At 32.5% G+C, this 107,670-nt stretch overlaps 5 protein-coding genes and 1 long non-coding RNA gene across 7 annotated transcripts; 4 read left to right on the top strand and 2 right to left on the bottom strand.

Annotated features, from left to right (window-relative positions):
- Window positions 1-1,760: 1,760 nt before the first annotated feature.
- Window positions 1,761-46,991, bottom strand: LOC124357720 (ATP-dependent DNA helicase DDX11). Of its 2 annotated transcripts, XM_046809728.1 has the most exons (17): window positions 46,864-46,991; window positions 42,237-42,383; window positions 38,849-39,106; window positions 37,104-37,289; window positions 36,800-36,963; window positions 35,706-35,946; window positions 34,413-34,565; window positions 29,093-29,216; window positions 25,826-25,980; window positions 24,244-24,364; window positions 15,485-15,680; window positions 13,526-13,736; window positions 13,221-13,370; window positions 11,903-12,029; window positions 11,482-11,612; window positions 7,077-7,295; window positions 1,761-2,212 (listed from the first exon to the last, which is right to left on the bottom strand). In XM_046809728.1, exons 2-17 carry the CDS (start codon window positions 42,378-42,380, stop codon window positions 2,174-2,176), a joined length of 2,619 nt encoding a protein of 872 aa, XP_046665684.1. In that variant the 5' UTR covers window positions 42,381-42,383; window positions 46,864-46,991; the 3' UTR covers window positions 1,761-2,173. The 2 variants fall into 2 exon arrangements, 1 of the variants encoding a protein (XP_046665684.1); XR_006921970.1 differs by lacking the exons at window positions 1,761-2,212; window positions 7,077-7,295 and having other exon boundaries at window positions 11,600-11,612; window positions 13,175-13,370.
- LOC124357722 lies at window positions 22,654-42,378 on the top strand. Its single transcript, XR_006921971.1, has 3 exons — window positions 22,654-22,714; window positions 34,369-34,592; window positions 42,245-42,378. It is a non-coding gene; the product is annotated as an uncharacterized LOC124357722 (long non-coding RNA).
- A 3,678-nt stretch (window positions 46,992-50,669) lies between the features above and the next one.
- LOC124357723 (ADP-dependent glucokinase-like) lies at window positions 50,670-59,942 on the top strand. The gene is made up of 4 exons (XM_046809729.1): window positions 50,670-51,493; window positions 53,248-53,438; window positions 58,329-58,425; window positions 59,777-59,942. Exons 1-4 carry the CDS (start codon window positions 51,168-51,170, stop codon window positions 59,919-59,921), a joined length of 759 nt encoding a protein of 252 aa, XP_046665685.1. The 5' UTR covers window positions 50,670-51,167; the 3' UTR covers window positions 59,922-59,942.
- Window positions 59,943-60,323: 381 nt separating this feature from the next.
- LOC124358433 (reticulon-4-interacting protein 1 homolog, mitochondrial-like) lies at window positions 60,324-67,989 on the top strand. The gene is given in 6 exon segments (XM_046810729.1): window positions 60,324-60,378; window positions 63,406-63,572; window positions 64,504-64,566; window positions 64,568-64,617; window positions 66,700-66,988; window positions 67,366-67,989. Coding segments are annotated over 6 exon segments (729 nt in total). The 3' UTR covers window positions 67,471-67,989.
- Window positions 67,920-87,498, bottom strand: LOC124357724 (protein KTI12 homolog). Its single transcript, XM_046809730.1, is given in 11 exon segments — window positions 67,920-69,027; window positions 69,029-69,190; window positions 69,193-69,228; window positions 71,501-71,538; window positions 71,541-71,562; window positions 73,949-74,087; window positions 78,028-78,184; window positions 78,691-78,743; window positions 79,730-79,749; window positions 79,751-79,782; window positions 87,203-87,498. Coding segments are annotated over 11 exon segments (861 nt in total). The 5' UTR covers window positions 87,363-87,498; the 3' UTR covers window positions 67,920-68,985.
- Window positions 87,499-90,867: 3,369 nt separating this feature from the next.
- Window positions 90,868-97,220, top strand: LOC124357725 (probable tRNA(His) guanylyltransferase). Its single transcript, XM_046809732.1, has 2 exons — window positions 90,868-91,718; window positions 96,842-97,220. The coding sequence occupies exons 1-2, from the start codon at window positions 91,131-91,133 to the stop codon at window positions 97,142-97,144; spliced, it is 891 nt and encodes a 296-aa protein (XP_046665688.1). The 5' UTR covers window positions 90,868-91,130; the 3' UTR covers window positions 97,145-97,220.
- The last annotated feature ends 10,450 nt before the right edge of the window (window positions 97,221-107,670 follow it).

The following is a 107,670-nucleotide window of genomic DNA, read 5'->3' on the forward strand; positions in this document are numbered from 1 at the left end:
AATATTAGATTTAAAATCTCATTTATTGGATTTTAGGTTGTAATATAAATCAGGTAATCCATTGTATTGGTGGGATGGATGAGATATCAGTCTTCACTTTCACCACAGACTTGATTAAAACGTTATAACAATATTTGTTGAAAGATTGTTTCTTTCTTCACATCACTGTATCACTGAAGGAATAAGTTGTTGCCCTGCATTGTAATCTGCTTGCGAGTGGCTGATGGACTGTTGAAAGACTTCAGCAGCATATTATGCCAATTACTATCCTTCTTGAACAGTTTGGCAAACGTAAGTTTGCTCTTGTGCTGACCCCCTGGCATGGCTGAGTCACTTCACTTGCAGTTATGCAGAAGTCCAAAGCTACATTTAGGCTCACTTGGCCTTCACTTGTCCCATAACATCCGTCTACTTCATATTGGCTAGTAGCATTTAGCATTACAGTCACTGAGAATTTCAGAAAATGTTAAAAGAAAGTAAATGAGGAAAAAACTTCAATTGTATGTATGTGCAGGAAGATTTCAAAACCTGTACATTAAAAGGCTTTGTTGCTTTTTTGTATATTCAAGCACTGGCTGTCTCGACAAGTTAGTTTATATCTAATCTAAGGTTTATATATTAGTGGGTATTCAAGATTTTAATTTGGAAGTGACAAAAACCCAACAATTCCTATTTCTTGAAAAAAGTAAATATCACCCTCGTTTGTGGAATATCATGAGACTACATATGCAACACGTTTAGAAAAGGCTAGATCACATATTACGAAGTGGGGAAGATAGATTTTATTAAACAAAACTACTCCATGAAACTCTGTCCCTATCCTCTGCCATGGATAATGTGAACTAGTTTATTTACTTTAATCCTAATGTTAAATAAGTAATATTTCTCCTAAACATTGATCAAAATCGCGTTTCTACCTTCACTGCTGACCCATACTGAGTGAGATCGACAACCCACACTCCTCTTCTGTGCTGTAAGGCTTCTGTCGTAATCAATGTGTTAAATTCATAAATTTAAAGCATGCACAATACGATGGTCAAGCAGGCAGTGGCAAGTAAAAGATGAATGTATAATTTAATTTATACACATTTTTATTTTATTTGTAGATATATTAACGATAAAAAGACGGGAAATTTTAATCAAATAATTAAATGACTGTATTATGACTACCCTTGTATAGCTTTCAAGTATCATATTCATCAGTGACTACCACACAGCACCCATCTCACTGCTGAAGATATACTTACTTGATCCTTTTTCGTGTTGGTACACTGGAGCTCTAAGAACATTACATATTCTTCTCTCAAGCAAAGGCGGATAAGTTTCACTAGGACAAGGGTTATTGGTAGGATTAGGCAACATGTGATTTATTGCTGAAATTCTTCCAAACTGTGGACTCAGTTTTGGATAATAAAGAATTTGAATTCAGTCAGTCTTAAATTAATAAAAAATGCAAGAAATGCATAAATATTAGTTATAATGCACACATATTTTATTTAAAAAACTGTAAACTCCAATAAAAAAAATATAACCTAAATTGTCGACATCTGACTTCATTGTTGCGTGGTGAGGCTCCTCCAAATATTTGAGTAGTAAATTAAAATGTTTTTGCTTTCATTCTGAGGTTAAATGTAAAAATGTAGAAAAGTCGAACATATGCTTTAATACAGACATATTTTTTTAATAGATTTAGTCTATTGAGTTTTACACAATTATATTAAATAATTAGATGGGGTAAGATAAAATAAAACATTAAGAAATGTAAGTAAAAAAGTGTATTGTAAAATTAAAACTATAAATAAATAACACATGCATTGTACAAAGTAGCACCAATAATTATTTACCTGTTGATTCGAGAGAGCTAATTACAATTTTTATAATTCATAATATTACATTATATTGCATGTTACACTTATGCTTCATGATTAATAATAGCTACAGAACAGAGAAAATTTAAAAAAGTGGAAGATATTGAAAAATTTATTTGTAACAATTTAGAAAACAAGTGAAAACTAAACAATAATGCAAATGTAAAATAATTCCACCATTATGTGAGTTTGTGGAGTGGTGACTAGTTGTAAATAATAGTGTTACAAATACGTCTTTAATTATCTATAGAATACTTTATGAGTAAATAGACAATATATTACTAAGGTATGAAATATGTGGCGATTTATAGTCCTGTGTCCTTGGCTCTTTTAGAAGAAAAAAACTGAAACAATAAATTACAAAGATGCTTTATTAATTTTGTTAATTTTTAACATTAACAGTAAATAATTATATAACAAAGAGTTACAACAATATACAGCCTGTATAATACTGCCTACTTGGTTATTACGAGAGATACATCTACAAAGTCTGTTAGAAAAGTAGCCAACCTCCCTTTGATGGCTGATTATTACTATGAGAATAATTGTCTCAGATAAGTTACAGAGATGGAGTGGAGACCCTTATAAGACCTCTGCCACAAATTTGCTGCGCTTCACTCAGTGAGTGAGTCACAGTGCTCTACTGAATGTTATTACATGTGCTTGTGTTGCATTTGATTATAACCGAATGTCTTAAGTAAAGAGTCAGTATGAGGTGATAACAGGTGAATTGGTGTGGGGGAGGCATCACTGCTGATATGTTGGAGCTGCTGGGTGTGAACAATTGCCAGTTAAATATGAATTAAAATAATTTTGAATAATGGTCACAGATATAGGACATATTTGCTTTTTGATCAATTTCCTGTTGATCTTTATATTAAATACTAGCAGTTACCCGTGGCTTTGCAAACAATTTCAAAGGTTTTGCACCTATATGAGTTCTTCTGGTTTGAGTGAATTATAGTTCCAACACCAATGTTGAGTTTGTCTCCTTCCCACGATCAATAAAATACGAGGTCTGTCCAAAAAGTATGTGACCGCCAACCAGTAGGCGGCCGCGGCGTAACCGACCGGCTCGAACCGGTTATTGGAGGGGAGGGGCGAGCCTACTCCTTCCCATATTAGGCATTGAATACGATCCGGTCACTCAGTGAGTCACAGCGCTCTGTTCCGTACAGTACTGCCGTGTGTGTGAGTCGCATTTCAATATGATTGAACGTGTTGAGCAGCGTATTTGCATTAAATTTTGCCAAAAACTTGACCATTCAGCATCAGAGACGATTACTATGATACGGAAAGCTTATGGTGACATGTCTATGGGCGATACACAAATAAAAGAGTGGTTTAAAAATGGCCGCATATCAGTGGAGAGTTATGACCGATCTGACAGGCCTTCAACGACCAGAAACGCTGAAAATGTTGAACGTTTTTGTGCAGCAATTAATGAAACAGTCGATTGACTGTCCGAGAGCTGGAAGAAGATTTAGGAATACCAAAATCGTCAGTTTGTAACATTTTACAAGAAGATTTAAAAATGAACCATGTTCCAGCAAAATTTGTTCCTCGGCTGCTGACAGAAGACCAAAAGAACTGTCGAGTTGAAATCGCACAGGACAATCTGGATTTGATAAAAAGTGACCCAGGGCTATTTAAAAAAGTTATTACTGGTGATGAGTCATGTGTTTATGGCTACGACCCTGAAACAAAGGCTCAATCTTCACAGTGGAAAACTCGTGAAGAGCAACGGCTGAAAAAAGCAAGACAAAGTCGAAGCAATGTCAAGACAATGCTGACAGTTTCATTTGACAAGTTTGGCGTTGTTCTTCACGAATATGCTCCAAGAGGCCAGACATTGAATAAGGAGTATTATCTTGAGGTCCTATGGCAGCTACGAGATGCAGTGTGAAGGAAACGACCAGAACAGTGGACAAGCTGTGACTAGATCCTGCACCACGACAATGCGCCAGCTCATTCCTCAAATCTTATTCAGTGTTTTTTGGTCAAACATGACATCAACCAACTACGACAGCCTCCCTACAGTCCAGACATAGCTCCTTGTGACTTCTGGCTATTTTCGAAATTAAAAATTCCTTTGAAAGGAAAAAGATTTGATCGTTGATGATGACCGTTGTAATTTACTTCGATGTCAGTATTTTTCGTTTCATACCTGACCTCTTTCCTGATCAAGCCTACTTTTGTCAAAAGACAACTAATTTAGGTTTCATAAAAGTTTTTAAATGTAAAGTAAAAGTTAGACTACATTGTCTCTTATATCTGCACTGCTGGTAGTTACCTGATGCTTTGCACGAAATTTCGTAGGTGTTCTACGTATAAGACTGGTTCGAGTGAATTATATATGCAACGCTAATGTTGAGTTTGCCATGTTTCCATGATTAAGAAAATATGTCAAAAAGTTTATACTTATGGACATTGTAATTTACTTTGTTTTTACTATGTTTTGTTCCATTCTTGATTTTCCCTTGTTTTCCGATCAAGAAAATACGTATGACAGATCAGAGAAGTCTACTGCTGTCAAAAGTGAACTATGATAGGTTTTATATGAATCTTAAATTAATAGTAAAATTTAGATAGTAACATTGTCTTTTAGATCTAATACTTAATATTCGATCAAAATGTACAGTTAAAAAGTACATTACAATGACAGTACGTGTTTATTTTCTTTATGAACTGAAAAATATTGTTAATATTTTAGAAAATTTAGAGCTGGAATTGGTACATTGGTTCAAAAGCACAGTCCAGCAAACTTTTATCTAGCATAGTTCTTGCCAACTACTTCAAAGAGAGTCGTCGGTGTCAAATTATGGCCATCTTATGTTTTAGGACTTTTAGTAAGGTAGATAAGTACTTACCTAGTTGCTAACATCTAAAACGTGTTGAAAATAATTGTTATTCCTTAGAGAATGTACTCACTATAAATGAAAATAAATTGAAAATAATAAACAATGTTTACATAGAACAGTTGATCACATTAGACATACTCTTTTAATTGATTTTTCACTACTTTTAAAACCAGTGGGTGTAACCCAGAGGGAATTTTGAAATTTGAATAGACCTACTTTCATTCCAGGGACTGTAAGAATGTGCATGTCAAATTTAACTGCAATTGGTTGAATAGTTTACGCATGAAAACAAAACAAACAAACAAAGGCACTTACACTTTATAATATTAGGATAATAAAATAAGCATATTTAAAAATTTATATCACAACTACAGAACAAGGGTGGGAGACTTATTAAAATATACGCCAAATGCAGCATACAACCGAAGGGTGAGTGAATTGTTGTCGGTTGGGATGTGGTGGAGACATAGGGGCACTCCGTGCAATAATCATTGAGTAATTCGAAAATGAGCTCTCTCAGGGTATTCTGGTGGCTACCACTTTCATAATATTGAATATTATAATTTTGGAACAGCTAAATCAATTTGGATTTTTTGTGTTTCTGTTATATCCTTTATTAGAATTCATTACCATCTATTTTATAATCAGTATAGTTCTTGGATTGTGTTCAGTGTTTAGCTATGCTGTTTTAATCAGATTAAATGAATGGAGTTTGCACATTGTACACTGAACTCTTCTCCACACACAGACTTTATGCAATAAATAAAATCTGTATTTAGTTAAATTCATTATTTACTCTAAATCATGCTGTTATTAGAATGGATAAACAAATTTTTTATTTAAATTTTGAATTTGATTTACTGTCTATCATTGTGTGAGGTCCATAGAGGTCAATGACGATTTGAAAACCAGTTTGGTTAAAGCAGCTTAAAGTGATCTTAAAGGGACTGATTTTATAGTTTTGATCTGATTTCAATTTTTTTGGATGGTTAAAACACATTTTGTACTTTCATTTCTGACCGGTTGAAGAGTAATGTCCTGTGCTTTGTTTTTGTTTAACGGTTTTATCTAAGTGCAAGTATTTTGATGCCATGAAGAACTGTTTTCTTATCGAGACCAACATAAACTTTTAAATTTATTTTTATTGCAATGGGAGGGGGTGAGTTCAGAGCGCTCAAAACACCCATTGTTAATTAATCATACCTTACATGATTAATTTTTTGAAGAGTTTTAACAACAGTGGAGATCAATATAATTATACTAAACTAAAACTGTCAATATTACACATTCGTTTCTACAAGTAACTTGAAAGAGGGAGAACTTTATCATAATTGGGTGAAACTCTTAACCAACCAATGACCAATTTGACCTACAGTGATCAATATACAAAAACAAACCTTATATATATATATATATATACTATAAAACATAACTGATAACTTACAACTAATTAACTGAAAACATAATCCTGTCATTCATACTTGCAAAAGTCATTAGATTTCAACAGTTTGGGGAGAAGAATAAATCATCCTTATCTACCCACCCCTGTTCTAGTCAGTGTTATATGCCTCTTGCTAAAATTCACAGGGTTTTGTCGCATTAATTTATTTTGTTATTGGTAATAGAGTATCAACTTACTGATTGTTAATATTGACTTCTAGAATCAGAATTTTAGTAGAATTAGAATATTATCAAGTACCTTTATTAGTAAAAATACTTGAATTTATTACTATTTATATAGGCAATGTCCTGCCATGAGAGCCAGAATTTAACTAGGAAGAAATGTGATAGTTGGGTAAATTCAAAGTATTCAATAACATGAGTACTCGAATCAACATTTACTCTTTTTTACCTTTTCCAACCGATTTCCCCCTTCCCAGTAGACATTAAGTAAACACTAACGATCTATAAATAATTCTTAGAAACACAGTCTATATTTTGTAACAGATAAAGAATTATTTGTTTTTAATGTTGATCTGTAAATTTTAGGAATACAATAACACAACAGCTACACATATATCTTTCAAGGTAAGTGAGTTTTTAAATTAAGTTTTTTTTATTTTGAGCACTGTATTACTGTTTGTTAATGTTGATTTTTATGTTTTAAAGTAGGTCTACAAGTTGACATAATTGCTTTGTTATGGTAAGTCAATTAATACCCTGTTTTATTGTATGTGTTTTATTGCTGTTTTGCTTGTTTTATTGTACCGGTATTGTAAGTTTGGTTGTTTGGATTTACTCATACAAGAGTAGTGTAGGTTATATTTGACAATATTATCTGCTTTATAGCTGTGCTATATTATTATAAAACGTTTGTGACAGTAAAGATTTACTTATTTATCCATACCCTGGCAATGGTACCGATAGCAGGTCCTGTCTTCTGATGCAGTTGCAGTGAGGTTTGTATCCAGGCAGGCAGCAGTTTCTGCGTGCTAGGTCGCTCGTACCGTTGGTCCAGCAACAACACCGTCGCGTAGTCCGCACTGTGTCGCACTGCACGGCCAATACACTGGTTGACAGCTTTCATACACAGGTTCTCATAGTGCTGCTGTCCTGCATTACCACCCTGTAATATTTAACTATAAGAAAATGCTTGAATCAAATGGAAGTACAATTATAGGATATGTAAAATAAAAGGATAGATTTGGGACTTTTACCATCATTTTATGTTTCAAAAAAATATAAAATTTTGAAGATCGAAATCAATCCTCTTTCTCAGGTGTATAAAATCTCCTAAAACGTTAAAAGATTTTAAAATGCAGCCAAAAAACTTCAGTCTGTCATAAATAAGCGCAAAATAAATAATATATATAAACCCCTGAGTCAGAAAATGAAAAATCCATGTACATGTTAATCATTTTATTTGCCGGGATTTTCAGAGAAAATGAGTTGGCAGGAAATACAATATTAGAATTACTTTTAAAACATAAAATACTCTTAGGCACTCTCGTAAAAACCAAATAAAAAAATGGCACATAGGACTTAAAAACTGTGTTTACACCCTTTGAATATTTTTTTGTAGGTTACTGAAAGTATATGTGATAATAATCAAATAATCTTGTTAATAAATAACTCTATAGTTACAACAAAGTAAACCAAAGAAATTATTTTAAAAAGAGCCTCCTATCACTATTTTTTTAATTCACAATAGACAAATATTTATTGTACAATACGTTTTCTGGTATCACAATGTAATAAAAACTGGTACATAGTCAATGATTATAAGATGATTTTTTTAGGGACACAGGTTCCACCCCCAGAGTTGCAAACACAGAACTTAAACCTCTTCCAAAAAGTAAAACACAGACATAAAACTTTGTTAACAAATTCTACGTTCAGCATAGTCCACCAAAATGCTCAAACTGCAACAAATAAGTTAGATGAACTTTCTCTTCTATGTGAGGAACTAAAACAAGACATCTTCATAGTTTTCGGAACATGGATTTACAAACGAAACAATAAATTTTTTTCAAAATTATTAACTTTGATCTGGCCCAATCCTTTCAGCGTCAATTTTATAAGGGAGGTGGAGTAGCAATTTTAGTTCGAGATCGAATCAAGTCTGAGCCACTGAGGTTTAATGTAGGTATTGAATTAGATTTTGAGATGGCTGGAGTTGAGGTTCCGCTTGAGTTCTCTCGGGAGAATTGCTGTAGTTGGTTTGTACAGATCACCAAATGGCCAATTTGGTGGGTTTTTTTTCGAGAGACTTGAGCGGCTTCTAAACTATCTCCTCAATAATTTTAAATATTTTGTTATAATGGGGGGGATATCAATATTAATGTTTTAAATATGAATGATAAGCAAACTCAACAGCTTAGAGACTTGCTCAAATCTTTTAGTCTTAGCTGGTCTGTGAACTCGCCAACTCGTGTGACAGCGACATCGAGCACTGCCATTGATAATGTCATAACAAACGTACCCAATAGTTCTGTGTCAGTGCTGAACACTGCTATATCCGACCATTACGCACAGGAGGTGGTGATCCGTGGATGTTCAGTGAGCCAAGAATCCCACAACATTATTTCAAGGATAAATGTCCATCCACATAATATAAATCTTTTAAATAAATGTCTGGCAGATGAAAATAGGATTTTTTTAGATTCTTTTACTTTTGCAGACACAATATTCGGACTCCTTCAACAGTTGTTTCATGTTCCACTTAAATGTTTGCTGTCCCCTTAGGAAAATAAAAACAAAAGGTAAAGTTCAGAAGAATTCTTGGATAACACCTGGAATTCTGATTTCTAGAAATAAACTAAAATTCTATAATGAAATATTCAGGAACACTAATGATTATACAGATTCAAATCCTTCTATAGAAATTACAAAAGAATTTATAAAAAAGTAATAACTGCTGCTAAATCATACGAAATAAACAATAAACTAAAAACAGTCATCTAACTTTTCTAAGACAGCTTGGAACATTATAAAAAACTCAACAAATAAAGCATCTTCAAAATCCATTCAGCTTTGATGCTGATGGGATAAAATTAACCGATCCAAATGCAATAGCTTTGGAATTTTAATAAATTTTTCTCCTCAGTGGCTGGTTCTCTTGATGCTGACCGTGAATTGGAACTGGATACAGTCACCACACATACCCCTGCTTCATCTATGGTTCTGGCCCCTGTGTGTGAGGACGAAGTGGGACGTATTGTAAGAAGTTTTTCAGCTAAAACTTCCAATGACATAAATGGCATATCAATGTGGCTTATAAAACAATGTTATCAAGCACATATTAAGCCCATTGACAAAAATCATAAATGTTTCTTTTCGATACTGGCACATTCCCATCCGCACTCCAATTGGCAAAAGTCTTACCTGTTTTCAAAAAAGGCGATCCAAAGTTAGCGGATAACTATCGACCAATTTCAATTTTACCTGTTTTTAGCAAAATTTTTGAAAAACTGTTCCTGGACCGACTTCTTAATTTTCTTGACAAACACAAAATTTTGTCTGATCTACAATTTGGTTTCAGACCAGGAAGTTCAACTTTTGGAGCAATCACACAACTTGTAGACTTTATTGTGGAAGGCTTTGAGACACACCAAAGAACGCTCAGTGTCTTTCTTGATCTCTCAAAAGCGTTTTGATACTGTTAATCATGGTATATTGCTACACAGGCTGGAAGGCTGTGGTGTAGTACGAGGGACAGCACACCAGTGGCTCCACTCATACTTGAGCAGTAGAAGTCAATGTGTTCAGGTCCAGAATGCAGTATCAAGTACTATTAGAAATATACCAAGGAGTCCCACAGGGATCAATCTTGGGTTCTGTCCTTTTCTTGATTTATGTGAATAATATCCATTGCGTCAGCTTATATGGGGAAAAATCATTCAATACGCAGATGACACGACTCTCTGTTTCCGGGCTGATTCTCTAACTTCCATTGGAGATTCAAACCTTCATTGATCTTAATTCCTGCATTCAAAATTTTCTGGTAAATAATCTCAAAACTAATCATGAAAAGACAAATTACATCAACTTCTGTTTACGTGGGTTGAATACTTATGAAACCCCAACAGTAATGATGGATAACATTGTTCTGGAAGAAACTGATTCTGCTAAATTTCTAGGAATACACCTAGATAAAGGTTAACCTGGAAAGTTCACATTGAAAGTGTATGTGCTAAATTGGCAACTGGAATTTTTGTCCTTCGAAATTTATCAAAGTTTTGTACGTCTGATGTCTTAATGATGGCTTACTATGGATTAATATTTCCATACCTGTCGTACGGAATTTTCTCTGTGGGGCAGTTGTGCCATATCAAACTTGGAAAGAGTATTCAGACTGCAGAAAAAAGCTGTTCGAATCATCGCAAAATTGAACAACAGAGAGTCATGTCGAAGTGCCTTCAGGGAGCTCAACTTGCTAACTCTACTACCCAGCTTGTATATTTTAGAGACTTCATTTTACTGTCGATTTCAGTGTATATTGATGCAGGGCAGTGATATACACAAATACGAGACAAGAGCTCGGGGTCGCTTTCGAGCCCGACAGCATAGAACAGCAGCATTTGAACGCCTCCCTTCTCAAGCTGGGATCAAAATTCATTAACAATCTCCCTGAAACATTAAATTTAGAAACAAAATCCAAAAAAATTTAAAACCCAATTAAAACACTACCTGGTGTCTTGTGCTTTTTTACTCAGTTGGCGAGTTTATGGAGCACACTTGGGATTGATATTCGCGGCGGTGTTTGCAATCCTGGGGGTTGATCCCACGAATTATGAATTTTGTTTTTTTTTGTATGTGTATGAATACGTGCCTGCGTGCAACTGTATGGAAAGTCGAGTGAATGGATTTAGTTTTTAAGATAAATACCGTAAAAAATTGGTATTATTGACTATTGCAATACAATGTAATATATATTGTCAACGCAATAAAATATATTCTATTCTATTAAAAACTACATAACTAAACTTATACTAAAACATTACATTCATACTTATAAAAAATCACTTTTGATACATTGATCTATAAAACATAAAGAAAAACATTTATTAAATCCAAGGCTAAACCCATTGTACATATTTTTAAAGATATATTTTTACTATTCGTTTTCATCATAAACTATCTTCAAAGAATTCATTTACACTATAATATGTTTTTTGACAAAGTGCTTCTTTTAATTTTTTTGTAAATGTAGATAAGGGAAGTTTTTTATATGCCTGTGGAATATTATTATATATTCTAGAATTTTTAATTCTAAAAAATATAAACTAGCATAAATTGATAAAATATTTTACCAAAGTTTTGTCAAGGTAACTCATTTTCTCTTGAAGTTCTGGACTCTTGACATTAGGATATGGCATTCCCACTACAATTACACATCTTCCTAGGTCATCACTAAAGTTCAGCCCTTCACTCAACTTGCCTCCTGTAAATCAGTATAGAAAGCATTGAAATGCCAGAAACTAAATTACTGAGCATATTGAGAAACTGAAAATGAAACAAACTGATGGAATAAATACAATATATTTAATATTCAGTTTCAAAACACTGCATTTAAATTTCATATCAGTTAGATTATTATGTGTGTTTATTAACTTTTATAAGAATATTTTTTAAATTAGTGTTAAGTTGCTTATTAGTGAAAAATACAAATTAAAACAATGGCTCTGTTCTCTTAACAGCAGTTCAGATGAATTCTATATGATTTATTCATACCAACAACACTGAAGAGAAGTGCTCCATTAGGCTTGACCTGGGGATTTTTCTTGGCATTATTTATAGATGCAGCAAAATCAGAAAGAACCTGGTCTACTTGATTAGCCTTACGTGGCTCTCTAAATACCTGCAACAGTTAGATTTGGACTGATTAATTGTTTTATACTAAAGTATTTTCGATGCCACAAATAGACCACCTTATGAAAATTGAGTACAAAAATGTCAGCAATTCAATGTAGGCTTGTTCATAATTTTGCATACAGCCAGAGATAAATAATATAAGTAGACTGTCGATTCATAGGGGAGAAATGTGGTGACTCAGTGTCAGTCAAGTTGTAATAATGTTGATTACCCACTCTGGATTGCGCTGAGCTGCGCCGTTCAATCTACCCCGCACTTCCTCATCTCTTGCCCCATCCAACCCTTCCCCACACCACCATGCTTTTCCCACCCCATCTTCACGCCACAGCTTGTTTACAGAATAGATCTGCTATAGTGAACTATAGCCACACTATTCTGATCAGCCTTAAATTTTAACCAACGATTATCAGTCTACTTCTATTATTGGTCTCTGACACAGCTCAAATTATCAAGAATTCCTTTAAGGTTAAAATGGCTTTTAAATTTTATTAATTATATATTTCAGAAACTTTTTATTACTATAAATGATAAGTATATATTCTGGCAAGATGGAGGAGACATGTTAAAACAGCTAATTATCAAACTCAAAAATAGATGGCCCTTGGAGTAAATGTAAGTATATACTATGGCAAGATAGACATGTTAGTGCGGCTAAATATCAACTCAAAAATAGATGGCTCTGGGAGTAAACGTAAATATATACTATGTAATATATCTATATTATTAACCTATCCAAATACATTTACAATGGTGTGGACAGGTTGTCTCTCATTGTGGACGAGGAATTTTATAGTATGGAGTTAAGACAACATCGTGTACAAAACTGTAGAATAAACTATAATAGAGGATAAAGGTGTATTAATTATACACATTATTCAACTTATTTAAGTACATTCAGTAGCCATAGCTACACAAGAGTGTAGCCTACTCCAATAAAATAAGTAATGACAATATAAAATCATAGTAATTTTCCATATTTTTAAAACTGTTTTGTGACCAAATGTTTAGTTCACTTTCTGATTGATGACATAATAATTCTCTTCCCTTCTCACCTTTCCCTAATACCGACCAATGACATTTAAAGTGTTAAAAGCTAATTACTGACTTTACAATGTAAAAATTTAAACTTACTTAATATCCACAAAAGAGCATGCAAGATAAATAAACAAAAAGGGACCTTCTTCTTAGCGGACAGTTTATCTACTGTCCCAGACTTGACGAAGTGCTGGTATACTGTTTGTTCATAGTCGTATGAAGAGAAGAAACATATTATACCGCCAGGTACAATGTTACATATGTTGTCCAATATACGACCAAATTCAGTCATCTGAAAAACAAACAGAAAAAATTATTACAAATGATTTGTATAGAAAGTAAATTAAATAGCTAGAAGTGAAAGTTTATATAGAACTACCAAAGAACTTACTAAATAAAATATTAACAACCATAATATCAAACGATCTGCTATCGTTGATATCTTACCACTGTAACACAGTTGCGGTTTTGGTAGGAGAAATCGAAAGGCTTGCCAGTGGGACCAGAGCACAGAACGATGGGCAGGATGTGGTCAGGAGGTATAACATGACCACAGGAGAACTGAGTGATCTTCTCAACATCGGCTCCAGCAGCCATAAATAGCTGTTCCCGGAACTCTGAGACTGGTTGCATGGTTCCTCCAGCAACCACCACACTCCTAGTACAACACTAGTTTTTTACAGCTGAACATAATAGCATATTGACAAGTGGTCAGTTTAAGCAGATGAAGCTGAACTGTGGTTAATAACCAACATAACTGTGGTTGGGTATAGCAAAATTTAGTTTATTTTATTCACTGATATCAAAAATGATAAAGTTTAGAACAAAAATACATGTACTTTTTTTATAAAATTAGGTTAAATTTCAAGAAGTTTGTAGTGTAAGTTTTTCTTTTAAGAAAAAACTCTTTTAAACAGTTAATGAGCGATAATTTTACTTTCTTGTTCAATTTAAAATTTCTCATCTGACAATCACTGAAGCTGTCACTATCAGCATGGATAAATGGTGGCAAGTGTTAAAAATCAAGAAAAGAATGCTAAGGAATAAGACTGAGAGACTTTTTCTATATTATTCTAATAATATACTTTCAATTGATTCCAATTGCAATTGACCTCTTGGTTTGATACTATCTGTGTGAAACTTGCAGCTGTATTATTCACAAATGTTCTGCTGAAGACACGATTAAAAACAGAAAGCTCATCGTAATAGGGCTGCCTTGGCCCACTGCATTGTCAGTGTGATATTGTATTTAATATATATTCTATTTAAAAAGTAGTTATATTTTGAATGTCACAAATTAAAATAATTTAGTGAAAGGGTACAAATAAAAATACTTTCTCCATCACTTTCAATTTATAGGTTAATAATAGTTAATCATACTTACTCTTACTTACTCCCATGGCCATGGATACCCTAGGTGGTATTTGGCCTCGCCAACCAGCTGCCTCCATCTCTCCCTGTCTTCACAATCCCCCTGACCCGCTCTCAATTTCCGCAAGTCCTTCTCCACCTGGTCCTTCCAGCGATTTTTGGGTCTACCTCGAGGTCTTCTTCCAACTGGATTGTGTTTCCAAACCTCTTTAATCAATTTATCATCCTCCCTCCTCATCACATGGCCTGCCCACCGAAGTCTCTTGCTCTTTGCTTCTCCTACAACGTCTGGAGATTGAAACATCTCTCTGATTTCTTGGTTGTGCCTGATTCTCCATCCATCTCCATCTCTAATAGGTCCGAAAATTTTCCTCAACATTTTATTCTCGAATGTAACCAATCTCTTTTCTGCCTGTTTATCTATAATCCATGTCTCTGCTCCATAGAGAAGAACTGGTCTTATAACAGTCTTATATATTCTTAATTTTGTTTTGTAAGACAGTAATTTTGATTTTAAAATATTATTAATATAGTTAATCATATCAAAATAAAATTATACTGATGCTTTGGAACAATAGAAGGAGGAAACCAACCTTTTGATAAAGTTGTTAGTGGTAACAGTAGTTACAACAAACATCTATACAGTATACATACAACAGTGAATTATGGCAGTGAATATTGTAGAATCTGGATCTACATCATGGTACCCAAAACTGGGTATTAAACCATTTGCCTTATCAGAATACTCAATTATTATAAAAAAAGGTTAAATACAATAACAGAGAAATAAATGTCTATTTTTTATTCTCAAAATGGATTTTTAGGTAAATTGTACCTATTACATTAATTTAAATCTCTAAACACCACTCATGCGATTATTATGATCAGGCTTTACTGTATACTGTAGTAAAGACTATTACAAAACCTTTTTGGTGATCAATCTATTAGATTGAATATTGGGTGGTTGTAATACTGCTAATGCTAAATAATTTACAAATCAATATAATCAAATCTATATTATTTGTACAAGATCACCTGGCTTGTTGCACAATATCAGCAAAATGAGCAGCTGGGTTGAGAAGCAGGTATTTGAGTGTGCCTCGCCCCACGCTTGGCTGAGTGCAGCATACCACTCGGCCATCCGCACACGAACTGGTCAGGGCCTGTAGGAATGCAATGACTGGAAGGATCGGATTGTTACTGAGGCGCTGTTCCGGTTCCGAGGATGTAACTGTAATAACAAATAATCGTCTTTAAATTAATTGATCCCTATTATATATGAATAATATAATGATCATCAGCAGAAAATTTATTTTACTACAGTTGGTACAACCTCTAGGGATAGGAGGAAGAACTTCTTATTTGTTGACAAGAGTAGATAGTGAGAGTGTAATATGTTTTATTTATTTATTTTGTTACATCAATAAAATTCAGTACGACCGCATTACATTAAATATAAAGGTAGAATATAATACATAAGTTAAAACTATTCTATTACAAAAAAGCAACTAAATTAACTTTGGTAGTATGTTTATATTTCACAATTAAAAATTAAAATCATATGGAAGATTTAAAAACTCAAATGATGTTTTTTATTATCATTATTACAAGCCTATTATCACTATCTTGTTTGTTTATTTATTTTTTTTTTCTTTCTAAACAAAGACAATTCAATTTTCAAGAGAAATATTGGAGCCAACATTAATCAATTACACTGTACTAAGATCTAACCTCTGTTACAAGTAATTGACTTTAGAAGTTCAGATTACAGCCACAAATATTTAGTGTTTCTTCACTCAATATTTCCTAATGACAATTTTATACTAATATTTTTATAAACAATAAATAACAAAAATTTTATAATAAAACAGCAAAATATTTAAGACAGGAAAACAGATAGTTGAAGTTTGACTCAAGTAGCATGTTTATAACCAATCACATCATCCCACCAACTTAAGTGCAGAAACAGCTGTATAATCAAATGGTTAGTGATAGTCTACCAGCTGTCAATCAACCTTCAATAAACAAGCACTCACCTTTGGACCTGTGATAACCGGCTACTGATAACCGGATTACACTCCCATGATTCAAAAACAAATTATGAATGCAGTGAACAAGAGTTAAAGGAAAAAATTTTAAACCTAACTATAAACGAAAACCAGGACTTGGAAACCTCCCTAAGTCTTGCTGCAGAAGCAGGAACTTTTGCTACTTGGCGCGAGAATAATAGCTTAAAAACAACAGATTTCTGACCTTAACGAGAAATATTTCATTCGAAATCTTATTCGAGTTTTTTAGTTTTTCTATTTTATTTATTTATAATGGCAGGCCAGGCTGAGTGACCTTTTAGTTTGACAAACACTGTTTCTTTTAATGCATACATTAGTTTCCTATTAGGAATACTAGGATCAAAAGATTACAAAGCACGGGGAGAATCGTCACAATTTATTTTAAATGTTTGTAGTATTGCCTTTAAAATTTGTCACTGTTAAGTACATGCACAGCAGCTTCAATATTGCATGTGCAGAAATACAGTAACTACATGATCAATAATTTATCATGTATGAAGTTTTTAGAATGGAAAGCAATCACACAGCCACAAATATTTAGTGTTTCTTCACTCAATATTTCCTAATGACAATTTATACTAATATTTTTATAAACAAATAATTTTATAAACAAAATAATTTTATAATAAAACAGCAAAATATTTAAGACAGGAAACAGATAGTTGAAGTTTGACTCAAGTAGCATGTTATAACCAATCACATCATCCCACCAACTTTGCAGTGCAAAACAGCTGTATAATCAAATGGTTAGTGATAGTCTACCAGCTGTCAATCAACCTTCAATAAACAAGCACTCACCTTTGGACCTGTGATAACCGGGCTACTGATAACCGATTACACTCCCATGATTCAAAAACAAATTATGAATGCAGTGAACAAGAGTTAAAGGAAAAAAATTTTAAACCTAACTATAAACGAAAACCAGGACTTGGAAACCTCCCTAAGTCTTGCTGCAGAAGCAGGAAACTTTGCTACTTGGCGAGGAATAATAGCTTAAAAACAACAGATTTCTGACCTTAACGAGAAAATATTTCATTCTTCAATCAGAATTAGAAGATAAACTAAAAGCCTCAGAGGAGCAAATAGAAAACTTCAATCAACTACTTAATAACCTGAAAAAGGATTTCAGCATAGAAAAATCCCATCTTCTCAAAAAAATTAAAGACAAAGAACAAATGCTAGAAGGATTTTGAGGAACAAACAGAAAAGGATCAAAGTGCGTATGAAAGTTAAGATAAAAAGCTTAGAGAAGATGTCGCTAACAAGAAATAAGCTATACTATGAAGAACACTTGAACCTTGCCTGCTCCTCCCTTAAAACCACCAAAGAGGAATACCAACAGGCATCAGAAATCAATGACAAAATGTCAAAAATGCAGACAGATACCATAGAAAAAACTAAAGAGAGAAATTAAATCCTTGAGGGAAACAATAAATCTGTACAGAGAAGAAGAAGATACTAATGTTAAAAAACTGCAGTTAGATAAAGAAAATCTGGAAAGGTGCAATATTGAACTGATGGAAAGGATTGAATTTTTAGAGCTCACCTTGGGCTCTTAACTCTGAGCCACACTTAAAATAAAGGTGAAGGTGATGAAAATCTTTTCTGAAGAAGTTTCATTTCTAAACGAAGAACTTACAGAAAAAGAAAGTGGGGAGAAACTTAACCAAATCCCACAAATATCAGATAACCAAACTAAAACTCTATCCACACAATCAACTGCTAATTCAGAACTCATCAGTGTGACACTCAATGAGATTGATGAACCAAACATCTCTCAGACCCCTGTAGCAAAGGAAGCCACTGCAAAATATGTCCCTGAAATCAAACACGGTCAGCCACTCAGCTCGTTGCTATCTGCTGCCCAATCTAACAAGGAGTCGACCTCATTGACTTGCACACACTCTGAGATTATTGTAGTCAAACCCATAATACACACCAGTACTCTGATGGATCCTACCCAGTGCTCAAAAAGAGAAAACAGAACTTCTCAGGGAATAAACCTAAATCAAAAAACAGAACGGATTATCTCTGGATTTGAAATTGCAGAAATCCAAACTGAAGAAGTAATCAAATCCTCAGAAGTAAAAATTCACCGTACACAAACCGTTGATGTTGAAAAAATCCCCAAGCGACAAAGACATGGATCACAACTGCAGAAATCAAGAATCTTTATCAACTCTGCATACAACACACACGAAACAAACAAACACCACTGGGGTCGGACCATATACAGCCTTGCACACCCCCAGCAGACGAAAATGCTAATAAATCATTGTCCAAAGACTCCAGGAGAAAACTGCAAACCCCAAAACTGAGCACCCTATCAAGTGACGACACAAGGCTTAGCCCAAGTAACAACTGACCAGCTAATAGGGAAGAGTGGGGGAGAGATAGTCAAACCCCGTCACAAAAACAGAGCACCTATCAAGTATGGACATTGCCCAAAATACAAATTAATATAAAACCTCCAATTACAGCCAGGATCTTGAAAACTGGACAAACACATGAACAATTTTTTACAGAAAAATATTGACTTTTATAAAAACACTTCTTGGACAACAAAAACCTAAAAAAAATACTGATACTCATAAGAAAACTATCTTAGAAGACATCCAAATCCCTTTTATCAATTCACACCAACATTCTTTTTTAGAAGAAACCATAACACCCCCATGTCCGTTACAAAAGCAGAATATTTCAAAATCAAAACCGGCAAACTTAAGAAGGGTCATAACAGTTCTTCACCAAAACATTAGAGGCTTGGCTAATAAAACAGAACATTTAACCCAACTCCTACAAGAAACTAAACCATCTCTCTTAATTCTGACTGAACATGGATTAAATTCATCAAAACTGAGGAAATACTAATATTAACTGGATACTCACTGTTAGCAAACTTCAGTAGAGAAGAACAGAAATTGGGAGGAGTAGCCATCTTCAAGAATGTTTTTAACAGAAATGAAAACAACGAATATAGATGTTTCGAGTCTCTGCAGACAATTTGTATGTGAAGCAGCCATGATCTCTGTAAATTGTGGTAACCACCTGTTTTACCTACTAGGAATTTATAGATCACCAGGAGGTCCAGCAGAGTCATCCAATAGAATCAATATCTAATATTCTTGACTATGCGCAAACACAATCAAAATCAGTAATTGTTATGGGGGACATAAATATTGATAGACTGGATGAAAGACCATGCGGACACCAGAAGACTTGAAGAGGAATTACTGACCCATAATATAAGAAGACTCCCCTTACCTGCAACTAGAATTACGGCCATGACTTCTACTTCAATAGATTGTATTTGTACTAATATAGATGACCAGCTAATCCAATTTCTCGGTTTCTGAAACAGGACTCTCTGACCATACTGCGCAAACACTTACCTTAAACTTACATATCAGAAAACAAGATATAACTCTGCCCTCAATATATAAGAGAAATTACTCTCAGGACAACTTAAACTCCCTAAAGCGAATTCCTTCAACAAGAAGATTGGATTACTGTATACAGCAGTGCTGATATTGACATTTCTTATAACAACTTCCAAAGAATAATCAGAGGTACTCTTGAAGAAATATGCCCAAAGAAAAAAATCAAGATCAAAAGCAAATCACAAGCCCAAAACTATATTCGATCAGTTAGCAAAAAACCGACTAAAACAGAGCTACCTAGAAGCATTAAACAAGTTTAGGATTTCAGGGAAACCAGAAGACAAACTTGACATGATTCAAAGAAAGCAAAATTATGACTTACATTTAAGGAAACTTAGACAAAATTCTACTACAGAATACATTGACTCTGCACATAACAAGTCCCCGAGCTCTGTGGGAAGTTATCAATTTCAGAAAGGAAAAATAAGAAGACAAACAGATATGGAATTGATGGACTATAGATATTAACGGAAAACCAGAAAACCAACCTGATAAAACTAGCATCCTACTTCAACACCTTCTTTTCTGAAATAGCAGACAAAACCTTACAAAAACCTCAAAGCTCTAAAAACCTCATATCACCTAAAACTCCTCCTAGTCAACATACTTGTATGTTTCATTTTACCGAAATCACACCTACAACAGTTATAGATGTAATACATTCCTTGAAAACCATCACTATCCTGTGGAATAGATGAAATTCCAGCTAAATTTGTAAAACACTGTGCCCTGGAACTTGTTGTGCCGCTGACCTACCTAATAAATAAATCTTTAGTACAGGGAAAATTCCCTTCATCCCTAAAACAATCAAGAATCTTTCCTAAGCATAAAATCAGGATCCAAGACAGATATTGCCAACTTCAGACCAATATCAAACATCTCAACTTTTGCAAAAATATTCGAAAAAATAGTACTTTCTCAGCTGATGTCTCATCTTAAAAACCACAGTCTCCATTACCAACAATCAGCACGGTTTCCTTGAGGGTAGGTCTACAATCACTGCCTTAACAGATATAACTGAATATATTATTGACCAGCTAGAAGACTCAAATTATGTATCAGCAATTCTCCTCGACTATTCGAAAGCATTTGACTGCCTTGGACATGAGTTAATACTACAGAAGCTCGAATCTCTTGGAGTGGCACACAGAGAATTGGATTGGTTTTAAGACCTATTTAATAGGCCGGACTCAAAGAGTGGAAGTACAGCAAATTCAAAACAACATAAAAAGCTCAGTTACATCAAAGCCACTGCCAGTCAAAAGGGGTGTACCTCAAGGATCAATTCTTGGTCCAGTCTTGTTCATCCTTTTAACTAATGACTTTCCTAAATTCATAAATGACAGCACTGAGAACAAATGTGTCATGTATGCTGACGATACTACTGTAATAGTGAAAAATAAACTATCTCAAGACCTTTCTGATGACATAAACACAACCCTTAACAAAGCAATTGAATATGCTGACAAAAAAATGACCTAAAAATAAATCCTAAAAAAGTCCATACAATTAAATTTTAGCCGTAGGACAGAACCTGTACCACATGTACCCAACATAAAATTGGAACAGGAAGCACGACTAATTAGGAATGACAATTAGACTCTGATCTAGCTTGGACAAGTCACATCAACAAACTTTGTAGCCATATTGGGACAGGGATATACGTAGTCAGACGTATGCAAATGTTGGGAGGCCTGAACATCGCTAGAACAGCCTACTATGCACTAGTTGAAGCCCACATTCGATATGGTCTAGTCCTATGGGGAGGCACATCTGAAGGAAACCTCAAAAGGGTTTTAGTATTACAAAAAAAGAGCCATACGAATCCTGGCTAATCTACAACCAAGGGAGAGCTGCCGTGAATGCATTTTAAAGCTCTCAAAATACGGACAGTGGTGGCATTATACATTGAAGCTGTTACTCTTCATGTTGACAACCTTGATCTACCTAGATGTGATGCCATCCATAGCTACAGTACTCGACAAGCAAGAAACTACTATCTGCCAACCCACCGCACCACATTCTATACAAAAAAACCATCTTACATTGGGACGTCAACTATTCAACTCCCTACCAAGACAATTCGAAGGTCTTAGAGGAAGGACCCTGAAACACCAGCTTCAACAGTGGCTTGAACAAAATCCTTTCTACAACCTCAAGGAGTACTTTGAAGCTGCAAGAAGACAAAATACCGATGCTTGACTTGTATTTTATATGTTTATTCTCTGTACATTTGATTTGACACATATTCTGTTCTTAATGATCATGAATTAAGTATATCTGTATCTGTATCTGTATCTGTATTATATATTTTTAAATAGGTGTAATTTTTCAAGTAATATGATAAAAACTACCTACTTAAAATATTGATAACAGGTTTTTTTTAAAGCAAGACTGTGTCTGATAAAAAGAACTTATTGATTTTATTGGTACATGCTGTTAAGTCTTCAAAATAGTCTTAAAAAAGAAGAAAATATATCTAGGGAAAAAGTATGCAAATCAGGTTTTGAAGTGGTTGTACCTGCTATTTGGGTCAAGTAAGCAGTCACAATAAAAACAAGTACATTTTCTGAATGATTTCCATTTCTTATCATTCGACTCACATTACGTTGTACAGAATATTAATGGAGCAATCGATTTCTTGTACTTAAATGTACTGAAGTAAAATTTATGTTCCTTCAGCCATTGTCATGAACAAGCTGGTAGCTGCTGAAATTATTGCTCACAAGTCACCTAACATTTGTGCTGTATGTACCGTATGTATTTAACTCTGCCAGTTGTTTTAAGATTATCTTTAAGATTATATTATTTTAAACAATTTTCAAGGTATTATTACAATTATAATAATTATGTAGTGATTAGGTAAGATGTGAAATACAGAGTTCTAAATGTGTGACGTGAAACATGTCTGCAGTCAGTGTTCAGTCTAGTCTGCAGTCAGTGTTCAGTCTAGACAAGTATTCATGTTAGGTTTGGTTATTTACCTGTGTTAGGAACTTAGCAACATTTGAGAATGCTAGGGGTTTGAATAAGAGTAACGTGATGTGAGAGTACCCTTTGTTGTTATTGGACGACCAGCCACTAATTTTGCCACAAGCAGTAGATGGAAGCAGGAACAAAGGATCAGTTAAAGATATTTTGAGGCACAGTTTCATAGTATTACACAATTCAAGAGTGTATTCATAGAGCCAATGAAAACCGTGAGAGTGAGGTGGGCTACACAAAATATAGTTGCAATGACCGGGAGTTGAACTGCTTTGAAAGTTGAATAACAACTGATTGTCAGACGAAGTTGGTCATGCCAATTTATTTTAAAATTTTTTCTATAGACATCTACCTTTTAATGAATTTTAAATATCAAAAGTAGTATACAACAAAAATAACATTATATTAAGTTATACACATAAATACTGAATCCAGCCAGGGTGGGTTTAAACGAGGTAAAACAAATAGTATGTCAAAGAATTAGTTAGTCTGTTTAATAAAAAAAATTCAGATAGGTACTGGTTTCTCAGTTCATATGATTTTTCTACAAAAATGTTAAAATAAGCAAGTATAAAAAAAATGTATTACAAACTGCACACAATTTATGTTATGTTCGTTATTTTTATCTGATTTCTTTGGAAAACATTGGCTAAAAAATGCCATAAAGTTCACAATGAAGTTTCATTTAATGTTTTGATATAAAAATCTTAAAACATCAGTTTACTAATCATATTTGCCAAAAGCTGTTACAAACCAAATGAAAATTCAAAACAAATGATCAAAGTCAATAGTATAACTCAGTCTGAACATTACTTGCGCAATATTCAATGTAACTGCAGTTTCTTATTTAGCTTAAATGTACTGTGAAGTATGATGGTGATAGTACATTTTTATCAAAACAAATTAATTAACCTTTACTGTGGACTTTATGACTAGGTATGATTTAACTTTTATTTTTATAATTTGCAGTCCAGGGAATCATATATGAATTTTAATTACAGATTTCTTACAACAAGCTACCATCGGATTTGTATTTAAATTTACTTAAAAAAATAATTTTTATAAAATATATACAACATACTTGTTGAGATTTATTGAGATCCTAAGTACTGTATTGTATTTTTTTTTAATTTAACCTCGACAGCTGACTAAAAAATTATACATAAATACATTTCTCCCAGTGATTCATATCATATATAACAACTTAATTTTTTTGTTTAATCTTTTTATTTATACAACTTAATTTGAACACACAATTTAAATACCATATATTTCAGAAATAGTTTAAAATAAAGTCTACCTGGTTCAGGAATATTGTTCTTTGTCGATATCTCTTTAAGGAAAGCTCTAATACCACTTTGAGGAGCAGGTTTCGGTGTAATGTTCACTGAAGGCTGATACCTTTCTGTGAAACCATGAAGCTATAACAAGCATTCAAAGTGTTAAATCTTATTTAGACACATCCATAAAAACTACATAAATTTTAAATTATCAAGATTACAGCGAAGTAAACTAAACAGAATACTGTATTTGATTAGCCAATACGTATATGAGAAATGAGTAATTGTGGTTGTCCCAGTAATACAAGGGTTATCCAGAAAGTAATCTGTTTTGGAATAAAAAGTAATCCAAAGAAGGTACAGAAATGTTATGAAATAAATCTGAAAAATAGAACTTTTCTCTATTTTTCTACACAGTTCCAGACATATTCAAGCACTTGCCATACCTTTGAACAATTTTTAAAATATCATCTAAGTAAACATGTTGAGTGTAGACAATCACAGCATTTTTATGCTCTTCGTCATTGGTCACCAAATCATGTTCAGGAAAAGGTTAAAGTCACTATGTGCCAAGATTGGACTGCATTGGGGATGATCAAAAACATCATACCAAGATAAAAAGTATATGGCAGAACTCATTTTTTGTTTTGTGGCCATCAGTAAGCAGTTTTGTTATCAACGACCACAAAACTTGTAGCTTAGATTTCGGTCAATAATTCATGGAAAAGTATCAGAAATTTCAGAATAAAGACTGGAAAGTCCTAAAATGTATCACAAACTTTTATATTCACTTTTTTCAGTAGGTTGTCCACTGACAAGAGAAGGCCTACCGCTCCTTTCTTCATTGTGAATGTTTGTTCTGCCATTAAAAAAATTGCACCCATTGATGGACTATGCCTTCACTCATAATGTTTAGGCCATAAACTGCACACAATGCACAATAAATCTTGGCCGCTGAGTGATTTTTCACCCAAAGAAATCTTGTAACACCGTGCACTTCACACTTTTCTATTATGGCACTAATGTTTTGAGGTTAAAACTAGACAATACACGAATGTACGATGTTCCACATTGCACACAGTTAGAAGCATAATGAACCAATGGACACATTGATGTCAATATGGCAGCACTACTTCTCGTGGTATGTATAAACGGCAGTTACTTTCTGGATAACTCTCTTGCAAAACCAAAACTTGGAGAGTGAAAAATATAATATTTTTGTGAATTTCTGCCAATAATGTCAGTGCCTCTGTGTTGCAAGAAAAATTTTTTTCATTCTAAGAAAAATATTTAAAATTTAAAAAAATTACCAATAATTAATACAACCAGACATTCAATCTAATCTACTTTTAATTATTTATCTCAAAATAAGTATTTGAACATTTCAATTTTAATGTCCAAATTATCAAAACATATATTTATAAGAAAAAATCAATATCTAATAGTATTTTAATGTAATCTTTCATTCCTTAAAATCATCATTCACAGTTACACTAAAATTTAAATTTTAGAAGAATACAATCACTTACAAATTAGAGCATTAAATTTATAAAATCCATTTTCAAAATACCACGAGGAACAAACAATGTCAATGGAACACACCTTGTGAGAGAGTTTGCTGCGTTGTGCAAATTGAATGAGTCTAAACTGGTTGATGTTGTCTATCTGGGCTTCCAACAAGAACAAGCCAAGGGAGTAGAGCTTAGTGTCCACAACTCTGGCAGAGCCCTCATTGGGTGGACACCCAGGTTTCCCTCCTGCATAGGCAACAAAGAATATGACACCTTTCCATTTTATATATCTTTTTCATAGCTGGTATGACTGGATAATTCTGAATAAATTAAATAACAAACAAATTTCTGCTAGTTTAGGTCGGACATATTTCCACTGAAGATTGCTCTCCACAGCGATGTCAAATTATCTGAAGATGATGTGTTTACAATATTTTGATGTGAAGAAATTCAATTCATTATATTTAAAGATTAAAGATATTGTGTGTACTTGCTATTTTTTTATCTTAAATTGTGTTACTCTTACAATCTTACAATCTTAAAATGCTGCCATTCTAAAAATTGCTTCTGTTTTTATTTGTGAAGTCCTCACTTACTTATTCAATTTAAGTATCACTCAAGGTGTTTTTCCTGACTTATTGAAGGTTAGTAAGGTAATACCCATACACAAAAGAGGAGCAAAAGAGTTATGTGACAATTATAGACCTATATCTATTGTGCCCACAGTGTCAAAAGTCTTGGAGCGACTTTTACATGGTCAGCTTGTGCACTTTTTTGGAAATCAATGACTTATTGTCAAAAAGTCAGTTTGGCTTTAGACCAAAGAAGAGCACTGTTGAAGCTGTTCAACAAGTAATTATCAACTCCTATGAAGGTATTGAGAACCATAATAGTGTAGTTCTGAGATCCTATGATATGTCCAAGGCCTTTGACACTGTGGACCACAACATCTTGGTAAATAAGTTACCTTATTACTTTTTCAGTAATTCTGTTGTAAGCCTGTTAAAATCATATTTAGAAAATAGACGTCAAACCGTGTTCCTAAACGGCAACTTTTCTAGCACACTGTATGTACGCCATGGAGTTCCACAAGGTTCCATTTTGGGGCCAATGCTTTTTGTCCTGTATATCAACGACCTTCCATACAATTTGCAAAGTAACAGTATAAAGACCTTTTTGTTTGCAGATGACTTGGGAATGTGTATACAAGATAAGTGTGTAGATAATACCAATGCCATTTTAACAGACAGTTCTGAGACCATCCTCGATTGGTGTAGTGCCAACAAACTTAAGCTAAACTCTCAAAAAACACAAGATCTCACTTTAAGTCTTTCAAATAAAGGGGGCTGTGATCCTCCTCTCAAGTTTCTTGGCATATATTTGCAGAGTGATTTAAAATGGCAACATCATATCGATTATGTGGCAACAAAGATTTCAAAAGGCATATTCTTGATAAGATCTTTAAGAAATAAAGTAACTCGGGACATCCTGCTTAGTGTGTATTATGCCTTTGTACATAGTCAGCTAAACTATGGAATCATCCTTTGGGGAAACTCTGGCTATTGTGATAAGTTGTTTGTTTTGCAAAAAAGAATCATTAGGCTTATTTGCAGTTTGCCAGATTTGACTCACTGTAGACCATATTTTATAAAATTAGGCATTCTTTCCCTCCCATCAATGTATGTTTTTTCTACACTAATGTACATTAAAGAAAACCTCTATGGCTTTCAACATATAACTGATATTCATGGCTATGAAACAAGGAATAGGCATAATATTGTTACAAAAAGATATAATTACTCTAGCACTCAAAACAGCTTTATATATCAAGGCATTAAGTTATTCAATGCATTACCTAGTGACGTCAAAGGCATGTCCCTAAACAGGTTTAAAATTGCTATTAAGTTATGGTTGACTGAAAGATGCTTGTATAGTGTAAGTGAGTACTTTGATGTATAGGGTAACTTTCAACCTGGTTTCGGTCCTCTGGCATCTCTGTATTTTATAAATTTTTAGTTAATTTTAAACCTAGACTGTTAAATTGTAATTTTAAATTAGGCCTAGTTTTATTGAACAAAATATTCACCATTTTGACAATGTCTTACAAAATGACCAAAGACTTTAATCTTTAATATAGTAAATAAAAACATGTATTTAAGGGTTTGATGTATTTTTAAAATGTATTTGTATTTAATAATTATACGTTAGTGTGGATTGTTGTTATCCTTTAACTGTTGACGTTGTTATACACTTTGTGTTCTGACAATAAATGATTGATTGATTGATTGAATCACAAATAGATAAACATTTGGGAAGTTAGCCTAAACCTTCTGATCCCCTCACTGATGATTACATGTTTTTCTTGCTAAATAAATTTCATAATTGAATTGTTGAAAAAATTTACTTGATTTTATTAGTCCTCAGTTATTGTGTAAATCACATATTGTAAAACTCAACCAATTCTTATACATATCTGTAAATAAAATAAAATTTTAATCATTGTACAAATATACTATGTAAAACAATAAAAACAACAGTTTTCATCTATTGTAATTAGATTAATTGTAGACTCTTGGAGCAATTGGAAAATTCTTTAAATATTACTAAATGTTAATAAAAACACTACTATTTTCCTAATTGTTTATTTTTTGGACGAGGCCTTTCGAAACCAAAGGTTTCATCTTCAGGCAACTCCACAAATAAATATTTACACATTGTTTGTTACAATTAATATTAAAATAACATATGGTGTAAAAATGTAAATACAAAAATTTTGGAAATATTTCAGCCAGTATGAAAAATTAGATTTGACTAGAGTTTAATTTTTGGATAAATTGAGAAGAAAGAAGATTAGAATTTTCAATAGGGCCCTCTTCATTGTTCATGAGTTTTTCTTTATTTCTGTTTATGTATAGTGTTTCCCAAGCATTCAAGTTCATTGGTTTTGTTATTTCTTTTATTACAGAACATCCATTAAAAATCTAAAATTAATAAAATCTAAAACAGAGTGTAGAGTCTGGTAAATACTAACATTTTCTACTTTACGGGATGTAATTATGATAGAGGAAGAAGACTATTTTTTGTAAGTAACATTTTTAATTGTTTAACAAAAAATCTGAGAGAATGTGGACAGAACATATATTTGCTATATGTAAATACATTAAAATTGAAAGCTAGATTCTCACATCTAAATCCATAACAAGTAAGAAAAATAAATTTAATTAATGTTTCTAGTTGCGATAGTTTACAGTTAAATTAAATATTCAATTGTTAATCTGTTAGCCTGCTTCAGATTTGAGATATCTTATAAAACAGACTAACCAGAATCTTTATAAAACAAAAATTACTTTAATCTCACCCAGTATATGTATAAGTCTTCCTACAACAAAGATGAGCTGTTCCAAGTATAGAAGGTTGGTAGCACTGAAGCGCTTCATATATTTGTCTCGGTACTGCACCAGCTGACTGTATGCATGTGTTAGCTGTAAGAAAATGCTCTGATATAAAATTTAAACTACCAGTCTTTTCACAGCAGAGCTGAACTGATATTCACATTATACTTTCGATAAAAAGAACATAAAACTAATTTAGTATACTTCGACTACCAAGTGACTCAATGTTTAATAATAAGTGTTATCACTACTAACTACTACTGTGCTCTTTGGTAGTGAACATGGTATACAGAGTGTCCATTTTATCTCTGCAACCATTGGTATCTCATAAAGGACTAAATGTACAAGAAATTTTAAACGAGTGACTTCACTTACTTTTTAATGACAATTAAAAATATGATTTTAGAATTTCAAAGTTTGAAACTGAAATTCTTCAACTTGAAAATATCTAACGGAACACAATATATTTTTCTGCAATGTTGGATATAAAATAACATTCTAAAACATTTTTATTCTTGGCAATTTTTAATTTAACTTACTTGTTTAGGAGCAACAAACTATTGAAGTTTATGAAAATGTCATGATTGTGTGTAGTATTAAACGTAATAAAAAATGTAAATACTGGTATTTAATGCATTATATTGATGTATTATGGCTTTTGACACCTGTAAAACAAGGTAGGTTTCAATCCTCAAAAATGTAGTGTTATATTTTTTGTAACATATATCCAAAATGCTACTATCCTGTAAAATCATTCACTGTAACTAAAACCTGTAAAATTAAACTTTCCAATGGTGGCACAGATATAATGGACATCTTGTATATTACTACTACTCTAGCTGTAGTGTACAATGTGAAGACATTGGCTACCTGCCCAGCGACTCAATGACTGATAATACAAGTGTCATCACAGAGCAGCTCCTTAAAGATTTAAAAATAATTTTAATCTGCTTAAAAGTATACATTAAATGATTGTAAATAACTATGATTAAGCAAGTATACTTTGATAAACCGATCAAGAAAACTAGTAGTACAGTACAGTTCACTCTCAGAAATCCGGACTAATTTGGCGAACAGCCAATCCAGATTTAAAAAAATGCGGATTTACAGAAGGCTGGTATGACTCATTATTTCTGTTGTTATTGTGGAGAAATATAACACTGTGCATTGGAAAATAATGGCATAAAGCGTTCGCGGTAATGTGTAAAGATAACAACGAGCTTGTTTGAATATTAAACGTTTAATAAAACGTGAGATTAATTACAGACACAATATATATACACAATGTAGTACACTGTAAACTAAACACAGTTAAATCAAATTACATGTAGGAATTTTACTAAATTATGTAAAAATACAAGGGACGATAAACATGTAGGTATTATGTAATTGAGATTAAATGTATTGAATATTCACTGGTCTAACATTAAATATAGGAATGGAATTTATTTCCTGAAGAAGTCAATAATATATGTCTGCTTCACTGTTTTGATTCGTCTTCTTGCAGCAAAGTCTCTTAACTTTCTCAAACACATAATGTCTGCTGCATATATTCTTTCTTGTTCAGTGATATATTCTAGTGCCCTGTCTAGCATCTTAACTCTTTGGAATCTGAGATAAAATTTGCATGGCCCTCAACCATTTCATCTTCCAAAGTTTTATTTGTCACCATTTCAACAATATCATCATTAGTCATCTGTCAAATGTCTTCATCGTCATTTTCATCCACTCATCAAAGTTGTTTTTATTTACTTTGTCACATCTGGAAAGTTTTTGTAACATTGAAACATTTTCTTTAACCAGTTCATTTTCTTTAAACTTCCCTCCATCAATTTCTTTAAACTTGTTGCTGTCATGTTCTAACAGAACCCTCCACGATGAAATCAATGACATAGGAGCGATTTTTCCCCTCCTTCTGCAACATACCTAATTAGAAATCAGAAATATTTTATTGTCATTAAGCTTAAGTATAGCGATACACAAAGTCAGCTTATTCATTTATGTACATACAGATAAATTAATAAATAAAACACAAACTATATCACGAATAAATAAAACAAATACAAACAAACAATTACGGTTTATAATGTAACAAATCAATAGGACTCACAACAAAAATTAATTTTAAAAGCATAAACATGTAATATCGCTACTTGAGAAATCTGAGACTGAGTAATTAACATTATTCTTGAACCAGTTCTCTAATACTCTCTTAAAATTGCTTAAAGGTACAATCCATGCATTTTGAGGTAATTTGTTAAACAGTTTAATTTTCATACAAATATGGCTACCTCTAGTTTTTTTTAATCTTACTTGAGGAAGATCTAAAATATACTTCCTCCTCGTATCATACCCATGTACTAATTCCCTATTGTAAAGCTGCGGAGGACTTCTTTTACACTTACTAAACAACAGTAAATATAAAGATTTGGCAGTGTCAATTTTATACTCTCTAAATAGAGGAACACAAGTTTCTCTGTCTGATACATTTTTTATTGACCTAACTGCTTTTTTTTGCCATATGAATGCTCTTTGTGCACTAGTACTGTTTCCCCATAAAGTTACACCATATCTTAATTGCGATTGAAAAAGGGTATTATAAACTAATAACAATGTTTCAATAGATAAATAATTTCTTAACTTTCTTAGAAGATAAACTATTCTAGATAGTTTTTTACAGAGGTAATCAACATGATAGGCCCAATCCTTACTGTCCAAACAAATACCTAATAACTTAGCAGTCGAAGTACTCTCTTCTAATAATAAATTGTTTAAAGAAAAAACTATTTTCTCCATTTTATTACTATTTAAAACAAGTGAGTTGGCTTCAAACCATTCTAATGCTATTTTTAATGTTTGATTTTCTTTGTCCATTAATTCATCTAAATCTTTTGTGTGTTAATCAGAGTGGTATCGTCAGCATATAACACTGACTTACATGTCAAATTGAATGAAAAATCATTGACTGCCATTACAAATAAAAAAAGGACCTAAGATCGAGCCTTGAGGCACACGTCTGGCAATATTCTTAAAGCTAGATTTATCATTACATTGTTCAACTATCTGTTTTCTGTCATTCAGATGTGACCTTAGTAAATTAAGCTCATTATTTCTAATTCCATAACTGTGAAACTTATCCAATAAAATTTTGTGATTTATGCAATCAAAGGCTTTAGTTAAGTCAATTATTAACATAGCAGATGTTGTCATACGCTCTTCAAAACTCATTAGAATATTATCAATATTATCTCTACTGCTTTGATTGTACTTCCCCCTGGAATAAACCCAAATTGTTCTTGACAGTATACATTATTTTGGACAAAGTAAAAATGAAGTTGCTGTTTAATGTTTAATTCAAATATTTTACCAAGTATAGGTATTAAGGAGATTGGGCGGTTACATCCAACATGTCAATTTTGTTTTATGTACTGATGCAATCCTCATCATTATCTATTCTGAAATTAAATAACTAAGAAGACGACTGCAGTATTTCAAATTTAATTCCTGAAATATGTCTTGATCCATAGACTGGTAGATGGCTGTTACATTTGGAGGCAAAAATATAGCTTCGATATCCTTGTCTTTTAATTCGTTAGCCATTCAGAGTGTTGGGGTATTATTCATCAAAAGAATAGCTTTCCTTGGCAAACTGTTCTCAGCTGTATGATTTTCTACTGATGGCACAAATTAACTAAAATACCAAGTCTTACAAATTGTAGAATTAATCTGCGCTTTTTGTTTGTTTATGTACCAAACTGGCAACAAATCATCTATCTTTAAGTTTTTAAAGGTTCTAGACTTTTTTGATTTTCAAATGAATGTTAATTTAAGTTTATGACTGCCAGTTACACTGCTATGGGCTAACACCGTAATCTGTTCCTTGCTCTTTTTGTAGCCTGAGGCTAAAGCTTCTTTTTTTCAATGCAAGTGTTTTCATGGGCAGCATTTTATAGCTCAGGCCAGTCTCATCACAGTTATATAACTGGTCACCAGAAATTCCTTCTTTGTCAAGGAGTTTAAAAAGAAACATTTAAAATTCTGGAACAGCATCTTTGTTGGTCGACAAGGCCTCCCGACTTATTAAAAGTTGGTGAATATCATATCACTTTTCCATCGGTCGAGCCAACCATCACTAGCTGTAAATTCACCACCTTCTCCTTCAATTTCCAGTTAAAATTTTAAACCTTTCCTTGAAGCATGGAACCATTAACGGAAACACCCTTACCCCTTTAATGTTGAAGCCATAAATATAATGCCTCTTCAACTTTGGCTTGTTTTCCTTTGTGCACCGTTTTCCTCACTTTCACCGCACTTTACTAAATTGAGAGGAACATCACTTTTCAATTTGTTCACGGTTTTTTCTCTAATCTGAACCAATACTTGTTTAAACGCCAAACTCTAACACAATTTTTTTCCCAGATCCCCAAACATCAATGTCCTTTGTGGCACGGAACTTTTCTTCCAGTAACACAAACACCTTTTTATGTTTTTCCTCACTTTATTTCAACACTTCACTTTCACTTTATGTGACACACAAGTAAAGCAATGAACAGGTTCAACTGAACTGACACTACTGCAGGCCACTACACACAACAGGCGAAGGTCGTCGCACTACCCCCTCTACAATTGCATGAAAAGTTTCACCACCACATATACAAATGTACTGAGCAATGAGTGCCAGAAAATACAAAATGCATTACATTTCTGTTATGCAAATTATTTGCATTACAAACTTTCAAAAGGCATTTTTTATTTGATAATCAGCAATTTACGGAGTTCAGATTAGTGCGATCTGGATTTCTGAGAGTGCACTGTATTACTAAATAGTTATTTTCAACATCTGAAGGATCTCACATGGTGGTTCCTAAAGTAAAACAACGTCACAAGTCATACATCAATGCAACGCACCATAAAAATCGTCAAAATTTTTTTCAAACATATACAAATTATTTGCCGTGGGAGTATAACTGTTGGCTTACATATTCCTAAGTAAGGGACTAACAAATGGATCTTTCACACATTCTACCCCAGAGTTCTTATGTCTATATTTTCCCAAACAGTCCATCTGCTTGCAGTATTATTGTCTTGGTAGCCTTCTTCCTGATCAGCTGTATGACAAAATAGTTACAAATAGACTTTTGTCACATGATTAAGCTAGCTGTGTAATAGCCTAGTTGATAGTTTTAAGCTAGTATATAATATAATCAGTTTTCACTGACTTCAAGATTGTCAAACAATTCAGGCAACAAAGTTGAATATGACACACACTAAATAGTCAACACCGACCTGATAACCTGAGACCTGCGCATTGTACACCTGGGCTATGGAATCCAGAAGGTTGTGAGCCTCATCGATGATAACAACACTTCCCTTCAGCCGCAGCCCACAGGCCTCTCTGGTCTCTTTGTGCAGCAGAGTATTGTACGGCACTACCAGCACCTGGTCACACAGTCCTAGTATTATCAGGTATTGCACACATAAATTATTATTGATTAATGGATAAGACGTTTAAAATATTCTACTCAAGGTATTAGTACGTTTGTTTTTTCAACATCTTTGTACTGCGAATGTTGCTTTTAGCTCCAGTTCACCTTCCTCTTACGTGGAGCATCTGAAATCTGATGCTGTTATGGACTTGATTCCTGAAATCTGGAGTCATGTTCATCTGAAAGGATCCAAAAATAGTTGGCAACAAAGAACGAAGATGCTCAAAATGAACCCTTCACATCGTTTCAACGTCAGAAACACCCAGACAAAAAAAGTAGTGTAATCTAGAAGAAGAGGTATTTTCATAGTCTCATCAGGTGCACAATTGAGTGCAATACGATGTTGATTGACTCGATCTCAAAGCACGGTGGAGCAACCGAGTCTTCTACACATAATGCAGTTAGTTCTACATCGCCAACTATTTTTGGATTCCTTCAGATCAACATGACCCCAGATTTCAGGGGTCAAGTCTGCAACAGCATCAGATTTCGGATGTTTTACATAAGAGGAAAGTGAACTGGAGTGAACTCAACATTCGCATTGAATCAGCCGTTCCCACCATAGACGCATTTTTATACTGTCACACATTCTTATTGGTAATAATTAGTGTAGAACTTATCCTCTAATCTGAGGATTCTGAAATAATAAAAAACATTTTAATTTATTTTTCTGTACTAATAAGCTAATATAATTAATGATATTATTAGTGAACAAACATGTTATTGGGTTTTAACTGTATTAGCTTAAATACTATTTAATATCTTGTTATACATTTTTACTGACTTGAGGAACCTAAAGTACTGGTCAAGGTAAAAGATATTAAAAAAAACACATAACATTAGACATAACATTCAATGTATCATCAGATAAAATAAATATGTTTAAAAAATATTCAAGAAAATGGGTTATAGACAATAATAATAAACTTCTAACATTAAAACACGTGGAAGTTTGTTACGATCAATCACAGTAACAAACAAGATGAAATTTTTCATCCCTTGTATACCAACCAATCACACTTACAAACCATGAAAATAGTGAAGGTAATCCTATAATCCTATAGGATGCTAACAACGTACAGTATAATCTTACTTGTGCATTAGTGACAGCCGCTCTGGTAGCATAGTACGGACAAGCTGAGATCTTGCTCCCCTTGTCTACCAAAGCTTCAACATCTTGGACAGTAGTCAAGGCTTCCTCACTCAGTTGTGTAATATTCTGTGATACTTTCATATGAGGACAACTACAAGATCCTTTAGTCTTCTTAACTGTGGCTCCAGCATCATCAACCTTGGTTTTCCTCCCCTTTGAGCCTCTTTGCAGATCTAAACACCTATTCCAAATATTGTGTTGTCAGTAAGGGATAGGTTTTTAATTTTCTATAATAAAAGATGAGCAACATTATGAATTATTTTCAGTACCATGTAGGCATATGATTCTTTGAATGAGCTATGTATACAAGTTTTAAATTTAAAATCTATTTATTTACACACGCACTTGCGTGCGCGTGCGCGCGCGCACACACACACACACACACACACACACGCATGCACACATGTGAAATATGAAATTTTACTTCAAAATTAAATAACCCTAAAAGGAAAAACAAGTCAAAGATAAATTGTAGTGAAACTCGTTAAAAGATTGATATGATAGAAACGTTCTAGAAAAAACTAAGAAAGATGTTTGTTGTCTGATATATGGCTTACGATGGTATTTATTTTAAAACAGCTCAATATCATGCAAAACTAAACATATTCACAGCATGGCAAATTAAAAACTTGAGTTATCCACTAACATAAAACCCTTAGTTTTTAATATATTTTTGGGAAATTCTTGTAACTTACAAACTTGGAGTGGCGATGGTCGAGCAATTTAAGATATTGGACTTTAGATCTGAGCTCGAGATAGTGCAGGATCAAATCCTGTCTGTAAATGTAGCATTTTTTATCAGTGCGAACGACCTGAAAACACAAACTGTCGTCCCCCCCTCACGACTTACCCCCTTATTCTGTTTGATAAAATTCTCACACAGTGGTATAAGGCTTAACAGGGAATCAGTTTTTTTTTTTTAAGGCTCAAACTAAATGAAAAAGTATTCTCATACTTATCCCTACAGCCCTAGTAATATTCATACTAAAAGAGATTTTTATCTATCATAATGAATAACAGATGGACAGCCTTACTTTTCATTAATAAGACTGAGATTATTGAGTTTGCGCACAGTAGAGTTGATACAGTAGCTCTGACGAGAGGCAAGAGGTATCAGTCTCACATCACCGTAAGGGCTGCGTGCCACCTCCCTTACCAACTGGGACAGTTGTGAATGTGTTCGGCTGCAGATTATGATCTGAATCATAGAAGGAGATGATAAAAAACATATCAATTAGTAATAGTTGAAAACATCAAGAGCAAATGTTAAATTTCTTACTGTCGACCACGAAAAATATATATTCTTAAAATAAACGTTGCATAGTATATTTTACTTACTTGGATTCCCTGATAATTTTCTTCATCTTTGTTATTATCGATTTCATTATCACTGTCACATTCATTTTTACTACCATCTTCAATATCTTCCAACAAGAGGTCTTCATCATCAAGCAAGACATCATCATCATTTTTCTGAAGTTGTGACTTTTTATTGAATTCTCTCAACTCTTTAGTGTTTCCCTCCTTAAAATTAAAAGAAATTTTATTAAAAGATTTCTTGGTAATTTCAAACAAAATAATTTCAGCCATGGCACTGATTTGTACAAGATGTAATCTTGGGCTCTACGGTATTAGTTATAATTAAATGTATCTCAAACATATACCATGGATAAATTAGAATATTCTTCCTGAAACTTAAGAGTTTATCTTTAAAGCCGGTTCAGTTGTAGCTGGTGAAAGGGTGAGGGGGGAGGTAGAGGAAAATTGAGGGAAGAAAAATGAGAGTAATAGGGAGAGAGAATAAATGAGAGTATGTCCTATAATTAAAACAAAATGGAGGAACAGGAAACACAAGATTTCTAGTATGCAATAAAAATATATACTTTTAAATTAGGTATTAATTTAATTTATTATTTTGATAGTTTGAATACATTAACTTCAATAAATTAAAAAGGCCCTCAAAAAATAAATAATAAAAATTAATAAACAACAGCTACATCTAAATATCAATAAAGAAAATACAAAATTAGTCTATGTTTCTTACATCCTTGGAACAACAGAAAAAATTAAAATGACGTAATATCAATACTGTGTTAAGCTAAAAGATTGAGGAACTGAACACTAACGAATGTCATACCAAGTACTTTGTATACCTACAGTATACAAAATGTCATGTCCCGTAAAGCTCAGTCTACTTGGTTTATGTAAAAAAACTCATTTAATACTTGTATCTGTATAAGTTCATGAACACATTATGTACACCAAATATCTGGAGAGCAAATACTGGCCATCGGAAAGCACAGTTACATAACCTAACATACAATGAAATTTTACAAAATGAAATATTTGCCAAATTACTATTTTATAACCAAGGATAATATGGAAAACTTAAGAACAATCAGGAAAGAAATTAATTTTAACTTCAGAGAAGACAGCATTATAGATTATCAAAATAAATCATGTTGATAGCTGACTGTTTCAACCAATAATGAGAGAGTTCCAATTTCTTTCTTTTTTTTTTGGTCAGTCATTTTCAGTTTCAACAACAATTTACTGAAAATAGCCAAATATGAACAATTTCTATATTTACAAATACATAATTACAATTTGAGAGCTGTAAGGCTCATTCAAGTTTCAATGTGAACTATTAAGAGGAATTTGTTGTAGAACAAGTTTTAACCAATCTTCATGTCCTTAATACCGAGTGAGTGTCATTTCGTGAAGTGTCATTAGTAAAGTTTGTTGACATGCACTAAGGACGTTTAAAAATAAACAAATTACTCTACAGGCTTGTAAGTGCCATCTCTTAAAATAATCTCTCCAGAACAATTTTAATGTAACCACAATAAAGGATTCCATTTACTGTTAAAGAAAGAATTTATAATAACTCTCATGTATCAACATTTTGACATAATGATACAAAAAACTGTAACAAATAATCCTAAAAATTCTTCATTATTCGTAAATTTAGTTAAAATTTTTAACTCTTCAAAAAAATTTAGTAATAGACTTCACATATTTTCTGATAAAAATTAAAGAGACAATTTAACATTGGGTCCAGTAAAAAATAAAATTAGTCTAACCTTGTTTTTCACTCTTTCTTTCATCTTTTTCATTTCATTCTCTTTATCAGTCATTAGTTTGAGAAGCTCCTCCAGTTTTCTTCGTTCTCTTTCGGCCTCCAGCTTCTGTGATTGGCCACTTATCCAGTCTCCTTCATCTTCAATTTGTGTTTCCTTCTTCTTCAAAGCCTGTATTTGTGACTCCAGTACATTTCTTTCTCTGGCAAGATGATCATACAGCCAGCGCAAAGACCCGCAGATTATACTTAATGATTTTCCCTGAAACAAACATATATCCTAATAATGTTATAAATGTGATTTACATAGACATTCTTATGGTTCCTGGGATGAATTTAGGCCTATACTTATTTTAAAAAATCCCCCCCAAGTTACGCCCCACTGGTTTTTAAAGAAGCGAAAGATCTCATCTTAGTCTTTAAAGTTGTGTAATATTAATTGAATGAGAATGTCAAATGCAATCAAATATTCTGTGTAAACATTGTTTTATTACAACACAATAATATGTTTGTTTAATTTAACCAGAATTTTAATTGTAATATTTATATTTCATAATAAAAATTTAACTGACACTAAACTCCTTATCAGTCCTAAGATGCATGTATATTTTTTTCATCGTGACAAGGCAAACTCAACTACGGCACTGGAAATATCTTAGAACAAAAGAAGATTGCAAGAGACAAAAGTTGAGCCTTTTTTGAAAGAAGTAGTTTTCTGAAATCGAGATATAGACAATAGACAATAGACAATATCCTTTATTACAATTTCTTCAAGAAATGTTACAGCGTCAAATTTAAGTCAAATTAGTATAATAGATAAGCTTCTTCAGTGTTATGTGGGGTCTCCCCAAGTAAAGAATTCATTTAGGGTGTAGAAAGCCTTGTCTAGCAGCCATCTCTGTAGCTTCCTCTTCATCAGCTATGTATTTATTTTCTTGGTTGAGTCAAAAAAGTAATCTCAAATTTCACACCATAAATATATTAGACCGTCAATTAAACAGCTTTTTGGTTTTTGGCCAAAGTAGGCTTCTCAGTTTAACATGTTTACATATAGTGTGGGGAATTCTAATATGGCACTGGAAATATCTGAGACCGGAAGTCAACGTTTTCTGACAGGAGTAGGTTTCTTAGATCTACACACACTCACACACCCATATATATATATATATAGCATATATAGCATTTTGTTGACCGAGGAAATAAAACAAACTGAATTGTAGCACTGTAAATACGTTAGGTTAGGAGTAAATTTAAACTCTCGGAACTAGACACTTTTTGACCAAAGTATTACATATTTTTTATAGATGTATGTATATATTTCCTTGATGAGGGCAACGAGGCAAACTCAGTTGTGGTATTGGAAATATAATTCATTTGAACCAGAAATGCTCATATACAAGCCAAACTTGATATAAGAGTTAGTTCCTCAACCTCTGATCGTCTAAGCATGAATACTGAAATAATGTGAACCTGATCGCATGCTTACTTACGTTTGAAAAATATCATAGAGGACCATCATATTGCTTTGACAAAGTAGGTTACGGACTCTGATTTAGGAAACCACGAATGTGCGAAGCCACGGGTAACAGCTAGTACATATAGTAAATATATATATATATATTCATGTATAATGTGTTTGAGCCTGGAAACTCCTTAATATTTTTTAACCATAGCAGATAAAATATATACATTTTACACAGAGTTACACAACTAGCTTATCTACTTTTATGGAATAACTGCCACAGGCCTACATTTTACAGACGACCGTAACAGTGTCATAGAAATCTTAAATGTAAGCATGGGTCAAGTCATACCTTAGTTTAAAGATCTCATATAGTAGAGTTAAATGTTGCAAACCACATCTCAAAAGACTGCTCCAATTGGAAATGGTGGAACGTAGAAAAACAACTAAACAAAATTAACTGCGGAAATTGTTATTATCCTCTTGTTTTAATAATAAAACCCAGTGCACAGTTGAAAGGATTGAATGAAATTGTTCATCTGATTCCTACCGCTTGAAAAAATTTAGTTTTAAATTAATTACTGCTGTTCAACAAAACAATTAAAGTATGCATATTTAAATTTAGTAACTCTCCACAAATTAGTGGATGTTTTTCATGACATTCCTACTCTATTTACATCTTTAACTACTGCTGGTAAATAATTTTCATTTATCTGTTTTTTCCTTCAAACAGATAAACATGCCATATCACTTAAACAGACCTTGGTGGCATGCCTTATCGCTCAGAGTGGTCAATGTTTAGACATGCGCTTCATTTATCTATTGAGCTTCATAAAGGAAATTATGATTATCTAAATTATACCCAAATTTTTCATGAGTTTTTGAATTGATTTTGTTGAATATCAAAGCTGTGCATTTTCTGACTGAAACGTCTCTCAGTTAAATGAAAAGAATAACTCTACTTACAATGAGGGGATATGGTGATCGGGCACGATCCTTTGAAGAAGTTGCTCATTTGTGCCCTTTGATTGATCAAACTTTTTAAAATCTCCAAACTTGATACATGGCTGATCCCTAAATTGATAAGATCATAGTAGGGTTTTTACAGACTTCTATTACAAAATTTGTAGCTTTAACAAATAATAACATGAGACTTGAAATTATTTAAATTTTAAAATTTTCTATTTGAAAAACTTACAAAAAGGAATAAAAATTTATTTACATATATTTTAATATTTACTGAGAAAATTCTCTATTTTGTTGTTAATAAACTAGTAGAGTGTAATAAACTTTTTGCTGGCAGTAACGTATTCTAAAAGTGCATAATATTGTCAAAAAATCCAGAAATTTTGAGGCACATATAAAATAAAAATGCTCAACTTATTTAAAAAATAATATAATTTACATACAGAATGAGAGGCAATTTGTTGGAAACCCGAAAAGTCATCGTTCTATAAGAATATTATTATTCTACTATTTTTATTTTGATGCACATATATTTCTCTATTAATGGACATGTAGTAAGGTTTATTTGGCAAACAAATTATACTATAATAATACATTTTTATATAACAATGATATATCACTGCATATCAATTTTCGGCCGAAACATACATTGGTTTGTATCACTGTTCAGCAAATACATTCAAAATGATATGTTGTTGTATATCAGTCAAAGAATTAATGATGGATTTTCTGACAAACCCCCATATCGAAATCTACTGTATTCATACAGTATAACATTTTGAGGAGACTAGCAGTATGAAAGGCCTACAAAGAAATGATAGACCCTTATCTGCTGTGAATGAAGGCAAATTCTTAGAAATACTGCTAACATTTGTCAAAGAGCCTACATCATAAAAAATTTACGCTATAGCATTGTTTTATTTTGAATTGACCTATTTAACAACAGGTTTTAATTAAAACTTACGGTTCCAGTGGGGCTTTCAAAAATGCCCAGTTTTCCTTCCTCAAGAGTTGAATATAGTGCTGACATGAACTCATGTTGAATTGAGTACGGTGAAAATGGAAAGGCGAACTCTTGTGGAGGTTTCAAGAGATGTTCTTCTACCATTCTCTAAAATCAAATAAATTTTATTAATATAACATGTTACTCATTATAAACTTTAATTAACATATTTCTGTTCCTTAGATGGTTTTGGTACATTCAAATAAATGTATTTTATATATTGCATAAGAGTAGAAATAATCTGAATATAAGTTAAGTAAGGCTTGTCATGGTGGAAATACACATGGCCTATGCACATCTACCCCCTACTTACCATGTGAGGACAACGGAGCCATGCCATCCGCTGTTTGTATTAAACCATATGTGTTAAACTACAGTATAGTCATTTTTGTTGTGGCTTTTTAGTTATGTAATTGTTATTACTTGTGAGTTTTTATCATGGGTAATTGTGCGATGTACGGTTGTACCAACAATACTACAATAAACAAATTTACAGACTTAAAATATTACAGATTTCCCAAAGGAAATCTAGAAAAACAATGGGTTAATGCATGTTGTTTCAAAGTTAAAAACTAGAAGCATCCTCCTATTTACAGCTAAGATTTTAAGATTTTACACAGTGCTATTCCTAGTTACACCCACCATAATAAAAATCCCTAAAATTACAAACACGCACAAAACAAATTAAAGAAAAATCTCTTATTCTTGAAGAAATTAAAGCACACTAATGAGGCAGGATTAGTTGAGAAACTAGATCCACATAAAATTTTTAAAATTAGAATAAGAAACTCTTAGATTGAGATTTTATTTTGCTAAATTATGAGAAATTAACAGAGACCATCAACTAGAAAAAATAAAAGTTAATGAACAGCTTAAAACTATACCATGATACAATAGACAATACCTAAATGGCGTTTATAAATTTTAGAATCAAGCATATAATGTAAAATACATTGTAACAAGTAAAATTCAATCAGGACGTTTTTGGAGAATTTCTTTTTAGTTATAAGAAGCACAGACCATAACAATTATTATCCACATGTACAGTTACGTAAATGTGCAAAAGTAATTGAAGAATATTTTGTAAAATGTCATGGAGTTAATGATTTATACCAGTATATTGATGTTATTCAAAAGGCTAAATCTCTTGGCTTAGAGACAAATTGTTTCATTTGAAATTCCTGACGGACTTTATCTTGCAATAACTTTATTGCACACATATATTTTAATGTGCCTTATAAAAATATTACAGTGCTTCAAACACAAATAAAGAAGTGGGTGGAAAAAAACAATCTGAGTCCTAAACAATCAGCTTTTTGTTATAATGAATTTTGCACATTATATTTAACATTGTATTATTTTAGAACCATTGTATTTTAATAAGATGAAATTTATGTAATACTAGCTGTTTCCCGCGGCTTCGCACGCGTCTCTTAAGCTTTGCCCGTATATTTCTTTGCCTTCAAATAGTGTTTGGATATTTTAATATACGTAAACTACTGTGTTGTAATTGCAGTTTATAATGTGCAGGCGCTTTGATAACTTTTATATCTTGCAGTACAGCCTGGTGGTTAGTTACATCAATGGGCATTGCGTATAAACCTTCTACATAGAAAAATACAAATTTTCATAGTGATCGGTCCAATAGTTTCTGAGTCTATAAAGGACAAACACACAAACATTCATTTTTATATATTATGATTGCAGAAACAGTTTAAACAAAATTTGTCGTTTCTCTTAAGCTTACTCTATGCTTTAAAACTATAAGTGTAAAGAAATTTATATATAAATATATTTTTTGTCGCATTATATATGTTTACAAAGAACAGCTGATTAAAAATTTGAAAAGACTCTTTCACTTAATAACATATGTTTGCTGCCAATGCATTTCTTACGGGTATTTCTGTAACCAGTGGGGCGGAATCCTGAATCGGGAAAGGGATAAAAAGTATCCTATAACCTTCTACAGATCAAGACGAACAAATTTAAAAAAAAATTAGGCGAATCCGTCCAGCCGTTTGTGAGTGATGCTGTTACACACGAACAGTTTCATTTTTATATATATAGATTGAAATAAGATCAAATAATATTTGCCGAGTCTATTGACAACAGTATAAAACAAATTCATTGTTTATTTATATTTTAAAACATTTTTCTTATTATTTCCATAAAGAGAAACAGCAAAAATTCTAAGAATCCATTTAGCAATTATTATTAAATGTATAAAATCAGAGAGAATGTAACAAAAGAGTATTGCCCGTATGGGTAGACAAAATGTATTTTACCTTTTGACTCCAAAATCAACAGAATTGTTCCTTGGACCAAGAGGAACTTATGTACCAAGTTTCAAGTCTACAATTTTTCATCAAGAGTTACCACACAAACAGACAGACAAAGAGGTCTTTGACTTTTTTGCCCCAAAATCATCCTTGGAGCAAGAGGAACCTAAGTTTCAAATCAAAGTCCCAAAGGACGTTTTATTTTTTATTTGACATATTGAACATAACATTAGATATTATTAAGTAAACTATAGGGAATTTATTAGTTAATAATAAATTAATAAAACAAACAAGAACCTATGAAAACAGTAACAAAAATTATTGGTTGGACAAAATTATTACCAAATTAATAAATAATAAACAACAGACTATCGAAATTGTGACAACACGGATAAATTTAGACATACGTAACAAGTCAATAACAATAACAAACATACAATGTGTTTTGTATAAAGTGCATTAACAATCAGCAGCCTACTTACAGTAGAAATAATTGGCACAGTACAATAAGAGGGACTGGTTTTTATATTGCTTAGTACAAGCTAATCATCATTACTTCATATATTCATAATAGAACTATTACTCCATATCAACAAAACAAACAACTCGAAAATAGTACAGTTAATAATCTTCAGCGATTTAATTTACTTTGCATAAAAGTTAATTATTTTTTTATTTAGATGGTCCCTCCTAAAACAAATTGTGTCTATAATCTGAAAACAGTTCGTACAGATGATTTAAGTAATTGTTCAAACGATTTATTATGTAAGGGTGTAATTATACAATCATTTGTTGATATCAATATAAAAACCGGGTCTGCTTATACTACTATATCTGAAATAATTAGCATCAAGCAATAAAACTCAATACAAAAATTAAGGTGCGCAACAACAATAAAATAAAAGAGAACTTATAGTTTCAGGGAAATATGTGGGTAGAATGCAGAAAATGAAATCCAATACTTTTTCATAATGAGTTATCACACAGATGGACATCTGTCTTGACATGATTTTAAGAAAGCCATTCTCAGGCCCTTGATGACCATGATAACTAAGTAAATGCCCCTAAAGATGCAGATATTTGTGACAGCCAATAGGCCTAGCTGTTTGTGGCCGTCACTGTACTCTGGACAGTACTCTATCAAACAAGGATAATGGAAGAATAATAAGGTTAAAATACCAAAAATACTGGTGGCCACAAAAGCTAGGCCTACTAGCCACCACAACCGGCTGTGTCTGCAGGACATTAAATACATTCATTGACTGTGGAGGACACATGTGTATTTGTTATTACGACTGTCCTAAATTCGGTACATATCTTGTGTTACAGTGAAGGTGTTAACAATGTATACTGCACCTACAGATGAACTTCACATATTAACTTCGGTGGATGTACATTACTACTACCCATGTCCAAAGTCTGTACATGGTTTGTATTACATTGAAGGTGTTGAGCCATGAAGAAATCTGACAAGCAGGATTGAGGTTATTATATTATGTATTAATTCAATAAGCATATTATTAAAGTGTGAATTAATTGGACAAATACTGAAAAGTTGTCTCTTGAAAGGGGTAGGGTACGATAAGCGGACCCGGTTTTTTTATATCGAAATTGGCAAACGATATTGCTTAATCACAACCATCGATATAATCAATCGATACTGATTAATTATTTTGAACAATTAATTTAAAAATCTATATCAACAGCTGTAAACACTTTCGTGCTGTAATTTCAGTTTTACATAAGTAACATTTATGATTAAAAATGGCAGTCAATTTTAGAAAACTACATGACATTGCTTTGAAAGATGATAAGACATGTTTTTAGTGGCTTCAACATGTTGGACTCGTACCGAATAACCCATTATATGAAATTTGTGGGAAAGAAACAGCTGTAACTGTGAGAGGAGCAAATATAGTCGTCTTCAGTTTTCATAATTTTGATTATAATAATTTGTTTGATCACTGTAAATATTAAATTCATATTTAAATTTAAAACTTATGATTGTTATTGAGGACTATGGATACTTTTATATCGATTGATAGTCTATAATTTGAGATGCGAATATTAGGTATCGATGATTACATTCTTCGATATAAAAAACCGGGTCCGCTTATCGTACCCTACCCCTTGAAAGACTTAGTTAGCGACAAGAATAACAAATGTCTAGATTTTTCTAATTAGAAAGATAGTAGAGCTGTCCTGTTTGCTGGAATCAGTGTTTAAAAAATTATTTCATTTGATACAATTCTTATAAGTTATTCTCTTTAAAATATTATGTGATCTAAGTTACAGTGAAAAATACTTACTCCACACGATCAATCACTCAGCCATAAAACACCCTGTAACATTTACAACTTGTAACACAAGCTTATAAACAAGAAAGTAATAGGTTATTAAAATAAACGCAAAACATTGTATTCTATGATGGCTTACATATTCCCGCCAAAGCGGTAAATTAAAACACAGCTGTTTTTAAATTTGGAATCATGTGTTTTGAGCTCAGAACTAACACGGCCAACAATCCCGATTAACTTAACGAATGTCAACGAATGTATAAGTTCTTTATTTTGACAGGCGAAGGTAGGATCATTAAATCCTTTCTCAAACTTAATCTGTGTCAGTAGTTAATAAAAATACACAATTATTTGTAAATAAAAAATGCCAAACGATATTTAATAAATGTGTCGACTTTCATGATCGGCCTTCCTTGTTATTCGGTTGTTTTTATAGAATGTTTCAAATCAAATAATTTATTTGGGCATTAGGTATAAAATATACAATGGGCTATATCCTAATCTAAGTTTTATAGGTTCATGCAGGAAATAAAACATGCTCATCCAGATTAAAAAAAAAAAAAAAAACAAGTCCATTCAAAAGCCACACCTGAAATTAACGAATTATAATACTAATGGAACGCGCTCTGGGCCGGTCTCAAAGTAATATGATCTTAATAAGCTTTATTATCTTCTTAACAACTCAAGTGATCCAAATGGAATGATTACATAATTGTACAAGACGTCATCTGAAAAACAGTACAGGTTAGGGGTTCAAAGAGCCAAGCTGGCATTCAACAATGAAGTTGTAAACAATTCCAATAACAAAACCAAAGCTGCTTGGTCAGTTATAAATGAAAATAAAGGGTCAAGTAGTAGGCCTCTTTCTCTGCCAAGCATATTATCTCCTGACACTTTTAATAATTATTTTGTTAAATCTGTGCAGGAGATCAGCAATAATGTTGTTGTGAGTACTAATAACCATAAGTTTTACTTACATAGATTTGACTTAAAAAGTGATATAAATTATGTTTTGTCCAAGCCTAGTTTTACCATTAGAAACTTCTCAGTAGAAGAAGTGTATAAAGCTATTAACAATATAAGCAGTAGTTCATATCTTGACTCTTATGGTTTAAATTCTAAGATTTTAAAACTTTGTTCTGTGTACATTTGTAAGGTTTTAACATGTCCTTTAAATATGTGTGTTGCTCAAGGGGTATTTCCTGATATTTTAAAAATCAGTAAGGTTGTACCTATTCATAAGAGAGGTCCAAAACATCTTTGTGCTAATTATAGGCCTATTTCAATTATTCCTATACTGTCAAAGGTCTTTGAACGCTTGATTAATATACAATTAACTGATTAACTTGAATTAAATGGACTCTTGTCTAAAAGTCAATTTGGTTTTCGGCCAAAACGCAGCACAGTTAATGCAGTCTCGTCTTTGATTAGTTGTTGTTACAAAGGCTTGGAACGTCATGAAAAAGTAGTTTTTAGATCTTTTGATATGTCCAAGGCCTTTGACACTGTAGACCACTGTGTTTTGGTAAATAGGCTGGCTTTTTATTTATCTGACAACTTAGCTGTTAATGTTTTTAAATCCTACCTAGAGGGTAGACAGCAGGTTGTATGTACTGGTGTAGTTTTTTCTAAGACTCTCACAGTCGTTCTGTGTACCGCAGGGATCTATCTTGGGGCCTACGCTGTTAATTTTATATATTAATGATTTACCTAGCAACTTAGCTAATTCTAATGTAAATAGTTTTTTATTCGCAGATGAATTAGGTTTAAATATCAGGAAGAGTAGTACTACGGAGGCCCATAACACCCTAAAAGATAAGGCAAAAATAGTTGTATACTGGTGCTGTGCTAATAAGTTAAGTCTGAATGATGGGAAGGTGCATGACTTAGCACTTAGCTTGCCACCAAAAAAGAAAGAAATCTGTGCTTTGAAGTTCCTGGGCATATTTTTACAAACTGACTTAAAATGGGGAAATCATATTGACAATGTAGCCACCACACTAGCAAAGAGGCTCTTTTTGTTGAGATATCTAAAGAGCAGTGTTACTCCTGGCATCCTTCTGAGCATATACTACGCTTACATTCAAAGCCATCTTAGCTAAGGTATCTCCTTATGGGGTAATGCCGGATGATGTAAAAAGGTGTTCACATTACAGAAGAGGGCAGTCAGGTAAATATGTGGCGCACCGGATCAAACCCATTGTAAACCTTTATTCACATACCTAAGAGTAATTTTATTGCCATTACTGTACGTTTTCTCAACCTTGTTGCATATTAAAGAAAATATTAATACATTTAATGACTCAACCAGTATTCACAGCTTTAACACAAGATAGTATAAAAATAATTTAATCACGAAAAGATGTATGTATACTAGTACACAACATAGTTTTGAATACATGGATATAAAAAATGTACATAATGTAAATGTACATGTAAATAATGTCAAGAAATTGCCGTACAATAAATTTAATTCAGCAGTTAGGAGCTTCCTAGTCGAAAACTGTTTATACGAGGTGTGTGAGTATTTTGACGTAATTAAATCTAACTTTAATTGGAAAATATTCTAGCCTTAGTGATCTTTGACCATTGTTATGCTGTAAAGCAATAAAACAATAATAAAAACCTTGAATCTTGAATGTGTTATACTTACTACTGCCTTTAGAGTATATTAAAGAGTTTTTGTTTGTTCCATACTATAATTATTAATTAAGGGATGCAAACTTAAGTAAAGTACCTAACTAAAATTCACGTACTCAATAATATATAAACCAACTGGCGTGAAGTGAGGGCATCGTTTATACAACTCAGCCATAATGAGGACATGCTTTAAAAAAAAAAAATGAAACCTATATTATACGTTCGATAAAAAGCCATCGTTTCACACATTTCTCTCAAATAGTATTATTTAAAGAATTAAAGACCAAAAAGTGCGTTAATTTAGTTAAAGTATTAATAATTTTAGGATTGGTGAATAAGTTGTCTTTAATTGTTACAATTTGAGAAGAATTTGTAATAACATGAAAATATAGCATTTAATTCAGAGTATAATAAAAACAACTGGCCCATTACGACAAAAATAACCGATTCATGAGTAATTTAGTAAAGATCTACTGTTTCAACCTTTATTTGGGTGTTGGAGGGGGGAGAGGGAGATTGTTGGTACAATGGGGAGAAGTGTGATATTTTGAGGAAATATACATTTCATAATGGTCTATAACCTGAGAAAAGTTTAAATTTCCCTGAAATGTATTCAATAGAAAACCTTTATTTACCGGTCTACTGCCCTCGTCATGAGGGCAAGTTGACGTACCCAGTCTTCAGTTCCTTTTAGCCGCAGCAAGGAACTACAATAAAATATATTAATTCGCTAAGTTGTGTCTAGCTATCTGCTTGCTTTAACAATGGCAATAAAGAATTACCGTACCCATTACGTACCTTACTTATATCTTATGCACATTTTCTTGTCCAATAATTACTGACCACACACTGGTAAGCTCTATAGGGAAGGAAAGTAACATTATGAGATTAACATATAGTTTCCAAATTAAAATATTAATAAACACAATTGCAAGATCAATCGTGACCAAGTGATGATTGTATCTTCAAATCTGTCTCAATATATGCATATAATAATTCAAATAATTAGTTGTAATGTAAATTTATATGTAATTATTATTATAAAAATGTTATAACAATAACCAAGTCTATGACAAAGGCAACCACATTAAAAAGGAGAAGTTTGCTGCTGCATACTTTTGTGATTAGCTAGCCAATACGGCAAACACAGAAAAAGTGCTTCTGTTTCAGCTGTAACACTGTCTGCAAGTTAATTGTCAAATGTGAAACTACTTCCGACTTCGTAAATAAACTAAATACGTTAGAAATTGACAGTTTACGTTCATAACCTTACTCTCGTTTGTCTCCTGGTGTTGATAAATATTTTAGTTTTATAATTGAATGAGCCGGTTATTCTATTGTATCTTTCAAAACTAATCGATTAATAATAGCAGAAATTATTTGTATAGAAATTTGTTCACATATCCTATTCCTTATTAACGATGATTTGAATAATATCGATTTTGGGTATAGGCTCTTTTGCTATTTTTAAAACACGATCCAATTAATCCAAGCTACCTGAAGAATTACCTTGAACGAAGATTATGTGACTATTTACTTGAGAATATGTGGAGTGTTCTGACTGTGATTGTACTTCAGTTAAGTTAAAAAGAATTGGTTATATATTATTTGTGCAACAAAACATTTTACATTTCAGTTAATTAGTAGGCTTTAGTGTGTTTTAAAAATTTATTGACATGATTCCGAAGGTTGTAACTTTGGGAACATTGTGTTCCGCATTGTTTGTTTGTATATCAATTTATTTGAACATATCACCAGATGATGAATTGAGTATAAGGCTTAAATATGTTCTCCAAGGACTAATTGATGTTGAAAATAAGTTTAAAAGTGAGAGTCCCAAAGTTGCTGTTGGGTATGGAGCCTGTAATGATTTGTTTGTAGAAGGCAAACAGTTTTTGGAATTTGATACTAATGTTAAACCAAAACATTGTGATGAAATTAGCTCTGAAACTGACTTAAAAGATACCTTTGCTTATTTTTTTCGCCATGGAGCAGCAGCTGAGTAAGTGGTCTATTTTATTAAAAATCTTATCAAAATATAAGAATATTGGTTGGGAAAGTTAACATACACCTATAATTAGTGTATCTAGGAGCCAAGAAGCAATTGGGGGTTCTCCCCTAGAAAATATTCTTAACATTACTAAGCAATAAGACATAAGAAGGTTCAGAGTCTATTTGTTGTCAATCAATCAATTCAATGTGGATTGGCGAGTTCTGTACATTGTTATAGATGTATAAAAATGTAAATTTATCCTTACCTTTTAATTTATTTAATCGATACAATTAGTTACCCATCAAGATTTGAGCGCTAACATGATCTCAGGTTAATTTAGGTGTTTTCTGGAAGATATATTTTTGTGTGTGCTAACAGTGTGGGGTGGTGCCAAAGGTGCCACCGAAGCCGGCACTTATGACCTAGGACATTGTGATCAGTACTTTCTTATGATAACCATTCAATGTGATCTGATCACAAGGAAGTAATTATCACAAATTCCTCTGGCCATCAGTTCAGATTTTCTCCACAATTCTGGCACAAAAAGATCATCCCTTGAAATAGTATCTAAAAATTAAGCTCAGATCTCGTAAGCACCCCAACAACTCTTCATTGAAATGTTGAATGAAATGAGAAGCGGCATGTGGAAAAATGAACCTTTGGTAATCTGGTATTATCTGGAGGCAAATATTTTTGGAAGAATATATTACCAGAGACCTAAAAGAACTACATTATTAGAAAGAACACATTTTATTTGAGTTGCTGTAAAAATTACATGTTATTATGACGATCTGTTCTTGTTTTCTGTTACTAATAAAGAAGCAATGTTGGCGAGAAGGAGGCCACTCTGTCCTAATCTACTACTTGTTATTATGCAATATAAGTATGTTTAGATTAGGTTATCATAAATATGTCAACTAGTAGTACCAAAGTTAAAGATAACCTTTACGATTGATCACGTAATCTGAGCTTGAATTTGGGTACTATCTCAAGGGATGTGTTTCTTTTTTTGCAAGAAGTGCGATGTCGTGCGTAAACGCTACCAAAGCCCACACTGATAGCCAGGGGCTTTTCTGACGTCAAATCAATTTTTCTCATAATAGTTTTTTTAGGTCTCCAGTAAGAAAAAACCCTTAAATAAATAGTATCCTCTGGATGATTAAAATATACCAAACACTAGAAGATGTAAATACAACTTTATTTTGTATTTGTTACATTCAGTATCTTATATTTGGAACATGTTATACATATAGTGCTGAGCTAACGCTACCTTGACTTTTAGATATGTTCTCAAGAAAGTCTATGAAGTGGCTTAAATTAGGTTTTATTTTTAAACAAATAACAGATCACTATTTGTGTTGGTCTGTCACTTTCATATTTTTGAAAACATAACTACATAGATTTAAATAATAATCAACAAAAATTGTACCATAGTATAATTTAATTGATTCTTAGTAATTTTCATGTAAGTTAATACTTGTTAAGTAAGATCTTCCATTTGGTTAGAAAACTAAATGATAAAAATGATTATGGCTAAAGAAATTGCTCATTCATGATTTAGTGTTCTTGTGATCTACAATATGTGACACTACTATATTTAGGTAAATAGAGCATTAGTTGTATATTTTAAGTTTTCTTTCCTCAAGTACTTTTTAATGCTACGCAACAAGTTATTTTCTATATATATATATTTTTTTTATTTCACCAATACAAACAGGTAATATAAAGTTTTATTCTTAATTAAGAAAATGTACTTGTTTCAGACGATACATGCCAAATTCAACTCTTTTTGATGAGCTTGTGAGTCGAGCCAGTGTGATGGATGGTGCTCACTTCTCTCTAGGTGGCAATGCCCCTTTGATGGCTCAACGGTTGAGCCAAGAAGGTTGTCAAGTACTTTTAGCTGCCACAATGACTCCTAGACTAAGGCATAGCATTGCACCAAGCTTAAAAGGTACAATAATTAATACTTTGTTGTGTGTGTGTCCAAAGTTACTGTCTGATCGCTAATGGAAACATAGTGTTTTGTACATGTTCTTTTTTCATAAATTTAAAGAAGGTTTTAAAGTATATCAGCCAACACTATTAGAGTAATAAATCCCTAAATATTGTCATTGTACTACTTCCTGATCATTAGTTAATACTTAATTGTAATGTAGCGGTGTCTGTGGCTCTTTAACCCAGATAGAACTGGTTCAATTTCCCATTTAGTATAGTAAAAAAATGCATTGCTGTTATAAGAATCACTTCAAAAAATAAATTACTTGAAATCGTTAAATTTTACAAAATTTAATTACTATACATGGAAACTCAGCATTTCTCACTCTTGAATTACTTTTATAGTTGTTAAATTACGTATTTAAAGTATTAAAACCTATTTCACCTTGTAACTAGGTTACATGGTAGGTACTGCATGTTAATCAAACTCCATTTACAACATTATTAACATATTCACTGTGGTAAAAAGTGTTAATTAACATTACTGGATGTAGGAAATGTTATGCTAAAGAAACTTACTGTGGTTAAAAGACAGGATTGAAGGTCTAAAATCTTATTATTTGCAATTTGATAGAAAAATGTTTTGGCGTCAAAAATACGTTAAAGTTGAAAATTTAAGAAATAAAGTTAAATTAAGCTGTCTTCTTGTCTAAGATGGTCATGTGTCCTATGTGGATATTCTTCCAGCGTATAGAACAACTTGGTCACCAGGTATTTGTCGAGTGCCATCTTCAGGTTCTTCCCCTTCTGAGTCTTTATCTCAGTTGGCAGCAGGTTGCTTCCCATGTATGACGACTTCCCCCCTACAGTGATAGATAGTGTGCTAGCAGGATGTAGGTCTCAGTATGTTGAGTGTTGTACTGGTGTACATCTGTTCCCTGAGGGAATTCATTCCTATCATCAAAAATAATCACTTGTCAGTTATAGAGGACCACAACTGTCAAGATGCGAAGATTTTTGAAGCCTTCATGACAGCTGTCCTTGGGTCATAGGCCTTTAAGATTTCTTATTACTTTCTTCTGAATCAAGAGAAGTCTCTATGTTAGTTACTGTAGTGCCCCCCCCCCCCCCTATAATAGCAATGCTGTACCTCAGATGAGACCCAAAAAGGGCATAATAAGTTGTCTTTGCAGTTTTATCACTGATATGGTAATTTGTTTTGATGACAAAGAGGATGTTATTTAATTTCATGCAAAGGTTGTCAGTATGCTGAGTCCATGAAAAAGTTTCATTAATTGTCACACCAAGAAATTTCGCTTTGGGTTGCATGTCAACTTCAGGAAGAGCTGCAATTTCATCTTGTCTTCTAGTGAATGCCAGTTGTTTGGTTTTGGTCATATTGACTACTAGGTTGTTTCAGTGGTAGTACTGGTATGCCATATTTAGTGCTGTATATGAGTCAATTGCTAGTTCTTCTGTAGAGTCCCATGAGCACAGAGTAGTATCATCGGCATATGTTGAAGTAGAACAGTAGGTATATAGAAGATAAAGCATGTCATTAGTAAATAAAATCAACAGAACAGGGCCGAAGACTGACCCTTATGGCACTCCTCTGCTTACAGGTAATGGTTTGGATGTGACGTTTTGTATTGTTCCTTTGTTATGATGCCTTATCTTCACCACTTGGGTACTTTCTTCCAAATAGCTTTTAAACCATGTGTAAGCAGAACCATTGATATCCAGGCTACAACATTTTTGTAGGATAAGGTTTTGTCCCAGACAATCAAAGCCCTTGCTGAAGTTACACATTATGCCATTTACAAACTTATGTGCTTCCTATTGATCGCAAAATGAGTACACTACACTCAGTTGTGCACCTGATGAGACAATGAGACTGCCACTTCATCTATTTATAGGTATATCTCTGATGTCGAAATGATCAGGTAAAGGTTTCTTTTTGAGCTTCTTCGTAGCTGACTTTTTTTATCTCTTCAGACAAACATGACTCCAAGAGTCTTGTTTGAGACAGCGTCTGGCACCTGACGCTGCAATAAAAAGGAAGGTGAACTGGAGCTAAACTCAACATTCAATCAAATGTTCTCTTTAAAGCTTACTTACTAAGTCTATACTTCAAAGTAACTGGACAAGAAGGACAGTTCACAATCTCAGAAACTTTTGATAATGTGCTAAAAATGCTAACATGCTTAATTTATTTTAAACACCGCTGTTATTGATTTTACTATATAACTTATATTATGTAAATTTTTTATATAATCTTATTTTTATTAATGATTTTATTTCTTGCCACCTCTATTCTGCTACTTAATATAATGTACACACTAACATATGTACCTTACACTTCTTTGGCCTAGTTTGGTTCTTCCGTCAGCCATCACAACCTGTTTTACTGAAGAGGCCAACTAGGGCTATCACTTAACTGTATAACCTTCTTATTTGATTAGTAAGTCCAGATTTTCTTATTCATATCAGAACAATTTGAAAAAAATGTGAAAAATTAAACCAACCGCTTTGTTGTTAGGCTTAAAATTACATGAACCAGTCTTTATTCCTAAGTTCGAAAATTAGTTGATATTGCAGTTGGTATTGAATAAATAAATACATACATATTAGTATGATTAAGAACGTCACACCACAGTTGGTAAAACTGTTTGCAGTTTTAGTTGCATACATTTTGTAATATCAGTTTTACTTGTCAGCAAAAAGAAGATAGTGTATATAATTTTATATATACATTATTGAACTAGACCATTATTACATTTGTCTTGAAATTATGGTATAAGAGAAAATGGTACTTTGGGATTATACCGACCACACCAGTATGAAGAACACAAAAATATAAATTTATAGAAATAGACATGATAGAACGAAAAAAAAAACGACTCTTTAATTGCAAAATTACAAACTTACAAGCATTTCCAGGTATTATCGGTATTTTTGTCGCTGTTATCTTATCTTTCTCGAGAATCCCGATTACGGCAGGCCGCGCGGCATCACATGATTTGCACTGTACATAATTGCTTTTCCATTACAATTCAATTTATATTTCTGATCAGCCCCTCTAGAATTTGATATTTTACTGATAGGTACTATCTCGAGGGATGTTTTTCTTTCCTTGACATCAGCGCGGGCTTCGGCAGCACCTTCGGCCGAAGCACGCGCTGATGGCCGGAGGCACTCGCATTTTGGGTGGCGGAATGTGATCAAGAATAAAAACAAGTTTTTGAGTGTTTTTTCAATAAAGAGTTTAGTTTTAGTTTGGTAATGTTCGTTTTTGTTGAATTTTTGTGTTTGGAGAAATGTAGAGGTAAAAACACGGAAGTACAACAAAGCGACGAACCAGCTGAACGGGCGGTGAGACTCTGCAATCACGTTATCTACTAGACCGCTCGACTTTGACCTCTATCTGAGGATGGGGAGGGGTTTGCGATAAGACAATTCCTGTTTTATATTGACGAAATATTGTTCTACGCTAATCTAGTAATCAGTAGAAGCAAAATGTCAAATAACGATTCATGTCTGGGTGTGGTCGGTATAATCCCAAAGTACCGAGAAAACTTTTAGTGCCGAAAATGTGTGTAATTTATTCCAGTGTATTAAAAATATTAATTTTTTAATTTTGTTGATATTATTAAAAGAATAATGTTTTTAATATATGGGCCAAGAGACACAAACCTATGGTGCCTTTTTGAAATAAAAAAATAACACGTCTTTATCTCATGAATGATTTCTTAAAATCATATGATTAATAAGTTGATATACATACGTTGGTACATACGTTAAGTCATTACGAAGTATGTTAATGAAACTGAATAAAACTATTGTTGTGGTCTGTGGTGAATGACACACCAATTATTCATAGTTTGTATGCAATGTGTTGTATTTATCCAATAGTCTGTGGGAGTGAACCTGGCACCACACGCTAGTGATGCTCAGCAGTGAACATGTTAAATGAGTACAGTATTACAAAATTAATTATTTTCATTACCATTTATTTGACTATTTTGGTGTTATAAAACTGACAACATTGTGTTTGGTACTATGAATAATAGCCTAATGATTAGTCCTGAGATTTTAAAATATAATAAAGTAAATTTGGAATAATGAATCATAAATAAAAAGTTATATAGTTTAGTTATGTCAGTGGATGCCTACATTATAACCAACAGCTGTGGGTACTCATGGAGGCCGAGTTATTGCCTGATTCAGCCCTATATATCATGTTCAGACACGAATATAGTGTATACAGACTATAGAATATTTTGCCTGTCACTACTTGTGTGTTCTTTTAATATAGCTAATATACGATTTCTATTTGGGTTTCTGTAGTGTGCTTTTTATCTTGCTTGACTTATCAAAGTTTCAAACCTGTCTTGTTTACTCATTAGTGTCATTTCCGTTCCTTAAGCTTTCCTCCAACCTCCTATCCATAAATCTTTATAAGTTCCATCTCTTTAACTCTTCATTTCTCCTTTTTCTAAAAGTAGTATATCCACTGTAACTTTATCTCTAATAGCTCCAATTGAAATTGTATATTGAATTGACCATGTCATGTTTCTGGTCCGTATTATAGCTTAAAGAGCTATGTCTATCTGAATAATCTATAAATAAAGAACATGTCTGTGGATTATGATAATGGATTATGTAGTTAATCATAAGCACAACTAATGGTTTATAAAATTAAAAATATGTTAGTTTTTTGAGTCTTTTTTTTAAATAAAAACTTCATATAAAAATATACCATTATTAAAATATAATTGATGTAAAAAATGGTTTAACATAATGTGGGAATTTTTGGTGAAAATTACTGTTGGGGACTTTGAATGCACTGTTTGTCTGTCTGATGTGGTTTGTCTGCTTGGCTGTTTGTTGATGTGACTAACACTAGTGGTGGGAGGCACAGCAGCTCGGGATGATGTCCATCTCATCCTGGAGTACAAGGCTGGGGACCTGTGGGGCCCTTATACTGCACCACGGGCCAACAGGTAGGCTACTGCGTGCTAACTCGGTTGTAAGTTATTATTTTAGTTAAATGTTCCAAACATATATTGAATAAAACATACTTGTATTAAGTTTTATAGGATGAACTCACTTTTGTTATTGCGAGTATTTTGTTCTGAAGAGTATGCTGAAGAATACAAAAGTGAAAATAGGCAAAATTCAAATGTTTTATAAATACAAAGTATAGTATAAAAAAATTATATATATATACAACCTTTATCCTATTATTCACAATAAAATAGTCAAATATATAACACTATTTAATAATAATTTGATTGGTTATAAAATAAAACAAAATATGTTTTACTTTGTTTCTTTTCTTTATTTATTATGTTTACTATAAATAAAACCAAAAAATAATTTTTTTGTGGAAACAATATTTTTCAGTTTCTTTCTTTATTTTATAAAAGTGAAAAAAATTTGAGTTGATTGGTTTGAGAATAAGAATAAAAAACACAAATACAGAACACAATCGCCTGTCTGATGTGACGTGAAGCTACAGCTTTTACACAATAAAATAGATGTAGATGGCTAATATTACTAACATGTCTGCATAAAATATTTTTGGAAAGGCCACAGGACATACATTATCATAGAGAATCATGATTTAATGATATTTCCTGACTCATAAAAATTAAAAATAAGACTACAGATAGCTCGCTCTTCTTTTTCTGTAAGAATAGTACCCTGCATCATCCTCATGGACAACGTACTTTATAAAGTACTTTATAATAAGCTTTGTAAATAGCCTGCCCATTGTAAAAGGTTTAAAATACTTTATTATTTTATGTACTAAAGATGAATCCTGTCAGTGGAGACTTCCATATCACAAAGAAATGTCAATGAATACATAGCTGCAAAGAATCTTATAATAGCACAACACATTCTGGAACTCACAAATAAAACACCTTAGAAATTAAAAAAAAAAAAAAAAAAAAAAAAAAAAAAACATAGCTTTGAAAGTCTGAAAATACATTAATTACTTATTTGGAAATTCAAGATTACTTTGTCCCTACAATATTTTTGTAACGTTGATTCGAGTATAATTTATTTACTATTTTCCTTGAATACTTATACATTATTAACTTGTTATTTTTTTATTTTACAAACTTAGACAAGAAAATTTGTTAGTACAAATCTGAAATAATTTTTATGACGTTGTGAGTTGTGGTACATAAACACTGAGTCACTAACAAAAACATGACTAAAAGATATGAATGAGACAACCCAGAAATTGTACGAGCCTGAATACAGATATAGTATACATTTGTCATTACTTTTTAAACATGATTGTTGTATTTTAATATGTTAGTTGTAAATTTAACTTTTTTGCAGGTTTATAATTCACAATGATAACAACAACCCTGTTATTAGTTCATTGGAAGAGTTCCAACAGGCACTTAAATCATTCAATACCGACTTGCTTGTAGTCAGTGGACTTCAGATGATGGACAATTATCCGTTTGAAAAAGGTAAATAATAGTTTATGTTATATGTTAATTTGACACACATAAAAAAATTAAATTTAAATTTTAGCTCTGTCATAGTTTTCCAAGCATTACTCAAATTATTTACAGGCATCCTAGTAGTAGGATACTGGGAAATTTTCAAAAAGTTACTGAGAGTAATTTCCAGTTGTGATAATTCAGATATTTCGTTCTACAATATTAGCCATAAGCCATAAAAAATTCTTTACCTTTTCAAATAATAATCTTTTTTATCCATCGCAATAACGATGCATAATACTCTCCAGTTATTGTTTGTCCTTTTTCAAAATAATTGGTGTAGATGATTCCTTGTGCTTCTTATGAAACAGTTGCTATCATCTTGCATGGCGATTTCATTATCTTTGCATTCTTTAGATCCCATTCAATAAGCCTATATGCTCAAAAGGCTAGCAGCACTAGCCACACCAAGATTGCAGACAGCTCACGTTAGTTTGTCCTCGCAATTCGTATGGCCAGTACAGGTGGCCTTGCTACTTTCGTCAACAGCTCGGTGGCCATATTTGTTGTTTGACTCCCCAGATCAGAATTATTTTTCAATTTTCTTTGTGTTATTTGCATAGTAATTTAAAATTTTTAAAGAAGAAATAAAAAATAATTTAAAATTTATTTTTAATGAATCTTTCTAATACAAATATAATCAAATACGAGTATTTGGGAAATTTAATTATTGTACTTACATTTTTAACAAAGATATGTAAATAAAATGTTATAAAGTAGGCCTTACAGCTATACAGTTATGATATACTCAGACATGAACTATTTTACATTTTTCTCACTCTTTACATTTTTCTCAGTCTTTACATTTTTGTATGGAATAAAACTTTAAAAAATACATACCTATGTGTAGTCAAGACTAGTTCGCACACATCTTCTAGCAAAATTTTCTAGGTTTCTATCCCTTCTATCATTTTAGTGTATATGCTCACTATGCGTCATTCGTTTTATTTGCATTTAATTATTAATTAAATAATATTATTAATAATTTTGAGAGGACTATGGCTTCCAAAGTGATGCACTAGCATCACTCATTTGGTATTCTGAAATAGTATTTGTGAATTCTAAGCATGTATGTATAAAATATACAGTGAAAAAGTTTTTTATTTGTGATTTATTTATTGGACAATAATTTAGTGACATTTATTTGTATAATTTAATTGTATAACTGTAGCCTAAATTTGTGATATAAAAGTCGTTATATCTAGGCCTAGGTTTTTAATTATTTTTTATGTATTGAACATTATGAGTGACCAAGTAAATAAAGTCAGATGTAATTAGACAATTTTATTATTAATAATGATAATGGGTTTTTATTCAAATACATTTACTTCATTTGAAGCATTTTTTGACGATATATTGTGTGTTTTTATACAATTTAGTTTTTTGAAAAACCACTTCTGGGATTGCAACAAATATTTTTACATATAATAAACCTGTAAAAAGAAAAAAAATGTATTTTTCTCTCCTGAAATCTTGTGCTTTACAACACAGAGGTCTCAAATATAATAAGCATACAGAACAAAAATCTAAAAATGTTACAATGTGAATGTCATTTTTTGTAAAAACACAACATTTCACTGTTTACCAAAAAAGTAAACATTTTCGTTAAAGTGGAATTTGCTTGTTGTTTTGTATAAAACTCCTTTTTAAAGACATTTTTTATATTTTGAAAAGTAATAAAAAAATTTTCATATTCTATAAAGCTTTACTTATGGATATTTGTTTCTACTATTCTTTTTCATGTATAATGAAAAATAAAAACCTATATTGAAACTAAACAATTAATCCAACTCCCCCCCCCCCCCCCCACCCCCCCCCCCCCCCACCCCCCCCCCCCCCCACCCCCCCCCCCCCCCACCCCCCCCCCCCCCCACCCCCCCCCCCCCCCACCCCCATAGAACCATTATTGAAACGAGTTTTATGGGTTGAAATATTAATATAAAGTAAACTAGTTTTTAATTAAAAAATGCAAAATTGTATAAATTATATCATTGAAAAGCTTCAAAGTTCATTGCTGAATTCTCCCAGTATTACAACTCTGAAGAGACACTTATGATCTGTGTTGCCGCGTTTATACACCTAGAAGCGATTGGACTCCCCTTGGTTTGCTCTAGTAACCCTAAACAGCTTGTTTCTTATACATGAAAATAAATAAATATTATTTTCTTGTAAACTTTTGTCTCTAAAATCTCTCTATCGATTTAAGGGTGTATTGTATGTGCCAATCAGTGGTTGTAAGACCATATACTAATACACAGTTGTGACTTATTGTTAATATTATTTGTGTGATGGAGGTTTACCAATTAAATCTGATTGGAGATATTGTTTATAAAGGCACAGCTCAATGAATGATTGGGTCATATAATTGACATTCATTTTCTGTCACTTAGTATGTGTTAGCATAACAATTATTTGTAGTTTTATCAAATTAATGTCAATTGTTTATACAGTGCTCAAAGCATTGTCTTAGAAGAAGCAAATGTTTTGGTCAATTTATCACAACACTGTACTAAACCAACATATCAAAAATTCCTGTTTTCGTTTGACACCATTAAACCTGACTATGATTAACTGACAACATATTAACTGACAGTACTAAAACAATTTTTTAATTTTAAAGACAATTATATTCATTAATTTTCTTGATGTGTATTGATAAATTATTATTAATTCTTGACCAACTTTATGTATTTTATTATTGAATAAACAAAAAGTAATTCAATCAAATCCCTATAAAGTCAATTTTGATAAATTCATTATTTGGTTAATTTTCAAACTTCTTTTGAATAATTGTTTATTTAACTTTCTGCTTCTGTAATTTTATTTATAGTATTTTATTTTATGTCATAGGTTATTTAAAAATACGTCAAATCACTTAGTTTGTATTTTTACTTAAAATCAAAATTTATTTGGTTTGAAAATTAACTGAGAATTTCTCGAAAAATTGTTGTTTGTATCATTTTCTTTGTTACATTTTTTCATAAATGTGAATAGTGAAACCATGTTTTCTTGGTTTAGTAATTCACAATTTTATAAATGAAATTTGATATGTTGGCCATAACATATTTTTCTTTACTTTTTAAAATATAAAGTTTAAAAGAAGTGTCTGGAAGTATTCACAATTTACACTTGTGAGAAGTTAAAATTCACTTATTTGGGACCTTATTTTCTGATTTCTAGGAACACGTGCAATATAGCAAATGTACAACTGTATGAAAACCCTTGCTTTTTGTGTATTGTATATTATTATTCCCATAACAAAACCTAAATATTGATATTGTTTGTGTACTTACAATATTTTTCTTCTAACATTCCTGACAATCACACTAAATTTGCTGATAACTGTATTAAACTCATGATAGGCATATAAAAAATAAAATAATTATAATGAAGGAAATTGGTTATAAGTACATATTGTGACAGATCCATAGGAAGCCAGCTAACTTGAATGTAGCTGAGGCCAGTTTGTCTGGCTGTACGCCGGACTGACAGCATGGTCAGCCTTACAAATAACTGGAGAGCTGCTCGTTTTGCCGCCCAAGGGTCGGAGAGTTTTGTGTTTTGGGGAGGCTCTGGAGGTGTTGGTTACTTTGGCAGTACAGATGCTCAAGGCCTGGGGCGCTGATGTGAGTAACAATTTTAAAGAGAATTAGAATGCCTTTATAAATAAGCTACATGAAATAGCGTTATATATGGTTCTAATAAGTAACAGTCATATAACAGCATTAATCATGCTAAAATATGGGAACTTATTAACCGTAGAGTCTACCAGATAACGTGAGTTTTCGGGAAAATTTGATTCTCTATATTTTGGTTGAGTGGGAAGCCCTCTATAACTCCACCCTCATCTCCTCAAGTCTTTTACAGCATCAGAGTCTAGACGCTGCACTAAGAGGAAGGTGAACTGGAGCTAAATTCAAACATTCACATTGAATCGACCCATTCCCACCATTAGCTACGCTATATGTAAGAAAACTTGGTTGCTCCACCAAGCTTTGGGATTGTGTCTGGAATATCATAGTGTTCTTAACAATTTTTAAATATCTTTAATGACCTTTGTTTTTATTTTAAAATATTTTTATAAGTTTGTACTTGTTCGTCATCTCTGAATTTTGACTTTAATTTATACCATTTCTTTTTTATATGTTACTTTACGCGACAAACACCAGATAATTAATACATCACAAAAATTCAAAAATATTTAGACAATTATTTATTTACAAAGTGAATTAGAGATTTTCAACTTTCAAATATATTTTTAATTTTATACAAAAACATCTCCTAAATATTAATATGAACAAAAAATGTGTGTTGAGCTAATTACTGTGTATTTTTTGAGTCCTTAGTTTGGTTTTATATACTTTTAATATGTACTGTATGTGTCCCAATAAAATGATTAATAACCAACACATATTTTTGGAGTAATCGTGCTTAAGCTAAATGGTAAGATGGTTACAGTCAAATCGGAAGTTACAAGTTTTGGATATATTATCATAGGAAAATTAGTTAGGTAGGTCAAGGAAAATGTGTAAATACTTTATAACAAACTTGTTGTAGGTAACAACCACATGCAGTACAGATGCAATACCGTTGGTTCAGTCTTTAGGAGTTCAGTCCGTCTTTGGACTACACTCAGCCTGGCGTCATGGAAGCTCTTGGGGCTGGGGGCAAGTAAGCTTACTTGTAAGATAATCGCTTTTGTCTCTGCTTATTCTACATATAATCAGTATCTTTATTTGCCATTGGCCTATCATATACACGAATAAACTTCGTCAATTCTAAAATCAAATACAAAAATATGTAAAAGACCACAAATACATAGTTCCTAAGTCTATTTCTAATACCTAAATTTTTCTTATACTAACCTATTCAAATGCAGATTTTAAAAGGTTGTTTGGATATTATCCTCTAAAAACATTCTCTTATTATGTAATATAACGAGTCAATAACATAAAAAGATTTCTTAAATCTAATTGAGAGACAAACCTGAAAATCAAAATCTAAACAGAGTATCCATACTTTAAACTCTCTCTGTATAATATAGCCTAGCTGTTTTTATCATTAACACATTTAAAATATGGAGCCCGAGTATAGGTCGAGCTAGCATGCACGCTGTTTATACGAAGCCTGATCTATACTCGGGCTCCGGTACTTAATTCAATACGTTTAGGTTTTTGATAAAAAAAAGTCGGATTTAGTTGTTTCAGACCATTTCCTGTTATATTGTTTATATTTGTACGTCTTTTTATGACAGCTAACAGTTGTGCAGCTGTAAAAATAGTATTTTCAAAACTATTGCACAGCTGCTTAGTTACGTAATCGGACTGACAACGCAGTGATGCGAGCATTGTTGTTGTCTGGAGTGTATTGAATTGTAAACAATGTTCCACTTCATAACTTCATAATTTTTGTTCAAATAATTATTTGATAACATATTTTCCAAAACTGCTTGTTCTCTCTTTAATTTGATTATATAGTATGTTAGGTTAAACAATGTCTTATATAAATTTTAAAATTTTTTAAAATCACAAAAACTACCAGTATACTGAGTAAATAGGCTTAGGGCTAATTTCAATGTATTAATACCTATTATGTTGTTGTTTTTAGCTATATACAGAATAACTATTATTAAAAAAGAACAAGCATCATATAAACTTATTTCTGTATTGGTTTCAATATAAACACAGTAGTACAAAAACTTTCACTTTTGTGTAATTGGTTTTAATATAAACACACTAGTACAAAAACTTTCACTGTTGTGTAATTGGTTTTAGTATAAACACAGTAGTACAGAAACTTTTCACTTTTGTGTAATTGGTTTTAATATAATCACAGTAGTAACAAAAACTTTCACTGTTGTGTAATTGGTTTCAATATAAACACAGTAGTGCAAAAACTTTCACTGTTGAGTGATCAGTTTCAATATAAAAACAGTAGTACAAAAGCAGTGATAACTTTAGAAACCAAGTTGTATCGTTTACTGCAGTCAAAAAATGGCAAAGAACAATTATTATAACCAGCTTTAGACCGTTTGTATCATACAATAATGATCCATGTATGAGTATAAAATACAGGCACGTTTTTCTATCTTATGTGAAAATATAATAGAAAGAAGCAGTATAATAATAGTTTTTGATTTGAGTAAATTCAGTTCCAGTTTTAGGTGACAGTAAATATTTTTTAATTAAAAAAGAGTGGACCTTCATGTATATGGGTGCTTTATCACTTATTATTAAATCGTCAGATTTGGAGATTAGAAATTTAGGTGTGAAAATATTTAGATTATTTATGTAATTTTCAATCCAAAAATCGTATTTATTTAAAACAATGTTTTTAATTAGATCTTTAATAAATCTGTTATTAATTTTTAATAAGTATGGTTCATTTTATACAAAAATTTCACGGACCACATTTTTCTAGCAAGATTATTTCAAAAACGAGATATTGTTTCCTAAAAACACTTCGAGATTGGTAGGGCCAATTATGGACTAAAACGGTGAGTCGAAGGAAAGTCAGTTAAGCATTGTGAACAAATATTGTATTGCCCTGTCTTCTGACTGGCCAAGAAAGAAGTCATCTACTAAAAAATGTAATGGCCTTGAAAACTTGTTAATTTTGATACTGATATGTTCCAGTAAATTAGTATTCATTGTTCTTTTAAAATTTAATGTAAAATTATGTAATGAATTTTTATGCAATGAAAATGGGAAATAAAATTAGTTTTTTTAAGTGATGACACATTGTGATTGTCAGGTACGATATAATACTGGACGCAGCTGGTCTACCTGAGACAGAGATACCGGCATACCTTACACTACTGAAGGAGTGGCGGTTAGCCAAGTATATCACCCTGCGGTCACCCATGCTGCGAAATACAGACCAGCTGGGTCTGGTAGGTGGTATGTTGAGGAATGCAGCCGACCTTGTTTTGCCCAACCTGACTACAGGGGCTCTGCTGCGTGGTGCCTCGCTTCGGTGGGGATACTTCGCCCCCATCAACGCAGGTGTTCGGGAGATATCCAGGCTGGCTGAGAGCGGACAGGTGGGGATTTGTGTTGGTCACTAAGAGTTTGATTTTTGTGTCTCCTTTTATATTCATTATGAAATTTTGTGTGTGAGAAATTAAATATTCACAAACATTTTAAAGAAAATATTTGGTTAAAATCAAATTACAGCCAAAGCTACAGAATTAGATAGTAGATAAATAGTTTTTTCTCCTGTAAACAGTGGAGTATTTCTTTGAACATTTAAAGTGTTTAGTGTGTTTCACTTTACAATTTGTAGTAAATTTACTTTTGAATCTTCAATTTATCAGCTCAAGTTTCCCAATCAACAATTTTTGCTCTATCAATAACCATTTTTAGTGTAATTATTAAATGCTGCAATAGTGATTTAATATTAACAAAATGTTGTTTCCAGTTGACACCAATCATTGATAAGTCCATGAACATCCTGGAGCTCCCAGCAGCTTACGAGAAGGTCAAAAACGGACATCTGAGAGGCAAAGTAGTGCTGACTGTGTAACTTACATAGTCTATGCTGATCTGGTCTAGTCAGAAACACAATTCTGTAATATTTTTGTTAGTCCATAGTAAACTCTTACAGATATAGATAACACTTATAGTTTTAAATAAACCAAAGCTTTCCACGGCAATTTGAACTCGAAACTGATGATTTAAGAGATTTGTAATATATTTCTTGGCTTTAAAATGTATCCTGTATAAGTTTATTAGTAAATTTAATGTAGTAAAAATATTCATATAAAAATTAATGATCAATTCACCACCTTTATTTTTTAAATATATATTTTATCTTGTAAAAGCTACAAAGGATGTATCGTGTAGAGCTGTTATTTCAATTGTTTCCTTGTCAGTAGAAATAGCACACATTAAGTCTATAAAATGTAAACATTTACTGAAATACGATTATTAAGATCTTAAAACAGAATAAGGAAAAATAAGTAATACTTAATATACAAAGTATATTCTTTATTGTATATATATTATTTTTTTTAAGTAACCAATAAATACTTAATTACTATAATACATGTAATCAATTATTAAAAATAACAAAACCAAAAAGTACGACATCCTTATATACTACTGTAATAAGCAGCACAAGAGAAGTTCTCTGAGCAGTAGCCAATCAGAGGGTATCAGATGATGTTAAAATCAAACCTTAGTTGGCAACACAATGCCAGTTCCATCTAGAATAAATAGCTTGCACTCAAACATATACGACCTCTGTACCTATAGTTTTGGTTCACAATCCATCGAAATATTATACTTTGGAATATACTTGATTCTAGTGATTTGTAATACTATATAGTTGTTACTTATTCAAAAAGCTTTTTCCTACAATGCAATAAAAAGGTTATATTCCCAAAATTATTAAAATAAGTATTTTTGTTAAATGGTATTTGCAGAGCTATGAAATATCTTGGAAACAGTGGATTACACATATTTTGCTGACAGGAAGATGGCACCTGCGTGCTTAGTACTGTTAATTGTTATGATGTAATGTTGCTCATGAATAAAGCCTCATTCAATTTTAATTCTGCCAAATATGCTTAAGGCACTTGATTAATTTTGAAATTAACAATTAATTGGATAAATTTTAATATTCAGTATGACAACTTAGTTTCTTTGTTTAAATTTTGTTATTGATGATGGAAGGGTTGAAAGGATTTCAGACATTTTCCATCGTTGTACGTTATAGAAGGTGTAACAAAACATTTCGAGGATTGGAATCTATCCTCTTCCCTAGGTGGGGGAGGTATTAATACTACAAAAATAGCGAACAGAAAGAAGTAAAGAAGGGAAAAACAGGGTTCGAACATCCCAAAAACTGCCAGGAGTCCAGTCTAGGCATTGTCACTGCGCAGGATGCAAGTCGATCAGTTGCTACTGCACAGTGACTGAGCATCTGTTGTGTTATACCTTTTAAAACCTATAACGATGGCAAATGTCCGAAATCCTGTTATACTTTCAACTTAAGTTTCTCTCAACGCCATTTAGATACAGTAGAGGTCAGATATGTCTAGTTAGCACCAGCTAATGTAGTATTGAGGAATTGCACAAAACATGTGAGCTAGATGGTGGGCTGACTGCTGTGGGCTGCTAGGCGGATTGAGACGTGTGTAAGCCAGAAATTGCCTGCGATGACGAGCCAGCTGTGCCGGGGACAGGGGAGACCCTGGCAGCGAGAGTACACAGTCGGAAAATCCAGGGATTTTTACCTCACTCACCCACAAATTCCCAGCTTTTGAGCAGATAGAATGCTCTGAAAACATTTTAAAATAGAGATTAATTACTAAAATGGAAATTAACTAAATTCAAATCAGAGATTTAAATTATCAAAATGTTGGATTGGAAACTAACCCACTGGCATGCTAATTTTTATTATGTTTAAGCGCCTTTGAATTTCTATTTTATTATAATTTGGCTGATGTTAGTTATGACACTTGATCACCATATTACATTAAGTATTTCAAATTATTATTAAAACAAAAAATATGTAAAAAATAACATACATATGTAGGAACACACACATGTGTATATGGGAGGCAGTCTTTCCCATCACAGTATATTAAGGTCTTGGGTCCCTGTTTCAGTGGTGGAAATAAAAACATCCATTGCGGGTTTTATTGAATTTGAGATTGATAAGGAAACCAACAATCAAATCTTACTGGTCAAATTAGTCGACACCTTGGTTTATATCAAATTTTTGTGTAATCAAGATTTGAGTCTACACTCTCATTTTTTCATAATAAAATATAAATATCTAAGAAACAATGAACCCGGATATGATGCTACTCTCAAAAATGTCAATCTCTCCAAGATCACTGTAAATCACATGTTTTAATATTTCTATACTGGACATCAACAAAACTGTCTATAGACGAACAAAGACTCAGACCAGTCTTATGCAGTGCACGCCTAATAAGCACCACCACTGCTGAGACATAAAACTTTGGGTTTTATGCAATCCTGTAAGTATTGCCTAAGTTTTTTTTCTATAAAGAAGCCAGGTCACAAAAAGATAAAAATCAAATTAAAACAAAGGCATTGCATGTATAGTTGTGTCTAAGCTTCTCTTTGTAATTACTCTAGTAGAGGCTATCAAATTTTTACAAACATTGTTTTACTATCATCCCTCTTGCTCAAATGCTTTGTGCAAAAAAACCTTTATTCCAGGAACTATTCGCAGGAACAAGAATGGTTTTTGAAATGAAACAAAATCTCAATAAGAAACTTGGACAAACAGTTTACTGTAAAAAGGAAAATGTATTAGCCTACCATTAAAATCAAAATCTACCAGTTTCTACTAATTTCTTCAAAATTAGGTTTGTAAGTAATGTAAAAATAATCACAATAAGATGAGGGAGAGAAATAAAAGACCTGCAATAACACAGAATTACAATAAATACATATGTGGAATTGATCAATTTGATATGATGCTGTACAGTTTACTTAGATGAACAAAGAACCAAATTCAACCTTTTTGCTAGAACAGTTTTGAATGCCTATGTACTATACAAGGAAAATTCTGTAAGCAACAATATCAAGCCAATGTCAAGGGACCAATGTATTTTCAGTATTACTGATAGAATATCTGAATGGCCATTCAGGGCCAAAAGATATTTCTGGGGTGAAGATGGCAATGGCAATGGAGGATGACTTGTCTTTGGAATTTGGAAGATTGCCTGAAAATAAGGTAAAAGGGCAAGGAGTACAATAAATCAAGAACAAAATTAAGATTAGTTAGTGTGTAACCTATTTAAAGGAGAATGCTATTCGATTTGCTTTGTTAAACAAATGTAAACCAAATTTGTATATAGTATAAATATCTTTTGCGTGACAGAAAAAAAATATCTGAACATTTTTATAAAGACCAAAAATCAAAAAAATGATAAAAATTTCATAATGTAATGTAAGTGTATTAAACTTGCAAGTATATTTAGATTATAAGTTGCATGCTGCTTGGTTATAGCTGCCTACATTACACAAATAAGCAGATTTTTTCGTTTTGCAAAAATGCATACCTTTACTTTATTTATTATCCAAATAAAATAATGTTTTGTTATATTACTCATTATGTAGTGGGGAAGAAAATAATAAAAATGTTCTCCTCGGTCAAAATAATTTCTTGTTTTTTTTATTAAAAAACTAAATATGATAAAAAAATTCTTTTGTTAATTGTTTGGGACTGTATCCATTTATTATTGCCAAATTTATTATTTTCTTTCCATTTTCAAAATCAGATACCATTCATTGGAATTTTCCAATTTACCTATTCACCAATGAGTTATATGCAGCCATTTCATGAGTCATGAATTTGTGTGTAAATAACCGCAGCCAGATACATGGGAGTATTCCGTTAAAAACGCTACAATGTTTATATAGCTTAATAGTGTTGTTTGTTTTGATTAACAAAATAACTTAATGTTGATCACTGGTTTCAAAAATCTCTAAAACACACTTTATACTCTTATAGATTGATATTATGCTAACGCTTAGTGCTAAGTAAATGCTAATAATATGTAATAACTTACTGTCACTACTTCTTGGGTTACTCTGTCGAGTTCATACAAAAGTTGGTTGAAGACAAAGGAGCCTGGGAAAGAATTAAATCATATGATTATGGCGGAGAAATGCAATACAAAATAATAGGGAACATTTTGATAAAGTAAAGGTTTCGCTCTGAACAAAACCATATTTAATTTTTTTTGTAATAACGTTCAAGCTTTTAGTTAAGAAAAATTTACAATAGATTGTTAAATATTAGTGTTGACTGAGAAGCAAATGGGAGTTGCTCGTGGACTATAGGACATGGACATATCCAAAACCTGATGGTTAACCCTCTTAGTGTTATCTCTCAAAAGATGAATTATCAAAATGCATAGTTAAAATGGGAGCTATGCTAGTGAAGTTTGTGTCATTCCAACAAAGAACTGCAGACTTGCCATCATAATTGGACCGAGTGTTTACTTTGAAATGAAATGAAAATGCCTTTATTAAAGAGATGGAGTAGAGCTATCAAGCCCCTCTAAAACACTGAACCTCATATTGTATCAGGGTTGCTACAGGAGTCCAATAATGAAATTCCCTGACTTTTCCCTGATTTCCAGACCAAATTTTTTCATTTTTCCCTGACTTTTTTTTGACGCAATCCCCAGGGTTTTTGGCAATTAATGGGTGGGAAAAAGCGGTGTTGAGGCTAACAGGGGTGGCAAATATAAAAAAAGCAAAAAATAAAGTGAACACAGTTTAAATACGTACAAAAAAGATTGACTTAAATGATCTATTACAACACAGAAGTAAAATATGCGCCATGTCGTCTGCAGGCTTGGACTCGGCGCCGGCGGCAGTAAGTTTATTTGTGTAAAGGGATTTAATATTTTTCCCTGACCCAACGTCGAAATTCCCCTGACTTGAGACCGGATTCCCTGACTTTTCCCTGATTTCCAGTCCTGTTTTTTTTTTCCTGATTTCCCTGACCTGTAGCATCCCTGTGTATGCAGTTAATTGACAATACTTTGATACAATTGTGGTAAATTATTAACTTGTACTTTAATTAGAAAATAACAAAATTGCTTAATCTATGCAAACTTAAAGTAAAAATGTATATATTGAAATGAATTCAAAAACTAGAAGTGTCTGCCTTACTTTGATTCTCTGTAACATGTTTGTAGAATATTCAATATAATTCAACACTGTCTTCCAATATGTGTAAGTATGATGGATAAATATACAAACTGAACATCTATAACCCAAACATCACAGTAACTGTTTTTCTAAGATGACTTTTTATTCTTAAAAAACATTTATTAAATTAAATTACTCAAAAGACAAGTAAAGTTATAAAACAAATTAAAAACTTTAATCTTACATGTATATTTTTCAACCCAAATGAAACTAATCTTTCAATAAAACAAAAACCATTTATGTATCATAGATCTTGATGGAGTGCAAATCTGAATTGCGCTCTACAATTAAAACACAGTTTGTATGTTGCCTATAAAAAAAACACCAAATTCATAATGTTAAGTCGCCCAACCTCGGAGCCTTTGAAGAAAATGTTTTTAAGTGCATTATTATTAAAATTATGGCCAACATAACATACCTTCTCTTTTGCTTAGAAACATAAACCTATTTGTCCTGTCACTTCTGTTTTTGTTTCAAAAATTTCTTACACCAGGTTTTTTGCAAGAGTCAACATTTTTGCCAGAATCAGTAAAACACTCAGTCTATCATGATTTAAAGCTGTTTCATTCAGTTTTCTAAAGTAAACTATTATTTTTATTGAATGAAAATTAATTTTAGAATTAAGATATAAAAGAAATCTTAGTAGTTAAATAACATTGATCTGGATCTGTTTATTACATTCCATCCCATTTTCTTGACCATGTCAATCCAGGGTTAACATGGATTAAGAAGAGGTGATAAAACAAATGCTTTTGGCATGATATTTAATATTATCCTTAATACAGGATACTAATTTTTCTTCTACAACGAGAAAATGTCCCATAACATTGTAGAAGTATGTTGCCAGTTGTGCTTCTACTTCCAGGAAGATGATGCATGCCAACAAGTCAAGTATTGTTTAGTGTAACAGTGGAAGGTATGTGATACTAATAGTTGTAAGTCTTTATAGACTTATGAGTTTATTTGATGCTATCACCTGCTACGCTTTCAGCCACAAGACCAGGAGACACCACATGCTATCTAGAGTCTGATAGGTGTTGCAGCAAATATAACTAATCCTCCATTGATTTTAGAATGAATCGTTTGATAGCAGTATGAAACAGTTTGGAGTTAATTATACATTAACTAAGTTAACAACTTAGATCAAATTATAATTGTTTGTTTAACATTTTGATTGATTTCTGGGGGATTAAGTAATTATAAAATATTCTTATAATTTACTGTACAACGCAAAACTTCAAATCTTATGAGAGCAATAAGTAAATCTGTAATCATTACTAAGATGTGTGACTTACACTTTGTGTTGACTGGTTAGGAGGCGGTGGGTTCCGCTGAAAGAGAGCATCATGTAATACTTCATTTGGTGTTGGGTCTTCAGGCTGTAAAGTTATCAGTGGTGAATCCCACCTGTTTCTACTGTCTGGTGCTTCATATCTGCAGATCCAAACATAAACCCCTTTTATATCACAAAAAATTAAAACTGAGAATAGGCTTTTCACAGCCAGCACTTTAATACTGGTATCGATATCTAGGCTGATTATATTACACTATAAAAATAAAAATACATACACAGATTGCTCCAGAATACTCTAGGGATATAAGTCTAGGATACATTCAGGCATCATTGTCTTAACAAATAATCATACAATTGGAATACCATGAGTTCCATTGATACCGCTGATTCATGTTGAATGTTGACAGGAGAGGCTGGACACAGTAACTTTGGCTTTGTCACTAAGAGGTTGAACAATAGTTTGCAATTCCTTAAATGTTTTTCTTTAATGATGAGATCATGTGAATTCATAGGGGTTTGTGTAAGTCACCAAACTGAACACTAGAAAGCTAAACACTACAACTTCCCTGGCTGATGTTCACCACTACTTTTCAGATGTTTGGCAAGTTGAAAAGCTTGAATAAGTCATTCATAAAGGATTTTCCTTTCGCAATAGGGTCAAGAAGTAGTTGTTTATACTAGATAGCCTTACTCATGAAGGAGGAGAAAGAGTTTGGGTACAAACTATTCACCATCTAACAGACAACTTTGGACTAAAGGAGAGTTAAAACACTGTCACAAGGGTAACTCTGCTCCCCTGAATTTATGAATCAGAATTATGTCCAAGTCATCCATGATCAAACCAAAGTCTTGCAACACGGTAGGTAGTTGCATTTAAATGATTAGCACCGGTATCAATTATATTTGCCATCTAACAGAAATTACTATGTCTACACTATAGCATCTCCACATGTTTTGTGATGCTGTTTATAATATAGAACTTTATCCAATACTGGTTGGACTCAGACATAAGAGGAATTGTCCAGTAATTATGATGATGAGCCCAACAAATCTGACATGATCACCAAAAAGAAAACAAACTCTAGTATTGTTCACATTAAGGTAGTAGATGAAGTGTCTGAACTGAGTGGCTTACATGCTATAAAGAAGGTTATGAATGGAGATGGCCATGCATTGAGATTGACTGTCTAAAAAATACAATATTAAAGCTAATAATAATATTTTCCATCACACAGAATCTCTTAGCTTGAATTTGTTTTTCTAAAACCTCAAAAGTTTTTGGTTCCAGTCTAAGGTTTCTTTTGAAATTCAGTAGATATAATAATAATATTACCAAATTGGAGTAGGTTAATAGAAGTAAGCAGAACAAAGAGAATTCTCACAGCTAATACGGTGTTTATCGTTCTCTCGAATTTCTGATGCACTCAAGTGGTTGCTTTGATAGATGTGAAATTAACAGCTGAAGTGGCAAAAAACAAGTTTCGCGTTATTAACCTACTGCTATCATACTCCTGAACAAAACAATGTAAGGTTTCAAGGAATGACAATGACAAATAGCAAAGTTTATAGAACATTAAAAGTGGAATAACTTTTCTCGTGCTTAATAATATTTTCTTATTCTACAACTGTACTGGGTGTCATGTGGTCTTGTGACCATGGGTCAACATTGGTTGCTGCTGACGTCAACCATTGCGCCATCTTTGGATATGTAAAATAACAATGCTGAAACCAAGGAATTTGACCCAAATAAAAGACGTTTTGGTTGATTTAATGTTCTAAAATTAAAACTTCATATTGGCCTGATACAAGTACCTCTGGCCATATGATGGTGATATACAAAAAAACATGCCTTAATGTATATATTACTAAAAGGTCAAATTCTAGAGCGTCTAATCACAAATGCCTCCGGCCATTACTGCTAGCTAGCAAACACAACTTGGCGAAGCAAACAAATATTGTACATTCACCTAACGATAACTTCTTACTTATTATCTTGCAGCAAAGTAGTTCCAATTTTAATGTTCTAAATTTCATTATTTGTTATTTTCATCCCCTACAAACCTTCTATTGTTTTGTTCAGGAGGACAACTGCAATAGGTTAATAGTGCGAATCTCTATAACAGGTGTGGATAAACATAAATTTGAAAAAAATTCAAACAAATTTCACCAAACGTTCTACAAACGAATGAATAGTGCAAAAAACAAATATAAGCTTAACACGTTCGCTACCAACCGGCACATATATGTGCCGGTAGGTCCATCAAGATAGACCACCATTGTGTGAGTTGGGCACTTCTCACAGACCAGCTCAAAGTAGTGTGGTCACTACCGTAGCCCAAGAGTACAACTTTGTTCAAATCAATTTATATATCATTTTATAGCCTTAGGCAAAACGTATAACTTGATTCCACATCCCTTTTTTTACGTTGTATACATTTTGGCTAGTGGCACATATATGTGCCGGTCGGTCTGTAGCAAAAAATTAGGCTTAGGCTAAACCTCAAAATATAAACTTTTTTCTAGGTTGAAAGTCAAGTAAAAATTGCCATAACTGTGTTAGGACACACATTGGGAAAATAATAAAAAACTAGTGTTGACATGGTAGTTATGTGTATTGTACAAACTAAAACAAGATCTTTGGATAAACACTTTGGAAATAGCAGAATATGTTACTAAAAAAAAAACTCACCACAAATGTCTCTTATTTATAACTCCATTTATGTAATGAGCTACATTTTTATTATCTTTGACATAAAACAGTTAGGAAATAAAAATGTCTTAGGTAACACACATTTTGTTTTAGTTTTTCACTTGTGAAATTCATTGAAACACTCTGGCATGCAGAGTCCGAATTTATTGTCCTTTTCATCTGTGCAGCTGGAACATGTGAAGAAAGTTGTTTTCCGCTTTTTCTGTCTTATTCTACAAACATGGACACCGTAGCCTCTTGTTCAATTTGACTGGATCATGGCTTTTTTGACCTGAGACCTTGAACTGCACCAAGGAAGAAAAAGTGAACATACCGAGAGGACCAAGCGGCACAAATATGTGCCAGACATCCCTGTAGACCGATATGAAAGAATGAAGTCGAAAGAATAGACCGATCGTTAACCACAGCCTTTTTATTTAATAATACTACACTGGCACAAATATGTGCCGTCGGTCCACTGGAAAAACTGTAACCGAGCGGGCAACAAATATGTGCCATCGGTCTATAAGAATCAACTAGCCGGCACATATGTGTGCCAGCCGGTCCATATTAACGAAAAAGTTTTTACATTTCGGTAGCGAATGTGTTAATAAATAAGCAAAACTATATAAACTATAACTTCCTAATTTTGTATGTACGTACAATCTACTTGCAAACCATCATGTAAACTTCTGATCACCTAACAATACCTTTCTCGGTTTAAAAATAACACACAACAAACTAATAAAAGGAATATATTAATTCTATCTTATTTTTAATGCTCACATAATCCACACTCAAACATTTGAATAACTAATTGATCGTATTAGAGTTAATGCGCCACGATAAAGTAATGGAGGCCATGGTTATTCATGAGGCACAAATAACACTGAAAATATACACATAACAAGAAGTACGGTCCACAAATATAATCACAAAATGACTTTTCCATTTCAATAATTAAAAAACATAGTTATTTGTGATTTACACTCCCAAAAACTATATATATTTTTGTTCAGGAGGACGAGCAAAATAAATTTATAACGTTAAAATTTTGATTAGCCACTCTCCGGCCGTTGCCTTCACTGATGCCGTTGTTTTACTTAACAAACTCAACTCTCACATGGAAGATTGTTGACTGACATTTCATTTAATAACCCATTCTTATATAAATTTTTCATCAGTGGCTTAATACTCATTTTGTCATGTCATCTTCTATTGCAAAGCCTCTCTTATGTCAAAATAATGGCACCTTTAAATTTCCTCAGATTCCTTCATATATTCTTTGTATTACTTATGCATTTCATAATTAACAAGAGAATTTGAACCATTTTGAGAAAAAATTTTAAAAACCCTATCTATACTAGAGATGTTGGAAAGGTATTTGATACCTCATAATTAGCGCATCAAAGGCTTCTCTAGTATATTGTTGATCCTTTGCCAGTCCTAGATTCCACTCCCATGCCTGCTCTGTATTCACAACACACTCCACAGTCACTTGGGTCGTCTTGCTGTTTTTTGACGCACAGTACAGCTCATAACGGTAACCTGCAAACATAACCTGTATTAATTTATCCTATTTATACAATTTTAAGGTCTAGTCTTTAAAATTAACTAAATGAAGAAATTGTTCTATTTCAGCAAATACAATGTTTACTTTAAGTGTTGTGGTTTTTTATTATACTAAAATGTATTATCTTTATCCTTTTATGATTGCTGTGCATGTTTCACTTATAAGAATGTATTACTTATAATAGGCACATATTTCCTCAAAATCTCTTGAATTACAAAGTAAAAATTTTGTATTTCCTATCAAACACAAATTAATTTTTGACTATTCAAAAAACATTTTTCAATGTTATGTCTATCTATGTGTGAACAAAATAAGTAAGGTTTCATTTGTAACAAATTATAATTCTTCTGACATAGAACCGATGACATGAATTAAAATAATTTTATTACAAAAATGTGGGAATAAATAAAAAGAAAGAACTATCATGTTTAACACTTATGATGCAATTGTAACACAATATATTACATTTTTTCTAACTCACCTTTTATATAATTTGCAGCATCTAAAATGACAACATTGTCTCGTCCAAGTAACCTAAAATCAGTTAAGTTTTAGGGAAAGATTCTTTCCAACATATTAAAATTTATAAATATGGAATAAAATGTGGAATGTAATTGTAAAAACTACAAAAATGCTTACTTTTTGGGAAACATAAATTCAGGAGTTCTGGACTAAAGACAAATTGCCTGATTAAAGTAATTATCTTGTTTAAAGAAGAAATAAAATTAATTTAGTTCTTTTTTAAGTATGTACTCAAATAAACAAAACAAAAACTAAAAACTTATGCTGACAATTAATTGTGAGCTGTGCTAACAATTTTAAGCCAGTGTCAGATTGTGCTCAAGCTGGATTTGTATAGGATAATTGTACTACCACTGAGAGACAGCAATGGTGGCCTGTACATGTATCGTGAATCCAAGACGAATAAGTAGGGGAGGTTGGCCAAGCAGAACGAGCTGTGCAGGATAACGCCTAGTTTTATCGCAAACACATGCTCACAGATATTATGTTGGTAGCTGGGGAGATGGTAGTTCATGTCTTAATGTGAAGTATTCCTATGTGTGGGTTTACTAAGCTTTATATTCTCAGTCTATTCTAACGATATTACAGTACCGAGTGAACATTTTTGAATAGGTATATTGGTTATCTGACCCTTACGTAATTCTTGAGACAAGTTCAATTGAATAAACTTATGTTATTTTTATTCCGCACATTGTAATATGCAGGTAGGTTATAAGTCATAATTTAGTCGCTTGAGAACAAACTTTATTTTGATTTATTACACAATAATTTCCTAAATTGTAATGGTTGACAACCAAAAAAAAAAACAAATACAGCTCAAAAGTTAAACAAATACTGACAAGCTACATTCCATCCAATAGGTATGAGAAACAACTACCACGATGGACTGTTTCATATATCTATTTATTACGTACATTGATTGAAAGTGTACATGTTGATTGAATTTGTTTATTTATCAACTTATTATTATAATTAAATTAAGAAAAATTAATACTTACCTAAGAGTTTCAGACTTTAAAAATTGACCTTATTTCTTTTTCCTTTTGAGCATCTGGAAAAATAACATTAGTGATTATAATATTAATCACGGTCACTAGAATACACAGAAGGGGTCACACGCATCTTGGCGTCACGTCACTAGAGCAAGCTCTCAGTTGTCTGAGCCCGTCAACAACAGCTACTCTGTATTGATTACTTATTTATTTTATCTCTTGGCATTGGCATCAGGAAACTAAGTATCATCCCTATAGTTTCAATCAATTAATATTACGGTAATGCCTTTTTAAGATGCTAAAATTTGTATGTAGTTATATTAAACCAATTAAAATAAAAAGTATTGTTTATTTACATTTTTATAGAAATCACTTTCGCAATAAAGTGATAAATCTTCAAACTATTGTAATGGCAGTACAAGGCAGACAGAAATAACTAACTCCAATGACATCACACCTCTATGGTGAATCTGCGCTTGCGACTCCTACTAAATATTCTAGTAACCGTGATATTAATAACTATCACAATTTGGAAAAAATTACTAGTGTTGTATAAAATAACATAGGAATGTTTTATATTGAAGTTAGAACCAACTACAAGTGATGTTCTCCAGCAGAGCAATATGTCATCCTCAACAGTGGAACACTCACCAAGAGGTGACTTAAAAAGACTCTTACCCCTACTACTGTACAACATTATGATTAGGCCAACTGTAACCTGTGCACCCAGATTTCAACTTTCATGAAGAAGTCCCTTGAGGGCTTCCAAAACACAGCAATTTACCTTTGTCCCTGAAAATACATACGGTTATCCTGGAAGACCCACTTTAAACTCCATATATCAATTCCATTTAAGCTGTTCCTTTCTTTATACTCACTATAGTCCTTCAAAAAATGTCATCGCCATTGCCCCAGTAATGAATTATTCCAACTATTATCATGTTACTATAAATCACTGTCTACCCATTAAAACAAAATATTTTAGTATTCCTTAACCCAGATAACTCTATTTAGAACTTACAGCAAGCTCAGCTAAACTTGATAAACATCTTACTTAGTATACACATTTCAACTTCGCAGGTCTATCCTAAGAATGTTTGTCAGGGAAATCCTTTTAAAATCCTTCAGGTTCTGTAGATAAAGTTGATTATGTAACCATACCAATTTAAAATTATACCTTACCTATTTTTTTTACTAGGGCAAAAAAAACATCAGGTTTCTTGGGGGCAAACCGGCCTATACTGTCACACTAAAAAAACACCTCCATCTCTATCCGAAGCCGAATTACTCCTTCCAGCTTAACCACATGGCTGAGCTTAATCTGCAATATCAGTTTTACAACATGTTCAAAAAATAGTGTGTTTTATAATTAACTGAGTACAGCTGAATAATACCTATACAATATTTATATGTTGTCTACTTAAGTCTCCTAAAACTAATATAATATTATTTTTATTCTTTAAAACAAATTTCTCCAGGCATGCTAGTTTGGTTAGGCAACTTTACAATAATTACAATAAAAGATGGTCCATTTTTTATATTCTTTCACTTTCAAACCATAAACCACGTGTAAAAACCTCGTAGCAAACACAAAATATATTGCGTTGTGAATATTTAGTCTAGCACTGGAAGGTGGGAGGTTGTGAGATCACACTCCGCGTCAGACTAAGCCAATCGTGGAGTAGTTTCTGTCCTCCTTGTTCTGCTATCATAACCAGTTTTGTGTTACTGTGATTTTAAAAGCAATGAATTGTATGTAAATTGCATTTCAAATACTATTGTGTAGAATAATATTAATAAAATAATCTTTAAATTTTAGAAATTCATTATTATGGAGGGTTGTAAATTCAGAATCTGTTGATTATAAAAAATATAAATCCTTAACTAACTGAAATGAAATCTGATTATTTGATCTAGATTAGCCTAATTTAGTTTTACTCATCATAGTTTAAAGTTAAAAAAACAAACAGACTGTAATTTCAACATAGAAACATGATGATTGTCACCAACTAAAATTCATTTCAAACATACTTTCTTAAACCAAACACTTCCTGGATCCGGAAAACAGTTACAATCTGTATAATCAATAGTCCGTTAACACTACAGCAGCTAACCTAAGAAGAGGGAAAGCACAGTGGTGAATTTGTGAATTTGATACTGAAAAAGAAATAGAAATCAACATTGAAAGAATTAAAATCAACATATATGACGATTCATTGTTCTATGAGTTTCAGGACTGTTGTTTTAACTGATGTTCCCACACCTCCTACTGAGGAGGTGTTGTTTGCAATTACTAAGGGACGAACCACTGATAGAAGACCCTCTTAACAATTAGGTTCAAAAAGTAAAAATGGCCTGCAAATACTGGTTAAGAAATTGTTGAAAATTAAGTATGTGTCTCATCAGGTACACAATTGAGTGCTACAATGAAAGTGCCACTTCATCTATTTATAGATGTCTCTGACCCCGAAACGATTTAAAGCTTTATTTTGAGCTTTTTTGTCACCTACTTTCTTTAGATCTCTTCAGACGACCATGACTCCAGATTCCAGAAGTCAAGTTTGAAACAGCGTCAGATATCAGACACTGCAATAAAAGGAAGGTGAATTGCAGCCTATTTCAACATTCAAATTATTTCAATAGTCATGATCACTCTCATATACTACCGGTAACTTGATTCCATCCAACTAATTTTCCCTTAACCTGTATGTTTTGTATACAATTAATATAGTTTATTTCTATTTAATAATAACTGTTATCAATTTTATATTATATCCTTATTTTATTCCAAATTAGTTGTACTCTGTAAAAATTAGCGGTACTTTGGGATTATACCGACCACACCCAGACATGAATCGTTATTTGACATTAAGCTTCTACTGATTACTAGATTAGCGTAGAACAATATTTCGTCAATATAAAACAGGAATTGTCTTATCGCAAACCCCTCCCCATCCTCAGACAGAGGTCAAAGTCGAGCGGTCTAGTAGATAACGTGATTGCAGAGTCTCGCCGCCCCGTTCAGCTGGTTCGTCGCTTTGTTGTACTTCCGTGTTTTACCTCTACATTTCTCTAAACACACAAACATTCAACAAAAACAAACATTACTAAACTCTTTATTGAAAAAACACTTAAAACTTGTTTTTATTCTTGATCACACTCCACCACCCAAAATGCGAGTGCCTCCGGCCATTATTTTTTAACAGCAAAGCTAATTTGGTACTTTGGGATTATACCGACCACACCAGTATGAAGAACACAAAAATATAAATTTATAGAAACAAACATGATAGAACGAAAAAAACAACTGTTTAATTATAAAATTACAAACTTACAAGCATTTCCAGGTATTGTGATCGGTATTGTTGTCGCTGTTATCTTATCTTTCTCGAGAATCCCGATTACGGCAGGCCGCGCGGCATCACATGATTTGCAAGGTACATAATTGCCTTTCCATTAAAATTCAATTTATATTTCTGATCAGCCCCTCTAGAATTTGATATTTTACTGATAGGTACTATCTCGAGGGATGTTTTTCTTTCGTTGACATCAGCGCGGGTGCTGCCGAAGCCCGCGCTGATGACTGGAGGCACTCGCATTTTGGGTGGCGGAATGTGATCAAGAATAAAAACAAGTTTTGAGTGTTTTTTTCAATAAAGAGTTTAGTTTTAGTTTGGTAATGTTTGTTTTTGTTGAATTTTTGTGTTTGGAGAAATGTAGAGGTAAAACACGGAAGTACAACAAAGCGACGCGACTCTGCAATCACGTTATCTACTAGATCGCTCGACTTTAAACCTCTGTCTGAGGATGGGGAGGGGTTTGCGATAAGACAATTCCTGTTTTATATTACCAAAATATTGTTCTACGCTAATCTAGTAATCAGTAGAAGCGAAATGTCAAATAACGATTCATGTCTGGGTGTGGTGGTCGGTATAATCCCAAAGTACCCTCAAACCTAGCAGAACATTCAAGTGACATTGACAGACAATTGAATATTGACTTTTCAGATGACGATTCAGTATTATCTGATATTTTTGACGATGATAGTGACCTTGATCCGACGTATGATCCTAAATATGATAGTGACAATGGCAGAAATGTAAGCCTATTTAGTGCTAAAGACTTAACACCTGAGATACCATCTACATCAGCTCAGAATAATGTTACACAACCTAGGCCTAGTACGTAGTACGTCAGAGGTTTTGTGTCATTAAAAAAAATATTTTACAAAATATTTATTATTGAACTAATCTGTCTGAAATTTTTTTTCCATGTTTGCAATAACATGACAAATGAAATAAAATTATTTCCCACAGGTTAATTGTTCCTTGTTTTAGTTATAAAAAATGTTAAATGTAACTTTTTTCTTTTTTTTAGTTAGCACATACGCGTTATTTTACATATATAAAAGTACACAAACATTTTTTAGCCCTTATTGAATGTTTTATTTGTAAAGTACCTTATTTCAAACATTTTAAAGTATTATTTAGGTCATTAGCTAGTATATTAGTGATGGTATGATTTTTTAAATGAAATCGTACAAAATCACTGAAAAGGCCTTGGGGTTTTTAGACAGTTACTTGCAAAACTAGACTTGGTAAAAAATTTGCACAAACTATATTTTTAGGTCCGGGGCTCAAAGGGTTAAAATGAAATACACATTTAGCACATCATGTAAAGGCTGCAGTGTAATAAGCGGCCACCAACATAATCGTATTATGATTATCGAATGATTCGAATCATCAAAACTCATGACTATCCAAACGACTGAAAGCAAACTATCAAAAGAAAACTGTCAAAATACTAAAAACAAAATGTCGAACAAAATAACGTAACAGATATTTTAAAGAAAAATGTGGTTTGGCTTGTTTTTAATCTTAGAAATTGTTTTTATTTACAAATTATATATATATATATAACTTATATATATTATTTGTAAATTAACAAATAATATAAAATATATATATAATATTTGTGTATAGATATATATTTGTATATTTGATATTATTTATATTACATAAATATATTACTAAATTAATTTAACTATATTAATATTTTAATTATATTAATTTTATATATATATATATATATATATATATATAATTAATATAATTACAACAAAACAACATTTAATTGCCTGATGTATTTTCAAGGATAAACGTGACTGCTTGTGAAACAAAGAAGACATGTACGTTACTGTACTTTTGCCATCATTAGTCAGTAACAAAACACATAATTTTAATTTTAAATCTATTTCCAAACACGATTTTTCTTTGAATTAATTTTAAGCGAACTGAATTAAGTTTTATGCTTTTAAAATCATATTAAGGTGAAGCTACACTTTTTATATGTAAAAATAAATGTTTTTGTTTTGGATTGCATAAAATAACTTAACTATATTTAAACAATGTTTAAGCAGCTTAGTACTTACGATTACTGTAGCCAATCTAAAATGGCATTTTTGCAGGTACTGATGCCATTAAAAGTACATTCATTAATAATTAAAAGTCATAGTTTGTTTGATTTCAACTAAAATAGTAGGCCTACACGATGTTTCATTATATTCATAATACCAAATGTAGAATGTTAATAGAAGTCTTCTGAAAATCATTTTTAAATACGTCATGTTTGTTCTTATTTTTCTTCTGATTTTCACCTTTAATTCTAGTTTTCATCTCAGCAATACAAAACTGGACAATTAGGATTGTAAGGAGCAAGGTTATTATCTTGTAATCATTTAAAACTTTACTCAGTGTTTATAAAATCATTTTGAGCCAACTTCTGCATGTTCATTGCCATTGTGCCTGTTGTTGTTACTAGCCTTCTCCTACTTAATATATGAAATAACAACAGCTGGTAATGATGGCAGTAGCAACAGCTGGTAATGACATCACTAGTCTAAATAAAGCTGGCAACGATTACTTGTGAATATCTATAGGTCAAATGTTGTATTCAATAGTATTGATATTTAAGATTGATAATCATAATCCGATTGTGTTGGTGGCCACTTATTATACTGTAGCCTCCTAATTCAAGGTGGCCTTGTGATCTAACTTGTGGTTGCAAAACAAGAGAAACATTTACGCTTATGAGTCAAACTACATCTGAGTAATTCTATAAGTAGGCCACTTGAATGATTGCATAATTGCACTTCTCTAAACAATTCAGCGGTACCAGTAAGATTAAACGCCGGGGCGGCAAATCACGAATTTGACGTTACCAACGTATTCTGCTCACCCTCCTGAACAAAAAAATATATAGTACTAGGGGGTGCAAATGACAAATAACATGATTTTAGGGGGTATATTTGATAAGTGGTAAAGTTTCTAATGTTTTAATGTTCAGTTTGTGTGCTGTGTCTGGATAATCTGTTTACTTGAATATTATCTGCGGCCGGGCGGACTGATAGCAGCCTGATAGCATACCTGTTATCTTGAGTTGTCCGGGGCATAGGGTCAGTTTCTACACAAGATATCGTGTTCAGTAGGTCGGATTGAGTGAGTGAGTTTTACAATGATGAATCAACCATCCACTAGTTCAACCAACCCTAGTGAATTGTGTGTGTCGGAGTGTTTCGTAGGCACGTAAAGAGCTTACGTATTTTGACCGAAACGAAATTATCTCTTTTTTAATAGAACAGGGCATTTTAAAAAATGAGTGTATTTGTTCGTCGTGCGGGTCGAGTGGTGTTTTTAAACCGGGAGACTGTGTCGTTTTCGTTGTGATAGACACTTTTTTTGTTGCTGCTGTTTAGCTATATCCGCCAACACACTAATGGTAAGTGTTCTCTGTTAATATCCATCTATATATTTGAGTTTTTCATGATTTATTTAGTTTTTTAAACTTTACATAATTGCCTTTGCATTACATTTCAATTATATTTTTTGATCAGCCCCTCTAGAATTTTATATTTTACTGATAGGTACTATCTCGAGGGATGTTTTTCTTTTATTGACATCAGCGCGGGGCAGCACCTTCGGTGCTGCCCCGCGCTGATGGCCGGAGGCACTCGTAATTAATTTTTTTCTCGAAATTAAGAAAAACATTATTAATTTTGAACAAAATTCTGCTCATTTCTGTAATTTCTCATTTACGTTTGCAAAGATGGCGGCGCAACCGATGACGTCATCACGAGGTTCAATCATTGGCCACAAAAGGTCACGTGACGCTAGACGTGGATGTAGAACATGGAGATATTACTGGAAAGTTATTTTATTTTTTTATTTTCTAGAACTTCGTTATTTCTCATTTCCACCCCATCAAACCTTATACTTTTTTTTTATATAGGACGATTCCAATAAGTTAAGAACGCAAAACTCGTATTTTTTCCGCCCCGGCGGTTAATATGATAATTACCAATTCAGCAGCCTACAGTATGTAATATATTTAATCTCGGTGATAATCATACATTGCAGATCACACAGACACCCCATGTTTCTACTATTGTACAACCACTAGGATTATAATTAGAGTACTTACTAAAACAAAGATCACTTTTAGTGATATTAGTTGATCCAATAATGCTGTCAGATACAATATGAACTTCCTTTCCTTTTTCAACTTTAAAGTAATTTTCAATATCTTTACTTCTCCTTGTTTTTCCACTGCAAGGAACTCCTGTCAATACAACTAAAGGCATTGCTAACAATGTATTTTTACTAGTCTTCAAAACCCTAAAACTACTATTATAAAAATGTATTAATAATGTAGCTACACATTTCAATAAAACTGAACTGTATACAATAAAGATGAAGATGCAGTGACATACAATCTTAACCTCTCAATATTGTCATTGCTCGACAACCACAACAAACAACATTGGTTGATGGTTTTTTTTTTTCTTTAAATTGTTAGCTAAAGGTTTATAGGCTTCGGGAAATCCCATGCCGCCCCGACGTACTATTTGATTCTTGCCGCAGGAGTCCTGTAAGGATCTAGGAAACTTCTTGTTAAGGGTCCATCAGCCATTCCCAATCCGAAATACAGGACTTAGGGTTGAAGCACCTTATTCCAAGTTACATTTATGTTACCAATCTGCAGAGCGTTATTTTGTTTTAAATACATTTCTTGAACTCAAAATATTCAAGTAATGATTGAAAACCCTGTCAATCATTTGACTGGAGAATTTTAGCTAAGTTTTTGAAACTTCATCCCATATTTTTTCTTAATTAACTTTAAACCTTGGCTTCTAGCATGGTCATATTCAGGGCATGTAAAAATATAGGTTACAAAGTCTCGCTATGACGTAAAGTAAATGTCAGACATAATGGAGTTAAGTACTGATCAAAAGTATGTAGGTTTTTATTTATGTCGGCGTGATGTAAAGTGGGAAAATGTGGTACACTTGGACCGAAAATGAGCCAAATGAGGCTAGATATAACAGAACAAAGTCAGGATGATTTGATCACCAGTCGTTTCAGGATTGGTTCGTATCATTCATGTTGCCTATTCTGAAAATACTAGAAGGTGTGAAAATATTGATATGAAATAATTTGAACTCCCATGTTAGTCTAGAGGTGCTTCGTCTCTGTGAGAAAAATGAAACCAAAATTATAGCACTCCCACCTAATACAACTCATCTGCTTCAACCACTCGATGTGGCATCTTTCGGCCCATTAAAACGACATTGGAGGGATATACTTCCTCATGGGAGTAAACTACTTTAGGATGCAGATGTTGTCAATTCCAAAGTACGAATTTCTTGGCCTATTGAAGAAGCTTGTTGCTGCTGCTCTGAAATCTAAAGTAAAAAGATATCTAAAGTCTGGTTTCTGAAAAATATGAATAGTTCCTTAAACAAACAAGAAGTCATTTTGTGACTTCTTAAAGCTATGGCAAGCTCTCACTTGAAGTAAAAACATAAAACATCTATTAGTATATTTGACACAATTAAACAGTCTTAGCACAAAGTATTATATACATTTAATACTTAATAAATATAAAGACCTATATTATTACAAATTATTGTACCTACAAAAAGTATTGAATTGAACACTAAATTCTATAAAATATAAATTAATCGGTTATATGAATATTAAATTATTGCAACCATAAATCAGTATTTCAGTATCTGCATGTATAAGGAATACTTAGAGAACTAGGAAGTGATAATATTAATTCAGACGAGCTCTTCACGCAGCGACTAAATGGAGTGATCACAACCGGCGGAGAGAAAGAGTGGGGATGGAGGGACCCCTCCTGCCAACTACAGATAGCTCGTCTATTGGAATAGTGGAATGAGCAGTCCGCGCGTTCTCGCTCCGTACTCCTCTGAATTTAATTTAGTTCAGTACCTGGCAAACCTATTAAAATGTATCACTGTATTTCAAACCCCTTTCCGTAGTTTAGTACAGCATACATATATTTTAAATTACATTTTCAAAGCTGGATGTTGCAGGATGCAGCACAATTAAATTGCAGGCAATCAATGTGACAAGCCTCTTAAAATGTACCACTGTGTTTTTAGCTTCTACTCTGAATTAAACACATTTCAGTAATTTGGTACAACAACATATATATTACATTTTCAAAGCTGGATGCTGCAGGATGCAGCGCAATTAAATTTATTTTATTGAACCTTGATTTTACAACGTAATTAATGGCAGGCAATTACTCTTGTCTACATACAAATAAACCAATACAACGGAGTATCGAAAGACCCAAAAAGACGTAAGGAAGTCTAATGTAACAAAGTAACCTCGTTACATTCAGTGGCGTAGCTAGAAAACATTCGAGGGTGGATTAAACATCCAGGATGATTAAAAAGAGCCCTCCTCGCAAAATTTAGAAATTTGTTTGTTTACAAGTGAATTCTCAATTTAATTGTACTTTTTTAATTTTCTTAGTCACTTAAATGTGATTTTAAGCATTCATGCTTGAAAACATTTAAACTTTTCAAAACATTCGAGACTTGTGTTCTTAGCATAGTAGATAATGATCTTCAGGGTCTCCAAAATACAAAATCAACAATTAAGAGTTTTTTAATTGCATCTTTTGTATTAAAATGTAAGCCAATAAAATTGTTTCGTAACATTATATTTGGTTCATTGCATTTTCCAACTGCCTTAATCAAATAAATATAATTTGTAGGTTACATTACTATTAGTTAGAAATTATTCGATAATTGCCATGTACTATAGATCAGATCAGCATTATAATCGCGTACGCCAGACGACACATGGCACTTATCAGGCTTGGTCGAAGTTGCATGCACAATTTCAAGTCTATAGCTTATTTTTCATTCTCGATATATCCAACAAACAGACAGAGAGCTATTGCTATAAATTAAAACTTGATTTGTAATAATTTGAGGTTATTAAAATATTGTATTTATTAATGATGTCATGTGCTTTGTTTGGTATTTAAGTCAGGTAGTTGTCATTGATTGTGTCATATTTCTATAATTATGTTTTGGTTGAATATTTACTCGCAATGTTTACTTCAATAAATTATATAAATTAGTGTAATTGTATCATAAATCTGTATATTCGTAGCATTAGAGATCAGTAGGACTAAATTATTTTCATCATCTGTATTACATAAATATTTCTGTAATATAAGTGTTTAAAATTGTAAACCAAACATATACTCATATGATATTAAACTGAATTTGTCAGTTACAGTAATATAATATAATTAGGAAAATGTATTTATTAATGATGTCACGTGCTATGTTGGGTATTTAAGTCAGGTAGTTGTCATTGATTTTGTCATATTTCTATGATTATGTTTTTGGTTGAATATTTACTCGCAAGTTTCTTTTTTAATCCCCTTAGTTTATTACAGCTATTACATAACTCTTATTACAGATTTGTAGCGTAATTATTAATTTATTTACTACTAATATTAATATAATTAATTCGACATAATTTCTATGTTTTGCAGATATGTTCGGATATAAAACGACTCATAATTCGTAAGATAATAGAAATCAGAACCGTTCCTAACTGAGGTCGCTATCAGCCGCATGTTCAGGGTTTGTCGGCACTGCTTGGCTCTGACCAGTCGACGAATTTTCGAGATTTATCGGTACTGCTCGGATCTGCCCCCTCTTTCTCTCCGCCTGTCTTGATCACCTCATTTCTCTGCTGCATGAGGAGCTCGTTTCATTCGGTTCGGTGGTAAAGGAATACTAACAGCACTCAAGTGAATGTGTGTTTGGTGTGGGCCTAACCTCAAACTGTATCTATTAATTTTGTTTACTTTAAGTTTTGTTTTATTTTATTTTATTAATTTCATGTTTTTAATTTTTGATTTACTTTATTTGTTTAGTCTGTGATGTAAAAGTGAGCTTATGAACCACTAACAGAATTGCAGCTTGAAATAGATATCCATGCAAAATAAGAATGTATTATTCCCATGTAAATAATAAAAAAATACCAGTACACTTTATAAAATTAAATAATCAATGTATCTGAACTTTTTAATGAAACAAACTATTGTGTCAATTATTGTAAGAAGTTTTGTATCATCCATGGCAAAGAGCAAATTTGAATATGTAAGAGAGTTTGAATCTGAAATAAAATGTTTACCCAACTGCTGGATTGTAGTAAGATTAGATGGTAAAGGATTTCACAAGTTTTCTGATGTTCACAAGTTTGAGAAACCAAATGATAAGAAAGCCCTTGATTTAATGACAAAAGCTGCATCTAGGGTATTTGAAGAATTAAATGATATTTGTTTTGCATTTGGTCACAGTGACGAATATAGTTTTGTGTTCAGAAAAAACACATCTATTTTTAATAGACGACAAGAAAAACTGCTTAGTTTAGTTAATAGTAAGTTTTCTTCAGCCTATGTTTATCATTGGCGAGACTTTTTTGAATCTACTGAGTTGAAGTACCCACCTGCATTCGATGGAAGAATTGTTCTGTATCCGACAGATTCAAATTTGCGAGACTATCTCAGCTGGCGTCAGGCAGATGCTCATATTAATAATCTTTACAACACAGTTTTCTGGGCGTTGGTTTTAAGAAAAAATATGACAACAAAAGAGGTATGTTATTATTACAACATATATAGATCACTACTAACACAACATAGACACAGTAGTATGACATAATAGTGTAACACTAGGGTAAATAAATCACTCGTCACACACAATGTATTTTATATTGACGGTAGGGTACGATAAGTGGACTCGGTTTTTTTTTATATCGAAGAATGTAATCATCGATACCTAATATTCCCATCTCAAGTCCTAGACCTAGACTATCAATCAATATAATAGTATCTATAGTCCTCAATAACAACCATATGTTTTAAATTAAAATATGAATTTAATATTTACAGTGATCAAACAAATTATTATATCCGAAGCCACGAAAAACAAGTCTTACATCTTTCAAAGCAATGTAGTTTAGTTTTCTAAAATTGACTGCCATTTTTAATAATCATGTCGGAAGGAGGTCATCCATGACTTCTGAGAAGGGTAGTGTCAGCAACATATTATTGCTGCCCATAGAACAAGTTTTTTTTCAAGACATTTATTATTCAGCGGCATTAAACTATATAATGCTCTCCCAGACTCTATGAAAACAAAAACAAGTCCTTTTTTGAGAGGGAGGTCAAATGACATTTGGTACAGAGGGCTTATTACAGTGTCAAGGACTTTGTCGAGTGCTCTGGTCAGACTAGCTTATATTGAGCTTTATATTAAGACTAGCCACCTGTATAAGCTTTAGTTTATTTTAGGATTAACAAAAACTTTAGTGGTATTTTATTTAATCTGACTTTGTTTTTATATTTAATTTAATTAGGTTATTCTGTATCACCTAATTTAATTGACGCTATTTTGCAGTGTTATTCGGTCTGTCAATAAAGAATTTCTGATTTCTGAAAGTGTTAACAGCTGTTAATATAGATTATTTAAGCTAATTGCTCAAAATAATTAATCAGTATCGAATGATTATAACGATGGTTATGATTATGTAACATCGTTTGCCAATTTCGATATAAAAAACCGGATCCGCTTATCGTACCCTACCCTATATTGATGGGATACTCACAAATTGATGTGTTAAAAATTTAAAAAAAACTTGGACATAAAGTTAAGGTTGCAGTGTGATAAGCAGCCACCAAGGCAACAAAACATCAATATTTCTGATTATTTAAACTAACAAATTATATTATAGGTATTTCATATTATGATATAACTTAGTTCAGCTATGTTTTTATATTTAAAAAGTAATAATTTAATGAAGAGTTAAAAACTATCTATGTATTTATTAAATGTAACAAACAAAGCCGTGTGAAACTTACTTCTTACTATTTTTAAAAATAAGTGTCACTGATGTATTTTACATTGTTTGAATTAATTTAAATCAATATTGTTATAATACATTAAAACCAGGTAGCTTTAATTGATTATAAATAACTAGCCTTATTAAGAATAGTTTTGTATTCAATAGTTTACGTATTTTTGATTGAAAATTTGGTTCGCTGATTCAATTGTCATGGTGGCCGCTTCTTATACTGCAGCTGAAGTCAAAAATTCAAGGTATTTGTAGATAACTGATGACAACAATATATTTATCTCCAATTCAAAGTCTGCTGCTTAGCTGACTTTGAGTACACTCTGACAATAAGTTTTTCTTTATCTAAGTTATTTGCATTATTTTTTAGCTCTCAGACATACGTGGTCAGACCCTCTAGAATTTTGATATTTCACTGATAGATACTACCTTGACGGATGTTTTTGTTCGTAACAATCAGAGTGGAGCTGGAGGGATTACCAACAGCCCGTTCAACCTATTTTTGAATTTACAAAAGGAAAACCAAATGATTGTGTTTGTGTTTTTTTTTTTTTTTTAGTTTTGGAGAAGCAGAAAAGTTTTTTAAAATTCTAAGGATGGTAATATCTCTGACTACCAACTCAGGTTGTGGAAGCACCTTCGAGATGTATCTATCAGAAAAATATTAAAATTAATCAAATGATAAAATTAAGACAGATTACAAGAACAATGTAATTCAAATAATAAAGAAAACGTTATAACAAAACAAACTTCTTGAATCCAAGAAAGACAGTAAATCATCTTTTTGTTTTATTTTCTAACGTTAACAATCTTCTTCTTATTTAGAATAAGTTATTTATAGAATAAATTGTGTAGAGTATGAAAATGTATGTACTTCTGGTGGTGATGATTTAGTTATTGTTCAAATTAACTACTATTGGTTGATTATGGATATGATAATTAAATATTGTTTGATAAGTTCAGTATAAATAACGGGGTCTGCTTATCATACTCTTACCCAAAAGGAACACAGTACTGATATGTCTCTTTAATCTTCAAATTCACAAGAGAAACACATTAATTCCTTTATAATAATAGTTAATTTTGTGTTGTCTTTGCCTTGCTAACTTTTTATTTGACGTAATTTAATATTTTAATTGCTTATCAAAAAACATATTTCAATACGAAATACATTAGGGCTGCCAAGTTAATTGTATACAATTACCCACAATTTATGTATTTATTACTTAGGCATTTTAATATAATTAATCTAAACTGTTGTAACCTTTTTTAAAAGAAATATAGTTGTTAACAAATAATACCTTTTGTTGTTAAAATTGTATACTTAACTGAATAAAGATATTTGTTTATTGTCAATTTAAATTTTAATTATATTGTTTTTTAAGGTAATTCTAAGCAATATATGGGTCAACCTCGATTTTTCTCATATTACAATATATTGTTCCAATAGTCAATTAGAGAAGGAAATGACTAGAATTTCTTGCCGGAAAGCAGTTATAGGGAGCAGGCAACTGCCAGACGGTCATATATTGCTTAGAGTTGCCTATTAGTGATCAGGGGCACTGACGTGATCTGGGCTTCAAATTTGGAACTACCCGAGTTAATTTTTTTCTAAAAGAGCAAGCAGCGCGAAGCGCTGCGCAGCGGGCAGGCATCGTGCGTGATCCTTTTTCTTTATTAAAAATTTTTGATAAATTGTTATTACATATTACAATATAATGTAGGTAATGTATGTAAAACAATTTTAAACACATAATTACATGCTGGAAAGCAAAGTAAAACCAATATAATCCGCCCAATACAAAATCTCCGTAAAAATCTGGTAAAGTAATCTGTGTCATTCCTTTGGCCTGAATCAATTCAGTATAGACGAAGATCACGCACGATGCTTGCCCGCTGCGCAGCGCTTCGCGCTGCTTGCTCTTTTAGAAAAAAAAATTAACTCGAGTAGTTCCAAATTTTGAAGCCCAGATCACGTCAGTGCCCCTGATCACTAATAGGTAATTTCTCGCAGTTGCCTGCTCCCTATAACTGCTTTCCAGCAAGAAATTCTAGTCATTTCCTTTTCTAATTGACTATTGGAACATTATAATGTAATATGAGTTGCCTGCTCCCTATAACTGCTTTCCGGCAAGAAATTCTAGTCATTTCCTTTTCTAATTGACTATTGGAACATTATATTGTAATATGAGAAAAATCGAGGTTGACCCATATATTGCTTAGAATTACCGTTTTTAATTAAGATTTAAATTATATTGTTTTCAATTGAAATGGGTAAACTTTGATACTCTGTTGACACTCAGTACCTGCTAATTTATTTTTGCTTTATATTCTATTGAGCTATGCTTTTTCTAATAAGGCGATTACGAAAGGTATTGCTTTTTTTAATTTTAAAACCCATGTAGGAAGAACGGATGCACCTAGTCTAAGAAATTGTTTACATCTGGTTACTTACATGACCAACCCAACATCAACTTATTTTCAAATGTCATTTTTTTACCAAAACAGTGTAAAAACTACTAATTACGAATATAATTAATTTCAAGTTAATCACCTAAACTATAAATTAGTTTTCATGTGGTTTACAATTTTTAAAGTGTTAAAAATGTATAAATATTTTTGTTGATTTTGTACCATAGCTACTACTATGCAATTTTATTAAAAAATAGCACAGTATTAATTCACAAAGTGTTTATTCTGAAATATTATTTCCAAAATAAACATGATTGGTGGCTCTAAAAAGGACAATTAATATTTTTTTATAATCTGTTGACTAAAATAAATAATAGACAAATTTGCTAAAACTACAATAAGATTTATTAGAAACCTGTTTCATTGGTAATCTTCATTTGGCAGAATTCTGATGATTTTGTAAATAGGCACTCAGACCAACCACATGCGGTTAACGGGGCTTGAACTCACGTTGTAGCACAGAGACCACTTTACGACTTACCGCTGCACACTTGCCAACTAGTGACAAGTCATTTTTAAAACAGCCAAGTGTGTTCCAGACATTTCTTTAGTATGTTTTCTATGCCACTGACATTTTGAATTATTACACTGAAGATTTTAACGAGAAAACTGTCCTATCCTATTTGCAGATTCTTATAGACCTCCACAGGAATCAAACCCGTGACGTCTTTGCTACAGTGCCATATCCTTGCTCCTATGAAACGGTGATTACATATTTTAGTTTAAAAGGAACAGAAGGAACGTAGACTCCTTTAATATGTAAATTCATTCCCAAATTTCGAACTTCTTATTGTCTCTCGTTATTTATTAGTCTACTCATCATTGGCTAGTAGGTTGTGTTTTGTTACTAAAAAAGTCATTTTTTACAATATTTCCTCCATGACTTATATATTATTATAGGGATAATCAAAGAATAGGTAACTTGATTTGCTGAAGTCTGATAGGTCACGGCTGTAAAATTACAATCATTGAATAAACTTATAAAACTCTAAATAGCTTAATTTATTGTTATGTTTTAAGTGTTCTTTTTAAAGGGTCCATCTAACTTCAGTTAAATTTAAAATGCTATTTAATAGTGTAATTTTAATAAAGATTGAATCACGAAAAACACTTGCTCCGCCAGGACTTGAACGCAGATCTCTTACTTGCCAGGTGAATATGTTACTACTACTCACCACTAAGCCCTTACTTTTTACAAATCAATTATTTTGTATTTGACCATTTTTGTTACATTCGTGTTTAAAGAACAAAATTAACATATGATTGAAAGACCAAATACCTATCAAACAACTTTTTAAAATTCATTAAATTTGTATAAACAAGTCTCGGCGGAGCAAGTGCATTTTGTGATTGAATCTTTAATATAATCTCATTTGTTTCTTTAATTTACTAGGCAGAAGAAAGACTGAAGGGAACCCTGTCATCTGAGAAAAATGAGATTCTTTTTTCTGAGTTCAACATCAATTATAATAATGAACCAGAGCAGTTCAAGAAAGGTACATCTCTGGTGCGAAAACTTATAAAGCAACCAGGAAGAAAGATAGAACTTTTTGCGGTTCCTCTGCACTGTGATATTATCGGTGACAAATTTTGGGAAGAAAATCCTGAAATTTTGGACTGCAAAGCGGCAATGAAATTTGAAAACGATGAAAATATTCCTGTGCTTTCAATAACGTCAAGAAAGTATGTTATTTAATTATAAATGTATGACTTTATTTTTTACTGTTGATATTAACTGTGCCCATTCTGAAATAAAGGATTTTGTAAAGAAATTCCACCATGTAAATAAGTGCCCCAGACTTTAACTATTACAATCTTATTGTGGGTTGAAATAATCGTATTAAAATACTTTCTTACCAATTTGTTATAAATGTGAGCAGTATTTTTTTTAATATTTTAAAAATATAAAATATATATTTTAATATAAATAAAATCTTTAGTAAGTTTAGCACAGTTAAACTTTATATACACACTAATGTATTTACTTATGTAATACTTTATGTGTAAAGCACCTGAATCAGTCATTGTAGGCTGATTAAAATTTACTTGTGATTCTTAAAGATTTTCATCACCTAGTGCTGATTTTTGTTTAGTTTTTTTTTTCAATAATCAGTAAATTTATTTTTGTACCTGAAAAAATAGTTTAACATTAACTTAGAGCATAATTGCATCAACTGTACAACTTTTGCTCAGAAAGGATATTAAGGCATCTTTGTATTATAGCTTATTTTTGTAAAATTTGATGATACAATTCAAGAATCATAATTGTGCAATAGATTGTTGAGCACATTGCTGTTTTTTATCAAGATTTCCTTCCACAGAGGTTAAGATTGTGGGATGGTATATTAATTTTAGTACCTTATCTTATGTTGCACTGTGCTTCTGATATTATGTTGTTTTGATTGCCTGCTTAGATGATAACATCTTGGATATAGAAGTCACAAGTAAGGATTTTGAAGTGTTTGGAAGTCTCTATGCAGCTTTCTCGAATTTGCACTCCAGCTAGACAGCTGATTTTCTCTTTTGTTGTTTGAGAACTCTCTCAAGATTAGGGACTTAGCTAAGGTGTCTGGTGCCCCTAGCCAGCCTTGAAAGAGGAGACTGGTTCAGGAACTTAACAAAATGTAAATGTAGCAAAATCGATTAATAGAAAAAGAATTGTTATTGTGTACAAGAGAGTTTTACTTAGTGTAAGTGTGTAATGCATAAGTTAGATGTTAGGCATGTAAATTTGTACTGGAGAACATTTGAAGATTTTGTTTGTAAAAAAATGTGTACTCAAATCAGATTGATGTCCACAAAGTAAGCACATGTATTGACGTTAATCAACAATGGTACTTGTGACTAACAACATTTAATTGCTTAAATGTAAATAAAATTTTTATGAATGTGTACAGTAACAATGTTTTATCGTTATGCTCTCTAAATGACTATTAAGTAGAACAAAAATACAGTAATGAAGAATTATTTTGGTTTAAAGAGTTATTATATTCATACATAAAAATGCATTCTAGTGTAATAAAATGAAATAGCTCAACTACATTAATTACTTAGAAAAGCACTTGAAATGTAAGATTTTATATATTGCAGAGCAGTTATCAATTTGATCAAATAAAATTAACTTCTCTTTAGAAATGTATGTTCTGTGGTGAGGTAGCAAGTGTTAACCAAAAGGAGTTAAAACGACAGTTACGTTTTATCACTGTCTTTCACCTTAAAGAGGGAGGTAAGTGGCGTTTATAAAACAAATTTAATTGCTGGTCTGATATCCTATCTCAAGTCTCTTAAATTATCAATGACAGTCCTTTAATTATTTTGCTGACAGAAATGAAGAAGTTTCTTATTGAAGGGGTTTGATAATTTAGTCCATAGCATTCTCTTTCCCTGTTCTGCAAAGGACACATAAATTTGAAGTCAATCTGTATGATTTGTTAATGTGCACCCACTCTAGTTTCTAAATTCCATTTCTCTTGATAGGTTTTGAATCCATAATTTCTTTGAGGATAACATAAACCTCTTTTAGCATTATTATAAAGCACTGACAGCTCTTCATTTTGTTGACCAACTAGTGTTGCAATATACAATGTAATGCCAATGTAATGTAAGTGGCCAATTGAGGATGATGTCAACATTAATCATTTTAAGATGCTTAAAAACACTCCACTAGTATACTTGCCTATTCTTTTTGTCTTGTTCCTCAAAGTATACTATTTTTGCACAATAGAGTATGACATCTTTGACCACTAATAATTTATGGGTAGGGTCCAATAAGCGGACCCGGTTTTTTATATCGAAATTGGCAAACGATATTACTTAATCATAACCATCGATATAATCAATCGATACTGATGAATTATTTTTAACAACTTAAATAATCTATATGAACAACTGTAAACACTTTCAAATAATACAATTAAGGTAATATTTTAAATTTCACGTAACATTGTGTATTAAAATGGCCGTCAATCTTAGGAAGCTTCACGAAATTGCTTTAAAAGACGATAAAATATGTTTTTTATGGCTTCAGGATGTTGGGTTAGTACCTAAGAATCCATTATGTGATATTTGTGGAAAGGTAACAAATGTAACTGTCAGAGGAGCTAACATGGTCGTCGTCTTCAGATGCAAAAAAAGAAGGTAATGGTGGACACAACTTTAGTAAAAACGTTTTCGTTCTGTTTCATTTAGTTAAAGTTATGAGTTTCCCTGATTTTGGTTATGTTCATTTATTATTTGTTATCATTAAATTCACATTTTAATTTAAACATATGATTGTTATTACTTTTATATCGATTGATAGTCTATGATTCGATATGCGAATATTAGGTATCGATGATTATATTCTTCGATATAAAAAACCGGGTCCGCTTATTGGACCGTACCCTAATTTATTACCACTTTGAGAAAATTCGTCCACCTCTCAATTGCCTTATGAATAATATCAAAATCAAAGAATAGTATTTATTCCAAATCAATCCATTCCGTACAACTTGACCTATGACTGATTGTGCTTTCACGAGTGAAAATTAGAAGGTTTAAGTTTTTTGAGCCTTGAAAGTCTTTTTTTTAGTTTTAAAAATGGCGATGACTTGCCTTGTTGAACCTATTTAAACAGAACACAAAGGAATTCAGCATTTTCTGACTGGCTATAAAGTAACCACTGCATTAGTACTTTTTCGTCATTTGCTGTTTTACTTTCTTATTTTCCTGTGATACTATGTGATGTCTAGATGTCTTATCACCATCTTAAACTGGAAATTTAAAAGTTGGCACATCAACTGTTTGAGGACTCTGTTCAACCAACAGCACTCTATCATTATCAGTAATTGTTTTGAATTGCCAAATACTACTTGCTGCAGATTCAGTTAAATGGGAATTAATTATGAAATCTGTTTTATCAGCTTAATTCTGGCTATTTTCCAATGTTGATATTTGTGAACATAGTTCGTTGCCTTCCAAGTTTTCCAATGTGTTTGCTAAATTGGCATCTATATTAATGTCACTTTTACCTTTCTGGCCTGTAACAGTACTTACAACTATCTCCTTATTTCACCTCATTCTTTAGCTCACCTGAAAGTCGCAGCAGTATTTTCCTTTTCTTTTATTCCTAAATGCACTCCCAGATGATTTCTTTGGGCCTGTGTTGCCAAGAACAAATAAAATGCACATTATGCATTTGATTAGTGGTTACTATTAGGATAAAAGAGGGTGAATATATATATATATATATATATATATATATATATATATATACATACACACACACATACATACCTCACCATCTGCCCACTACCACAATCATATATATGAGTATTAATAAATGTAAATAATACATGTAATTTACAATTTATTTATATTTCGTGTGAGGCCTTTCAAAACCGAAGGTTTCCTCATCAGGCGACTCCACACAAAAATATTTACTTAATTTGTATTACAATTAAAATAACACATGGTGTAAATATAGAAATACAAAGATTTTGGAAATATTTCAGCCAGTATGAAAATTAGATATGGCTATGGTGTAATTTTTGAATAAATTGAGAAGAAAGAAGACTGGAATTTTCAATAGGGCCCTCTTCATTGTTTATGAGTTTTTCTTTATTATGTGTTTCCCAAGCATTTAAGTTCATTGGTTTTGTTACTTCTTTTATTAATTTTAGATTTCGAATTGATGTTCTGTGTCCTGATTCGATGTAGTGCTTGGCTACAGCAGATTTTTCAACTCTTCCATATTTTGTGTGTAATAAATACTCTTTAAATCGTGTTTTTATGGTTCTTTCTGTTTGTCCAATATAAATATTGTCACAGTCATCGCATCCAATTTCATAAATTCCCGATGTATTGTCATTTGAAATATCTTCATACATATGAGCTCTCCTTTTTGGCATAAGCTACAGCCTTCTGGATATGAATCATCAATCTTCACTGAATTACGCAATAATGACGTCTAGTCCCTCGCTTTCCAGAATTGTATAAATGATAGAAATAGTTTTACGTTTTATTTTTAACTTGTAGTATAGTTCAAGTTTATTTTATTTATTTATAAGAATATTAGTAGTAAGCACTTCATGTAAATTAAAAAAAATTGTACTCAATATTAACATTGATGATACAAAGTTATAAAATATCAATAAACGTGTATTACTGTTATTAGCCAGTGGAGTCATATATCTTAGTTATTATTTTATCTCAATATATGTTTTAGGTTACATTTAAAATGTTCCTATTAAAAAAATCAAGCGAAACTTTACTGTACGATTAAGCAAAACAATTTACTTCATAAATAATAAAGTAGGCAGTCCAAACTTTTCCTGTACCACATACGTGTTTAATTCTGCAAATACCGTAAATGTCTTGTACCGTAAATGATGATACAAATTTGTGTGTGTTTTAATAGTACTATTTGTATTTACCTCAGTAATGATTTCAAATTAACACTGATTCAAATTTACATGCAGCGTAACTTGGGCTGTAACTTTCTATCCTCACGAAAGATATCAAATTTACATGTTATTACAAATCACGAGTTCTTATCACAATTCATTATTCATGCTTACAAATTTTCTGAGCAATCTAATGGTTTATCACATTCACTGCAACTCGAGACTTGTATCATCATTAGGACAGCCGGATTAGTTAATACGTCTGCCACAGTCAACATGTCAAACGATGATACCTATCTACGTATGGTACACGTTTTTAACATCTTCACTGCACCACAATATTTGTACTGACTTTAGGGCAGCCATAATATTCGTGGGATATATTCACCGTAGTTAAAAATATTAAGATCCGGACAATTTTATACCTTTAAAAATGTATAGTCTGTTTCTGCAACTGATTTTTTTTTAATTATTACGCATTTTTAGATTTATTCCGTATAGTATGAAACCCTACAGTATAGTTCACAACTAGTAGGGTAAATTAGGGTTTCTTTTCTAGTACAATGAGGACTGGAAGGACTTTTCCCACAAGTTTTGTAATTAATTGTTCAAAATATATAATAAAATAAGTTCTATGATTATTAATATAATACCATATATTTCAAAACCCACTAGGAAGCAAATTAGTGTATTTTTGTGATATTTCAAGATTGAAATACATATTCTTTGTCAGTGACTGTAACATCTCTGCTTAGATGTGTTTTTTATTGTTAACTCTCTTGCTGGCCAGAGATTTATTTCTGAGCTCCTCTGTAATGACAAGCGGCTCATATTGAGTCATTGTGTCATTTTCACTTATACAACGTATTTAACTTTCAAATGGGGCTTTGTAACCAACAAATAATATAATAATATTATATATGTATTCCCGATAAACTATCCCAAATAGGTATTGCAATTTCCGATAAACCTCTTGACTTGACTTTAGCGAGTTATATAGTACGAGCAGGCCGGGGAGAGCTAGAAAGGGCTCGTTCACTCTTTTGATGTTTGGCAGATACCGACGCGCCCAGGGAGTGGAGGGGTCGATGGCCGCGTGACGTCAACTGGTTGCCACCCTCCCCACGCTTTCACCACATGTTTCTTTGCAATCGTTGCGCTAAGCAGTTTTCAGTTCGAGAGTTAGCTGTGGTGACAAGTGTTTTTAAGTCAAGTAACATGTGCCGGGTTATACAGTGCGTTTATGATTTTCACGTTTTTCCTGCGGAACTATCGCTCGTATAATGAAATGTGATTTAGGACTATATGTTAGTATTATTATTATTATTATCTATATTAAACATGAGTTTGTGCTGTTGCTGGGTGTAATAACAGACACACCGAAATACGAAGGACTGTGAGGTAGGTGTTCTCTACCATCGTTTTCCAAATGACAGTGACGTTTTAAAACAATGGATCGCCAAATGTTACAGAAAAGACGAAATTAACCCAAAAAATGCTCGTATTTGTAGTGAGCATTTCTTGCCCCATGATTATGAGGATGAACATGAAAAATAGGCTTTTGGGTCTTCCGTTAAAAAAAATACTAAGAAAAATCTGCGGTTTCCTTCCCAAAAGCTGCCTAATAATGCACATGTAGTTTCTCAAAACTCTGAATTTAGAGCAGACAGGAACAAAGCCAGATCAGTTAGAACATCAGCGTTAGAAAGGTTGAAACAATTAAGTCCAAGGAAAAAGCAAGCTAGGCCTGGACAAGATCCCGGAGAATGTGGCACTGGTACAGAGATGAATCGCGAAAGGAACACTCGACATGATCAATTGCAAAAACTGTGAAAGTAACACGAAAATAACTGAAAAACTACAAACTGAAGTAGTAATCTTAAAATCGCACCTGAAAACAACAAGGCGTAAAAGTAAAATTTTAGCTAGGAGAAATTTAAGATTATCTTGTAGCAATAAAAAGCTAAAGAGCACAATAAAATCTTTACAAAGTGAACTATGTGTTTTGAAGAAAAATTGTAAAAAACAAGAAGCTCTAACTAAGTGGGCTGAGAAAAATATGACTCCTATGCAAATAAAAAGTATACAGGGTGAAAAGCAAGTGCGATGGACAAGCGATGATATATCTCGTTGTGTAATAATAAGGGGCTCTGTCTCCAAAATCCTACGATTTTTGGAGGGAAAAATTGACATTCCCTCTCCCATCAGCTTCAACCCTTAAAAGATGGTGCGCTAAGTTTACTTGCTTCCAGGTATTCTGCGGAATGTACTTTGCCTACTTAAACAAAGGTTTGAGGAGCTATCAGATTTTGACAGATTATGTGTTATTAATTTTTGACGAAATGCACATTGATAGTAGCGTGGTTTATGACTCAGGGGATGGACAGAATACTCGGGTCCTTCGTCTAAAGTAACAGGTATTAATCGTGAGAGGGCTAATATCTAACTGGAAAACAACCTGTTTACTTCGAGTTTGACACTATACATGGAAAAATCGTTGCTGATGACAATAATAGAAGCTGTAGAGTCATCTGGATTGTTGGTGACCTCCATTGTGTCGGATATGGGAGGGAGCAATTTTCTTTCTTTGTGGACTTCCTTGAATATTTCTGTTGAAAAAACTTCTTGTTGCCAATCCAAACGACTCGCAGAGGCAGGTTTTTGTTTTTGCTGACATGCCACATTATTTCAAACTGCTCCGAAACCATTTTCTAGACAGCGGCATAGTTTTTGGGAAATGGCACTGAATTAGATTCCTCCATTTTAAGGGAAGTGCTAGAGAAGGACAGTGGCGAGATTAAGTTGTGCCATAGATTGAATCCAGCTTATCTTTCCTTTGAAAGGCAATGATAGACAGAAAGTTGGACCTGCAAAAGCAGTGTTTTTTCAAGAACGACAGCTAAAGCAATCGCCTTATTGACAAAAAAACCACCAAGCTGCAAATTTTTTTGAGCTAATGGATGATTTTTATGACATAATGAATTCAAGCAGCCCACAGTTAGATTCAGCGCACCCGCTTAAGATTGCTTTTGGTGTGACTGAACACGCAGAGGAGCAGAATCTTATACTTAATCAAGTTGAGTATGTAGTGAAAAGAATGAGAGTTAAAGGCAAACCTAAATTGCTTCCCTTTCCAGAAAGGCATTTTAGTGTCGATTACATCTTTGAGGGACATGTTTACGCAGCTCCAAGCGCAGTATGGAATTAAATACATACTTACTACCCGTCTCACTCAAGACGCTCTTGAAAGTTTTGTTTGGTCAGCTTCGTGGGGTTGGGGCGTTTTCCACGATCATCCTAGCCCTTCAGATGTAATATCACGCCTAAGAACACTGATGATTTCAAACAAAATGCCTATTCCATCAAGGAAGACTAACATAGTATCGTCTGAGGAGAAATGTCCTGAAATTCCAGCTTACCTAACATCGGACTTGTTGCAAATGGCATTTACAACAGAAGAAATAGGATCCATGGAGTCAAGTTCAGACGTTGACATGTTGCAGGAGAACAATACATTGTCAGGTTAATCTTCATAAAATATACTTCTAACATAGTATAAATAAATAAAATAGTATAACTAGTAAATAAATAACAAACTCAATTTTTTGTCGACAATTACATGAGTGGAAATGTACTTGTGTGAGTAACTCAAAGGAAATATTATAATCATGAAATGAGACAGGTATAAGAAGGGCTGTGTTTTCATTTTAATTTAAAAAACCAGATAAGTCTAAAGACAAGCTAGGCTTAAAAAATATAAATGTCAAGAATTGTTGTGTTTTAAAAGTGTAGAAAGTTTTTCTTCCTTTTTTAATTACTGTTCCTTAAAATTGAAACTTTTTATTTGTATTACAATGATTTTTTGTCATGACGATTATGTAGAAACAAGATGACTAGTATATTTTAAATCTTAAAAAAACTCAGCTCGAAACATACGAGTATTTTTCAAAACTCGACTCGATTCGACTTCAAAAACCAATAACTCGCACACCCCTAATAATTTTGAAAAACTAATATACTATAGCCAAGGTGTTTTAATGATAAAAGAATAATACAGGAATTTTTATCGGGTTGAATGGTTTAACGTTATAATCGTAATGCATTTTCCATTGATTTAGCATTGAAAAAAATGAACTTCAATCTTTTTCCAAAGGCGTATTTTTTAGGGTCAACTACATAAATGGTGTTTTAAAAATTAATAGACTACAAATGATCAAAATTAGATTATAAATACGTTTTTTTATATAGATCTTACATCCCCAACAAGTCAATACTCTTTTTCAATATTTTGTTTTTATTTCAGACGACCTCAACGATGAAAGTGGAAAACTACGTGGGCTTGAGGAAGAGGCAGTAAAGTACATAGCTGGCTACGTCGCTTCTCCGAGTGCGCAATATAGACCCTAGTCTTGGAAAAATTGTGGAAAACGTTTCTGTTCCTGAGGAGGGGCAGCCCTCATGGATTAGAACTCTATCTCACGGCTCCCTTACAGAACCTAGTGAACAGTGGCTTTTCTTTTTGTTAAAGAATTTGAAAAGGTATTTATAGAGTTGCATGGTCCCCTGTTTAAGTTTAGTACTGAATTCGGAGTGGTTAAAGTTTTAAAAGAGAGACTGAGTGCACAATTCCCTAATGTGTGTAAGGAAGCTGTTCACGTTTATTCAAGAATCAGGACATTTATTAGAGTTAGAGAGAGGTAAACAGGCAGCACAGCAACAGTAAGAGGAAACAAACGAAAAAAGCTACAAAATGGACAAAGTCCAACAAGTAAGAAAATACGCTGTCCATTATAAATTAATAGCATTATGACAATGCATTTATGTTTTACATACTGATAATACACATTTTATATAACTAATGTATTTTGCGTAGTTTTTTTTATCCTTGTCCACAACATTGGAGTTAATATATAGCAATAGGGTTTTGTGGAATAATATGTAAGGGCCGTGAAAGGGTCGATGCGCGCTGCCGAGGATTGCTTTGTCATACTACGGAACAGGCGCGGCTGGCAACCACGTGACGTCACAGGGCCAAGCGGCGGGGTGAAGTTACACCGGCTGAGTGGTCTAGCCCTTACTAGCTAGCTCTCCCCGGCCCTGAGTACGAGTATATCCCATTGAATATCCAAGGTCTCAAATGACGAACTTTGTACTGGTAAAAAATGCTGCAGGAGACATATCACATGTTTACAGAAGCTAGTAAATGAAAGTATCCGCCACATATCGAAAGAAAATTCGAACAACTCTGTGAAACACATCAAAAAGCTAAAAGATGAGCACTGACATAGTTTAAGACGTCATAGTCAAGTTATCAACGAACCTGAAAGCGAATATGACGATAGCAATGTTGATTGTGAAATTTAGATCAAGATGACATCAGTAGAAAATAACCATTTGTAGTCCCATTTATAATTAATACTTCGCCTCAATAACGGCTGTAGGTAGAGTTTACACCTTGTTATCCAAGAAAAAGTTTTAACATATATTAAATAATTTTAATATGTTAACAACTAAGATAATTTTTACTTGCGTAGTTCAACAATATTTATTATTAATAACATGTTAGAATAATTTCCACGACCTCACTATTATTAGAAAGTCAGAATTATAAGAACTTAATTGTTGCAGGTAGTATTGAAAATACTTTCATATATGGTTTTTAATTGTACAGTTCGCCATCCAAAATGCTAATGAAATGTAGGCAACAGCAAGCGTCTATTCTCCTGACTCACCGAGTATATGTATGACATACAGTGCCTTAATTAATAGTATATTCTTAACTATGTTACAACACGAATTGAACTATCTATGCTATATAACGCGGTTAGAGGTAATAATA

Source organism: Homalodisca vitripennis, chromosome 3 (genome assembly GCF_021130785.1).
Source record: "Homalodisca vitripennis isolate AUS2020 chromosome 3, UT_GWSS_2.1, whole genome shotgun sequence".
Classification (NCBI taxonomy): domain Eukaryota; kingdom Metazoa; phylum Arthropoda; class Insecta; order Hemiptera; family Cicadellidae; genus Homalodisca; species Homalodisca vitripennis.

What these genes read in the sequence shown, in the direction of transcription:
- LOC124357720 (XM_046809728.1), bottom strand. Translation starts at nt 42,380, where the DNA reads ATGGTAGAAGAACATCTCTTGAAACCTCCACAAGAGTTCGCCTTTCCA. An exon ending in CGGCTGTCACTAATGCACAA is followed by an intron (nt 34,566 to 35,705) that starts GTAAGATTATAC and finishes CTGTGTGACCAG; the next exon opens with GTGCTGGTAGTGCCGTACAA. An exon ending in CGCAGGTCTCAGGTTATCAG is followed by an intron (nt 29,217 to 34,412) that starts GTCGGTGTTGAC and finishes ATTTTCTTACAG; the next exon opens with CTAACACATGCATACAGTCA.
- LOC124357723 (XM_046809729.1), top strand. Translation starts at nt 51,168, where the DNA reads ATGATTCCGAAGGTTGTAACTTTGGGAACATTGTGTTCCGCATTGTTT. An exon ending in CATTGCACCAAGCTTAAAAG is followed by an intron (nt 53,439 to 58,328) that starts GTACAATAATTA and finishes GACTAACACTAG; the next exon opens with TGGTGGGAGGCACAGCAGCT. An exon ending in ACTGCACCACGGGCCAACAG is followed by an intron (nt 58,426 to 59,776) that starts GTAGGCTACTGC and finishes ACTTTTTTGCAG; the next exon opens with GTTTATAATTCACAATGATA.
- LOC124357725 (XM_046809732.1), top strand. Translation starts at nt 91,131, where the DNA reads ATGTATCTGAACTTTTTAATGAAACAAACTATTGTGTCAATTATTGTA. An exon ending in AAAATATGACAACAAAAGAG is followed by an intron (nt 91,719 to 96,841) that starts GTATGTTATTAT and finishes TTAATTTACTAG; the next exon opens with GCAGAAGAAAGACTGAAGGG.